This window comes from Melanotaenia boesemani, chromosome 13 (genome assembly GCF_017639745.1).
Source record: "Melanotaenia boesemani isolate fMelBoe1 chromosome 13, fMelBoe1.pri, whole genome shotgun sequence".
In the NCBI taxonomy this organism is placed as follows: Eukaryota; Metazoa; Chordata; class Actinopteri; order Atheriniformes; family Melanotaeniidae; genus Melanotaenia; species Melanotaenia boesemani.
Genome location: NC_055694.1, coordinates 26,895,907 through 27,014,711, shown reverse-complemented (window position 1 = coordinate 27,014,711; position 118,805 = coordinate 26,895,907). Strand labels below are relative to the sequence as shown.

The following is a 118,805-nucleotide window of genomic DNA, read 5'->3' as shown; positions in this document are numbered from 1 at the left end:
AAATAGAAAATGCCACAGGTTGTCAGATGCTTCTATGCAATGTGTGATTAATGTGGGTAAATTCAATGAGCCGTACCCATAACAAAAAAGTGAATGGAGAGATTTTCTGCTCCTCAGTTTATATTTGTGAAGCTTTAAGCCCTTTTCTTCAATACAAAATTAAAGCGTTTAAATCACTTTCTATAAAACCATTGTTAAATTAAGAGATAATAGTCATATAGCTCATAATACCTAATGAAAAATAATCCTAATTTAATTTCTGTCTGAGCACCTGGAATCAACAGAAAATACAAATTCTATTCTATTCTATTCTACATTTAGCAGACGCTTTTATCCAAAGCGACTTACATTTTAAAGTAAGAACAACACAAACAAGAATTCAAACAAATACTGTAATACATATATAGATAGTCCTTTTTAAAAGAGACGTGGAAAATACCTCGCTGATTGCCCCCGGCTACAGCAGTCCGGCAAATTTTGGCAAGTACAGTCATTGTAGACATGTCAGAAAATGTATGACTGATACACTGAAGTCACTCTGCCAAAACATCTGAGTCACTAAAGGTGAATGCAACATGTCCATACACAAACATAAGAAGTGATCCCACAGAGTTATGTTGGAGGGGTGACACAAGCGGTGTCTGCAGAAGGTCAGTGAAACAGTATGAATGTGTCCACATCATACAAGGATTTCCTTGTATCATATTTGTTCACAATTGTTATGTAGGTCAAGCTTTTCTTTCCTCTCATGAAATTTGCTTAGCTCATCAGTCAGCAGGCGAATGATTGTCAATAAATACCTGCACCCTGATCACAGGCCACAGTGATATAGCTGCTTTTATCTGTTTGTATTCATGCCAAAAAGTGCTCCGGGTTATGCCAACTGCAGCAGCAAGAACTACAAAGGTGGTTTTCACCACTTTTCCAGGTGTTTATATAGTCATTTTGTCAACCTGATAGCAACCCATCTGTGCAGGTACCAAATTTTACAGATGAAAATAAAAACTAGTTTGGTTCGAGTGATGAATACCCTGTACTGGGCAACCTGGAGTAGGAGGCGTACTTTCTGCTTAACGCCTCCTTTCCAATGGTAATGTAACTTACTAGTAACCGCTCCAGAGGAAGTTTCTGTTGTATCAACATTTTTCATGGCTGGTGTCCAACAATACACTGGCATTGCAGTTTGTCTGATCCAATGACAAGTTCCTTTGTACTTTGTTATTCCTCTACCATGATAACACTGCTGATGGTTTATCAGAAAGAATATGTGGTGAAAACAAAATCTAAATGCATGCACCTTTGTATGATGTCAATCATGGCATTATTTTGGGGAACATTATTGTCTCTTTATGTGAGATTCTTTACTTGAGATTCTGCTCCTGACTGTGAATGATGGAGTCAGGAGTTTACCCCTTTAAAGCTCACACTAAGAAAAATGCAGAAAAAAATTTGTTTCTTTGCATTGTTTTTTTTCCATTTCCTTTGAACAATAATAATAATAATCTGTGTTTTGGTTTTGTTTTTTTTTTAACCCTCCGGTGCATGAAATATTACAAAACAGTACCACATTTTTCAAATAAAATATTTTATTTCTACAGACATGCACATTGATGTTTTTCTGTTTTTTTAATCTTATTTGAACTTTTACTCAGTGTCTTGATTTTTTATAAAATAGTATCTTGTCATATTAATATAATATAAATTTTCTGTAAAAACACCTGGATCATTTTCTTGTCCTGTTTATCATTGAGGCAAACCTGGTAATTACAATGTATTTATATATACTATATTAAATGTATTTATTCTTCATAAGTGGCAGAGTATTGGTGACTCACTAATGTCCAATAAAGTTGCTAATGTACGATCCACACCCATGCATACATTTAAAAACAGCCTTTAAATATGTGTCCTGTGTAGTGGACACTATGCATCAAAGGGTTAACTAATGGTTAAGATAACAGTTAATAAAATAGTAACAATAGTGAAATACTGAACACTTAATATTGAATAATAACTACATGAACATCTACACATAAATAACATGATTAGTATGTTAGTATGTTGGATCTTGTTCAAAATAAGATCTAATATTATCAGTTGCCACTAAGGTGCACCCATTGAAGAGATCTGAGGCCTGCTGAGCTTCAGGTTAGACTGATCAGGATAACTGTGGCCAGGAGTGACAACCAGAGTCATTCATATAAAAACAAAAAGCTATTTAGTTTTTAGAGGAATATAAACATGTTGAGCCATTCAGTAGTTCTTAAACCTGTTATGTGGGCACAAGAGAAGTCAGTGGAAAACCATAGAGTTGCAAAATTGAATTAAGTAATTTAACTATTTATATTCTTAAATTATTATTACATTACCCACATACCTGCTATTTGACAGCTTTTCTGCACTACTTGTCATAAGTTTTGGGAAAACTTTCCCATTGGATTTAATGGGAAGTGGGTGCTCCCAAACTGGTAGCGCACTCCTTCCTTAGAGGAATGTGCAGAACAATCTGCTGTGATCTAATGCTGCTCTCTAGTGACTATAAGATGGAATTACCATCTTTAACATTGCTGTCTTGTATATCACCAAATTGAACATTTTATTCATGCAGTTTTGCACAACCAGGGATCACCACCAACTCCGGACCTCCTGAGCCAGTGCCCTGCAGATTTTTACTGTGTCCCAGATACAGTCAAATGGTTGATTTAGCTTTCGAACCTTCCTAACTGACTGAAAAGACCCAAAAGTGTCTAACTAGCAGAATGATAAGTGCTGATGGATTCTCCTAAAACTAAGAAAATTAGCTTCAATTCTTCCTTTATGTCTTATAGTACAGGATAGACCGGATAATCCCTTATGAAGGAAAGGAAATAATTCCATCCCACAGTTCCTTGCAGCTGCAACTTTCAAAGCAAAGCTTTATTGTGTTTATCTAATTGTACTAACTGTGATTCATAGGTAAAAATATGAGGACAGTGGGGTGAGTGTGAGCAACCTGTGACAACAAAATGTTTTATTTTTGTGATTTTTATTTTAACAGATTTATTACAAACTTTGAGGATAAAGTGTAATTTCACATTATATCTCAACATGATATATGATGTATCATCTCCTTGAAACCTAAATATGCTTTAGGTGATGTATCTAAAGCCCTCTTTGAAGGGTATCAATTGAACATCTGTAGTTTCAGTGCTGCAGATACATATTATATTATGTGTTGTTGGATTCTCATTGCAACACAGTCCTTCAGAATTTTCCCAACCACCTTTCCTTAACCTTTTATTGAGGGGGCCTATTTTTTCTGTACAAAATTACATAATCAAAATAAAAAGGAGGATTGGTCTCAAAAGAAAGCTGAGACATGTCAGATAACTACAGAAGATATGCATTACTGAGTCAGAGTAAATTTACCTGGAACACAGTAGAAAATGTCAGTGGCTATCTCCTCCAAAAAGAAAAGTACATTATGTTCAGCGAAAACCAGAGGATAGCAGCCTGATTCATCTAGGACTTAGTAATGACTGAGCAGTTTTACATGTATATTAACAGAGATGCTACACTACAGGTAAATATGTTAGGAACCCATCAGCCGATCTCGATAACTGACAACTCTATCAAAGGTCAGAGTCGGGGGAATCAAAGGATATTCCCCAAATTCACATTAGAAAACCCACGAGGATCCAGAAAGAAGGGAGGCCCAAGTCAAAAGTTTAGACACACTTTCCCTCGAAATCCAATGGGTGTGTCCCAGTTTGTGACAGGTAGTGTACCACGTTGTACAGGTGACTCATCTGGCTTTCCAACGATGTAAAATACAACACTGACTGAAATTAAAGGAAAGAAATAATCACCTAATCAGAAATGTTCTTACTTTTTCTTACTTTTTACTTTTAGTAAGGTTGCAAGTCATTAAAAGGGCAACCAGGACTGAGGAGTTATATTCATAGTAAATGCAGACATTACAAGATACTATCTGATATTATGAACAATAATGAAATGTTTTATTTGAAAATAGATGACAGAGAATTAAACAACAATAAACCAATATGAAAAATAAAAAGATAGTATTAATATATCATACTGAAACAAGCAGTATGTCCACAACTGCATGTAAATACAATTCATGATCTTCTCCATGAATTCACAAAGCAGACACTGATATTTTCAACACATTCCTCTCACTACATACTGTGTAGTAGTTAACTAAATAAATCTGATGTCAAACCTGACAGTTTATCCTTTTTAACCATGGCCTACATTTCACCGATGTAGGGATGCCACGTTCAACTGAGAAATTATTCACTTGGAAACTATGCAAAGTAAAAACAGTTTGTTGTTATCAAAATAAAGCAAAGAAGAGAATTAAAATCCAATGTTTCAGTGTTTTTTGACTAAATCTAAGTGCAGGTCAACTGCACCACACAGAACAACATTATTTCTAGCATAATTTCATAGTTTGTTTTTTTTTTTTAGCTTGTTCCTTTGTCTCTGTCTTCTGTACAGGATACTGTATCCAGCCAAGAGATGCACCAAAAACAGGATGGCTTTGACCTTTCCTCTCCATGCACTCACACTCACACAGCATCCTACATGGCTGTCTTGCTTGGATTGTCAGGGTCGAAGGTCATGATCTCCATGTGGATAAGACCTGATTGGAGAAAAAACAACAACATATTTATCAAAATAAAGAGAGAGCAATATCAAAATTATTCTAATACTTAATCATTATGATTTTACAGGTCAAATTCAGTCATACTTACTTTTCCATTCACCAATGGCGAGCTCCAGGCTCTCGAAAGAGTCGTCATAGGGCTCTGAGTCTGTTTCACTCTCGGGGTCATGATATTCCGCCAGGAAGGGGTGGGACAATCCCTGCTTAGCTGTCAGCCTCATTTCTGGATCCAGCAACAACATTCCCTCCAGAAGGTTTACAGCTGGAGGCGTCAACACAGACACCACATCAGATTTGACTTACACTTTTTTCTATATGCCCAGCCAAAAAAAAAAAAAGTCCCAGACCTCCTTTATCCATGGTTACATCATGCATTTGTTATGCCATTATTTCAGTATGCTTATCCTCTATCCAGAGTCACATTCATCTTTTTCACCAAGATCTTGTACTGATAACGGAAAGTCAGGCTGTTGCATAAAGTCTTCAGCAAGAATCCTAAAGATTCTGGATGGAGTCACTGCAGTACTTCCCCAGTGGGAGGCTTGTTACATCTTTGCTTGGTTGAATCCAGGAAATAACTTTTTAGGTCCTGTTAGTATATTTGTTTAAAACTTCTCCTCAACCAGTCGTAAATCATTTAATGTCCAAAATGTGACAATACCTTATACTACTCCCAACAATCTTTACTTAGATATACAGCACTTAAATAAAACACAGGCTTTTGTCAGAGGAAATGTTCCAAATACTGTGGAGTGATGAAGTAAATCCATTCGTGGGTACAAACGCACCGTTATCGTCCACTGTTGGAAACACCTCCTTGAAATTTTTCTTCTTTTGTGGAGGGAGATCTTGCACAAACGCTTGTGCCTAGAAAACAAAAACTTTCACTCCCAATCATGAATGCAGAACATGAAAACTCAATCAAAACAACATTCAGAAACTGATGCAACTCATTGTTTAAGTTATTGTTTAAGTGCAACATGCTGGTGTAAGCTCAGAAATTAGGCATGCAGATTATATAAAACTCACATCTTTACTCTGCATCTTCCTCACCAGGGAGGAGTCTGGTGTTCCTGTCAGACGGAGGATCTTCTTTAGCTGATCAATACCTGAGTAAGCTGGTTAAGAAAAACTGAATGCACATCAAAGATGGGGATCACTAGAGATCAGTGAGACACTTTTATGTGTAAAATCTCTGCGTTGTTCCTTTAGACCTCATTATTTTGTACCACTTTTCAGATGAAGTCTTTAATTTTTTTATTATTTTATTTAAAACATTATATCTTTTCTATATCTATAGTTTGTCTCGTCATTTATAGAGAAATATAAAACATCATTATCATACATTAATAAATATATTTAACGTATTTTCATATATGTAAATTAATAAATAATTATATATTGTATTTATCAATCTATTCTTAGTATTTTATGTATTATTTATTTATTCTATATGTATTATTTCTATGTTTATACATTTTTTCAATTTGCGCATTAATTTATGTATTTCTACATTTATTTATTTATGTATTTTTGCAGTAATAAAGTTAGTGTTTCATAATTAGTTTTAATATAGAATTTGCATCTGAATGAAACTTGTTTCTATAGACGGTCTGCTCCAAAAATAAACACATATAAAAAATTTATAAACATTAAAATAAATATATGTGTAAATAAATAAATGCAGATGTACGTAAACATCCATCCTTCCATCCATCTTTTTCCCGCTTATCCGGGGTCGCGACGTGGGGCAGCTGCATAGGCAAGAAAACCCGGACATCCCTCATCTACTTTGAGCCCCTTCCGGATCCCTGAGCTTCTCACCCTCTCTCTAAGGGAGAGTCCAGCTACCCTGTTGGGGGAAACTTATTTGGACCACTTGTATTCACAATCTTGTTCTTTCGGTCACTACCCACAACTCATGTTGAGGCTAGGAATGTAGATACTGATAAATCGAGAGCTTTGCCTTTTGGCTCAGCTCCTTCTTCACCATGACAGACCGATGAAGAGTCCGCATCACTGCAGACGCTGCACCAATCTGTTTGTCAATCTCCTGTTCTTTCATTTGTAAACCCCAAGATACTTGAACTCCCCCACTTAGGGCAGGACCTCATTCCCAACCTGGAGAAAACACTCCGCCCTTTACCAGCTGAGGACCATGGTCTCGGATTTGGAGGTGCTGATTCTCATCCCTACCGCTTCACACTCGGCTGCGAATCATTCCAGCGAGATCTGGAGATCACAACCTGATGAAAGCAAACAGAGCCACATCGTCTGCAAAGAGCAGAGACCCAGTCCTGAGGCCACCAATCCGGATCCCCTCAACACCTCGACTGCGCCTAGAAATTCTGTCCATAAAAGTTCTCAACAGTACATAAACAACTGCAGTAAAAAAAAGTTAAAATGTCAATAGATTCATGAATAAAGCAATGAGAAATAACAATGAATGAGAGTAGAAACACATAAAAACAGTACATAAAATAAATAAATACAATAAATACAAAAACATCTATTATTAATTTAATTTAATTTAATTTAATTTAATTTAATTTAATTTAATTTAATTTAATTTAATTTAATTTAATTTAATTTAGAAATTCTGTCCATAAAAGTTATTAACAGTACATAAACAATTGCAGTAAATAAAAGTTAAAAGGTCAATAGATTCATGAATAAAGCAATGGGAAATAACAATAAATGAGAGTAGAAGCACATAAAAAGAGTAAATAAAATAAATAAATACAATAAATGCAAAAAAGTAATTATTAATCACAGTTTAATTTAATTTAATTTACTTTAATTTAATTTAATTTAATTCGTTGTCCATACTTATTTGTATTATATTTATGATGAAGGCATTTGGAGCTCACAGTTTTTTTAATAACCTGTGTGGATACTGTCGTGTCCTGGGAAAAGCACCTGGCCAGTAATCATTTCAGCCAGAATACAGGCTGCTGACCAGACATCCACTGGAAAAGAGGAAGGCAGACAGAAGACTTTATTAATAAAAAAATTAAAACTGAAGATTTTGTTGTGTGTCATGCTTCAATATCTTAAAATAAACAGAAAATGACTAGTATTAAAGGTGGTTAACATAATTACCTGTCTGACTGTAGTGCATCCAGTTGAAAATAATCTCTGGTGCTCTGTACCAGCGCGTCACCACATAACCGGTCATTTCACTCTCTGTTTGTCTTGCCAGACCAAAATCCAGAATCTGAGAATAATTTCAGTTGATTTTCAACAGATCAAAGAATCTAAACTGTTTTGCACATTATGACATGGATGAAATGATGTGTTGAATGTTTGGAGAATAAAATTTTCCAAAGACCATACATAGATTTGATTGTAATTAATCTTTTCTTTACTGAGAACTTACCTTTAATTCACAGTTTTCGCTTACAGCAAGATTCCCAGGCTTCAGATCCTAAAAGATATTTTGGGAAATGTTATGAATTGCTTTGCTGAGAGTAAGATAGAAGCGTGTTTAACTAGTCTTTTAACTTGAAACGTTAAACTGAAAAGTAAACACACACTGATGGTGATTGCAACACTGAGGAAGTGCTGAGCCATAAAATGAAATACAGACCCGATGAATGATCCCTGCAGAGTGGATATACTGTAGAAAAGAAGAACGTAGATTTAAGTGTAAACAACGAGCAGACGTGTTTTACAGATGTTTGTATAGTAGGGCAGGTTATTGTTATAAGGAGCAGTTCTAATAAGATAAAAACATCTTAACATTTGCAGCTAAATTCAAATGTGAAGGATCATTTATATGAAGTTTGTCACGTTTTTCCATTTAGAAACGTGCTCTCTGTTTCGTTTCCACTGAGCACTGTTGGTTACACATTGACTCACACTGACCTGAGAGCAGTTATGAGGGTAAGGCAGCGAAACACATGACATATTCATGACATATTCCTCTGAGGTGCCAGGGAGGCTTTAGGTTTGTCAAACTCTACAACTCCTTTCATTCATTGGTTTTCTACTCAGACCTCCAGCTCTTGAACATGATAAGTAGCAGACATTCAATAAACATTGATATGGAATCAATAATAAGGCGAAATAGTGAGTAGAGCCTGAATTCGATTATCCAGGGCCCTTAAGAGAATAATGTGGGGGTTGACTAAGCCTCAGCAAGACATCTTGGCTTAACTGGTTTCACATAATGAGACAATAATTCTCCTGCATGCGCATTCATGGCTGTCAATCACAGATTAACTGATGCTGACGTGGAAAAGCTGGGGCTCCTTACCTCATTCAAGTGAGCAACAACTAACTATGGAGGCTGACAAAGAATTAAAGAATATAAGATGTAAAAAGGGATAAACAGCTGCTACTCTTAAAAAAAGCCAACATAAACAGTTGTAATCTGCAATAATTTTCTTTTATTTACTCAGAATAATACTTGGACTTTGTACCTTAAAACGGAGCTGAAAGTTTAAATGTTTATGAAGAAAATGAATCCCAGCATTAATCCACATTTAAACATCAAAGGTGCTCGTGTAGCAGGTCCCAAAAAAAAAAAAAAAAAAAAAAAAAAAAAGCTCTGTTCATGTCTGTATACAAACATCTGCCAAAATTAATTCAAGTAATAATCTGCAGGAGGTGGTTTTTGAAGCTGAAATAAAACTGGAAGATTAGTCATTTTAATGGGGCCTTAATTGGTTGTGTACAGTACTAGTTATTAGCAAAATTAGCTTAAAACCTGGAAGTCTTTTATATAATCACTATGACTTCTACTGATCATTTTTATCATTGCTGACGATTATCGAAGTCAAATTACACAATTAAATGGGAATTTGACAGATTGACTTTTTCATTTTTAAGGCACAAGTGCAAAGACCACAAGACTGGATGAGGTGTCAACATGAGGCAGTCTGTATAGTAATATAGTAATATTACCAGAGACATTTCTCAAAGGCTGTGGCTTTATTTTAAATCCTTGACTTACTCAGTTTAGTGCATGACTGAACATCTGCAGCTCTTTAGGTAGGGGCTGGTGGTAAATAGAAACACACGTTCATGTGAAGCAAGAGGCTGTAAACTCAAGGTAGCTCAATGTTTTTGTAGATGTAGGTTATTAAAATATGTTGACTTGCTCCTTGAAAGAAGCAGTATGATTGGTGTGTGTGCATGCATGTGCATAGATATCACTACTATCTGTATTTGTACAGAAACGTAGAGTTTTGAGGAGGTGATGTGATAGGCCGTGTGGCTGCTTTCTGCAGATGTTGCTGTCCATCTGGACGTGTCAAGCTGTGACCTGCAGTTCAGACTGTGGAGTTGCAGTAACTTGTGAAATTCTGAGATCTAGACATCACCTTAAAAAATGCTAATTTTGACCTTTGGGGTCCACTTCGAGTCTCTGTCTTAACTAAAACTTCTTTTTTTAACTCTTGTTGATTTGGTTACCTCCAAAAAGTCTTAAAAGTAGGTTCCACATTTTATTTACACCATTCTAATTTAATATCAGGAGCACTTGGTTTTCTGCAAAAGGATTCAAGTTATTTATTTTTTATTTTTTTTTTTTTTTATATCCAACCTGGACTTTCCTGCCCAGATCAAATTGAACAGCGGTTGGCTCTTACTGAAGAAATGTTCCTTCCATTCTAATTTCAGGGCTTTTCAATTCTCAGGAGACAACAAATGTCTAGTCTGACAAAGCCTGAAGGAGATTCTTCAAAAGATGTGGAAGAACGAGGAAAACCATCTGTTGTTTTGTTTGCTTTGTCCTCAGCATAGGGGTATAGATTCAGGAAGTTAATGATAACATCATGGTTTATTATTGTAGTTACATATACTGCAGAAATATATTCTGCCTATTTTAACCTTTGTTTTGATTTGGGTTTTGTGCATAAGGGCGTGAGGTAAGACTCTTCTCTCTTGCTCTCTTCATGTTTCACCTTGTGCTGCTGCAGTGGTGTGTTAATCTGGATAAGTTAAAACTCGTTCGATGCTGAACTTGAGAACCAGAAACAGTTGCTCATGTCATTTTTACAGCGAGGTAACCTGGACTCTCAGAGTTGAGACAATAGATTGACTGTGGTCAGATTAAGAGAAAAACAGGAGCTTTCCTCTGACATTTGACCTGCGGTTGCACATGAATCAACATTTTTATCGTTTTCATCTCTGATTGTTAGAATGACATTTTAGTTTCAGACACCTTCCGCTCAGTTTATCAGACCTGGATGGATTCACTTCCTCTGTGACTGAACTTCAGTTGTGTTTTCAGTGAATGTAATCAATATGCTTTAACTCCAGCTTCTTTCAGCAGTTAGACCATCTGTCATGAAGTCTGTCCCCCAACCTATTTAAGCTTGTTTAGAAAAAAACCACAAAAAAGGCGTTTAAACTAAAAAACAAGAAACACAATCTCACTGTTAAACTTGGTTGTAGGATTAAAATCCTCATCCTCACAAGCTAAATGACTTTTCTTCTGCTGTATTTTAGAAGATTAAGTCTTTCATTATCAAGGAAATATTAAATATTTTAAATATACTCAAATTTGTTGATATTATTTATTGTACCAGCAGCATTTTCCATAAAACATGTAGTGTTTTAAAATCTGTAAACACTTACCTTCAGGCCTCTCAGAAGCTGATAAAAGAGGTATGTGATGATGCGATCAGTTAATCTCCTCCTCTTCATAATGTGGCCCAGATCCTGGGCTACAAAGGGCATGACCATGTAACTAGAGGAAGACAAACATCAAGGCAGAGGATGTCCCAGAATCAAGATAAAATATCTGCATTAATGGTTATAAAATGTTCCCAAATTCCTAAAAAGCTGGAATATTGTGGAAAATGTAAATAAAAACAAAAATGCAATGATTGGCAAATCTTATGAGAGTAAATTTGATTCCCAACAGACAACAGAAACGTATCAAATGTAAAAAGTGTTATTTTTCTATGTATTCTTTATTTGCTGTTGTAATATGTGGTTTAGGGCTGTATTGCTGAAATATGCAAAACTTTCTTTGAAACAGACGTAGTCTGGACGGAAGCAGTTGTTGCTCTTAAACAGGGGTATCAGAGGGCTCAGACCTCCGGCAAGCCATTGTAATGTTTTCTTTTTTGGCCAATGATTGTGGTTATTACTTCTGAGTTTGAAAGCTGTAATGGCAAATAATCCTTATCTCGCATAGTACAAATCATTTTTAAAAAATTGCAGGATCCCGGCATTGATCTGGATCATCCCCAAAATCTAATCACTTGCTTCTTATTCCATTTCTGAGATTTCCTGAAAATGTAATCAAAATCCATCCCTAACCTTTTGAGTTATATTCTTAACAGACAGACAGACAAACCTTGATTAATGGTGTATTGTTTGCATGACAGCGCTTTACCTGCAACAACAGTCAACATGATGAACTGTGCTGACAGACAATGAATTCTGGTGTTCATGCACCCACGCAGTGATTTCTACAGCAGAATTATTCCTGTTTCTAATGCTTCGCCAGCAGACAGCTTGAAGATCAGGCATTTAATATTGATTTTCAGCCTTGTCCCACACACACAGAGATGTCCTCAAATTCTGTGAATCATTTGATATCATATACTGTGGATGAGGAAATAAATTCTTCATAATTCAGAGGAACATTTTTTGCAGAACACCAAACATCTGCCCATCTTTATTTCCGAGAGACTCTACCTCTCTAAGGTGCTTTTTAAAAATCATGTTCCTAACATGTTGCCGGTTAACCTACTTACCGGTAATTCCAACATGTCCCTCCAGCTGTGTTATTAGTAGCATTTACTTGTTCAGCCTCCTGCAGCTGTCAACCCAACTTTTCATCAACTTGTAAAATGTCCCACTTTTACCATTTGAAGTGTTTTCTGTCCTCTATTGGGAAAATAATATTGTTTGAGTTTGGCAAATCATTGGATTCTATTTTAATTTACATGCTTACACAGCATTGCTTTGTAATACTATACAGATGCTCTGTACTGGAAAAAGGAAACATTATAAAAGACAAGAACTGGAGAGATATGTCTGAGTAACTGATCAAAACAAGCACGAACAAGCTTGCTCTCACATGTCCATGCTTCAGCTTCTAATGCACTCACACATGAACACACACACACAGTCTCAACAAGCTGCAACAAATAGCAGAAGAATGTTCTCAACTTACAAGGTCTGGAATTTCTCCAGTGTGGAATCAGGTGTAAAGACGTCAAGGAGGCAGATCACCTTTAAGAAAAACAAAAGATATAGAGATGATATGTGTGGGACAGTTTTCCGATTTATTAGGGTCCGAGCCATACAAAGTATGGCAAGGCCCTATTGTTCCTGAAATGTTTCTCCTCCTAAGCATTTCGACGCCAAATTTGACCCCCTAAACACCCATGAAAAGTTGTGAAACTTGGCACACACGTCAAGCCCGGCGAAAATCGGATATTATAAGGTCCGCATACTATTCAATGCAAAATTGGCTCAACAGCGCCACCTAGAGTCACCAAAAATCACCACATGAATGGGGCCCAGGAAGTCTACTTCAACATAGGAAGACGAAACTCGGCACACACGTGTACCACCCCGTGTTGACCAAAAAACTCAATGTAACACCTGTCGCCATGGCAACGGGGTGCCCGCCATCTTGGCGTGTGCGGCCATTTTTTTGCCATTTTTTCCACTTTACACACATCGTATTTGAACGAACTAGTCTGAGGGGATTCGTGCGACTGACTCCAAACTTGGTGGGAAGCTTCCTGACAAGTTGGGCACCAAACGCTATTTAAATCTTTCTAATAGCAGAAAGCATGTTACCGTGGCAACCGACGGAAAATGACCTTCTCGCCATGAAACACGGTTTGCTCATATCTCCTTAGAAATACGTGGGATCTGCACCAAACTTGACAGGATTCATACTGGTGACACCCCAAGTCCACCAAATAAGTCAATCGAACACCTGTTGCCATGGCAACGGGGTGCCCGCCATCTTGGATTTCACTGCCATTTGAACGAACTAGTCTGAGGGGATTCGGGCGACCGACTCCAAACTTGGTGAGAACGTTCCTGACAAGTTGGGGACCAAACGCTATTCAAATCTTTCTAATAGGAAAAAGCCTGTAACCGTGGCAACCGACGGAAAAAGCCTCCTCGCCATGAAACAGGGGTTGATCATATCTCCATAGAAATACATGGGATCTGCACCAAACTTCACAGTATTCATGCGTGTCACACCCCAAGTCCAGCAAACAAGTCAATTGAACACCTGTTGCCATGGCAACGGTGTACCCGCCATCTTGGATTTCAGTGCCATTTGAACGAACTAGTCTGAGGGGATTCGGGCGTCCGACTCCAAACTTTGTGGGAACCTTCCTGACATGTTGGGGACCAAATGCTATTCAAATCTTTCTAATAGGAAAAAGCGTGTAACCGTGGCAACCGACGGAAAAAGCCTCCTCGCCATGAAACACGGGTTGATCATATCTCCATAGAAATACATGGGATCTTCACCAAACTTCACAGCATTCATACGTGTCCCACCCTAAGTGCAGCAAAGAAGTCAATCGAACACCTGTTGCCATGGCAACGGTGTACCCGCCATCTTGGATTTCACTGCCATTTGAACGAACTAGTCTGAGGGGATTCGGGCGACCGACTCCAAACTTGGTGGGAAGCTTCCTGACAAGTTGGGGACCAAACACTCCTCAAATCTTTCTAATAGGAGAAAGTGTGTTACCGTGGCAACCGACGGAAAATGACCATCTCGCCATGAAATACGGTTTGCTCATATCTCCATAGGAATAAATGGGAACTGCACCAAACTTGACAGTATTCACACACGTTGGGTCCTTAACGCATTACACCACCTTTTGCCAGGGCGACATTGGGTGGCGGGGTCCAGGCAGCTCGGACCCGATGGATGCCGCTTGCGGCTTTTTATATTTGGAACTTGTCACCACACTCAGCAGGTCTCTAGAGGTCCCAGTTTGGATGTCAGAAAGTTTTGAGTTCAAGCTAAAACAGCATGTTTCTACATTTTATTTTAATCACTAAAAAATGGAAACTGACAAGACATCATAAACAGATCTAATGTGTTCCACATGAGATATACATATATATATATATATATATATATATATATATATATATATATATATATATATATATATATATATATATATATATATGTAGTTCAGACTCATATATACAGTGTTTATGGTAAATCTAAAGCCATGAGGGTTCCAGCAATAAACAATAATCCTTGTTTTTCTGGAAACACCGGAAAGATTATAGCTTTTGTTGAAAAGTCAGCTAAGTTTCCTTATCATCCAGTCCTCTTGAAAGCAGCAGAGATTAAATCAAGATCCTCATCTATATTTTACAGAAACTTAGCTGAGTTTGATAGTGGAGCTTTTCATTCAAATATGAATATATTTACAGCCATGACAAAATAGAAAGTTGGATATATTTTTTTTTTCCTCCACATTGACCTGCCAGCTTGAATTGAACAGTCTGACTGAAAAGATTACTCCTATAACAGGTCAAACTGAAGGAGAATAGATCTTTATTTTACTTATTTTTCTGTAAAGACTCTCACATTTTCATGCTGTATATGGCGAAGCAGCCTGACTTCCCTGTAGGCTCGCTTGGCGTGGATGAGGGACTGGAAAGGCCGATGCAGCTTCTTAATGGCCACCTTCTCTTTTGTCTTCTGGTCAATGGAAGAGCTAAATAACATCAAACAGAGTCGCATTGACAGGATACACAGCAGTTCACATGACTCAATGCAATCTGCAATGAATGTTTTCAAACCTTAGTATTCTGAAAAATGATTATTTAAAAGAAATTCTTGTTAAAACAAATATAGTAAAGTAGCTGCAAACATTTTAGGTCTATTAAATCTTAAGTGGAACATTCAACTTGTCATGTATTGACTCCATTTGATAATATAATCAATAACGTATTTTCCATCAGAGGTTTATCATTAGAACTGTGCCTCAGACATCTAGATTCCTGGTGGGGCTGTTTTATGTTCAAAGAGGAGATTCTTGTCATTTTGGAGGACCTGCATTGACTTGCTGACTGCCTCAGGCAGACAATAGAGCTTCTGTTAGCAGACATGATAGTAATCTGGGCCTCTTGGACAGCCTGCCACATAGTATGGCAGTGCAATGCAGGCTGAATAGCCTCAAAGAAAATAATTTGTCATGTCAAGCTTGTGTCGAGCATTTCATTTTTTAATATCCTATTATAGTTCTTGTATGTTGGGTAATTTAAGTTGCATAATCATTTTCTAATTTTAAATGTAGTTAGATAAAACATACCAAATCACTCCAATACAAGATGATATTTGAAAAAAAAAATATTTATAATAACAATCACAACATTAGAACCCCATCTAACGCAACAGCAACAATGGGATTAAAATGCATGTTACATGACTAGAGAAGAAAAGTCTAAATATCTTGTATTTTAACAAGAATGACTGAGTGAGGCAAAATCTGCAGCACTTTGTTTTTTGTCAGTCTCCCGTTGTCCTTATCAGTCTACCCGGATAAACTCACCAGACCGTCCCGTAAGCTCCGGAGCCGACCGGGTTCAGTGCGGTATACCTCTCCGGGACGTCCCAGGTCGTTTTCTGAATCTCCTGTCTATGAAAACCGGGTCTGACAGGAGAATCTTTCACTGGAGACTGCATGTCGCTGTTTTAGTTCGGTTCGCTGTCGGCTGTCTGACCACACCAGGTTTTTACAGCCTCCTGTCTTTGTCAAGCTGACAGGTGAGCGGCGAAGGTGCAGAACTGCACCGGGAAACGCCCCCGGTTCTCCGCCATTCTGTTAAACCAGGATAGCCTGCCCCCACCTCACCTCCCATGAAGTGCTGTGTTCAGGTGAAAAAGGACCTGTTAGCTCTCACACAGTCTATGCTCTTACTCCCTATAACTGACCGAGTTAGTCCCAATAAAGATCACTCTGTTACCAAATGTTTAAAGGTGTTATCACCTGGTCTTTTCGTGTGTCCAATGTCCTCTAAGTTTCTTAAAATATTATATATATATATATATATATATATATATATATATATATATATATATATATATATATATATATATATATATATATATATATATATTAAACAAAACATAATAATTTAAACATAGAGCTTATGACCCTTTGCTCAAACCACAACTTTGTCTCGTGAGAGTTCATGCGAGCTTGACTAATGTTAATGAGGTGCACGCTGATTGGCCGCAGGGAGGCCAGAGTCGGAAGTGGGGCTGCCCCAGTGCATGCACAGCGAGTCCGGCTCCATAACATCAACGGCTTAAGCCGGGTTTATGTTCCCGATGTCTGATAACTAGCAGCACATTACGGAATTCAGCTATTTATGTTTGAACTAGACTCTGAGAGTGAAGATACCGAGATGGCGGAAGAAGCACGTTTACAACAAATGTTTACAAAATTTTAGGTGGCAGAGCACTTCACCCCACTTATAAAATAAGAAAACACAGGGTTTCATTTGTACATTGCAGGGTGTTAAACTTTTAGTCTCATCCCTTAGCATTGGCATTAGCTGCGGCAGCTGTAAAGCATGATTTTATGTCATATCATTCTATGACTAAAGCATGACTTTAGGGGTGGAAGAGGGGCTGATTTATTCAAATAGCCTCATGTGATGATGAAATCCCAGGAGCAAATTACAATCACGCGTTTGCGAGATTTTACCCTTGTTGGCGATTATTCTATGAACAAAGGGCCCAGACGGGAAAACTCGGCTGTCTTCAAAAGAAAGGTTTTCAGGGAAGTTAACACTTCGGTCCAAGTACATTAATACACATGTTTTAACTTGAAAAAGTGCAACTCAGCAGATTTGTGACCTAAAGGAAGCAGAATCAATAGAGAGCAAGTCTGAGCTGGATTGTCAAAGAATTAAAAAAAGAAAGCAATTTTGCATTAAATTATTTGAATGATTTTGCTTAACATCTATCTACTATTACTTGTTAACACAAATAACTAGCCAATCACATGTCATGGTCAGAGTATTTCAGTAACTGTGATTTACTGGGATTTTACCTTCAACCATAGAATTTACAGGCAATGGTCTGAAAAAGAGAAACTATCTAGTGAGTGACTGCTGTCTGGATGAAACTGTCTGGTTGATGTCAGAAGTCAGAGAGAAATGGGCAGACTAGTTGAAGATAATAGAGAGTCAAGAGTAACTCAAATAACCGCTGGTTACAGCAACGGTATGTAAAATAAGATTTCTGAACACACAACACAACCAACATTATAGCAGATGGGCTACCTGTACCACACTGGTGCCACACCTGTCACCTAAGAACAGAAAACTGAAGCTAGAATTCACCCAGACTCACCAAAGAAATGACTATAGAAGTTTTGAAAAACATTATCTGGTCTGATATTTCTCCATTTCAGCTGCAACGTTCAGATAGGGTCAGAATTTAGTGGAAACAACACGAAACACATGGATCCATCCTGCTTTGTACCAGTGGTTCAAGCTGCTGGTTGTGTAATGGTGTGGGTGATAATTAGGCACACATCGGACCCCTTAGTACCAACTGAACATGCCTACCTGAGTACTTTTGCTGACCATGTCCATCCCTTTATGACCACAGTGTAGCGTCTTCTGATGGCTACTTCCAGAAGGATAACGCACCGTATCACAAAGCTCAAATCATCTCCAACAGGTTTCTTGAACATGACAATAAGATCACTGTACTGCTATGGCCTCCACAGATCTCAATCGGTGAAATGATGAGATAAGCATCACAATCTGCAGCAAGTACGTGATGCCATCATGTCAATATAGGAGAAAATCTGTGAGGAATGATTCAAACACCTTGTTGAATCTGTTATGAAAAATTTTATGTAATTTCAAAATTAAACAGTCAACTATTAATCTATTCAATTTTTTACACTGTAAATATTTGTCTTAAGTATTATAAAGCAATCAAAATAAACAACATCCTAATATTTACCTTGAGGCCTTTCTGACTGACTTTAACAATATTTACACACAGGCTTACATTTGTACTTGTTCCATATACATATGTGTATATATATATATATATGTGTGTGTGTGTGTGTGTGTGTGTGTGTGTGTGTGTGTGTGTGACTCATTCAATTATGATTATCCCATGACTGAAAAAGAAACATTTTCTTCATTTTTACTATCATAAAACACTGCAGCACAACTTGGTTACTGACAACTTTCAACTATTCAAGAAACAGAGCTCAATGTAAACCAGCAGAGGGCGCTTACGCCGCAATTTAGCTGCAGTTTTACAGTGAAGTCTTCGCATTTTTATTTATGTACACTTTTATAAAAACATAATAATGATCATTGAGTAATCAGATTAAAAACTTGTATAATGTCATGCAGATATTGATTCTAGGTATTGATGGAAACGCATAATGACCAGAAACTCTGTGGACCTGTCCAGTACAGGCACACATCAAGTTTTCATATGCACAGCATCAGCATGATCTGGGAAAAGGAAAGACATAACACTTTATCTTGTGAAGCTAAACCACAGATACACGTTTGATTTATTTAAAAACGTCCACGTTTGTCCATTAACTCAACTGGCAACGTTTTTGCACGAGGCTGTGAAATCAGTCAAACCAGCACAGGCAAGGTCACATGTCTGGAAGTCATTTTCAAAATAACAGTTTAAAATGTTATTTGGTCATGGGCTGTGTAGTTTGGAGTTGTTCAGGTACAATAATGAAACGGAGAGATTTTATTTAGGAAAATGAACCGAACCATCAGTTACATAAAACAATATTTTGATATTCAGTTATGTTTTAGAAAAGATATATTAAAAACATTATGTTAACCCTCTGTCAAAAAATTAAAAATGTTTTAACTTTGCATTTGTATAAGTTTTGAGAAGACCCTTGTGGAAAGCACAAACATGTCTTTCTATCATTATTTGTCTAATTTATCCATGAAATTATCTATCTATCTATCTATCTATCTATCTATCTATCTATCTATCTATCTATCTATCTATCTATCTATCTATCTATCTATCTATCTATCTATCTATATATCTATCTATCAGCAGCAGTGAAACTAACACTTCTCTAACACTTTGACCCTTCCCATAGACGCCAGCTAGATCAATGGGTCCTATACAAATACAACACCAATTAAAAAAAAAAAAAAGTTGTGACACTTGGTAAAATGTAAACAAAAATAGAATATAATGATTTGCAAGTCTTATAATGCCATATTTTAATCTCAAATATCAGATATTGAAACTGAGACATTTTACCATTTCATGGGAAATTGATGGTACAGTTGATACAGGGGCAATAAAAGGCTGGGAAAGAAACTGGAATAAGTCAAACACAAATGGAGGCGCATTTGACGACTAATAAGGCTAACTGTAAGATTACTGGACATAACTGGAGCATTTCAGAGAGGTAGGGTCTCTAGATGATGGGCAGAGGAATAATTGTTTGTTTTCAAGACATAATAATAACATTATTATTATTATTATTATTATTATTATTATTATTATTATTATTATTATTATTATTATTATTATTATTGTTATTATTGTTATTGCTATTATTTAACTGGCTATATCATTTTCATTATCTGTAGGCTTGATTTTGAAGGGGACTCCAAACTTCCGGTCTCCTCGTGCTTGTCTGCGTGATGATGCGCAGCTCAGCTGTCCCGTGTCGGCTCCGCTGTTCTAACTGTTGTCGGAGTCGCTCAGATGTGGGAGCCGCCTGAGCCGAATACGAGCAGACTGCCTCTGGTTCTGACGGGAACACCCACTCTCACACACACGCTCGCGCTCTCGGGACCTTCATTTTTTTTCTTTTTTTACTTTTAGAGCCGTTATTTCCCTGAAAAAAGCCGCCGCTTTTCGGACCTCATCAGTTATCAGCGTGAGACTGGATTTCACTTCTCACCATGGACTGCTGATTCACGCGCTTCACATCTAACAGGTAAGTTCCAGACAGTTCTTCACGAACAGCTCAGAACGACTCTTGAAGGTTTACTCGTAAGAATTATAGTAAATTATCATTTAAGCTTTTTAGATTATTTGAAATAAGGGGTAAATTTTGCTTTGTTTTCCACTTTTAAACAGGTGGATCAGTGTACCATTAGTTAACTTTTTAAACATATCAGTGGTATGACTTGCATCCCACTGACAACCCACTCAGACTAGACTGCTGCCCACAATGGATCCCACCGACATGCACTCTTTTGTCAGCTGATACAGGAATGTGTGTGAGCGGTGAGCCAAATGTCAAATGCCATGTTCACCTGCTTGTTCCGCTTCTTACACACAGCCGCTCATGTGTCGACACTTTTAGAAAATAGATTTGATCCACTTTGTCTAGTTCACTGAACTTCACCGGCTGATCATTCTTCTGTAACTTTTGGGTGGATGATGTGTACTCCATGTGGTGAAATGTATGGAGGAATGAAACAGCGCCTTTCCTCAGAGAAGAGCCAAAATGCTTCTGCCACAGAGGAACGCTCCTCAGCGTAGCTGTGGTTTTGTTGAAATAGCTAAAAAAGGAAAATGGAGTTTAGTTTTGCAGCAGGTTGCTCCTCTCTGTGCCAGCTGTCAGATTTAATCTTGCAAAATGAAAAACAGAGCAGAAACTGATCCAAATCAGAGCCTGAACACAAACTATTTTCCATGTCTCCTTGAGAAACACTTAAGTGAACTGCAGTAGAAAGTTTCTGCTCAAAAATATTATGACGCCGTGTGTTTTGTTAGCGCTTTTCATACACTGAAATGCGTTTGTAAGGCTTCTTGTGGTTGTGTAGCTCAGCCTTGAACCTCCATCATATGGGTTTTTGTATCCAGACAGTTTTGAATAGCTCGCCATCTGCTTCCATATCACATTACCTACTCTGGACGGTGGAGAATGAATGGAGGTGTGTTGTTATGGTATTATCAGAAACAATGTGTGGGTATAGTTGGACTGCTAACAGACTCTATGGATGAAATGCCATGTGTGTTAAATGCGTGGAGCCATTTAAACTGATGTTGTAAAGTTATCAAAAAAAAAAAAAAAAAGAATATATATATATAGCTTTTAACAATAGTGCTGGTATCCTTCTGAAGTGGATAAACACATTTAACTGCCCAAATGCAAACACTTATTGAAGGTTTTAAACCAATTTTCAGCTATATTGTTATTTCAGTTTGTAATGGATACCATGAGGTACTGCCTATGGCAAGAATGCAACAACAAAAAACATAAACAAAAAGTACTGTGGAGAAGGATTTTGATCAAGACACTAAAATGTTTGTGTTTGTGCAATGAACATTTTTCATGACAATAGAATTGGCTACTAATCTACTGCTGATAGTAATTTCGGTCCTACTGCTCAGAGCTGCTTCAGATTTTCAGCTTAGCCGTATCCCTTTAGCGTTTTGGCTTTATTCATATGGAACATGACTGCAGAGGTTGTATAGAAATGCAGGAGGAAAACTTGGTGGTTTGGCTGCCCTCTGAAAATGCCATGGTTTCTTCCAGTATTTTTTTATGCTATTTCCTTTTGTGAAAAACTATATAGTCAACATCACATGATAACTAGAAATTGTACGGTAGTGTTCAGCTTACTTTGGAAAGAAAGAAGGAAAGAAGGGGTGGGGGGCTGAGTGATGGGAAATAAAAACTGGTTTGTCTCTACAGGGTAAACAGGCCACTTAATTTAGCATCATACTATGTGATATAAATGGCATTGTATAATTTTATATCTTGCATGTACAATTTGGGTCTAAATGAAAAAGTTGGTATACCACCCAGCCCAAACCATAGCCTTCTGCAAAGCTTCCCTATAGCCTGAAATACAGCAGCATTTTGTAGCCATGCAGACCACAACAACTGTGATTTGCTCTCTCAGTCTGGTGTTATTATGCACATACTCTTCCTCCTTGCCTCTCGCCTGGTAGTTGGGATAGGCTCCAGCTTCTCCACAACCCTGCATTGGGATAAGTGGATTTAATTGATGGATGCATTTTTTTTTCTTGAATGTAAGGCATCTGTGAAACATAAGAGTAAAAAGTATCTGGCTGCATTTGTGTATGGCTTACTTATAATTCAAACACAATAACAGCTAATCTGCCATGTGGCTATATTCTGTTTTATTTTTTTCAGAGCCCTGCCAAGCCATGATCATTTAAAGCCCTCCTGAAATGCCTTGTTTGAATTTACTGGAGGCAGATTCAGTAACTAAAGTCTCTAAACCGCTCAACCACTCACATTTTGACGGTCTAATTACTGGTTTTATAGTAATATCTTCAAGCATTTTACTGTTTAACTAATAGTTTTTTCCCTGTCATGTTAAAATGAGTTAAATTGTTTATTATTTATTTCAGTTATTTATATTTTTAGATTTGACCTGTCAGGTTTGTATTGGAGCTCCATATCACAAGATCTTATCTCTATGTTACGGTATTGCATTTAGAACCTTTTCAGTCAGACTGTGGTGTAATTATTCTCATTGGAGTTGGCATACAGGAAGTTGTTAGGTTAATATCTGTCGCGGAGACCTTTCAGACACATGAAGAAGAATGGGCCAAAGGCCACTTCAGATGCAGCTGGTCACTGAAAGGCGAAGCTTTGCAGCTGAAACGTCTGCTTTCCAGTGCTTTCCATAAATCGTAAACCTATGACTGCTGGGCTTGTTTGCTGCACGGATGGGGTTTTATGATTTATAGGTATCTAGTTTCAGCCACACAGTAGGTTAGGTAGTTTATCTTTTAACAGCGTGAGAACTGGAAATGAGTGGGAGCAGTAAAAGGAGTTTTAATGTCAGTGAGCTGAGATGCCTCTTCAGGAGTGTTGCTCATCTGTCCGTCAGGTGGCACATACTGCAGCAGGATGTGAGATGTATTTATAGACATATTTTTCAGAACTTCAGGCATCAGCTGGCTGGTGTGTAATCATAAAAACAGGAAAGGAATGACTGCCTTGAAGAGGTCTTGTTAATAAATGACAGTGTTGGTGACTTGCCATTGTCTGCCTAACACTTCTCACCAAAGGCCTGAGCATGAAGGTGTATCTGTGTGAGAAAGGGAGAGAATGTGCACACCAGATTTTGATGATAAAAGTATTTTGGGCGTTCCCCATATCAGTCTCTGCAACAGCTGGTGGTCCCTTGTGTTACATTCTTCTGTGTGTATGTGTGTGTGCGCTGCAGTGGGGTGTGGGAGTGGAGATTTAGCAAAAAACACTTCCCTGGGCACCACTGTGGCCAGTGACACTGAGAAGCATTGTGCAAAAACCCAAGTTTCTCGCTTTTCTGTAACTCCATGCTTCCACTTTTACCATTTTTAGAAGCAGAGCCAAAACACACCACACATTTGGTGAACCCTGGTTCAGATGAGCTTGCTATCTGCTGGTTGGATTGAATCCCCCAGGCTTCAGTGAGCTCCCGAGGGAGTTGGCAGACAGTCAGATTGGCAGCCTAATAAATACTCCTTTTCATTAGCAGCAAGCCTCTATTCGCTGTACTTAAATGGAAATCTCCCTCATCCTCTCATCCTATTGACCATACAGACTTTACAATAGAGCTACAGGACATTCGTCAAGAAAAGAACATGCACAGATGTCAGATGGTCACATAAAGGATCCCGATGCATATCTTTGGTTTTTCCAAAAGGATAGAAAGAGAGTAAATCCAGCTTGAACTGAAGACATTTGAAGGTGTAGTGGCTGGTTAACAACCACTGCACAGATAAGGGATCAATTCCTTCATAAGATGGTTTCCCGCCAGGTTGATAATATGCTGGCAGTCTAACATGATACTTCATCAGCTTGTCTTTACTGGGTGCAGATTGCTAAGCTGTTATTTAAAGTTCATGTGGAAAATGTATAAATTTATGAAGATTTTTTTAAATATAACTGTAAGGCAATCTCCTGTTCACAGGTCCCTGTCTGTGTCAGTGCTGTATTAGATTAATCATCCATCCATCCATCCATTTTTTTTCTGTACTTCCAATTCAAGGTTGTGGGGAAGCTGGAGCCCATTCCAGCAACTAGCAGGCAAGACCCTGGACAGGTTGCCAGTCCACTGCAGGGCCAACACAAAGAAACAAACAACCACTCACCCTCACCCTCACTCCCAAGGAAAATATATAGTGACCAATTAACCTAACGTGCATATCTTTGGATGCTGGGAGGAAGCCGGAGTACCCGGCATACACAACCCATGCATACCCGGAGTACCCGGAGAGAACCCATGCATACACAGGGAGAACATGCAAACTCCACATAGATAGGCCACAGTTTGAACATCCCCCCAGCTGGAGATCTGGACAGTTTGAAGTTATTTTGGACTGTCCTGCACCTCCAGGTTTGTTGTAATGTGACATGTGCTTAATGAGTGGGATGTTTGGACAGAGTATGTGAGATGGTACAAGTTACATTTATTTTAAATGATACAAAAGCATAAAAAATTAAAACAGAAAAGTTAAAACTCTGTATTTATGTTTGTGTGTTTAATGACTTGAATTTTCTTAGTAGTTAGAGCCCCAGGCATTTGTTGCACTGGCGTGCATAACTTTTTGATTTAGGGATTGCTTTTTGGTTATTACCCACATACATTGATGGTTATTAAAATTGTGAACAACACCTTTAATAGATATTTACTAAAACATGACCTGCAGCACAGACCCTAGGCTGGGATTCAAACCTGGACTGGCTGCATGGAGGAGCTGTAGCCTCTGTATATTTAATTCATGCTGACTATATAAATAAAAGTCAAATCTCATCTAGCTATTTCAGTGTATTTTGTACAGGCAATTTGAATTACTCTTAAATTTGTGGGAGTAACAGGTCAAACCCACATTTAAGCCAAAAGCCACGATAGTCCACGTTTTACAAGTGATTCCAGATTTTATTGTCAAGTTCCTCGGGTCCGACCGTGTTTTCCTCATTGCTGAAATAAAAGGGCCCCACTGATGCCTGGATAGTTACCTCAGAGTTAGTCGTCAGTGCAGGAATAATAAACATGAAGATTTGATTGAGCTCTTGCCAAAAAAAAACCCAACTTTCTAATAGCCAATTTTTCTTCATGATAATATTCAACTCTGTCATTGTTCGCCGTACTGGATGCCTAAAGGTTTAATGAGCACCGGTCATAATTTCAAACTAACACACACACCATGTAGTGTACAACTGTAGGTAGCAGCCACTGGAGGCGAAGATCCACCCCTTCCTTAACTGTTTTCTGATCCGATCAGTTAGTATTTACACGATAGACAGATTTAATACAATCGACATGCGCAGTGCCTACCAGTTCGGAAGATGAAGTGTTTTCTTTCTTTATGTTTAACCTTTTGACTGTGGAAATATTCAATAATCCTCTCAGTTTCTAACAAAAACTATGTATCTGCCTCAGTCTTGTTCTGTAACATCATGTAACCCCCAATTAATTCAAGCATGCGGAGAAAAGACAAACACCACAGAAAAAATCAAAATGAGAGTATACATAGTTAATTTTTCTTGCTGATCCGACCGTTAAAAGGTTTTGAACCATCCCTCTCAATCCGATTGAAAATTCTTTCTGATTAAGGCCTATTGGATCAGCTGACATGTTTACATAACACACTTTTATTCTCATTGGACGTTCGTTCAGATCAGAAATGCTCCATGTAAACGTAGCTACTGGCACACGAAGTTGTGAACATTTACCTTCCTCGTCCCTTTGTCCATTTATTTACAAATGTTCATAACTAGTGTCTTTCTCACTCCATGAGAGAAGAATGTAAAGAGTCTCAGATTTTTCAAAAGGTCTTTAGTTATATTTCTTTTTATTATGATTAATGTAATTCTAACCTTATTCTCCTGTTTTTTCTGTTCCATCGTTGTTTAGCAGATCTTTACTTAAAGAATTGTTTAAATGAAAATATTAGCAGTTTGCTTTTTTTTTATTTTCTTTCTTGTACTTAAATGGGGGCTTTTAATCATTTTTTAGAACTTTTGCCAGAACCTTCAGTCATTCCCACATTTATTTCAACTGCCAATCTCATCAGTTACATAGAGCTTAAACACTATGTTTTTTAATATTTATACATTGTTCAGTCGGCTAAAATAAAAATGTTGTAATTTTCAAAGCCAGAATAATATAAAATGTATAATGTAGCTACTGTTTGGATGCTTAAAGTGAGCTGTTGATATAACAATATGGTCACTCTTAATGCTCACTGATGTAATCCCTTTTGAGAATGTAATCTTCTTTACACCAAGTCAGAGGAAGGCATGCTTATTAAACCAACAGGGTGTGGTTTTTATTGTTCTGAGGCAGCCCCCAGCCTTGGGACAGTTGTTTGTGCCATGCCACCAGCTATTGGCTTCAGGCACAACCCCTGTCCCTTTACCCAGCTCCCCTGAGAGCCTGAGTTCAGCCTGCAGCCCATCCTCGGCTCAAAACCTTAAACCCCCCCAGCTGCCCTCTTCTATGTTTCCTCAGGCAACCAACCCGCCTCCTTCACCGTTATTGTAAAATATAAAGATATCCCTTTTGTGTAATCAGGGTAATTCAATGCAGTAATAAAAAAAAACTGGATGAAAATCTCATTACAAGCAGCAGTTTTACCTGATGACTAATAAATTTATGCTTTATATAGATTCCACTTTGAGAGGTTTGCAAAATGAAGCGACTGTTGTGGGAACTGTAACCATGACACCCTCGTGTGACACACTACGTCTGATTAAGACTACATAGTTTTGTATACAGTGTGTTCACATTTGTGAAAGTCCTCACCATCTCTCGAATTGGTCACACGGTTCTTTCCACTTGCTCTATCAGCTTGTGTTAAGCACATCACTGATGACCTTGCATTTGCTGATAGTAATCAGGGGTCTGGCTGATTCCTGAGCCTGCAGTTCATATGGCTGCCAACTAAGTCATTTTTAAAAAGGCGACCCCTCTCTGTCTGTTAGCCTTCTGTCTATATTTGAGCGCATAGATTGCTGGACAGTTACATATGTGGGGCCAGTTGTTGGTGAATCAGAAACATAAACCACCCTCCCCTACTCTGTTGCTTCTAACACCTAGCGCCAGCCCCCAGGACAGTTGTCTTTGAATCCATCAGAGTTATGCTAGCGATCTTACTGATGCACATGTGGAGCCTTTCCTAAAAAATGCATCTGCATTTGATTGAGAGTGTTTCTGACATGAGGTGTGACAGCTGAATTGTAACCATAACAAAACATAGGAGTGACAAACCCACATTTAATTTGTCTCGTTCGTCCATCCGAAGTGTAATTCATTTTATTACTTCTAACAAGGAATAAAAACCCAACTGTGGGGAGTGATCGATATCATTTGCACAGCAGTCAAGCTAACAGTCTGGTTTACCCTGCTGCCCATTGAGCTTATGGATTTGGGATTACTGGGGTATACAAACAGAAAGTAAGGTTCAGATGGTATTGCAAAGTCAGCTTTGCCTTCAGTTTTGTCTGTAGGGGCTCTCTGTTATCTGGGTGGTAATCTATTTCTTTGGTTTTATCAGCAGTGGGCTGGATTTTCGAGGTCAGTTATCCTGACAGATACTTGATTGGTTAAATCCCCCTTTGGTCACCCAAGGAAAAAAGATGAAATAAAGAAGGGATCAAAAGGAAAAAAAAAAAAGAAGGGACTACGGACCGCTGTTTTCAAGCTTTTTGTTTTGCATTTTGGCCATCGCAACCTTTTTTTTCAGAAACCGTACATTACATAAGAATATTTGAAACCAGTTATTGAGAGAATTAATTCACTGGAAACTATTTAAAGTGTAAAGAAAGTGAGAATTTGAGTCAGTAGTTTTTTTCCAATCAAGTTGCATGGCACATATGAAACACTGAAAACAGGCATAAGGCTTGTTTTCCATTCGTTCAGGTGAGTCCAAAGTCAGTCCTTGAACGCTGCTGTCGTGCATGTTTCGGATGTTTCCTGCTATAGCACACCTCAGTTGAATTAATGAATCAGCATGCTTGGGCAGCACTTGACAACAAGTTTTAAAGAGAGACATTTAATTTGAATCAGGTGTGTTGGAGCAGGAAACATCTAAAACGTACGGTACTGCTGTCCTTGGGGAGTGGAGCTGGACACCCCTGCTTTTACTGTTAGTTAACACTAAATCAATAAAGTATTTCTGACTCTGATCTGGTTTGGAAGGAATAAACTAAGCAAAACTGCTGTCAGCAGGTGGCGCTGTGGCGTAAGTTGCAAATGGTTGTAATAAACAGTGTTGCTAACGGAAACCATAACAAGCTTGAAGATGCAAATGAAACCAGGTGGCATGACTATTTACAAGAAAAAGAGAGCGAGAGGTTAGCAGGAACTGTTTTTCATGTCGCTAAGTTGTTTTGTGCATGTTTTTATTTTCTAAAAATAAAAACAATGGATTTGCACTTTGCAACAAGTTCACTAAGAAAGTTGATATTTTTTTAGCTCTACTATTGTTTTTATCATGTACAGCCTCAAAATTAACATAAAATCATCGATGAAAAAATGGCTATAAACTCTCTTACAGTTTGTATTTGCAGTTACGAGAATCACCCCCTGCTGGCCATTAAAAGGAATGCGGTTTTAAGTGACTGCATGAGCCTAATTTTTCAGACTTGGAGGTTACTTTCATTTTTACATTCAACTTCTGCATACCTGCCTGTGAAGCTTTTACACACTACTACACTGAAATATTACTCTCCTTTCATCACTTTAGTCTAATGAAAAGTTGGTTCTTGTCCAATTCTCAAAAGCTGGTCAACTTTCATTTCAAGCCCTTTAACCCTTTATTGACAAGTAGTATTTCCCTTGCTGGTGACACAGTAGGACATAAAGAGTTAAGCAGATGCTTCAAGTGGTATATAAGATTTGTTTTTTGCAATGTTGTCATTGAAAGCAAAATCCTCTTAAGTTTCCTGCTGATTAATAAAAAGTTGAAGGAAAGCAATGAGGTTGAAGATTAAAGCATAAAACCTCCAGGCAGAGTGCATGTGCAGCCCTGCCACGAAGTTCATCAGCTGCCAGAAAAAGCCTGCCACTGGGAAATCAAGAGCAAATCACAACCCAAGTCAACACGTTTTGCTCCGTCAACACGGCTCATTGGGACCTAGTTATGTGTCCTTGATAAATTTCACATCTTAAAAGGGAAGAACCAATGTAAACCCGAGAGCTGAAGTTCTATCATCCGTTAATGAAATAATATAAATGAAGTTCTAATCTGATATATTAAAGTTGTCCACTGCAGTGCTTAAACACCAACAACTTTGAGAGCCTGTTTATATCAGAAAGCGGCAAAGCAAACATCAGCTCCTTGAATTTTATTAGCTTGTGAGCTGAATATTAACATATACTAACAGAATAGTAAATACTAACTCTTTTTATATTATTGCTTCCCTGTGGAAACTTATCTAACTTGTATTTGCAGTGTGATGTAAAACCACAACAACTGGCATTGATTCCTTGGTCAGAACCCTGGTCTGATACTAGAAAATCAGAGTGGGATATCCCACTCATTACCGCACAAACCCTGCAGTGCAGGACTCGACCTAACATTATTGATATTCTTTAAATGTTTCTATATATTTCTATATATTTAAATGTTCTAATGTTTATGGGAAAACATTTACTTCATATGTCTTTTCTTAATAAATAAAAACATCTGTACATCTGTATGCATATACTTTGCTTTTTATTATAGTGTCTCATAGACAGCAATGACTTTGACGATTGAGATCTGTAGAGTAAAAGTTGTTTTATTTAAATAAATACAAAAACTGTTTGATAGTTCATTATCTTAGTTTGTTGTGTTTGACTGGGCTGTTTTTATATAAATAATTGCATTCCCTTTAGGCTAAAGCAGTATCTGAATAGGAAATGCTGATGTGATTTCATGCGAGATTCCTGCAGGAGGTTGATATTGAACCTGAAACGTGGCTTTAAATTACCCAGTTTCTGGCTCATGAGAACTGACAGATAGATGCCTTTCTGTCAATCCACTCTTTGCCTTTTAGTGGCTGCTCAGTGTTTTATTAGATGAAGAGAAGAGCAGAACTGTATAATTTAGTAAAGGACCTTGGCCTGCGGGCAGTGTAACACAGAAAACCATGATTTTGTGTGTGTTTGCTCCAAATGCAGCAGCTGCAGGAGAAAATGCAGGAAATCTTTGAGATGGTTTGTTAGACTGGTCCAACCATTGCAGTCCAAAAGTCTGCCTCATTTCTGTGATCCATTTTGGCAGTTTGCCACTGTAAAAACATGACTGTTTATTAACATGAGGCCTTGATTGTTTACAGAAGAAATCCTAGAGCCCCTGTGGAAATTGTTCATGCTGGAGCTGCGTATGTTCATGTCTGGGTCAGTGCCGTAGTTACTGTACAACATGACTTGGTTTTCAGATGTTCCTTTTTAAACTGAAATTGTTAAAAGTTTAAGAAACGGTGAATTACAACAGTAGATTTATTGTCATCCTCTTTGGTTTCAAAATAATAATAATAATAATAAATTTTATTTCTTGGCGCCTTTCAAACACCCAAGGTCACCGTACACAAAAGGAAAAATAAATAAAAAGTCAATAAAAATATAAATTACATAAGAGTTAAAAGCAGATAACGGACATTGATATAAAAATTACACAAAACAGTCAGTTTACATGAGTTATAGGGAGTATGCCAGTTTAAACAGGTGGGTTTTGAGTGCAGATGTGAATGATGGAAGAGAGTTGATGTTCCGAATCTCGGATGGAAGTGAGTTCCAGAGCTGATGGTAGAGAGACGGGCAGAGGGAACAGTAAGGTGAACGGAGGAGGATGACCTGAGAGCACGGGAGGGAGTGGCAATATGGAGGAGATCAGACAGATAAGGAGGGGCCAGATTGTGAATACCTTTGAAAGTGAGGACCAGTAACTTATAGTTGATTCTGTATTTTATTGGGAGCCAGTGGATTTGTTGAAGGACAGGGGAAATATGTTGAAAGGAAGAGGTTTAATCTTTATTAGGATTTTTTTTTCTCTAATAGATGTTGATTGACTTGTTAGCTTTGATGATTTTGGCTGTTTTATAGAGGGCCAAAAATGTAATCAGAAATTATTTAACATATTCAGAAATTCTAATTGGAATTAATCTATAATGAATAAATAATATTTTTTAAATATATTTTTTGTATCTAATAATGGAATACTTTTTTCTTTTTTTATAGATTTTATGTATTTTAATTAGTCTATTTTATTCATAGTTTCAATTTAACATTTTATTGTATACATTTATTACCACATTTATTTATTTTTACATCGATTTAAGGATGGAAATCTGGTTCTAAAGCAGGACTGGTCACCTGTGAAAGCCAGACAGTCTGGTTTTCACAGGTGACCAGTTCTGATTTAAAACTAAGATAGTAGTTAAAATAAGCAGACGCTAGATTTAGTTATAAATAGATAAACATAAACCAAATTCATGTAATTTGGAGAAAAACAGCAAATAAAAATTTGTTTATGAGTAAAGCCGTTTTATGTGTAATAATGAAGCAACGGAGCTGGTTGTTGTGAACTCATTGTGTCTGGGCATGAAGTGGAAAGTCAACAAGGGTTGGTGAGTTGGTGGAGATTGCATGTCATGAATTCTGTGATGAAACACATCACCACTGTGGTGACTATCAGTCACTGCTGACAGATGACGGCCCAACCCTTGAGCGACGCAAACGGCAGCAGGCTGTGAAATCAAAACAAAGCACTTAGTGATGCTTAATGCTAACTAAAGCAACAAAGAAAAAAATATATACACAAAATGAGTAACTATTTGTAGCAACGCAGTGGGAAAATGTCAATAATGCCTAGTGTTATATTTCTTATAATGAAGCAGTGAGGCAGAGATGGATTTTGAATAATCTGTCTGGAAAGTCTCAAATGTCAGCAGGAGGCTGAGTAGCCCTGAATTAATTATTACTGATTACCAACTCTTTCATTTGTTGTTTCAATATGCATGTTTTTTTTTTCTTCTTCTTCTTTTTCAAACAGCAAGACAGCAAAAATCTTATTTCCGGCTTAGGGAAATCAAGACGTTGATGCTGCAGGCTTTGTTTAGATTTTGTGGATGCAGCAGTAGGCGTGGTTCTAAACAGGGTTTTTGGGTGTGGATTTTCACAGTTGTTACAGCACAGCTGACCACACAGGAGGAAATGACTCAAACACACATCTTAACCAACACCTGGTTGTGTGACTCTTTCTGTGCTCACCTGCACTATTGGTGAAAATGTTTGCAGTAATCTGTAATGTACTGTAAAGACAAACTAAATCAAATAGATTGTATGCCCACATGTGCTTCTCTATTGTGGTTGCTGCTTTCAGCTGAAAAAAGCAGAATAATGTATAATAATAATATAGTCTGTATAATGTAGACTGCTATACAGGACCTGAAACTGTGATTTCAGTTTTTTAAACTATGTTGTTGTTTGCTTTCACTTCTCTTTTTTGTTTAGTTTCTGATTCAGCAGCACACCAAAATTATGTGTCACAGATCGTATGAAAAAATGTAAAATAAGCAGTCTGTAAGTCATGCCTTTCCAATGAAATCTGCGCTTTGGTTTCCAAGTTACCAGTAAGTGTTTCTCTTAACTGGACTTGTTCTGGTTCAGTCATTTTCAGGAATTTAAAAAGATGGCTTTTAGTTTTAGTCCAATTAATGAATTTATGAAAGCTAATATATATATATATATATATATATATATATATATATATATATATATATATATATATATATATATATATATATATATTAGGTGCATCCATCTTGAACCAAGGTCAGAAATGACTCTTGCTGATAAATGATATTTCATTTGATAGAAGTTTCATGCTTCTAACATCTATTAGTTATTTTTTTGTCAAATGATCAGAAAGATCTAAACCAGATCCAGTTGGCAAGACCACCTATTGAAAGTTTGTGTCATGTGAGAGGTGAGCAGTTTTCAGTCCACGGTCATGGTGCTACGCTTGACTCAGGTATCCAGTTCCTGTTCATACACCTTTGCTTCCCGAAGCCAGCTATATGTTTTGTTTTAGTTGCAGTCTGGAGATTTTCTACTGATTTTTTTTACTTAATCTCTTGATGCTAATAAATAGTTTAAATGTTTTTCAGACACTGGAAATGTGATATTAATGGGTTTCAGTCTGTTGAATCTAGAGCAATTTGTCATTCAGACATGGGTCACTTTTTTACATTGATGTTCGTCATGGCTTTGTCAAGAACTTTCTACAACAATGACAACAAGACCTGCAATATATTTGTAGTTTGGTAAAAAAAATACATGAAGTCGGGTATATATATATATATATATATATATATATATATATATATATATATATATATATATATATATATATATGTATATATATATATATATATATATATATGTATATATATATATATATATATGAAACAAAGGGCATTTCTGTATTTAAAATACCTCCATATTGAATAAAGTAATATTTTATAGCCTCTAAATTCTGGCTTTTGAGGGTAATAAAGAATTGTTAAATCAGCATTTAGTCCTGCATCCAGTCTCTGCTGTAGTCACAATTTTTTATTGCTTGCGGCTCCGATGGGTATTAATGGGGATATAAGACTCAGGTGCACATGCCAATTTTCACTCTGGATGCTGCATTCAGGACTACAGTAGTCAGCACAGCTGAGCATTGCAGATATGTGCTACTATTGCTACTATTTGCTTATATTTGGTAGCTTAGACATGGTACTTTTCATGTAAGAATGGCAAAAAGAGGATTTAATTGTTATTTTTATATTATTTAATTTGATTTAACTTTTCTATTAAGCTGTAAAATCTGGTATTGAATTAATACAAGTATTCTACAGTCTGATTGGTTTCTACTTTTCAGATTCAGAATTAAAACTAAACTTGTTAATGAAATTCAAGGGTCAAAGATTTGGAAAGTGAGCTCAACAGAGGATTTTGATTCAAAATAAAGTGATTTCATTTATTACCTTTTCATACTGGACCTTCAGTTTAAGAAAAAAAAAATACTAGAACAATAGGTCAACAAAGACAGGAATAAAACTATTTGAAAGTAAACCATTCCAATCAAGTTGGATCTTGAAAAATAACTTTCAGAGGTTTTTCTGTCCATTAATGAATATAAAGTTAAACAATAAGTGATTTAGTCAGTGTGTGGTTCAAAACAGGCTGGTCTTGACCAGTGATACAACTTTTAGCCTCAACAAAACGGCTTAATTGTTTTTTGTTTTTTTTTTATTTGACGTTAGGAAACCCACTACTTAACTGAGTTACAAGGGATTTATGTTACCCAGGATAGAGCAAGCTTGCTGTTTCTCTCAAATTCATCACCATATTTATTTTACTGAACCTGACTACATGATGTTCTGGGTTGTAGACAGATGGTAGCTGGTTACTCTCTGCCTGTCTCCAGGTGGTGTCCTTCCTCCTTTGTTGTTCTGACTTTGCACCAATGATACCTCCCACCAGGCTCAGCCCACAAGCTATGAACTGTGCTTATTATTGCAAGATCATGCTTTCACATGAAAGTGGGTGCTGGCAATATGAGAAACTGGCCAGAAGTTGTTATTCAGAGAGTGTGTGTGTTCTGAGCCAGCAGTGGTTTCCATTAGCTGAACAGTAGTTGGATCAAGTGTGTTTGTCCAGCTGCAGAATCACCCCCTGCCAGGTTAATGCACACACTTTTTGCACAGGCTACTTGTTTCTAGTCCAAAACAAGCTTTAACCCTTTACTAGTCTTATTGCTTCTTTCAGGATTCAGTACAATTTTAATATGTTTTAACTTAAATTCTAGTTTTCAGAAAGCAGATCATCCTATAACCCCCTCCACAGACACTGATGCACATACCATGCTCTCCTGTCTTTGTTTCCCATCTAAATGTATCTTCCTCTCCCCCCCTTCTTACAGAGCAATGTAAGATAGGCCATGTCCGCCTGCCTCTGTCTCCTCCCTCTGCCCCTCCTTCCTGTCATTCTTCACATCCTTTCTTATTCTGGAGTCTACAGTTTGACCCCAGTTGCCCTTGACACAAGCATTTCTATAGCATCAGCCAATCAATAGAGACTCTTGTGTCCCAGTGTCAGATGTTAGCTTCACTAATTGAAACTAACAACAACCCACGGTGAGGCAGAATGAGCATTTTTGCATTTGTGTGTGCACAGGGATGATGAATGAGGAAGACTGAGGATCTGCCACTTTCACATGGTGAACAGGCTGTCATTAGCTATTGTCCAAATCCCCATTTTTTTGTAAGATTAGTGAGAAGAATTGTACTCCATCATGTCATCTGTAAGTGACTGCCAGATGACTGTGAATTAAATGTTTATTGATTGAAAACCTGGTAACGGCTGTCTCATTGGAATGCTAACGTTATTTTGATTTTCCTTGCTCCTGTCAAGTGTTTTAAAAACTGTAATCATTATTAATCACATGACTTTGTAGTTAATTGCAACTGATTGGAATTTCATTGTAATTTTATATAATTTTTTAATATCAAAAAGGCTTCGGTTTTGTAAAAGTAATAATGCTCAATACAAATTAAGTATAACTAGACAAGCTGGGCCTTCTCTTTCAAAAGGCTGATTATGGGAATTGTGGTTGTGATCTTTGTAGGAACTTAGGTGCAGATGAGGAATGTGTCTAGACACAGATGAATACATTCAATATACATGAATACAGAGGTGTACAAAGCTGGTCATGTTGCATATTATGAGTTAGTGGTTCACAACCAAGCAGTGGTACTACTAACCCTCAAAGACTGGCTCCACCTGGGTTTTACTTTTGTGCTTAGCTTGCTTTTATCACAGCATCTGCTCTCTGAAAAGTGAGGTCGTTGATTTTTTTCCTTTTTTGTTTGGCAGCTAGAAAAAAGATACTCATTGGAACATTTCCAGTGACAGATTAATAAAATTAATAAATAATAGGGACGTGCATGACTAAACGATGCGCAAAGAAGGGAGAGTGCAGCACAAACGCGGTTTTTCAGCCGGCTAACAGTGCGCCTTAGCTTTAGCCTACCTACCTTCAATAGCCAGTTAGTTCTCGTTAGATCCGAGTTGGCTCAGTTAGCTCTTAGCTACAGGCAGCTCAGAGTCTGATAGATGTCAATCATCCACCCCCACCTTCACAGCCCCCTCTCAGCTTCACCACTTTGCCCATTTTTGTATTTTCCGGGAGAGACGGCAGGTGTGACGCTGCCAAGATGGTGATGGTAGGAATCGCCCCAAAGAGCTTCACTGTTACTCTTCAGAAACCTACGGGTGACATCACGGAGGCTCCATCCATCTTTTATATACAGTCTATGAGCTTCACCCAGGGGTAATCACCCCTCCTTCACCTTCCGACCTTGGTGTGGAAGTGGAAAGTTTAGCAGCTGTTGCTGTCAGAGTTTTACCAATTGTGGAGGCAATAGACCAGACCGGTACGGTTACTAAACCCTTAGAAATGTTGGTTCAGGAGCAAAAAGACTGAATAGAAAGAAAAAGAAAATAGCTTGTTCTGATGTTGCTGAATACTCTTGTGGTGGCGGTGTTTAGCTCACGCAGTGTGGCAGGCAGCCTTTAAAGCAAGCCCCCATTTCCCTGACCCATTTTCTCATCTACATACTGAAGAATAAAGGACTCTAAACCCACACAATGTTAAAAATATGTAAAAAAAAACCAAAAAAAACAAACAAAAAAAAAACAAAAAAACAAAACACTTGTTTATGGAAGACAGACAATATTTAAATAACATCTCATACATGTTTTACAAGTGTATGTTTTTACAAAGTTTTTAAAAAAAAAATTATTATTGATGACATGATGCCTCGACTAATCGTTTTTGAAAGGTCTGACTAGTCGACTTCAAAAATCACCTAAAATGCCCATCCCTAACAAATAACATAAATTAAAATAAAAAAAGAAATTCTCTAAATCTGATGTTTCATGTCACCAGAAGGTAAACTAATATTAAAAATTAAAATAATAAGCTTTTGATTTATATCTTGATTGATTTAAAAGATTTTAATATTTAGCCATTAATTAATTTAATGACTATTTTATGTCTTTAACAAAAAAGTGGTTAAATAGCCCAAAAAAATGCTTTTCATATGACTTTTTAAAGATTTAGAAAGTCGGTATAGAACCTGAAACTTGGTTAAATTTTATTACAAAGGAGTTTATGTGATACTTTATTAGTTATCTGGATTATCAAGAGACATGAGCAGATTTACAGCAGATTACATATTTATTTTTACCAGAAGTGGGACACAAGCCAAGCTAGTGATTATTATTTTGATGTTGATCCAGATCTGGATTTTTTTTATTTTTTTTATTTAGTTTTAGCTGCGGTAACACTGTCTCTGACTGCTCTTCTTTTCATCACATTGTTGCTCTGGATAGTTGATAAGACAGTATATTGTCCATTGCAACTTATGGAACATTTTCATAAATCTTAAAAACTAGTTTTTAGGGATTCACACATCAGATTGTTGCTGAGATGAAATGTATTCTCCCTTTTTATTTGTTTACTGTGGGATCAAGCAGGTGAGAACAGCACAGTACAACTGTTGATCTGTCAGATGAAGACTAAGAGACATGCTTTAGAGCATGAAGAGGATGAATTATTAAACTGTATAGTTATGTATCTGAATGTTTTCACCATCAAGACTCTTTCAAACCAATGTCAGGGTTTGATTATGCTCTATGAAAAAAAAAATAAAAAAAATCTGCATTTGCCAAAAAGAAAAATGGGCAGGGATCCCACTCTCAGATCTACTGTAATTAATCCCAAACACCATTCAGACCAGACTCATTAATAATGTATTTCTTAGCAGCAGTCCTGACAGAGGGAGTGGATTCAATTCTTTATTTGGAGATTCGGCAACAATGTCAGGCAACCCCAGAGGCCAAGCTGCTTTACTCAAAAGCCAACCCCCAAGAAAAAGATGTTGCCATGCTCAGCCATGGCCTACATTCCCAAACAGTTGCAATTAAAATAAATTTTCCAGCTAAAACAATACCAATATGTAATTTAAGTTAATCTCAAAACTTGAATTTACAATATTGACAGAGTTTGCAAGAAGCGCTCCTTGGCCCTTCGGTACCAAAAAACACGTGACAGAGAGTCAGGAAATTACTGTTGAGTGAGTCATCTTCTGGTAAATCTTTTCTTTCTGCTTCCTTTTCTATTATTCAGTTTCTTAATGCATTGAAGAGCTACTTTAAGTTTCAATTTGCTTGACTGATTTATTGTACTGTAAGTACTCATACCCTCAGTTTCCAATTCACCAAGAAGATCTTTTCTCTGTTTTCATACCTAAATGTTGTAAATACAGAAACAGTAAAAAGTTTGGACATGTTTTCCAATTATATCTAATGGGACTTGCATACATTACATACAATATTTACAAAAAACAAAGAAAAAACAAACAAACCAAAAAACAAAAAAAACACGTTTGTTTTAGTATGGTACCACATAACATAAGTCTACTGCATGCTACACTGTGGGCTCTTTGTACCAAAGGGAGCTTCAGTGGTGAAAGAGGTGCTCAGTCATGACTTTCAAATTAAAAAAGAAGCAATTATTTTAAATATCAAATGCTCTGATGCATTAGTGTATAAATTAGTGCAGCAGATGGTATATGTTGTTTTGAAGGCAATTTATACAGTATTTTAGAGTTCATTTTTCTGTAAATCCATATAAAAAAAGTTTTGCTGAGTCATTCTATACTTTGAGATGTGTATGAATGTTATGTCTAATGAAACATTTTCTCAAACATATTTTTTTTCTGAGAAAAAGAAAAACCACTGAGCCCTTATTACCACCTGGTGCGTGTGCCCCACGTTACAGCTGTGTCACTGCCTCTGCTGCTATTCGCAACCATTTTAGTCAACGGTTTGGTTCCCACTGCTCCGCGGCAACATGTATCAGAAGCTTCCCTGAAGCGCCTTGTTGCGGCTGTCTGCTAAATTTGCGCGCTGACTCTATTTTTGATGGCGCACGCACCCAGAACGCATCAAACTTAGCAGATCAGATAGTGGCTGACAGGAAATCAGACATGGGAGCAGTGTAAAATCTTCCGGTATTTTTCAAAATAAAATCCCCCATGCAGATTTGGGCTGCTGAACCATGAAAAGATCATGTTTATCGGGTCGGGGATCTCAATGTTTTTTTTTTTTTTTTCCATCATGGACGATGAGATGTTTATCCTGGAAATAGAGATTCACAAGAATTTCCAATTCTCTTGTGATTTCGTGATATCGCGGAGCCAGCAAGGTGCACTGCACTTGCAGGCGCTCCACACCTGTCACACTCCTGGTGTGGATTGAGGTCAGAACAAAACTGTGGCACAGCCGTAACGTGATGCACTCACACCCGGTTGAAATAAGGGGTGAGATACCCTGAACAGTTAATGACGTAATGTTTACATGGTTCAGCGAGCGCAGATCTGCCCGTGGGCTTTTATTTTGAGCTTTTACACTGCTCGCATGTCTGATTTCCTGTTTCTTATTTGACCTACTGAGCTTGACTCGTTCTGGATGCATGCTCTGTCAAACATAGACTCGGCTCGTATGTTTAGGGGAGCGCCATGACAAGATGCTTCTGGGATGCTTCTGAATTAAACCAATGACTAAAACAGCTGTGAATTCCGACATTATTGAGACACACATTCGCTGTGGTATTGTTTCGATAAGCTTGTGCAGTGTCTGAAGATTTATTTCCATTCATGTTGCATTAATTTTTCGCCTGTATCTTGTATTGATGATGGGAGACTTTGACCACTGCATTAAGCCTTCTCCAACACATCCCAAACATTCTCAATGGGGTTCAGGTCTGGGCTTTGTGGTGGCCAATCCATGTGTGAAAATTATGTCTCCTGCTCCCTGAACCCCTTCTTCATAATCTTAGCCCAGTGAATCCTGGCATTGTTATCTTGGTATATGGGGAAGAAAGAATACATTGATGGAAAAACCTGGTCCTTCAGTATATTCAGGTAGTCAGCTGACCTCATTCTTTGAAAATATAATGTTGCTGAACCTAAACTTGAGCAACTACAGCAACCCCAGATCATAGACTGCCCCCACAGGCTTGTAAAGTAGGCACGAAGCATGATGGCTGCATCGCTTCATCTGCCTCCCTTCTTACCCTGATGACCCTCATCACTTTGGACTAGGGTAAATCTGGACTCTTGAGACCACATGACCTTCTTCCATTCTCCAGAGTCCAATCTTTATGCTCCCTAGCAAATTAAAGCCTTTTTCTCTGGTTAGTCAAACTGATTAGTGGTTTTTCTTATGGCTACACAGCTTTTCGGGTCCAATCCCTTGAAATGCTTTTAATTTATCTATTAAATACAGCCTTGAGTTCTACTCCTGCTTTTCTTCTATTTGATTTCACCAAACATTTAAGTGATTGGCAATCACGATCATTCAGGATTTTTTCCTGACCACATTTCTTCTTGGAGGACGATGGTTCCCCACTATCCTTCCAGTTTTTATGTGTTGGACCATTCTTAAATCAGTTTTAGAAGTTTCTGCAATCTTCTTTGATCTTTTCTCTGCATGATGCATGCCAACGTTTTAAACAAACTAACATCTTTTCCATGCCCATTAGATCTGTCTTTTCGCATGGTTGTTTAAGAAATGAGAAGCTACTCATTGCATCAGTTGAGGTTAAATAACTTGTTTCCAGTTGAAAGATAATCACCCATGCCGTAATTATCCAGTAGGAGCCTCATACCTATTTGCTTAGTTAAATCCAGGTTGGCCTGGCAGTGTATTTTTTATTTTGCTGACCTAACTATGTACATTCATTGGAACCAGGGCTTGAATTACACTGTGGCTTTTGGGGGAGCCTTATTTTCGCACGTGCACCACGACTTCACACGTCACATGCACACGCATTTATATTAGTGCACGTAGCGTGGTCAAAAATATGGTTACTATTAAAAAAACTACTGTATGCAGCTTGCTTAATCAGAAACGACAGAGAGCTCTTTAACTACAAAAAGAAGCACATCAGGTGGTTGTGTGGACGCTCACAGCACACAGCAAACAAACAATGCTGGCTGTCCACAGTGCTGAAGGGAACAGAACAGATCATCCGCGTCTTTTGAAAGATTTTTAGGGCTCCCCCTCAAGTATCAGCTGGATCTCTTTAGGGGAGCTTCTCTGCCTTTCAGGGGAGCCAAGCTCCCCTTAGCTCCCCCGTAATTCGAACCCTGATTGGAACCCTGACCATGCGCTTTAACCCTTATGGATGAGAGCGCAGCATAAAAGTAAGAATCATTGATGGGAGGAAAATAAAAGGGCGACACATTATATTGAAACTGATCACTACATCAAAAACAGTTTACGTATTCTATAAGCAACATTGCAAAGACAGTATCACGCAGATATTTTGACTTGATATAGAATAGAGACAGTTAACGATCCAAAGCAACGTGACGAAACAAGAGCAGAGACTGTTAGTTACCTCAGCCAAAACTAATGCATGAGTTGTAGTTCAGTAGTAGTAGTGGCTACGGTATATTTTTCATTTTATTCCACACATTATTCATTGTGTCTTCCAGGTCATATGGATACAAGAGTGCAACATCGAATCAATGTCCACCTATGTGAGCCCATTGCAGCGATCAATATTGAAAACATTGTACAATAATCATTTGTCAGTTACACTTAAAGAAAAAAAAATCATTTAAATATCTCATTGGGCTCAAGAATAAAATTAGATTTTGATATTTTGACTGTTTTTTGTAATATGAATGGATCTGATTGTCTTAAATTTGCATGTGATATATAATATTGATCAAATAAAATCAAATTTTGAGACAATTTGTGATATCTGCAAATATCAAATGCTTATTAACTGAATTGAAATATGATACCATATATGGATCAAACTACACTTGTAAACATCACTAAGTCAACAGTGGATTTTTAAATCAGATTTTGTGGTTTTAAACAGAGTAAAATAACCTTTTTGCTCTTTAATGGGAATTTAGGATAAAGCTAAAGACGTGTAACTCAGTTCTGAATTTTATTTTTCTATTTGATTCATCTTATTATTCATTCTTTCAGCTTGTCATATGCTGCTGTTTCGTGGTCACAGTGAACTTGTGCCCACAAAGAAACCATAAATATGAGAAATTAACTTTTAAAGATGGAGGGCTATAAACAGTATGTTGCTGTAAGGACACTGCTGTGTGTGTCTAAGCGTTATGTTCCAGTTCATGAGAATCGGATTGAGTTTTGTTTGTCTTTCGCTGGTCTGAGCGCAGCCAAAACCATGTGGGCAGGCTTCAGGGTTTCTGTGTAGCTGCAGAGGTTTGGCTTTGATGGGGGTGTTTTGCTTCCACAGCAGCCTCTGTTCAGTTCACATGCAGTGAACTAAATCTGTCTTTTTCTTTTTTTCTTTCTGCTCATTCCTTTCTTCTTCTCTTTTTTTTTTTTTTGTTTAATCCAGTCTTTTGTTCTTGGTGCCTTTTTTTTTCTTTTTCATCAGTTTAGGTTTTTTTTTCCTCATTTCTGTCCTTTCTCGTAGAATTTGCTCTCCCTTTATCCATGTCTTTCTGTTTCATAAGCGCACACACACATACACACAAAATGCTCTCCTTTGTATTTCTTGGCCCCTCAGTCCCAGTTTTTTTTTTTTTCTTCTTTTTTTTTCCAACCCACCTCTGTCTTGGTTAAACCCGCCAGTTTGATCAATCATTGATGATCCCAGGTGTCCTGAGACCTCAAGGGACATCATGATTGGCTATGCAGTCCTTATGGAGACACCCCTCCCCACCACACACACACACACCTGCAGGCCTCTTAAACCTCCCCCTTCTTGCTTTTCAAGATTAGAGTTAAACCTTATCCTAACCCTTGCTCCAGTCTCTCTCTCTCGTTTGCTGTTTCTTATCTCGCTCTCTCCTTTCTCCCCACTAGACGTTGGAGAGCCAGCTTCAATTAAAGAAGCAGTGGGGTTCCCTAAACCATTAGCCATATTAGTGTTGGGTCCATGCCCATGCCCTGTCTCGAACAAAGACCCGTGAATTCTTCCTGGAGCAGTCTGGTTGGCGTTTGTCAAGATTTGCTGATTTGCAGCCACACGACCTCTTGAAGACACAGTCAGCGGCCTAGCAGCGTGTTTGTCTTATTACACAGCATACCGTCTACAGTCCTCCTACCATATTAAATTATGCTTTATTGTGTTTTTCAAGAAAGCATTTTTGGTTCAGGTTTCACCACAGAATAGCAGTTTCTAAACAAGACCCCTTAAGTCTGGACAAGACCTCATTGAATGTTGCTACAGCTGATTCCCACAATAGGACAATGACATTATTGGTCATTGATTTAAAAAGATGACAACACAATGAAAAGACCATTGCCCATTTGATTAGAATCCTCTCCCTGCCTTCCTGTGCGTTTTATCATATGTTTAACCTTTCATAGTGATTCCTTTGTCCCCAGATCACAATCGCACACCTCAGACCTTCAACACAACCAGACTCCACTCATCAATCATCTTTGATTTTCTGCCACCTTTTCAGATAGCAGGATAATGTCTGAAAGTGTGTGTCCGAGTGTGTCCGACTATCCTGTGCTCCTGAACAAGATGGAGAGAGCACAGTCTATTAAGCATTTGACAATTGAAGACCTCCCACTCTAAAAGACCTGCTCAGATTGTCCTCTCTCCCAGTCCCAGGAAGCTAGGGGGGTACAAAGGCGTGTCTCTGGAATAGAAGGGGAGGGGTGGGGGGCTATTTTATTTCTAATGAAGCTGTCCATCACACTGGCTGTTGACAGGCTAGGATATCACACCCTTACCACCCCACACACTCGAAAAACATCAGTTTGGAAGCAAAATTAGAAAAAGAAATAGGAAGTGGGAATTGAATAGAGTGGTGGGATATTTTCCACTGCAAAGAAGCTTGGATGGAATAATTTCCACTGGCCCACTAGTCAGATCACCTGGTTGTGCCTCTGATCTTGTGATTGATTATTGTTACTATCTCAAATGTCAGGCCTGGCCACCATCGAGTATTAAACATTACGTCCATGTGGTGTTTAATAATAGTGGGGCTCCAGCTTATGGTGCAGCTGATATGCTTTTTAAATTGGGTGAAAACGGCCTATTTTACCACTCTACTGGCTTGTACCAGCAAGACAAGTCATTCATTTTCTTGTGCATGTGTGTTTATTACATTACACTGATTTAGCAGACACTTATTCAAGATAACTTACAAATGAGGAGTGTAAAGTGGCTGTTGGACTGAATCAGTTTGCGACAGGCTGTTAGTCTGGAAGGGTTTGATTGTCTTTTGGGAGTGATCATAATGACTTAGTATCACAAAGCTCATCTCCAGTCAATACACATAAAATAGATGCTGATATATTCATTAGTCATGCAAATATTATACAGTCTATGCACACAAGTGAGATTTTTGTGATTCATTTTATAAATTGAGTGATGGACTTTCAAACGTCACAGGGCAAGAGAATCTCAGAGTTATTCTGCTGCTGCGGAGGTGTTCGAGGTCAAGTCCACAAGGGAAAATTTCCTCTGACCAATCAGGACTCTGCAGTGTTTCCACATCACCGGGGAGTATAAGCGTGACTCACCTACACTAAATTAGTAACTTATAAAAAAGTAGGCTTATAAGCATACCTGGTTCTATCTTCAATGGAAAACAAACAACTAAATAAAAAGATAATTCAGCACCATAACATGTAATGGAATAACACAACAGAAAGTAACAAAGATTCTCTGTGGTTACCTTCTCATTGGATGTTGGCACCTTTTATCTTATAAATTTTATCTTCATTATTATCTGACATATTTTATCACTTACCTAAAATTTTAAAAATCTCAAAATCCCCAGTTACTTGCATTAAGAATATGGCATATTTACAGTCAACACCCTGATAGTCGCTGCATGAAATGAACATAAATGCCAAATTTTTGCTTTTGAAAGTTTAACAAAAATTGCACGCAATGAGGATTTTAGTTGTTTTGTTCTGGTGTAATTTACTATTATTTTAATTAATGTTTGTGTATTGTTTAAAATTTGTGGCACAATAATAAAACAGTCTAATATTTAACACAATATTTTCTGCTAACTCATGTTTTAAATAAGTAGTAGTCATTGAAGACCATCTGTGTTATTTTACAACTCCGTTTGCTAAATCAGGTGCTTGCTTGTTATTTGCATACCAAATTACACCTGCCCCAAATCAACCTGGCTCAATCAATGTTATAGATTTCTTACTATTAAATATAGTTGTTTCCAGCGGTCTGTAAGGATCATGATTCAACCAGGAAGTACCCACCAGTAGCCACCTAATGAGCAGAAGACCTGTTGGATTGTGCAGGGTGATCCTAAATCCTTGTGAATATATACGCCTGTCAGTACTCCCTTTTCAGGGCAACCATATGATTATGTCAGCATGGGCACCCTGGCTGCAGATGAAACACGTCCAGGATGAAGGTTGGCAGTCTCTGCATTCATACACACTGAAGTGACCATCCATGCTCATGATATATTAATGCAAGGCTTTGCTGTATTGTTTTCCCTGTGGTTTAACCGTCAGGTACCCCACCCAACTCAACAGTCAAGAAGCAGCAACACACTGTTTTCAGAAATTTGCCTGCCCGCCTGTAAGACAGTTAAATAGAATTCACATTTTATTTAATTGTATAATGCTATGAAAAGAACAAGAAATATATCTTATATATGGGAGTTTTCCTTTCAGAGTTCAAAATTTGAAGAAGATGATGTTTAAAAAATAAATAAATCAATCAAACCAACTTTCAGTTCACTTCCAATTTCACCACTATGTGTCTGTTTGTTGTTGCACAGAGGATCTAAAGTAGTACTAAAAGAAACCATTATTTAGGGAAGCTTTGGGGTACTTTTTTCTTTCTGGACTAGATAAAATTGATGACCAAGACTTCTAACTAGAAGGAGTTATGCAACACCTGCTGCACCCAAATATTTTCTGGTTTTTATTTTATTTATCAATTTTATTCTCATTTGTATTAATAAATGCACTATACTGTCAGTAGCTGGAATTTGATCCACATTTCCATTGGCATTGATTGGAATAAAACAATTAACAAATAGCCAGGAGGTTGTGGTATGCCACAAGTTTATGTTCACATGCTTTCATTTTTCTGAAATAATAGCTGATGATGTTCCAGAAACAGACCTGGAAATGATTTCTTGCGTTTCGGTAAGCACAAAATATTTTCCTTTTAACTATTAATTAGCTACATTTTAGGTTATATTGACTCTTCCTTAATTATGTTAGCTGTCTAATCCCAAACCATCCAAAACTATAACAGTTCAAAATCATGTTAAACGGAAGAGTGATATCTTATGGCATTCAGATTAATTAATTTATCAAAGTAGATCCTTTTTCTTTTTCTTTATAAACCAGAAAGTGCACATTAAATATTTTTACCAAACAGGAAATCAGTTTCGTGCTTCTATTCCCTGTGGAACAAGAAACAGGCCATGCCCATGTCTTTGATAATTTACAGCCTCCTGATTATCAACAGGTTGTCTTGTTCATGTCTCTACGCTGCTTTGCGTTGCTCCTGCAGAAGGTTTTGGTCGTCACTGAGATTAGCTGGTTGTGCCTGTGTTTTTAAATCAGGGCAGTTTTAAGATAAAACCCACAGAACTGGACACTCACATCGATGCTTTTTATTATTTACAACCACATTACAAATGTTAATATGCACCGTTATGTGAAGTTCTTAAAAAAAAAAAAGAATGCATTTATAACTTTACAGGTTGAGCTGATCTGTGTTTAGATTTTCCCATTGCTGGAAAAGAAATTGTTTAGGGATAGAAAGCAGCAGGACAACAGCAGTGAAGAATTCCTGAGTAGATATTTAGAAAATGTGTGGCATCCAGAGAGGCGCCTTGGACACCAGGCATGGGGGACAGAGAGGGAGAGGCAGCCAAGAGGTTATGGTGAAGCGGGTGAGACAGGGGGTACACAGGAGTGGCTCCACTTAGCATGTTACGAGTCAGGGGCTTGCTGGGGTCATGAGCTTCATGAATAAAACAAATTATCTTCTTGCATCTGTGTTTCTACATCCAGTAGTGTGTTCCTCTGGGAATAGATGAAGGTTTCTTTATTCTTGTTCTGGGCCTTTTTAGAAAACATATTGCATGATCATAATAATAAACCTTATTAAACTGGTGGCTGAGCAGAAAGCAGACCAGATATTTTAGCCTCACTACAGGTCTATGAAGAATCATACATAATAATCATTATTTTGTGGCTGGATGTTGGGCCATTTTTTTCTTTTCATTGTCACGTCTGTAATTCAATACCCAGGCTTAAAATCTGGCTTGATGTTTCCCAGAGGTCTCTGAATCATGATATAATACTGAAGTGTTTTTTTTTTTACAAAGAAGAAAAAGAAAAAAGTGAAAATTCACTGAGCGGGGCAGTGGAGAACTCACGCCTTGTTAGTCCCCAGGCTGTGTGACAAGCTGATTACAATGCCCACAGATTGGGAGAACTAGACCTCTACTCTCTATTCACCGGACCCCGGCACGTCGTCACGACAACGAAGGACGACAAAGGACTTTCTCAGGCCATTGAGTGCTGTGAAAGAAGAGGCAGCCGTGTGTGTGTGTGTGACTTGGAGTTGAGACATGGCTGTACACGCTGTAGGTGGTAATGTATGCAGACAATCCACAAACACATGAATACACATGCACATCCCACTGCCCCCTCCTTAGTATTCTGCCACAACAATGTCCTCACCAGCACTCCTTCGATGACGCAATGCTTCATGTGAGCATATGGTCAGCCTGAATTCCAACCTTAAACTGGCACAGAGTCAATATTTAAGCTGGCTTTGTCTTATTGTAGACAGACAGTAAAAGGTTTCCTTTGTTCAGTATTACTGTTGTAATTTTGCTTGTCATTTTCATAAACATAATCAAACACATCTATCACTTTTAACACCAATGTTACACCATATGTGAGTGTTATGGAGAATTGTTCAAAGGAAGCTTTTAAATGCCTTTAAATGTTAGGTCATATAAATATCTTAATATGAATGACATGTTCTCACCTAAAGGAAATGTCTTTTTCCAGACTTAAAGCAGATTTGGGATTTACCTTATTTCCCTCTCCGCTGTTCTTATTCTTTAATAATGCAAGCGTCTACAATACTGTGCAAAAGCCACCTTTGTGTTTTACTTCCAAGCAGTTAGACTTTCTTGAAATCTTTTGAAACACTCTTGAAGAATATTTATACAAACTTTCTGAAGGTCTTTTAAATGCCTTTTTCTTTAGTTTCAGTCTAGTCCATGTATCTTACTAGTTTCTAGTTAGTAAAAGGCACCTAACTCAAGGGATCAACCAGTGTGGCGTCCGCACATGGCATGAGCGAGAAAATATTAAATTTTAAACAGTATCTTCAGGTATTTGTCAGTAGCAGCCTGCCACAACTGTGCATGATTAGTTCCAATTTCTGTAGTTGCATCTGCAAAAAATGCCAAAGATATTAGATGAGCACAAAAGTCTTTTAGCAAAAACTAGCATTGTGTGCTAGAAAATGATGAAATTGGGAAAATGGAGATCAAAAGAAGAAGTGGCAAGCCTAAAAATGATCTAAAGCAGATTAACAGTATCTGAAAGAGGTGTCCCTGAGAAAAAGGAAAAACCTGACCGAGGACATGAGAGATCCATATGGACCTTCAGTTCATCCATCTACTCTTCACTGGAAAGCTGGCTGTCAGGAAGTCATTCTCAAGGCAGAGAAATGGAGAGACAAGGCTGACTACACCTCAAAGAAATAAAGCGAGATGGACTGAAAATCAATGGCACAGGTCTGATGGACTGATGAAAGCTAGCCATCATCCATGAAAGAGATTTGAAAAGTCTTTCAAGTTGCCTATAAAACTATTCACAAAGGCAATAAATGACTAGAAAGCTGTCTGAAGAGGGTTCTGATTCAAGTTAGTTATACCAAATACTCAGTTTTAAGCTAATTAGAATAATAAACACTTTGTTTTGGTGTCTATCTGTTTATAAATTCTTTTACCAATTTCTCATTTTTTTCTTCCAATATAAAAATAAACAAGAAGAACTATGTCTGTCTATCTCTGTCTATCTGTCTATCTGTCTGTCTGTCTGTCTGTCTGTCTGTCTGTCTGTCTGTCTGTCCGTGAATGATTGTGGTTAATTACAGCTTAATCACCATTCGCTATTATGCCTGAAATTTACCTGTTTTTATTGTATTGTATCAACAGAAACAGCCAATCATTACAAATATTTACTGTTATTTGGGCAGCCGCAAACCTACGTCAAAACCCTGCGGTCACGTGACCATGAACAGCTTGCAGGTGAAACCAGCATCCGTGTTGAAGTGTGGAACTTCTTCTCAAAGTTTAAATTTTTCTGCATTATTTTTTGATTAAAAAAAAATATCCAAATGTCATACAGTTATGTTGATCCCCTTTGTGTCAAGGCTAGACAAAGATATGAGGTGAAGCTAGTGGCGGTAGGACTGAACGAATGACCTTCTGTCTGTCTGCTGTCACATTGTCAAGGAGCTGCTAACAAAAAACATTGAGAAGTTCACAAAAACCAGCAAAAAGCAATGATAAGTTTTAAACAGTTATATCATAATAAATGTTTTATTCACCAGTCACAAAATGCTCTGAACTAACTGTCCAATATTTTTGAAGGACTCCAAGGTGTATATAGCCGCCAGTTATCACATCTTTCTGGGGTTTTGTGTCTTTTTGGTAGTTTGAAGAACGATCTCTTGTTGTCTGTGTGGAACAACTGTGTTTATGGCAGCCAACCACAGCACAACTTTTTGGCATGTTTAAAAGAAACTACAGGAAAATTAAAGAAAAAGACCCGGATGTGAAAACATTAACAGTTGCTCCATATTCTGTTTTTAGAGATTTTATAAAAAAATCTGAAATATAAAAAAAAAAACAAATGGACAAATCCAAATCTATCAATTAATTTTTGAGTCATGTTGCTAACAGACAGCCTCCGCTCTGGCAGAGGTAATAAAAAGTATTTGCAGTAATGTATTTTGCCACTTAACTATCAGGATTTTAGCTGGTTTTATTTCAGATGGATTCTGTTGGATATTTTGTTCCATTTTCACCTGATGTGATCAAATCTAAACAGCATAGATCAAAATGGTTTCTTTGTCTATTCTGTCTTTGTACAGAGACTTTTGTTTTTGTGGTAGTTGTTCCAGCCAAACTCTGTCAAGCAGCCTGCAGCAGTTTTGAAGAGTCTGCTGGTGTTTTCCTTTATTATGACAAGTTCAACATCAGACCACCATATGTCTGCCCAGTTGTAAAGCTGTTGTATATATCTTGTTTTATAAACATCTAAATACCTTGTTCAATGATCATTAACCACTAAAAATATTACATTTACATACATTTTTTTGTAAGAGTTTATGTTTCTATAGACAAACCTAAACTGTTGTGTTTTTAGATATTTTCTACAGTCCCAGCAAGTTAAATAATGTTATGGCTTGAATGCAATTTTTGCTTTGTCATGTTTTATTTATGTTGTCATTCTCAGTGCAGCCGACTGGCTGACTCTCCTGCGGGAGGCCAGAGAGCTGAGGTCTGTAATTGTGGCAAGATTTGTTGGCTGCAGCTTACACTGTTGTGTAGTCCAACCCTGACAACGAAAGCTTTTCTAAGGATCTGACCAGCGGCCTCCTAACATACTCTGTCTTTAAGAAAATCATTCAAACACACTAAGATGCTGCTAACAATAGTGAATGCGTTTCTCGCTATTATCTTCTGAATTTAAATATACTTCTGTTTCAGTCTTAGTTCACAGTGTACCAGTTGAGAGAGGCAGGGTTTTGGGGACCACATATTCCTGTCAAACCCATGGATGGAAGTGGACATATTTCACTGCCCTTCAGGGCCACTTGGGTCCCACAGCCGTTTGCCTGTCAGTGGTTAAAAAGTTAAATTGAGCCTCAGCTGTTGGTGTCAGTCATCCTCTCTTTCTCTCCGTACGTCTCATTAAGTCGGTGTAACCCCCTGCTTCCTTATAACTGCTCTTTGATCCTTCCGCCTGATGAATTGCAGCACCAGCAGTCCCAGTCTGTCAGATTTGCATGACAGCACCAGTCTTCAGGGTTAAAGGCCTTGTTGATATATTCTCAAAAGTACCAGGCAAAGATTACAATGAAAACATCAGTTTGTTCTCACGTGAAGTAAAAAATGTCAACAATCTGTCAACAATTAATATGTTTAGTGAAGTTTTCACAAGGTTAAAAAAAAGGTCATTGCCATGAGATAAATGACATAAAAAGATGGCTTCTGTGTTAGCTCCAGAACTTTCTGAGTGGCACACTTTAAAGTGAAATGTCCAGCTCATCAGACTCCTAAACAAACAAACAAAAAACAAAACAAACAAAAAAAAAAACAGTATTTAGTGGTCAAAGTCTTTTTTTAGTTTTACTTATTTATTTATTTTTTTTATATGACGCAAGTGATTATAATCACCTCATATAAAGTAATGTCACTGATGCCTATGAAATATATACTGGAGATATTTACAAGTTGGCTATCAGCACACTGTGAATGAGTGTATTTAGCTTCTGATCAAAGGTCTGCTAACTTCTAATGACCTTATTTATCATCTACTAAGTGATTTACACTGTCATTGTCATTCATCTATTAAGATACAAACTCATACATACATTTATTATATGTTTTCGCTGTATACACATTGAACAGTTTCTCTACAGTCACACACCAGTGAGAATATCAGGGGCAATGTGGTGTTCATTGTCTCGCTCTCAGCATTTCAATGGGAAGTGGCCAGGGATCAAACTACCAACTTTCCAGTTGGAGGATGGCCTCTATATGTAGACGATCAATATGGAGACAATCATTAAAGATGGGAGAAGGTAGAAGTGTCATTTTCTTTTTTCTTTTTTTTTTTTTTTTTGCAAAAACAACAGTAACTCATACAATACCCAGGCAGAAAAATGTCAGATAAAGCAAACGCCAGTATAAATAAAACATATGGACACAAAGGAAAAAACAAAAACAACAAAAAAACAAAAAAAACTTGTCTGCATCTCCAATTCACATCATTGACAAGAACTATGGAAACACAAGAGGGCTTACGTAGGCTCAGACAGACGGACATCAGTGAATCAGATAAACACTAGCCCATCCTTTGGCCATGTCCATCTTTTATATGTTGTACACGTTAAAGTGTATCAAATTTGGCATTTTTAGTTACTCTTTACAAACCAATAAAATCAGTGCAGAGTGCAGCAAAGCTCAGTCAGGCTGGAGAAACTAAAACAGGTTGTACTTGTTGCTAAGCACAACAGTGAATCAGAGAAATAAAACCTTATCTATAAATATGGCCACAGATTCGAATACCTGCTGGCTGATCATAACTATTAACAGTTCTGGTTCTTATGAGTGTTTCTAGCTCAACTTCTCAGTCAGAGAGGCAGGGCTGAGGGAGGCGATGCAAATTAGACTTGATGACTTGTTTTGTGTTTGTAACACATCTTTTTTTTTCTTTTTTTTTTAGTTTTTAAATTAAAAAACTAAACTGTTTAAAGTAGTATGAAGGAAAAAAAAATCGTAAGACAGAATTTCTTAAGACATTCATTTTTTATTTTGTAAATTGAAAGGTTGTTGCAAGTGTAAAAAGAGTTAAATGCTAAAAAAAAAAATAAATAAAATAAAGTCAATGAAGAAAAGAAAAAGTGATGTACACTCTCCCAACAATGACACTCTTTCAACTAAAAGACCCTCATTATGCAGAGATGTCTTCACTGGACTGTTTGAAAAATGGCCACACATTTCTGCTCATTGCTTCTTCAGGGTGATGTTCTAATGACCTACACTCTGTGAATGACTGTTTAATTATTTAATGCTGAAAACCACTTTGGGGATCCATAAAACTACAGTTTGAGTACATTATTTCCTCCTTTTCACGCTGGCATGTTGATGAAGTGGCTGCAGTGTTAGGGGTGACCTTTCTGGCCTCTGATGGTCCAGTTTGTTAAAGTGAAGTGCTGAATGATTGGCTCATTAGTAACAGTTTATTAAAGATGAAAGCCATAGTTTTTACAGTGGCTCTCAGGTTGTGTGTGATACGCCATACCAAGCAGCAAAGCTTAACACCTGCTTTTCCTGGCAAGAATGCTGCTGGCTCCACGGTGAAAGGATCCTGTCATAAAATGGCCTAATGAGTGTGTGTGGGTGTGTGCACATGATAGATGTGTGTGTGTAGTCTCTCTTTTTAAGGGAAGTGGCTTTCATCCTGTGTTCGTTCACTGCAGCCACTTGGTCAGATAGCTGTAAAAGAGACGCTATCCGCCCCCAGCGACAAACAGAGAGCTCCTTCAGCACACCGGACGGACCCTCAGAGAGGACCCTCTGTGTCTGCATGTGAACTGAGGGGAGAGAGGTGCCCATTGACCCTAAAGAAGCCAACGGAAATGGAGAAAGGCCAAACGTGCACATCTGCCTCTCATAATGTTAGTGATCTAAACATACTGATCTGAATATCACATAAGAAATTCAAGCAGCAACTGTAAGAAGATACAGCGAATCAAACTGTGATCGACAAGTGATATGACTTGTGATGATACCCTAGTCTTCTTGAAAAATAGGAAATATTTGGCTTTAAAGCAAACATTTCGCAGAATCTTCTTCATCCTTCAACACAGTGTGAACCCTCTTAGACAAGCTGTCGCTGTTTTTTAAGTAGTGTTCAGGAATAGTTCTCTAGGATTCTTGAAGTACATTTTACAACTCTTGTTTGGATGTTTACTGCCTTTTGTTCTGTTCTCTGTAAAAATGAATCCGCACTGCTATAAAAATGTTCATGTCTGTGTTCTCGGGAGGATTCATCGATCCATGAGACCTGTTGCCACTGATTTTCAGTCGAGTTCTTGTTTTTTGGGGTACCTCAACCTTTTCTCGCAGTTTCTTTAAACAATGGCTTCTTGACAGCCATTTCTGATGAGGCTTCAGTGAACAGTAGACGGATCAGCTGAAAGTCCAAATGGATCTTTCAGTTGCTGTGTCAGATCTTTGCTGTTTTTCTGTCCTATTTCTTGAGGATTTAACTTTGAGATATTGTTATTCTTTTGTAGATAGTTGTTTGCTTTTTTTTTTCTTACATTTTTTCTTTAGGTCTGTCACTTCTTTTGTCCTCCACGTGTCCAGTTTGCTCAATTTCTTAAGGACACACTGCACACCATGCACAAATACACCAAGATATTAGCCAGTAGTTTTTTTTGGAAATAACCTTGTTTATTGGGGAAATAAATACTACTTTATGTCTGTCAAGCTGTATTGTTTTGCCATTTTTCATAAATGCAACATAAGAAATAGAAATAAATGATGCGTCTGTGTTGTGTTACTCTAAGTTGTGTATCTGTAGGCACATCACATAAAGTACCTTTTTTATCCTTTAATATTTCATGGGCCAATAATAAGATGCAATAAAATGAGTATTAGGTTGGATACAGCTTGGTCAAACTAGCAGATTCAAATCTTTTTTTATGTTATTGAAATCACAGTAATGAGTGTCTGGTGGAAGTCAATGTGGAAGCTCCAACTGAAGTTAGTCGTGCCATGGACTGACTGTAGTCTGTCAGTAAGTGGAGAGAACTGGAGAGTAATTAATAGATGGAGAAAGAAATTTGCACAGTAGCTATTACATATGAGACATATTACTAATAGAGCTTGTTTGTGCTCATTATGACACTTACTTGCAGCAGTATATTATATGTAATAGGGATGTCACGACTATAAATTTTCTTGGTATGACTATTGTCAAAGAAATAATCACAATAAATCACAATAAATATTGTGTAAATCAATTTCCCAGCACTGTAATGTGTAAAAATCACCTGAACATTCCTTATATGCCTGTTAGTTTAATTTATTTCCAAAAACACCCCCAAACTTAAATAACAAAGTAAAATAACAAAGAAGTCTCATTTCAGCTGACTTTCCTCTCCTGTGTAAAGAATAAATAAATTCTACGTATTAATTCTGGATTTCTCCCAGATGTAAAAGGCTACAGGTCCTCTACCTGGATCTGGGAGGTTTTTATTCTCTAAACCACCTTAAAAAAATTGTTTTAAAGATTTCTTTTCAACCTGGGTTGAAAATTTATAAACACAGGAAAAACATCCAGCTACTATTGACTTCCAGCTCTCCTTTAGCAGAACAGCTGTCGTTTGCTTGCGACATAAATAATACTACACTAGTGAAAAGAAATAAGACTCTATATCTGGAATTAAATGCTGTTTCTTCTACGGACTATGACTATTGCACACTGACGACTGAAATCCGTGGACCTTGTGTTAAGTCGATTGTATTTGAACATTGATACCATCCATCATAAAAAGACATATTTAGTTTTTTCTCATCTGTATAACGTAACATCCAGTGAACGCATCACCTTGAGCTACAAGACCAACCCAAGTTGTATATAATTACAAAATAACAAATGATACCATAACAATTAACTTCAGTGTTAAGTTATATAACCATTAGCACCATTTAACCAAATGAGTTTTTAACCAAATTAGTTTTTTTTTTTTCCCATCTTTATAACAGTCAGTGAATGCATCATGTTATGCTGTAAGACCAACACAAGTCGTACATAATTACAAAATAGCAAATGACACAATAACAATTCACTTTAATGTTATATTAGCGTAGTTTATTCAAACTATTGTGCATTTACCTTTACTGTAGCATAAAAAGCTGCTGGTTATCCCAGTGGTGAAACATATTGGATGTATTTCCTTCTTTCTCTGCATCTTTTTTGTACTACTTTACAGGCTGGTGAGCCGTCCTCCACAATGACACCTTGGTTATCTTTTTTCTTTAACCCAAAAACAAAAATAAATAAATAAATAAATGCATTGAAAAATCCGACAAGGATGTCCTTATCCATTTGGGAAAACTCTTCCTCTGCTGTAGTGTCTCTACAACGAGGAAACACGCAGAAGTGGTGCAATTTTGTTTTCAATCCGTGTGGAAGTTGCGCTGATCCGCTAATATAGTTTATACATAATATTTTATATAAATCGACAAATTTGATGGTTTTTTTTTTTAGATTAATTAATTGTAGTGTTGTGCGATTGACTGTAAAATGAAATAATCATGACATCTCTAGTATGTAATTGCTAGCAGTTTCTTAGTACAGTGTTTTGCTTACATATTCCTATTTAAGGTTTCATCTACTGTGTTTAATTTCTGTTAGTAAATAGGATGGTGTGCAGTTTTTATCTATAGTCTTATTATTTTTTGCCAATGTTATGCAGATGATGAATGGCTTTACTATAAAGTCAACATCAACAATCTCAGTTCGTATCATTTTAGAAATTTATTTTCTCACGTTTTTCTTAAAATTCTAATAAAACTGAGTTCCCTGTCATCGATCCTGGTTGTTTCCACTATATCAGTCTTAACACAACTTTTATTTTGAAACATCATATCGCAAAGCTCATTCAGTTATGTTTAATTCAGTTTGGATAGAGTTTAAAAATCAAACTAGGGCTTTTGGAAGTCCTGGTGTGTTACTTTAATTTAGACTACTGTACTACTTAAGCCAGTCGTCAGCTGTTCAGAAAGTTAAAACTACAATCAAAATCTACCTGGCATTTCCATATTTTTCAAATTCCGACACTGTATGCACGTTTACTGTTCAGCAGAATAGGGCTTCAACTATTAGTCGACGTTGTTGACAATAGTTGACAATAAAAATAGTCGACAATTAATTTACCCTTCGACTATTGTCAGCAAAACAAACAAAAAAAAAAAACTTACAAAGTGGGACATTGTCTTGTCCCCTATCTCTGCTGAGTTGCACAATGCACATGTGCAAAGAAAAAAAACTACAGAGTGAGACATCGTCTTCGTTTCTTATCTCTACTGAGAGTTGCACATGCGCCGCCAGGGAATAAAACGGCGGCAGAAGACGTCAAAAGTCTGAAATAACTTCACCTTAAACTTACAAAATAAATTTCAAAATGTGAGATTTGTAAAGCAGATCTTGCGTACCACGGAAGTACGTCTGCAATGCTCGGACATTTAAAGAGGAGGCACGACGGACTTACATAACAACCTCATGCAAGATTTCAAAGCTGAAAGTGAAATAAGATCCATTTGATAATTATGAGATACATAATCCGATTGGTCGACTAGTCATTTTAATAGTCGGTGACTAATTGACCATCAGCATAGTCATTAGTTGCAGCCCTACAACAGAATGGTAACTATGGTAATTGTTACATTAGATGTGACTTACAGACAAAAGAAAATACGGAGGCCGTCTCTAACTTAATATTTCCATCTGGCAACAGCTTAATTAACTGTTAGAAACTAGGAGGAGAACTTGGTTAAATCAGCAACTCAGGCTCTTCAGTGACTGTAATTACTGTCAAGTGCAAGTGTTTGTTCTGTATATTCTCATCGTGTGTTTTCACTGAGGGCCTTTCTAATCCCAAACAGACCCGCTGCTGCTTCCTCTGCTGTACTGTCCGGATGGGATCTACAGATGCTACTGTTGCAGGGTCTGGGGCCTGGGGCGAGGCGCCAGCCAACCCAACACAACATTCGAGGCAGTGCTCCGTGGCTCTGGTCCCATTGTCCCCCACTGTCCCTGTGCTGTTGACCTCACATATTTTATGGGGTCTTTGGCACTCAGTTGGCTGTCACGGCTCATTAGATGCTTTAGAAATGAACTTTCACAGCAGACTCTCTCTGAGATTAATAAACATGGACAGAGAAAGAGACAGATAAGAAAGGGTCGGGCAAAAGTTCTCAGTGAAGTCCACATTCTGAGAAGTATGCAGGATCTATAAATATACTTGATATCAAAACAACACACACACACAGCATATGTGTATTAGCTAACTCCTACTGATTGGGTTCAGCTGATTACACGTCATAGAGAAACTCCTGTTTGAGATGCTCTTGACTGAGGAAATAATTTATTCAAGTTTTTTTAAGTTCATTTTTAAGAACAAGCGTGTGGCCAGCCTTTCTCCTCCCTGTTTCAGCTGCAGTCTAATGACCCATCAGAGGTTATTTATAGATTGTTGTACTGTACTTTGTTTCTTTTTTTTTTTTTTTTTTTTTCTGTACTTTGTTTCTTAACTTTCTGCATACCAGCAACAACTGATGAACCATGGAGAACCACTAGTGTACTATGTAAGAAAGCACCCCTATGCTGATTTACAGGGTGGTGCAAGTGGTATAAGTACCAATCTCTTTCCAAGTCAAAGGCCAAAGAATGATAATCAAAGATGGTTTAACTCATACAAATAATATATAAATATGTTTCATAGTTTGTTAAAAAGGTTAAATGTAATTGTTTTAATTCCTAATTTTTTACTTATTAAACTTATTCACAGCTCAACAGATTGTCATAAGATATGCAAAATAAACTTAAATTAAAGTGGATTAAAGTTAAAATCCTTTAAAGGTCTTAAATGTGAAGAGGGACATCCCAGACGGGGCTTCCTGTTTTGTCTTTTCCATTAACTAGCCGTAATTCTCATGTCATTGCTCCTCATCCATCTCCACTTAGTCCCACACTGCATCCAGTCAGCCTGATCTCAGGGTAGTTCATAGGAAACCATCACTGCCAGCTGGTAAGAGGAAGTTCCCATGGCGATGGAGTCTCTTTAGGCTATAAATATGTTTGCCGGTCAAAGAGCAGGTGAGGACGCCTACCCAAAGTAGCAGTGGGAACTTATCTTGAATTGTTCCCATGCTGTCTTTTACGGAGACAAATGAAGCCTAAAGAATTCGGCTTAAAGAGTCAATAGTAGGCCTGTCGCGATAAGCAATAAGTCAATTAATTGAACGATAAGAAAATAAGAGCACGATAAGTTTGCCGGCCGCGATAATTTTTATTAGTCCCCCCTTTACCATAAACTGTGTATGACAATAGGTTTCACTATGGCGTATTTCGACTCAACGCTCTGGTTTGTTGCGGAGTGATCTCTCTGGTGTCATACTTGACTGCAGCATGTTGCAGCACGAGCCGGTAAGCCGCATTTATTTTGCAGGGCTGCCAACACGCAATGGCCGTGAGACTTGCGCATTTAAGTGGCTTCTCACGCTCTCGCGCTAAACCTCCGATTCTCATGCTGAAATATGTAAATAAGTCGAATGGAGAAATAATAGATGCAAGCACCTCCTCTTTTATCATTTCGCTGCTCCCCACATGTAAGCAGAACACACACATCTAGCTTACGACGTCAGTACAAAGCCCCCACTTCCTGGTCTACCGTAATAACCCCTGTAATCCGCAGGCACATTACGCAAATAGAGTCAGCCTATATACTAGTGTTGTGCGATGTGTCTAACTTTGTGTGTGCGATCCAGCAGCTCAGTGCGCGTGAGAGTGAGCGTGAGCGCAGAGGGAGGAGAAGAAGAGCTTATGAGGAACGAGAGTAGCAGAAGAAGAAAAGGTGTGAAGAGAAGAGACGGAGCGGTTAGGCAGAACAGTCAGGAAAAACAATAACGGTGCGTTATAATAAAGCCGTTTCTCAGCACAACCGCTGTTTCCTTTTTTTATGGTGCTCCACGCCGTGAGCGGCGAGAGAAGAGAGTAATTGGGAGTTAACCCCGAAGCCAACTCCACTTCGGCCCTGGAGAGGACGGATCTCCCCCGTGTCCTCCGACTACTATCGGCGGATAAGAAGCGGGAATGGTTAACACTAGCGTATTTGACAAAATACACATTAAGAGCAATGCCGGCTAATCGAGAGGTTTGGGAGGATTCCCAGTGGGCTGCATTACTTTTGGGCCGGCGTCCCGGCTTATGTGAAAAAGGCGCTTTTATTTATTTAGTTTATTGATCTTTGAAAATGTGTACTTGCATTATTATTATTATATTAGTTGAGAATGGTCTCAAAATGACACATTAGCGCTTTGCGCAATATTATCGTTTATCGCGATAATTTCGGAGAAAATTTATCGTACAGCTAAATTTGTTATCGTGACAGGCCTAGTCAATAGCCCAAGTTTGATGCAATTTTTCAGATTATAATTGAATTGAAAGTACTGAATTAAAGAAGGTTTGCTTGAGAATATATAAAATGACCTTATTTATTCATCTAAGTAGATCTCGGCCACCTTAAAGTGAGACTTGTGAGAAAGCAAGTTAAAATTCTTCCTACAAATGCAAGGTTAACTCATAAGCAACATCTTTGTCAAGTTCATTCTTGTTGTTTTTTTTTTTTTGTTTTGTTTTTTATAACTTGTAGCCATAAATAGCTCATCTTGCTAATGCTAGCAAAGCTCAGATAGTAATCAACTCAACTGACATATTTCTTCTCATTCATTTTTGTACTTTTGTGCTACTTTTTTGTATGTTCCCTCTTTTTTTATTTACATTTGACTTTATTTACCTATCATTTTAAATAGTTACTAGTCACTTGTATTAAAAAAAAGAGGTCTCATGGGCTGGGCAGTATGGTCAAAACATACAATCTCAGGTTTTTTCAAACCAATTCAAATTTCCAAAAACAGTGATATGATTTTGGGCAACTAGGTTAACTGATGAATTATATTCATTCAAGGATCTCACTAGCCTTGGTGCTGTCTGTTGTGGACCCTACATAACAACTTTCAGGGTCATGTCTTCATGCACACTTTGTGAGACTTGCCTCTAAAATCTGTACTTGACAAACAACACATCAGTCCACTTCAAGCTTAAATTATACTCCCACTCAGATTCATATAAAGTGCTATAATTGGTTGATTTTATTAAATAGGCCAGAAGAGTTCAGACATAGCAGAGAATCCGATTTCTGCACACCAGCTTTTTAAACTGCCTATCTTACACACAATCAAAACAAAACCTTTCAAACTTCCTTGACCTCAACTTTAGGCATTAGTTCCTCGTTATTAAAAACAAACAAAACAAAAACTTTGCAATGTGCAGGAAGCTGAGTGGGGTTTGGACATCTAGTCCAGTGAATGCATCTATGTTGCTTATTTCTTGTCAGTGCAAATTAATTTCTCTTTGCAAGGCCCATTTCTTCAACTTTCACCTTTTCAACCCACCTTTTATTCAAACTAAGTCAAAGCTAACATGACAAAACAGGACAGCATAGTAATAACAAGCTGCAGCTTCCATCACATCATACAATTACACATTATGAACCTTCATTTTTTCTATTAAATGTGGTATGAATGATTGACCCAAATCAGATTTTGCTTACAGTTCTGCAAGGCAGAAATGTATATTGTTTTTTAAAAATGGCACCAAGTTCTGTGATAGTAGAACTAAAAGGAACTTGGGAGTTGACTAAAATATGAAGCTCAAAGAACCTTGTTTGTTTTATATGTATATTTCATAAGGACAAGCCCTCTACCGTCACAGAAGATTGTGATGTTTCAGGGCTGTTTAACAGATTGGCCGCAGATTCACCCAATCATACAGTAAACCCAGGACTTACCATGAGATAGTGGGCAAAGAGGTTATTTCTTATTATTCGTCTTATTTTGTTCATGAATAAGTTAAGAGGAGGCCTTAGACACACTCCCCCACTTACCAGATGCATGCACCTGCTCCTGGTTGGCCCCCGGTTATGTACGAGCGCTCGCACACTCAGAGACCACCCCCCACCCCCCCATCTTTGTTCTGATTGCAGCCTCAGGGGGTAGACAGTTAGGTGAGATGGCACTGCATCTCAAATGTCATAGCAATTTATTTGCACTTTCAGTTAATGCTGTATAATTCTGTGTTATTTTTTTTGTCACACTCACAAAGAGACAAAGCTTTTTCTTCACTGTCATTATACCAAGTGTTAGAGTGAAAACAATATTTGTCAGTGCTAATTTTCATCATGAAGTCAGTTTAAGGCCTGCGCTGCAAACAATGGTACACATGAGTTACTTATTCACTTCTGTAACCTTTCTTACTGAGGTCAGTGAAAGGTCTGAGCTACCTGTTGAATTATTAAAGGGGTTTTCTCTGATGCTAAGGCTCTCTGTGTCCACAAACCACTCTTCTCAGAGGTGTTGAGTGATGGCTGTGGAAATGGGAACTGAAAGTTGCTGTGTTGGATGCTCCAGAGGTAAAGGATACTGTGGTCGCTGGTGTTGGGAAACATGGTGAAGTTGCAAACACTGTGCAAGTTATCAGATATAGGTGGTGTTAAATTTTGATAAACAGCTAAATCTTGTTCCTGTCTGTCTGTTATTTTTAAATAACTTGTTCAGGAGTCATTTGTGTACAGATTAATAATCCCTTGTGTTGCTGTCATTTGCAGATGGGGAGAGAAGAACTGGGATATGATTCCAAGTGATGCAGCAAAGGAAGTCTTCACTTGAACCAAGAACATAAATGGTACGATCCCATTGTCATAAATTTAATTGAAGGCTGCATACAGTCTTTTTTTGTTATCAAAAGAATGAGGCTTTTCTGAGTCTGTTCCTCCCAATTTCTTGGTCCTTTTGTTCAAATCTATTTATTCATTCTAACGACAGTCCTCAAAATGAGTTTGATTTATTTATTTCTAGTTTTTTTTAGAATATGTTACCCAAAAATGCATAAAAAGAGCCTCTATAAAGGGTAGTTTTTGTGCAGTAGCAAGAATTTATGCCATCATGATGGTTTAGATAAAGGCATATTGGACAGTGGAGACGGTACAGTAGGAAAAAGAGTAACCCATTAGGTAAGATGCTTACCTTATACTTGTAGACAGGGTGGTGTTCAACTTGTATTTGTTGGCAACTGTGTGCACACAGTTTCCTCCGGGATTAATACAGTATTTTGATTTTAATTCTGATTCTGATAAGAGCGATTTAAATTATCTTAAAGTCCCCATGAAACATCTTTTATAGTATTATTGCCAATTCAATTTTTTTATATTTCCTGATGAAGTAGAAGTAAAGGAAATAAACTTCTCCAGAAAGCCCAGTCTGGCCTGATATGTTCAGTTTTTAAAATAAATTGATTAATTTGATCTCATTGGAACTTTAAATCATGGCAAACTGAATATGCATGCATATAGGCTTTCAGAGATAAGGTCTAGTGCAGAAACGCCCTTTAACTTCGTTGCCAAATAATCTTCTTCGACTATCTAAAACTTATGTTTGTACTACAGTTACATGTTTAGAAATGATATGGAAGATGTTGATCATCTTATTGAATTAAACTTTCTGCTTTTTTCCCCTCAGAGTATTTGCCATGCTACATGGGAAGGCTTTGAACTCCCCCCTGGTCTTTCTCCTCCTTCTCTTCATCTTTGCTGCTGCCTATTGTCGCTCCTATCCCCGGTTTTCACGCAATGACTCAGAATTCCAGCACTTGGTGCTGCACCCGGACCCCTTTGTCGGGACGGTGTACGTGGGGGCAAGGGACCACCTTTTCCAGCTTGATGGATCAGATGGACTCAGGCTGGAACAAGAGGAGATCACCGGTCCTGTGAGCGACAGCAAAGACTGCCTCCCTCCAGTCACAGAAATGAACTGCCCGCAGGCCAGAAGAACCAGTAATCACAACAAACTTCTGCTGGTAGATCCAAAAGCGTTGGAGTTGATCACCTGTGGTAGTGTGCATCAAGGCATCTGCCAGAAACGCAGCCTGGCCTCCATCAAGAAGGTGCTCTTCTCCACTGAGAGGCCTGTAGATACGCAGTATGTTGCAGCCAATGACCCATCAGTATCAACTGTGGGGCTGGTGGTGGGGCTTCACGGTGGGGAAAGGACTGTAATGTACGTGGGTCGGGGCTATACCGCCAGCCACCCACCCATCTCCACCCGCCACCTTTCTACAGAACCTGTCTTTTCTTACGAGGAGACGGCTAAGCTGGCTGTAGCTGGACGTCTGTCAGAATATGACCATCATTTTGTAACGGCATTCACTCGACGCTCCTATGTGTACTTCTTATTTTACCGACGTCATATCAAGTCACCGTCAAGGGAGTACCGGACATACGCTGCCAGGGTGTGCCTGGAAGACGCCTCCTACTATTCTTATGTGGAAATTCCTCTTCTCTGCAGATCGCCATCCTCTCCCTACAGGAATTATAACCTGCTACAGGCAGCTCAGGTACTTCTGTATGTTGTGTCAAAGCCTTATGATCTCCCCTGCCTATCAGGCAGCCTAAACACCTCCAACAATGAATGTTTTTACATCAAAGTTACACTTCCTCAAGTTTTTCCCATGCCTTTGTTGCAACAGGTGGGACAAGGTGCAGGCCAGCAAGGCGAAGATCTGCTGGGAGTCTTCTCCACCCACGTCAGCTCAACAAACAGCAGTCCTTTGGATTCCTCAGCTCTGTGCATTTTCCCTCTAGATGAGCTCGACAGACACATTGACTCCACCCGTGACCTGTGCTACACCCAAGAAGGGTGGGTGGAGGGTAGAAAGGAGGTGGCCTATATAGAGTACGAAGTCAAGTCCAGCTGTGCCAACCTACCCCTGGTGAGGATCCCTGCAGAGAAGGAAAATGGAGAACTTAACATTAACTTGATTTTTCTACCCTACCTTTCCTTTGATGAAGGAAAAGTAAATATTTTGGAGCTCTGAGGTTGTAAAACAATGACTGCTTTGCACATTATCTCTTCCAGCTGCTCTGTGCTTGTTTATAGCATATACACAGGACTTACAGTAGATACGTAAAAGCTATATATCATTAGGAATAATTCCTGCATTTACCTTCAGTATATTGGCTCACTTGACTTAAGTGTTCACTGAAAGGTAAAGCAAATGGGATGCGAAGCCAGGTAACAAGGGATGAATCTACTGGCTAAATAAGCTGAGTAATGGATGGATGAATGGATGGAAGTGTAGTAATGAGGGCCCTTTGGAAACCCTGTGAGCTCCCAGATGCCCGAGGAGTAGCTTTGCCCAGCTGCAGCCAACCACAGACTGCCCTCCACTGATCTGCAGCCGCTTAGGTCCTGTCAACCCTCAGAACCATTTAATGGGATCGTTAGGGATCAATAAAGAAAACAAACCCTGAATCATCTGTGCAGCTGCCTAATGAGCTCTGACATGGAAGTATGGGAGTTCTTTTGAAACCCACTGACATAAGTGGAGAGAGGGAGAGGAAACAGAATCATGGGAATAGGACTGTAGCATAGAGAAGGTGACGGGGGGAGGGGGAGAGTACGAGGTAAATGGGACGCTGACAGAAAAGAAATGAAAGAAGAGGGAGATTTCTTAGATCACAATAACCCCTTCAACAAAGATAAGCCATTTTAGTTTTATAATAAACTCTAACTAACTCTAAATAACCTCCTCATTCAACCCAATTATGTGAAGCTGCAGTTTGGAAACTTAACTGGAAAGCAGGATTTGGAGTGGTTGCTTTGCAACACCAAAGGGGCAAGCTTATTGTTTCCAAATGAGTCTGCTTTAATCTTTGGTGCAATCCTCTTATAAAAAATTAAGAGAATTCATAAGCTCTCTGGAAGTAATAGTAATAAACCTTATTTGTCTGAAGCTTTATGTTTTTGGCATAAGTTTAATCAAAAACATGAAACTAATCTTAAAAAGAAAAACTATATAAAATCAAGAAATACTCCATTTGAAAGTAATTGAAGTGTGGATGAACCAGCTTAACTTTTTATCCTGTCATGTCTTGTAGAATACCCTGAAGGCTTATCCATGTGGTTCTGACCACACCCCGAGTCCGATGGCAAGCAGGGAACCTCTGGAAGTTAAAGCTGCGTGGCAGACCTCAGCAGCTCGTCTCACTGCTGTGGCCGTCAATATCAGAGAAGGACACAGCATTGCCTTCCTGGGAGACTCTAAAGGGACTCTTCACAAGGTAGTCAGGTCTCTTAAAGCTTCCCCAAGCATACACCTGGTATAATGCATGAGATAATCCTAACTACTCATCATTTCAAAGAATGTTTAGACCATTAGGTAATTTCTCTATTACAGAAGTGTTGTAATCTTCCATTCACTGAAGTCCCAGTGTTACGGCTTACCTCATGCTCTGTCCATACACCCCACCCTCGCAGCTCTGTCTGCTTGTCTGTGAATCATATCCCAGCAAAGCAAACACACCTTACACCACATAAACCATTTGAATCTAGTTTCAAGGATGCTTGGATTTTAGTCCATGCCATTTCCCAATTTTATACTTTTGCATCACCACAGTCTCTGACTGGAAGATTCCCCTCATTCCAGCATTCACAGTGTTCCAACATACACAAACCAGCATACCACCGTGATCCCATGGCTAATGCATTTGCTTTTTGTTCTGTGGTCTGTGATTGTTGGAGACTTGTTTCATTTTTTTTATTTAATGATTTAAAGCACTGTGAGGAATTTTGGAAAACTGGTGGGTTTTTTTTTCTTACAGTGTATCTCAAGGTCTTAGTGCTGCTATTTCCTCTGTTGTCAAACAAAAGAGTATGACCACTTTTTAAACAGCATCTGCATAGATGTGTGGGTTACATGAAGGAATGAAGATAAGAGGATTGTAGACATAACTCTGCTGTGGGGTTTCCTTCTTTTTGGGTTTATTTTGCTGCCTGTCTGTGCGTGGGAAAGAGATTGAGACATGGAGCCAGAATCGGGATTTGTAGGTAGCAGATCAAAGCAGCACTTCATGAAGCCAGTGAAATAAGCTATAGTAACGGGATTATTGTATCACAGCAGAGCAAATTCCATGGCATCCTGATATAGAATTTGATATACGTATGTTTGTATTTATGTGTTTTAGCCACAGGCTAAAGGTGGCAAATTGATAGCCATTTTAAATCGAATCCTTCTGTAGTAAATTTCCAATAGATGGCTTAAAAATCTGTGTCACCAGATTGATTTGCACAGTTGATGTAACAAGATTCTACCTATGTGGCTTTGCTGATTTAAAGGAACAGTTTGCTATTTTTGTAAGTACACTTCTGTGTTTTATTGCTAAGATGCATATGAGAAGATCAATAGCACTCTCATGTTGGTGCATTAACTGTAGAGCGAGCTGGGACTGGCTTAGCTTTGCTGAGCATAAAGACTTGAAGCGCAACCCAGGCATATACATTAACCAGCACTTTTTTGTTGGATTCATTCATCAAACAAAATTCAAAATGGCAGGCTAATAGGGAGTTGCATGCTTGAATTACTCATTTCATGCAACATTCTGAAGTGATATATCCTGATCTTTACATGGATTTTTGCATTTTGGAGAGACAGGCTAGCTAAGCAGATCAAGACCTGGCTCCAGCTCCTAAGTAGGCACTCAGACATGACTAAGAACTTTACATCTAACTGTGAATAAGAACATTTACCAAGTTCATCAAAGGCCTGCAAGAAAGTTTTGCGCCCTCCATATCCATAATACGTGTAAAAAAATCTGCTGTTATTATCATTCTGGTGTAGGAGAAAAGTCTGAGTTGGAAAAATCTTCTAAAAGAAGAATCTTCTTTCTGAATACAAAAAATAAACTTTTTCTTCCATATTATGCTCCTGCAAGTTTATGAATCCTTTAAGACTTTCTATATTATTGGATGAATATAATTACATAATTCAGGGGTTCCGAAACCTTTTCTGCAGGGCCCCCTTTTCATTGACAACGGTAATGTTAAGCCGCCCAGATCTCGCTACAACATGCACCCCAATGCTAACCAAAAAAACCTAAATAAGAAATGTGCCTCGAAATAGTCATTAGTTTTTTGGCTGCTACTTTAACTATGGTTAAAACTATATCAGTGGCATAATGAATCATGGATGCCTCTACTACAGGGGTAGCCAACGTCGGTCCTCGAGGGCACCAATCCGGCAGGTTTTCCAGATTTTCCTGCTCCAGCACACCTGACTCAAATTAAATGGATCCAACAGCCTATAAGGATCTCCACAATGACTTGTTAGTTTAAGTCAGGTGTGTTGGAGCACGGAAATCTGGAAAACCTGCCAGATTGGTGCCCTCGAGGACCGAAGTTGGCTACCCCTGCTCTACTATCTGCTATATACGACAGTAGTTTATTTCTAAAGTTTAAAGTTTAACTTGTTTGGCTTCATATTGTCAGATTAGGGCTGGGCAATACATCGAGATTTTCAAATATATCGAGATTTTATCAGATGCGATATAGAATGAGGGAATGATGCTTATATCGAATTAGCTTATTTTGAATTGAAAGCATCTTTTCTTTTGCATTTTGCACAGCTGTATTCTTGTTATGGTCATTGAAAAGTATTTTTCACAAATTTTGTTTTAGGAGCATTTAATTTAATATAAAGCTACTTTAATTTTAGTCAACTGTTTTAATGCACATGTGCTGCTGATCGTGATATATTGAGATATATATCATATATCGTGATTCAGGCAAAAAATATCGAGATATATTTGACTCATATCGCCCAGCCCTATGTCAGATGTTAATATTTTGTAACATACAGCACATTGTGGTCTCTCTTCATTACCCACTGTTGACCATTACCTTTACTTGAACATTACCTGGTCCATCCCAGGACAAGAAATGCCTCATCATATGTTGTTGTCTTTTTTTCTTGGTAGTTGAAATCTCCGTTGTTGTGTAATTGTTTGCCCTTTGGTACTTTCAGAAATGTATCCATGTTTTGCACCAGGGCTGTGTTATCAAGTCACACACAGCCCACAGATTCTCTAAAATTACTGTTAAAAATCCTTTTTTTATGTCTTAAGATTCTAATTTTCTGACATTGAATTGTGAGTTTCATTACCTGTAAATTATGATCATAAAGAAAAATCAACTCTTTGTTGATATTCTAATTTAGTGAGATGCACCTGTATGTGGTAGAGGCTTGTGAATCTCACCAGTCATCAGCTGATTGGAAAATGAAAGTGGTCAGGTGTTTTCTGTCATGTGTTGACAATCAGGTTTGAGGGTGTTCCATTTATCAGTATGACAGGTGTGATAGGTAATCCATGTTAGTTGGAGTACGTCATGACAAAGGAAAAGACCTAGAGGAACCTCAGAAAATGTTTTTTAATGCTTAACATGATGGACAAAGATCCCTAAAGAGTTTGAACTCCATTGTTATCCTTCATGAGAGTGACCGATCGACAAAGAACTCTTCAGGCGCAGAATGTGTAGTGGACTGTGAGGCCGCAAATGAGCTTCAAAACAACTGGGGGCCTCTGACATTTCATGATGTTACTTTGCATGAGTACACCAGTTGGAGAATACTGAGCAATAATGGTTTACATGGTAGTTTCAGTGAGAGAGCCTCTAATTTCAAAAACTAAAATAACATTGAAGCAGTAATAAGGTACTGTAGAAAGCTTTTTCTCTTTAGGGAATTTTGGGCTCTTTTTAACACCTGATTAACAGGAAAGGGGTCAGAAAGAGAGGGGAATGACATGTGGCAAAGGGCCCCAGGACTCAAACCTGGGGGGCTGAGGAACTGAAGCCTCTGTATGTGCTGGATGTGCAACCAGTTGAGCTACACCTCAAAAAATCAATTTTTATTTGCAGAAACTGCATTTCTATGAGAACATCAACCCATCTATGAAACTTGGTAGTGGTGCTATCATCATGATTTGGGCATGATTCACTACTTTTGTAAAAAAAAAAAAAAATGGAATAATGTAACAATCCTAAAAGCCCAAGCTGTTCTCACAAAGAATAGTTAAAGAGTAGTAAAGTTCTGGGGAGACCAATTCAAAGTCCATATAATGTTAGTAGAATGTTGTGTAAAAAACCTGAAATGCCTCTAAACTGGCCTGCAGAACTGATCAAGATTCACTGGAAATGTTTAGTGTTACATGGATGCAAATTTGCCATGTTCTAATGGATTTTACCCAGCATAAGCTGTAGGCTGTGGATTTTTTTTCCTGCATTTCTTTGATTGTTTAAATTACTTTGCAGTTTCAGTTAACAGCCAGTAAGGACATAGAAATGATAACATAAGCACACTGTGTTTATATGTACATATGAATGTTAGGCCAGACATGTAAAACACTAGCTATGACACGCATAACAGTGTTTATTGCCTAAAAGTTCACTAGGCAACATGCACCCCATGCACTAGGCGTTACAGAGCAACTTTAGTTACCATTATGAGTTGATAGCATCCTTAATGGGACAGTGGATTCCCTGCTCTGTCTGCAGTGATCTCATTACCATGAGGTAACATGAGAGTTTGAAGGCCTGGGAATCACTTAAGCCAGAGGTGTCTTCCTGTGCTTCATATTAGATTTGACTGTGTGGTAATCACATTCATGGCCACTTCTGCTGTGATCCTGTGCGGGTGTGATTTGATTTGTGTTTGGGCTGTATACTGGAGAAGGTGATCTTTTTGCATTATTTTTGCTTTTTGGCAAAACTACATTTTAGTCCTGCAGTTCGAGGAGTACACATCTTATAAAATACATTTTCATCTTCTTGTAAAAATATAAGTCCATGATATTTGTTATGTAGAAGATATTTACCATGCTGGCTAAAGTATTATTTTGTTTTTCTGTTATTGTCCAGGTATATCTTGGCCAAGATGGTGTTGTGGAGGTATATGCGAACACAACAATACATCCCAACTCACCCATCAACAGTGACCTTTTACTGGATCAGCGTGGATCACACATCTACATCATGACCAAAACTATTGTAAGTCCACAATGACCACATTGACATAGTTTGGAATAGTAGCAGGTTTCACGTTTCATATGTTTTATGTTTGAATTACGCAACAGATGTATAAACAGACATGGCATTCTCCCCATTCAGCCACTCAGCCAGATGTCTCACAATATATTTCTATACACAAAACTGAAAGTGGCCTGTAATTCATCTTCGGACAATTTATGGTTTGTCAGAGTTTTTCAGGCTTTGATACTTCCTCAAGCTGTGTCTCTCTCAAAGAGAATAAGAGTCAAACACTATAAAAGAAAAGAGAAAAGCCAGCTGGCAGTTGAGGTCAGAAGTCACGAATCCTACTGAGATGGGCACAACTGTCAGCAGGAGGTGTAAGGTCAAACATAACAATGGTATTGATCAGTAAAAGTGGCCTCTATTGTGATGGCACACTCCCTACAGAGTGTGTGTGGGTAGCTGTAGATGCTGAGAAATGAATATGGGAAACTGATAAACACTGAATAATTTGTGTCAGGCCTGGGGCACTGAACACCTTGACACCTCTGAAGCCTTAGTTGTATTAAATAAACATATTTTTTAAAAAACAAAACAAAAAGAAAGTATTGTTATGAGCATCACACCTGTCTTAAAACTAATATTAGTGTCTGGGAAGCAAATTGACTCATACCAGGGGTTCAAATGTACTATATAATTCAGGTAAGTGTCCACAACCAGTATGTCATTGTTTGTATACAGAATAAGGGAATATATAGGCTTATTATAGCAGTCTTTACTGGTATCAGAGTTTAATTTATCTATCAGCTAAATTTGTTAAAGTCTTAAGTATCATCTAGCTAAATAAACACCTGTGAGTAGCCAATGTTGCTAATTTGAAAAAGTTAAGATTTAACTATAAGATTAACCTAGATTAAAAAAAAGAAACTAGCATCATTGTCATTGTTTCAGCTACTCTAGCAACATGGTTCAATCAGTCTCACTTACTAAGCAAATGAACAGGTAAAAATAGGTGAATAATGAACCATAAAGCTCTCATTATCTGAAACATAAAGTAGGTAGCTAGATATTACTAATTAGCAAATTGACCTTAGCAGTCAGCTGCATAGTTTTTTTCAATTAATTTAAGGCCTACTTAGAGCAAACAATTACTATAAAGACGTTATAACAATATTTTGAGTGGCTGCCATAGAAGTTAATTAGCACATGGTTTTTAATGAAAAACACTACCATGAAATACAGCAGGATTGCAAACTTTGTGATAAAATGAAATGCTATAGTAATCTAATAGTTTGGGTGAACTGTCTCTTTAAAGTCACATCACTGAACTTTGGCAGATTTTTGCACTTTGAATTCGGCACCCTTCAGTAATGAAGCCTTGCATTGCTCTGTTCAATCAGCCATAGTGCACATCCGAAAAAGCCAGTGTGTTGATATCCCGTTGCTGGCGTGTGATGCTGTGCAGTAAAGCAAACACAGCAGTCATGTGATGGTCCAAGCTGGAAAAAAAATGTTGTGAAGGGTGGTTTCTCAACTTCGGGGAGCTGTAGGGCAATGACTGCTCCAGGAATGTCTTTAATTAATGTCAGTGTGCCATCATGAGTCAAAAGCACAGAGATTTAAGGTTGGGAACTTGCTCTAAATACCCAAGAAGAAGAAGTTGTCACAGTGCAAATACAATTTTGTTATAGCACAATAAAAACCCAAATAATTCATGGAAAATTAAATAAAATGACCTGCTATTACACTCACTCCCCAGTTAATTCTGTGGAAGGTATTTGGGTGAATTTGGAACTCTTGTGCAGTAAACTGTAAAGTCTAGACCATTAGAATGACAAATTGGAGTCACAATGGCCTAAAACACAGCAAAGGTTTTTGGAGAACCCAATTCAATTCAATTCAATTCAGTTCAATTCAGTTAAATTCAGTTCAGTTCAATTTGGCTTTATTTGTATAAGAGCCAGTTCACAACATCATTGCAGGGCACTTTACATACAGTCACTCATGATAATCATGTTTATGATTAAATATGCAAAGCTTTGGCCCTGTATTATAAAAATTAACCCCTTGTACATGACCACAAGGAGCATAATCATATTCAGCAATATGTGTATATATTTGTTAGACAGATTATAAATCTATTATGTAAAAATGTGGGGATTAACCACTTCCCATTTGCAAGAACTAATTTTATCACTCCAGTCAGCACAGCCAAAGCTACCAAGGCTCTTAATGTAATCAGAACTGTTGTCAGAAACTGAGCCAGCTGTCTTGTAAATTTATTTACAGTATTTGTTATTTCTGTAGAATTTGGCAGGTCATAAAATATTTTTGTTTTAAAACATTTTAACTTTAACATTATTGATCCTTGTGACAGTAACATTACTATCATGTTGCTAATACTGCCAAATAAGGAGAGCACAAAGAATATTTGATCCAAACATGGGCCATAAAGAAGCTGGAAGTGCCCCAAGTAGTCAAGATCCAACCCAAATGTGTCCACTAACTATGTAACTTACTATACTCATAACACTCAGACGGGAGGAAGATGTAATAAGAAACACATTTGCAGTTAAAGCAAGATCAAGACATCTGCCCCCTTTCATCCCTGTTACCTGTTTCTCCATATCTATCTCTTTCTTTTCTCCCTTCCATGTATTCAGTAAACCCTGATCTCTGGTCAGCGGTTCTTCTTCTTCTTCTTATATTTTTTGGCGGTTTGCAAAAACGAATTGGTGCATTACTGCCAACAAGTGGTATGGAGTGCGGACAAGAATGTTCCCAAGAGCCCAAGTTGTCAAAACATTAGCTTGTCCGCTACATTTTCCCAATCCCATGCATCCCATGCAATCCCATCCCTGTCATGGCCAGGGGGCCAGGGGGCCCGACACCAGTTTGAGAACCAGTGGCATATAGCAATATGCACAAAATGAGTATGCATATATGTTTCTATTAATGGAAGGGTGGGGCACAAAAACATATGAAACATAATCATGTAAAAATATTTAATTGTGTAACTCAGACAAGGGCATCCCTTTTTCCTTCTTTTTTTTCCCTTTTAGTTTGTTTTTGGTGGCCATAGTTCTGTAGTAAGGTTTAGGGGCAACTCAAGAATAGCTTTGTTTAGTTTATTTTAATTATTAGAATGGTCACAATACAATATGAATACGATATATCATAATGGTAAACATCCATATACACAGTTATGAGGAAATCCTGCTCTCTGCTGCAAATAGTCACTAGTAGCCAGCATTTAGACTTTTGTCCATCAGTAAAAACAAAATAAAAAAAGCAGTATGACCCAGCTAAACTTTTTTTCTTTTTATTTTAATAATGGTTTGTGTTCAACGTTTCTTCTTATTTGGTGTAAAATTTCTTTAGGCAGCATGAGAGGGCAACACAAATACTGAAAGCAGGTTTTCAGCGTCAAAAGCATGGGTGTTTGCAGTCTGCATTAAAGGTTATAGGTTCATTTAGTATGTTATTAAAAACAGTAAGAAAAAAAAACACTACATAAGGATCTCAAAATAATGAAATGCTCTTCAGGATGTGGCTCAGTAAAGAAGCGATGTTCAGTTTGTAATTCAATATTGTGGTCATAAAACACTGAGGTAAATCAGTGTTTGATTAAAAGTCTTCACTCATCTGTTTTTTGTTTTTGTTTTTTTGTTTTGTTTTGTTTTGTTCGCTCAGGTGGAGAAGCGTCCGGTGGCAGAATGTGGCGATCACTTAGACTGCCCGTCCTGTCTGTTGGCCAGAGACCCGTACTGTGGCTGGTGTGTTCTGGAAGGACGGTTAGTCTTTAATACACTTGTGTGAATAGCTTTGCTGCTTCTCACCTTGCCTTTCTCACCTGAATCGTCTCTGTATCTGGTATTTCAGTTGTGGCCAGCGATGGGAGTGCCAGCGTGGGTCTGTGCAGGGCCAGTGGTTGTGGAGTTTCAACCAGACACAACAGTGCCTCAGCATCCAGCACCTCAGCCTCTACAACATCAGCCGTGGAGAGAAAACTGATGTAATACAGGGGACAGACTGGGGCAAAAGAGAGGAGATTTTTTTCACTAGTGTGCCAGCTTTAGTCAGTTATGTCTCCATTTATCTCCATATAAATATTTTTTTTTGTTTTCTCCCATTCAGATTGCAGTGTCAGTAGAAGGCCTCCCCAGTCTCAAACAAGGAGAGGCGTACTCTTGCTTCTTTCATGACACAGAAACTCCTGCCTTACTCACCACTACTGGTGTGATATGCTCTACCCCTGATGCCAGCAATCTGCCCCCCATTGGCCAAGGAGATGGTGAGTCTTCAGACCATTATTATACCAAATCTTACATATGTTTTGCAGTTATCAAACCCCTTCCAACACTGAGGGCAGTGAGTATGGTCATTTTAACAGTTTTAGTTCCTATTCAAATAACTGAACTTATAATTTATACCAATTTTACATCTGGGCAGTGGCCAATGTTTCTGGGCCTCTGATGCAGTGGTTATCTGGGTAAACAGATATCTGAGCCAAGACATCCTGTTATCTAGTAGTTTGGAAATTGTTTATTAGCAAGAGTTTTTTTTTTTATTCTTTATCTCTTTTGCTGCCCACAGAAACTGTGTGAAAATACCTAAAATGTGACTATAAACAGAAAACAAAGAAAACAGACAACAGAAGGAGAGCTTTCAGTACTGGAATCAAATCCTTGCCTGAAGATTCTGTAATTTTATATACTGATATATATATCTGTATTTAATGGAGTTAAAGAAGTAAAAAAAAAAAAAGACAATGCCAACTTTGATCCGTTCATGTGAAGTTTACAGCCTGTTTCTCTCTGATGCAGAGTTTGTTATGGTGACTCTATCGCTGCGTTTCATTAACGTGACGGTAGCAGAAACAGAATTCACCTTCTACAACTGCAGCTTGGTCCAGGAACTTTCTGGGCGCAGGCCGTGAGTACATTTAACAGATTGTGATATCTAATTCAACAAATGGAAAGACATGTTAAAAATAAAGTTAAAATGAAGTTGTTTTGAATTCAAGATTTCCAACCATGTTACTCTTCAGACAACATGCAGATTAAATGTACTTCTCCGCTTTGAACATATATGAGTACAGAGTGGATACTATTGGTCATTTTTTTGTGGTAAATGTAAACAGAAAAGCCAAGTGTACAGTTGTGTGAAAAAAGCATTCATAAAGACAAGGAGGACAGAAATCAGCAATGATTTTGAAGAAGTAACTGCTCATCAATCTGAAGGATTATGAGGCTTTTTCCAAACAATTTGGAGTCCACAATTCTGCATTGAGATAGATTATTCACAAGTAGTACACATTTAAGACAGTTGCCAGACTTTCCAGAAGTGGATGTCCAAGCAGTTTCCCCTCAAGGTCAGACTGTTCATTAAGATAAAAGGCACCAAACCTAAGAGCTTCTTCTCAGTGTTGATGGGCCTCAGTTAGAATGTTAAATGTTTTCCCCTGTCCAGCATTCAACAAAGTGATAATGTCACTTTATAAAGCACAAGTTTGGGCAAATCCAAACAACCTATAAACACAAACACCTCATATTACATGTAAAGCATGGTGGTGGAGGTGTGATCATTTGGGGTCATTTTGCAGCTGCACAACAGGAGCATCTTGCAGATATTGAGGCAATTGTGAAATCCTCTGGACCAAATCATTCTATAGTCATACATCAGTTGTCATGTTTGACAGTTCAACTTTGCCATAATGATCCCAAACACAGCAGCAAATCAACAGAATGACTGAAAAGGAAAATGATCAAGATGCTCCATCCAGTCCAGACCTCAGTCTGATTGAAAGATTGTGGTGGGACAATAAAAACAGCTGTACAGATACCAGTGCTACAAACCTCAATAAACTGAAGCACCAAATTTTTTCCACAGCAATGTGAAAATCAATGACATCATAAAGGAAATCATTACTTTAAGTTTTTTATGCAGATGTGGATCTCCACGCTATTGAATCATGGGGTATACTTCATGTTTTTTATAACAATCTGGCTGCACTTTGCCTTAGTTTTAGCTAAATAATGACAATATATTATGTTTTATTTAATCCGAGGCAACACTTACCTGATTTTAAGACCTGAAAAAGATCTGATGATCTTTTATGATGTGATTCTGAAAGCTTTACAATTAAATAGAGCTGTATTTTCCTTTCTACATTACTGTGGGTGATAAACCTTTAGGCAATCTATGATTGCTGTAAAGACATCAGAAGGCTTTTCTGACTTTCAAACCCTAACATTGCACTGACGGTGTTTGCTCTGATAGATGCCAAGGGTGTGTTAGCAGTCGCTGGGGGTGTAACTGGTGTATCCATCAACATGTCTGCACACATGAGCGTACCTGTAGCCAAGGAGTCACCATCTACAATCAACATGTGAGTCATCATTAAGTCTCAAAGTGAAAACTTTTGGATTTTTATTGAGAGTCATCTGAATTCAGGTGCTGTATATTCAATGGGAAACAGTGTCAGCTTGATTTCTGCACCATGCTGTGCATCAGTGTCTGAGCATGTCATGTTTGGTTTAGTTTTACTTTCTTCTTAGTACCTGTTTTATTTATATTATAAAACTGTCGTTTATTTCCGTATCATTCCTGAGTTGTTTCATAATGTTTCTGCATACAATTTTTTGTCCTTATTTTGTTTTCCACTTGATTTTTTTTTCTTTTTTTCTCCTTTCCTCCTTTCCTCACTTGCTTACTTGTACTTCTTCATCATCAAGTTCATACCACCAACACCCACCATCCCACCACCCACCAGCAAACCAACCCCATCACCTCCTCCTGTCCAAACTGCTCCAGCAACAACAACCACTACAACAACACAACCACCACCCACTGAGACATCTGTCCCCACCACGGCAGCTGTCCCCTCAACTACCACTACTGCAGAAACCCCTACCACCCCTTATGCTGAATCCACCACACCAGCTACTCTTTCCACAACGTCCCCTTTTGCCAGGATCTCTCCCAGAGCCACCCCTGCACACACCGATGCCCCTGCCACACATGGATTTCTCTCCAATGTGGAGGGCATAACAGAAGCTGCTGGTGGTGCTAGAAGCTCTTCAAAGGATGTGGATACTGACACTTTAAGTATCACAGATGAAACTCCCCACAGTAAACTGCCCAGCAGCACTAGTAATGTAAACTTTCTCCTGAGATATTTAGAGCCATCTGGTGAACCAGTAGCTTCTTCTGAGATAACCTCAACTACTTCTAGTGAAGTGGCTCCTTTAATAGGCCTCTCTATCAGCGACAAGAAGAAAGCCATTCCTCTGGACACTTCTAATGAGAATGTTTCACCTCCTTGGCTGAATGGGTGGGAGAGCTCAGAGGGAGAGACTGAGGTGGACTCTGAAACGAGTCCATCTGTTGTCTATCTATTCAACATTACAGAATTACCTGAAACTGTAACTGACCTCAACTCTGAATCTGCAGCAAAGCCCCAGTCTGATTCTTCAGCTGATTCCTATTTTCTGGTGAGTGGAGAGGTTCAAGTTTGGAACTAGGGCAAAAATGTTTCTTAGTGATATCCTGGACATGCAAAACTGATCTCACCATTCTTTAACAAAAATCCCTTTTGTTTTGAAAGATGCTGCACTAACTTAAGGTCCAACTGGCTCTAGTTCAAAACTGGCTGCATTAGTGTTGGGTTGTGTGTTGTTACACAACACCTTTTCATACTTCTCTCCCTTTAAAATAATTGGCTTGTAACTGTACATTTATAATCAAATATTAAATAGCCTGTTAGCAAGGTTAGCGCTACTGCTATCTTGGTTAAGTCTGACTTTTCTGTGTAAACAAAGAGAAAATATGTGCATATCTGTCACATTAAAGGGATATATCAGTACACATATCAGTATCTGAAATTGGAAGCTAAAAATCCTGGTTTTCCAGTCTATATATAAATGTTACAGACAGCCAGTAAAAATCTTGATCTTAAAAATTTCCTGTAATCAAAATACGCATGTTTACATGGCCTAATATCATCCTCACATTTGTCAGCTTATGATGAGGCTACAGTTAGCTTAGTGCTGCTTAGCATAAAACATCGAAACAAGTGGTTTATATATGGTTTTACTAAAATATACTTTGGTCCACCTACAATTAGACTTTGAACTCTTTCAATTAAGATTATCTCTGGTTATCCTGGTCATCTAGAGATCCATGTTGGCTATTTGCTCTGATTACAATGTTTATGCTAAAATGACAATGCCTTAGCCAATGCTTAATAAACAGATATTAGCAGGGTGTCAGGGCGTTGGGCAAGTCCCCAAAAATGCAAAATGTGTAAAGTTAAGGTAAATTAAACGTTTTAATATAGGGTCAGACACTCTAGTGTATTACACAGAGTACTGAAATTGCAGTCTTCTTTTAAGGCTCTCTAGTCTACAAATCCTGCACTGACTGACCCAAAATCAATGTCATCTTAAATGTAAAGATGCAGCTGAGTAATTTAAAGCATTAACCTGACTGGTTTTATTGACTCGTCCGTCCTTTCTACATCGTTTCTGGTCAACTCACTTAGGGCTACTGGTGGGTAATAATGTTTCGCTAACTCAGCATTTCCTCTTTCAAGCTAAGGGAGAACTACATTTTCATCTCATTTTCATCATATTATATTATAGTTGTTTTTTTGTTTTTTTTGTTTTTTTTTCTTACTTTTGCTTCTAGTTTCATGTTTTGTTTTAATTTTTTAGTTTGGTAGAAAAGAGGTGAATACTGCTTTCCCTGATGCATGGTTCCCATTATAAGGTTTGGATTTAGAAGATTAAGATAAACGATAATCTGGCACTCATTTTCATGATTTATTCTAATTTCTCATTTAAAGGAAATGGTAACAGCTTTGTCATGATGGTGTCCCTAGCCACTGTCTTAATACAAAGATTCTTGTTCAAATTTGAAAATGTGAAAGAATCTAAACCTCTATGTATATCTTGGAAAACACCTTGGACACAGAAGCCGTGCTTATTGTTGTAACTTGAAAGCAACTAGTTTTATCAAAACATCTTTCTGTGCTGTTACAGGTCATTTATAACAACATAGGACAACTGTTTAAATAGCAGTGATTGATGAGCAAGGCCTTCATAGATGCATTCAGATGTAGGTCTACAAATATGGCTAAACTATAATGTTTAAAAATGTGTTATCAGGAATGCCCATGTGTGGAGAAAGTTCAGGATTCTACTCTTCTCCCTGTCAATGTGGACAGGAAGATCACACTGGTGGGCCAACACCTAAACTTGTTTCAGGTAATGTAACAGTTTGTGAGGTTGACAACTCTTTGGTTTGAAACTAAACTGGCTTTATTATTTTTGAATATGAATATTAATTTTTAGGCAGGCAATTCAGAGTTGGAAAGAAAGGAGCTGTTTTATAATTAGTGTTTTTTTTTTCAACTTTTTTAATCCTTAGTTTTGGCACTGTGCTGATGCTAAAAATAAAAATAAAAAAAGTTAAAATGTGTTTTACAGCTCCAAGTCCAGTCTTGTATTTTTTTTCTCTTTTCTCATATCTAGGTTGTGTGTATTATTGCAGACTGGTGATTTGCCTAGTTAGCTGTGCCTTAAGGGAAGTTTCCAACTTTTGAGTTAGGCAGGTTGTTGTATCAGGAGTGGATAAAACAACTATGGTTTGGTTTATTTATTTCTTTTATTTTAAATATTTATTTAATTCTTAACAAGATATTAAATTGTCTTGGTTTTTCTTGTTATAAACATTGGTTACCACTGATCAATGATTTTTTTTTCCTTAAGCAGATAATCCTGATTTTAATGCTACTACCTCCTTTTAATGCTACTATCTCCTCTGGCTAAGCCAGAGTACTAACGTTATTGAGGGCTTGTCCGTGATAGTTACTTAATCTCATGACTGAAAGGTGAAGTATAGTTGTTTGGCAATTTCAGTGTGGCAATGGAATTTGCAGCTGTGAGTAGCTGTTTTGGTTAGAAGCATTTGAGCAGTTTCTGGAAAGTCTCTGTCTTGATCAGAAAGCTGTATGAGCTTAGGTGGCATCCCATTTCTACATCTCTTACCCCAAACAACTTGTGAACAAAGAGCTGAAGGATCTGATTAAGAGGATGATGATGGAGTTACAATTTAATGCATTATCTTCACCATAGTAGCTTGATGTTTCTAGAGTGCCTGCTGTGTTGACATCAACTGACTGAAAAAAGTGGGCAGTCATAGTCTAAGGCTTAGACATAGGGTGGTTCTGTGGAACCGGATGTAAATGATGAGGTTGATGGTTGAATTAAGACTCCTTCCATGCTCTTTCAATTCAATTTCTTTTCTCCTGCTAGTAGCTGTACCAGGTCCAGAGTCAGTTCTCAAGTGAAAGTGTGACTTGATTGACTGTAACATGAGTTACAAGAAAAAGTACAGCGGATGAAGTTCAAAGTAAGACTGTTAGAAATTGAGGCTGACAAAGTCGCATAGTTGCACCAACTAGAGGTTCATTGCTTGATTCTTAGACAAGAGCTTGGTCCCACAATATAGACAGATAAAAGTGGATTGTTACTTTGCTGCTTTTGAACACATAGTATAGGGTTTGCAGTGGCCTTCAGAAGTTTGGTCTCTTTTCTTGGGATGCTAAATCCATGGTAAGACACATTAGTTTATAGCTGTGCTCCCTCTTAAAGACAGTCTAGACCAGGGCTATTCAGCTCGGTCCTTCGAGGGCCACTGTCCTCCAGTTTTTAGATGTTTTCCTGCTCCAACACATATGAATCAAATTAATGGGTCATTGTGCAGATTGTGATAGGTTGTTGGATTTGTTTAATTTAAAACAGGTGTGTTGGTGCAGAAAACCTCTAAAACCTGCAGGAAAGTAGCCCTCAAGGGACCGAGTTGAATGTAGACTATGACACAGTTAATTCATTTTTTTAAGGCAATGGGCTTGTTTCAGAAGTTCACAGACAAAATTTTAGGTCTGATCAAAAGATCTACTGCAAAGTAAGGTTTGCCAGAGAAAAGGGGTGTGCATTTGATAGATGGTGTGCTTTATACATATAGTAACAAACTTTGATTTTCTATGGGAAGTGGTTCTGTTTGCCTAAATACATTGTTCTACATCTGAATGAACAAAAGCTTAATTCAATTTATGTTGCTGCTGTTTTGGCCGACGAATATGTGCTTACACACAACTCTGTCTAGAATTACAAAACCTCCTTCTACTCCCAATGTATCAAATGGGAGGTCGGTACAAAAGGAAGAAAACCAAGAATCTTTATGTTGCCATGAGTCAAGTCATGCCGTTGCTAAGTGCTTAGCCTAAAAAAAAAAGAAAACATGCCTGAGCTTGGGGTTATAACAATATGCTTATTTGATGATGAATGTGTCATTGTTTGTTAACATATGTGCTGTGTTCAGGATGAGAATTTGGAGTACGAGTGTGTGTTGGACATAGAGAATCACTTAGTGGTGGTGGAGGCCTCTGTGGAGCCAGATGACACTCAGTCCTCAGTCTTCTTTATCACCTGTCAACCATACCAGGTCAGGAACAATCCTCCCTAAGGTTTTAAAATAATAACAAAAAGGCTAAATTATATATTAATTCCACTATCTTGAACAATTTATGAGCTCTACCGATTCTGAACACAAATTATGATAGTTAGAATCCATGTATATTTACAACACGGGTATTACTTTATGAAAAGAGGAAAAGTTTGACTTTCAGTGGACTTTTAACAAATGTAACGTATAAACTGCCATCATCTTGATTGTTTCCCTTTGTAAATATGTTTTATTAACTCTTATAATCAGGTGCACATTAGTTTGCATACAGTCAGCTTATATGCATATAGTGGTTATTGTGATTTGACCACTTATTGCTCCCCTTGTTGCAGTATCTGTATTCCCTCCCAATGGAAGAATACCAAGCCACAATAAGTGTCAGGAGAAAAAACAACTTCCTCATTGACAGCGCTGAAGATCTGTTTGGTTAGTTCTGGTCATTGTTTGTTCCTGCTAGCTTGAGTTTCTATGTGATAGAAGTAACAGTATTCATATAAAATTGGACTAAATTACATTAAATGCTGTTCTTTCCACACCATCTCCTTTTTTGCTTCAGTTACTTTGTTCAACTGTTCTGTGGGTCGATCAGACTGCAGTCGGTGTCGTACTGCTGATCCAAAGTATGGCTGTGTTTGGTGTGGCGATGCTACCAGCTCTCGCTGTGTCTATCAGGGTTCCTGCACTGATGAGATCAAAGACACTTGCCCTGCTCCGGTCATACATTTTGTAAGTTTTCTTGTATTAAACTGATTTTTTATTTTTTATTTTTTTTTATTTATTGGAAACTGGAGTTAGTGACCAATAAATGCAATAAGTATGACTGTTTTCCAAAAACTCTTAATACAGACTGAATCCTTTTTAATATCCTGCTGTCATCAGCTTGTTGCTTACTGACTGGTTTGTTACAACAAAGTGCTTTGACCTCATTTATGTGGTATTCTTGTGTTCCAGCTGGACCCTGCATCTGGTCCTGTGGAGGGAGGGACCTTGGTGACAATTTCCGGCTCAAACCTCGGCCAGAGAGCTGAAGACATCCAGAACTCAGTCACAATAGTTGGAGTCGCCTGCAGTGTCATCCACAGCAGATATGAAGTCTCATCGAGGCAAGTCATCAGCACAAACCTCAACTACACCTGCTGTGGGCCTCCCCTGTCTTTTCCTTTTAGTGACAGTTTAATGATGCTGTCTCATAGGATAGTGTGTGAAACGACACGCAGCGGAGGGGAAAAGAGCGGCCATGCCTCAGTCAAAGTGAGAGGAGGAGGAGTCGGGCTGTCAGCTCAGATCTTCAGCTTCCAGGTGAAAACACTATGCTCAGATTGGCACAAGAATAGTCTTGGTTAACCAGAAACTTCAGGAAAAGGATTGATGTAAACTGATACATACTGTTATTCTTTACTCATCCATTTGGGAGCATTTTATTGTGGCCATAGTGTAGCCTAACAGTACACAAATTATTTAATTGAACATGTAGAGAGATGATCACTTCAAGGGCTGGGCGAAATGGCCTAAAAATAAAATCTCAGATTTTTTTTCAAACCAAATCTTATTTCAGATTTTAATTGTTTTTTTTTCCGTTTCTTTCTTAAAAACATAATGAACCTTATTAAATCAACTTCAAACTTAAAGCTTTTGCGTGTAAAATGTGTTTGTTTTATTTATCTATTTATTTAAATGGATGACAGCAGGGAAAGTAAATAACTTGATAAGTTTTCCACCGTATAAATCTTGCATAAAGATATGCAACACAACTGCATCCGTGATCGCTTTCCATCTGGATCCTTATTATACGGGATCCACTGCAGAAATAATTGCCCTGTTGTTGGCCGTCTCTTAATCAGAGTTTGTGGGCTCTGCGTCTTGAAGAGAGCAGCATTTCTCTCAGCGTTTATATTCAGAGCTAAATTCCAGGTGTGAGTGATGGCTCAAAAACAAACACCGTTCTGGTGTGGAGGGAGGGTGAACCTGCTTCTAACTATGGAAGCCCAAGGAGAGCGTTTGTGGTGCGTTTAAAAGAGAAAAAACAATCCAGATTTTTATAAAAATAAATCAACATAAACAAAAAATGTGATTAATCAATATTGTGATAGTATCACACAGCTGCTGCAGATTTGGACCTCCTGTTCACTACATTCCAGAGATGCTCTATTGGATTGCGATCTGGTTACTGTTGAGTACTGTCAGTTTGAGATGATTTGAGCTTTGTGATATGTATTATCCTGCTGGAAGTAGCCACCAGAAGATGCTACACTGTGGTCACAAATAGAAGGATACGGTCAGCATTAATACTCAGGCTGTGGTGTTTAAACCATGTTCAGCTGGTATGAAGGGGCCCCGTGTGTGCCAAGAAAATATTACCTGCGCCATTATGCCACCAGCAACCTGAACCATTTACACAAGGCAAGATGGATCTACGCATTAATGTTGTTTAAACCAAATTCTGAGCGTACCATCTGAATGCAGCAGCTTAAATGGAGACTCATCAGACCAGGCAATGTTTTCCAATCTGCCATTGTCCATTTTTGGTGAGCCTGTGTGAATTGTAGCTTCAGTTTCCTATTCTTAGCTGACAGAAGTGGCACCTGGTGTGGTTTTCTGCTGCTCTAGCCCATCTGCTTCAAGGTTCGACGTGTTTTGTGTTCAGAGACAGTATTCTGCATACCTTGGTGGGAACCAGTGGTTAGTTTAGTTACTCTTTTTGTCATCTTCAACAAGTCTGCCCATTCTCCTTTGACATCAACAAAGCATTTTGGTCCAGACACTTCAGCTCACTGGATATTTTCTCTTTTGTGGACCGTTCTCTGTAAACAGTAGAGATGTTTGAGTATGAAAGTCCTTTCTGAAATACTCAGACCAGCCTATCAGGCACCAACAGCCATGCCACGTTCATAGTCACTTAAATCTCCTTTCTGATACTCTCAGCAAGTCGTCTTCACCATGTATACCTAAAGCTATTTGTGTTAGCAATAATTGAGCGGGTGTACCTAATAAAATGGCCAGTGAGTATATGTACTGTATATGTACATGTGAAAATCTGCTAATCTCCTTAACCAGGGGTTACTAACATACAATTAAATCAAAAGTAAGTGGTTTGCTTAAACACCCATAAACACAGTTATCTCCAGAAACTGCAGCCGCAACTATGCAGAAGCAATTAAACAAGCATTTCCAACACAAAGTCATCTCATGGGTATTTTCACACCCAGTTCAAAGGCAGTAGTTACTTTGAATTCTGGCGTGTTTCCCCCGAGTTTGGTTCAGTTGCACACATTGAGAACATAGTAATGGGCCTTGGGTGTGGACTGCAACAAACATACCAGGACCTCGCTGAAAGGAGAGTCCCTTGGTATCTTCAAAAACAACGGTGAAATGCTTCTTTTGAAGAATGAGGTACGGCTGTGATGTGTCAGCGATCGTATGTAACATTAGCAGAAATCATGCACAAACAAGACTTTAAGGGGAGAAGAAAAATTATGCTTTCTCACTTAAGATAATTGTCCAATTATGGAAATGGCAGCTTCCCCTGAGGCTTGTCTTAATTAGACTGAAATGTAAGTCAACTACTGTCATGCCATAAAGTAACAACTCTTTTGCTTATTTACATAACAGTGAAAGGACTGTAGATTTGACAGCAGCTTTAATTAATTAACCCAAGTGACAGCCAGATTAATTGTTATATGAGCTGGCTGTGAGGCAACCTAATAGTGAATTCCCAGAATGCCCTAGTGTTTCGTTTTATCGCCTCAATAAATCACACTCTCTGTATTGGATTATTGATTAGACTTTTTTCTTTCTTTTTTTCTTGTGTCTCCTGCATCTTTGCTTCATCTGCTGCATACTTCCTCCTGTCCTGCATGTGCATCTTCAGGATCCCATAGTCAGCAGTATCTTCCCTCAAAGAGGACCCAAGGTGGGGGGCTCGTCTCTCACCATCAGAGGTCAGAGACTACGGACTGGACATCCGAGTGAAGTCAGTGTCCTCATCGGAGGAGTGCCTTGCTTGGTGTAAGTGTCCCCAAGGGGCTATTAAACAAAAAAAAAAGAAGAAGAATATGTTTGTGTTAACAGGCAGTGCTTTTGATTTGTGTGAGAAAAGTCCAGGAAGTGCATTAAAATAAAATAAATAAATAATAAATAAATAAATCTTCCTCCGCTCAGGCTTAATGTCCAGGAGGATCAGATCATCTGTCAAACCAGAGGCAGCAACAGAACAGGAGAACACAACGTCGTGGTTCGATTTGGAGGAGCAGAGCGCCATCTGCAGGGTTTGATGTATCAGTACACCTCCAACCCCAACATCACAAAGGCTGAACCATCCAGAAGCTTTCTCAGGTGCAGGAACTGATGGTGAAGTATTGAATGGAGTAAAGATTGTAAATCCAAAACTTAAACTATGTCATGAGCTTCCTTCCAGGGTGTAAAATAATCAAAGAAACACATAAGTGATTGCTGTAAAAATAATAATTACAGTAGTGTAAAGCAGATAAAGTATGCAGTCATACGATAAATGCACCCAGAACTGTAAAAGATACCACCTCGAAATACATGATGAGAGATAAACATTTCGACATTTAAATGTCAACATATCAACACCTAATAAATGGTGCTAAGAGATTGTACATACAGTATGTACACAAATTGAAGTCAGGGTTGGAAATCAGATGAGATGCCATCCACCCACTATCAAGCAACATATTGGATGACTTTATTATCTTCTTAGAGGAAAACAAGCATATTTAGTGTCACTTTAAAGAGTATGTTTTTCATCAAGAATAATTATTTTCTTCATGCTTTCTCTGATGAGGCAGATTCGCACGTTGTTGCCTTTTTCTCCATCAAACTTTTTCCATCAAATCTCGCACCATTAACAGCCACAGTTTCCTCCACAGTTTCCTCCACTTTCCTTTTCTGTTCGAGCAGCACTTTTCTCTCTGTGACTTTCATGCTGTTCTTATGTGAAGAAGTGCCTGATTTGGCAAATAGATACAAATGGTTCATTCTGAGCTGCTAAAAATACTAAAAAATTTATTAATCAGGGATGCCCACCTCAGGTCCTCAAGGGCCACAATCCTGCAGGTTTTCGATGTCTCCCTGCTCCAAATTCAATTCAAATTAAATGTCTCTTGTCAACAGCTAGCTGTCAAGTACTGCCCAAGCATCTTGACCCATCAGTCTGATTTAGGTGTGCTGCAGCAGGAGATATATATAACCTGCAGGACAGCGGCCGCTGAGGACTGATTTTGGACACCCTTGGCATAAATAATAGGGACATTATATACTTGTGCAATGACAAACAATGACCTTCATTTGTTGCTTCATTTAAAACAAGTTAACATGATCAATAAAATACTTTCAGACTCTAAAGGTTCTTTATATCTGTTTAGACCTGTGCAGTACTAAAAGTCCTGAATATTTCATTTTCATATTGTTTTTTTTTGCAGAGGATATTTAGAACCTTTAGGGATTTAGGGGTCCATCCACTTTGTCTGGCTCCACAAAGGTCATTCAGTTTGGTAAAATATGACAAAGAACAAGCAAAGATGCCCAGATACAGTTTGCCTTCCAAATAAAATAGAGTAGAGGAGGAAAAAAAGAATAGGATTTCTATTTCTCCCAGGACTTTTTTGTGATATTGAAAGACCGTTGCATAAATTTCTTAAATTATTTGAGTCTACTCAAAATGTGTGAGACACTTTATTTAGCCATTTATATTGCTTTTTTAGTCTCCTGCAAGTGATATTTGTCACTGAAATCTCTCCTGTTTTTTCAAACTATTTGGGACATTTTCCAGGCAAATAATACTGCAGTTAAAGTCAACTTCAGACAAGTTATAAACCTGATGAATCGCCACCCATGATTTTTTTTCCTGTTGGACATTGTTTCTTCTACAATTCAAATGTTATTTTTTGTTCTATCAAAATTTCTGGATTTCTCTGCAAAATGTGCTGTATTTGTTACACAACACTGTTACAGCGGGAAAAATTAAGTGCATCTCTCAATTTGGTTACTAGATATAGTCATATAACCTCCTAATATTTACCAGATTGCATGTGTGCAGATGAAAACTTTGTCATTGTATACTGAATGGGATTGGCCTCGAAAGTCCAAGACATGAAATGCTTCCAAGCTTCTTCCCATTTTTAGTTAAAATTGTTTAGGGTTAAAACTGCACATCTGTTTTTATAGTGTTGTGTAACATAGAAATCTAGCTTTAAAAAAAACAAATGAAGCCCTAGAAATGATTTAAGATAAATTTGACATTTTTCCCCACGTTTGTGCTGCAGTGGAGGCAGGATCATCAAAGTTTCCGGTCAGAACCTGGATGTGGTCCAAGAACCAAAAATGAGAGTCACTCTCAGTCCTCCTGATGCTCTCCCACCCAGACGGAGAAGAAGCATCAAGAGGAAGAAGGGAGGACGGCTGAATGGAGGACATGATCACCAGGGCCCTCTTAAGAGATGGAGGAGGATTGTTTTAGAGACAAACTGCCCCGAGGGTGCGCTCTGTCATGTCAAACAGGTACATTTAAGTGATTGTTGCAAAACAGAGAAAACCTCTCATCTGTGTACACTAAATTTAGAGCTGTTGCTTTAAGTATAAAAACGTCCCTGTCCTCTCCTCCAGTACGAATCTCACTGCACAGTGAGCAACTCCTCTCTTATATTGTGTCCAACCCCTGCTGTGGGTCCAGAGGCCACAGGAGCCAGGGTGAAAGTTCACTTCCTGTTGGATGGCCTCCATTTTAACTTCAGCACTGTAAATAACGAAGCTTTCAGCTATGAGCCCAACCCAAAGCTATACCAGCTAAACCGGAACGACCTGAGCAAGCCATACCACCACAAACCTGACAGCATCATCTCTGTTGAGGTGGGTTCTCATAACCGCTGACCAAGCTCACCCATCATCCTTCTTTCGATCTTCCCCACTCTCTGGTTTTACTTTGACCTCAAATTTAAAAATGCACCAGCGATGTTTTTCTATAAACTTTGAAACTTAGAAAAGTTACTCTGAATGACATGATCTTCCCTGCCAGGGAGAGCATCTGGATCTTGCCATGACTAAAGAGGAGGTGGAGGCACGGATCGGGGAAGGCTTGTGCTCAGTGATAACTCTGACACACAACCATTTGTACTGTAAACCACCAGCCCATCAGCCCTCTGTCACAGCCACTAAAAGTCAGGATGGCATGGAGATCCTGCCAGAATTTACTGTGAGTAGTAGTAAAAAAAAATCAAGTTATAACAATATTTCTTTTGTTCCTTTATTATTTAGTAAAAGCCTGTAATTGTGCCTGCAGGTGAAAATGGGGAATCTGAACTTTTCCCTGGGCAGAGTGCAGTACGACAGCCTGCCACAGTCAACGTTTCCTCTGGAGGCCCAGGTGGGAGTTGGGGTGGGAGCCTCCATAGTGGCTCTGATTGTGCTCATCATAGTGCTCATATACAGGTAACCACCAAAACACTGCTGTCATCAATACACTGCAATAATTGCAGTCCATCCTTTACTATTAAGCTGGTATTTCTTTAGTCCTGTACTTGAACACTGCATTGTTGCTGTGTGTTAGGAGAAAGAGTAAACAGGCCATGAGGGATTACAAGAAGGTGCAGATCCAGCTGGAGAACCTGGAGACCAGTGTCAGGGACCGCTGTAAGAAGGAGTTCACAGGTACAGTCTACTCTGCTACTGACTTCAACTTACAGGGCTCGACATTACTGGTTTCCTAGTATGAATAAATAGATGCATTGAGTTATTTTGTGGGTCTTAAATGCAAAACACAAGCGATCTGATTAATTTGGGTTTAAAATGTTGTTCTAACCACACAAGTTTGGTCAGGTTTGTGGATAAAAGAACAATGAAATTAAAAGGAAACAAACCAAAAAGTAGTGTGATACTACAGAAAAATTTCCCCAAATCTTTGCAGACATTTTTTTTTTCTGACATGTTTTGTTTTGTTTGAGGACTAAGTTAATGTTGAAATAGCTTATTAATATTAAAATGATGAAAACAATAAAAGTTGAAGTGGAAAAGAAAGAAAAGTTATCTTTCAAACCTTGGTCAGGATCTCATTATGGGAAGCGCCCTCTGGCAAGCAGACCATCTGCCTAACAGTTCGCCAATGTAGTAGTCAAGGTAGTCTCTGAATCCAGGTTTTAGGCTGTACTCTTATTTCGTCGACAAATAGTGTAATACATGGATGATTTTTATTGTGTTGTGGCTGAGCTCCTGTTGTATTATATCCAGAAGCAAGGTTTGCGTTTCTGCGGTTTTCAGTCAGTTAGTATTAGCTCTCGGGGGTGTACTAGCATAATGGCTACCATAGGTTCCTTTAAGGAGAACCTGGGTGAAGTTGACCATCTTGGGGAAGGACCCTCATCCTCTCTCCATTGCATGGGTGTAAAGCTTATGTAATGCTCAGGCATCATTAACGGACCGAAGCTCCTGCAAGCACCGCTGTGGTATGCCGCTCTTGCAACGTTGCCTGTGATTGTCGACAACCTCAAAAGCTGGCCCTAACCTCTCCGACACTGCAATGAAGCCCAGCATTAAATCCAATGAAAAGCCCCCAGCAAGTGTTTGCTGCGGGGACATGGTATAGGACCCCGATGTGGCTTTTTTCCCTCTGTTTAGCCAGGTCCTCGATTATGAGGAGGACGCTGGCTACAGAGTGGAGTATGAGCAGGACAAAATTTGGACATCCTTGGTGATGTTAATGATGATGACGATGAAGATGCCATCATCCCCCTTGCCCCGAGCGGCTCCACCAGTGATGGTGCTCAGCTTTCTTTGGCCACCCACAAGGTCCACCTGCACAAGGTGTGTAAACAGCTGGCAGCTCAGCTGGCCATTGACTGGCCCACATTGCAGGAAGACAGTAGAGAAGAGAGGAATTTGTATGACAGCAAAGTTCTGCATTTGCATCATTGTGACAGGCTTTATACTCAAGAGGTACAGTACAATGCTGTGGCTGCATCATTGCCCTGGCTGTAGCAGCGGAGCAGTTATTGTGACTCAACCATCCATCACAGATTCCATTACACTATTACTACCAATCTAATTGTGTATTGAAACCCTTACCCAGCATTTTTTAAGAAGGTTGCCACTTCTTGGGGCTGTGCCTAGGGCATAGTCAGCCCTGACCCCTCCCATGAACTGTCCCATCAAGTTTTACTTTCTAACTGGACATCATGTCACTCTCTTCTTAGACATGGTGTGGCATTACAGTGTACTTACACAGGTGGTTCTTTACTACACAATACAAAGTAAATGCATATGAATCAGTCATTCAGTGTATATGCTAGTGATTATAGGACATTTAGCCATAACAAACCACACATATAGATTTTATATGTTAACAGTAAACCAGGAAAACAGTAGTAGTACAGTAAGGTGAGGCTGATGTAACCACAAATGCTGGGCCCTCTTATCAGCTAGCTGCCAAGGCTGTCTACTGTTCAAGGTCACCAGACCACTCAGTGGCCACCTGGATCCCCGAACCAGGTTCAGTTGTCGGTCACAATGTCAAAAACACTGTTTAGCAACACACACACAGTACAGATAGACCAGTATATTTATGCACAAACAGTAGGATAACAAATCAGAATCAGATGTACTTTATTAATCCCAGATTGGGAAATTTCAGTGTTAACAGGAGCATAAATGTCAGAGAGAAAGAGAGAAAAAAAAAATTACTGTAAGATGCAAAAATACTATATACAGAAATAGAAAAGATATGTGAAAGAAAAAATTTTACATATATAAATGTAAAAAATGATATATACACACTTATATATATATATATATAAATGTAGATAAAAATACTATTTACAATATACAATTCACAATTAAGTATCCAGGTAAAAATGAGGATAGAGATTAAATAATGGGACAACAAGATTAAAATCAGAAGTATGGTGGTGCATGAAGAAATACAGTAAGAAGCAGAGTTAACCAGTTGTGAGTCCGGAAGAGTGTTATGCTAAAATAGGGCATTACTTTCAGTGCTTTCCAAAATATTACACTACACCCCCCTTTTGCATTTAACTGTCATTTTTAGTGTAATTCCATTCTTGATACATACAGGTTTGATAAATACCTAAAAACTGATGTTGATAGTTGATCATAACAAATCATCACAGCCGCTCTATACTTTGTCTATAAATAGCCTATAATTACTGGCAAAAAGCCAAATTTTCTATTTCAAATAAGTAAGATGTGTAAACACATCAGTCTGAGCTTAAAGCTTAATGTAAATTCCTCAGATAAAACTTCCCTTTTGCGAATATAAGTTATGCAACCTTCTAACTGAGGCCTTTATTAACTTTTTAGACCTGATGACAGAGATGATGGACATGTCCAGTGATCTGGTTGGTTCAGGGATTCCCTTCCTGGATTACCGAGTTTACGCCGAGCGCATTTTCTTCCCGGGCCACCAGGAGTCGCCACTGAGACGAGATCTAGATGTTCCAGAGAGTCGAAGACAGACGGTGGAGCAGGGATTGGTCCAGCTGTCCAATCTACTCAACAGCAAACTCTTTCTCACCAAGGTCAGTCAGCGCAGTTAAGTTTATTTTGTTTTAAGGGTAAAACTTGTCTCATGTCTTACCCCTATTTCTTCATTTAGTTCATTCACACTCTTGAGGTCCAGCGGACATTTTCACCAAGGGACCGGGCCTATGTGGCCTCCCTGCTGACCGTAGCCCTGCATGGCAAACTGGAGTACTTCACAGACATCCTGAAGACACTGCTTAATGATCTGGTGGAGCAATACGTGGCCAAGAACCCCAAACTGATGCTGAGGAGGTGAGGAAGTTTAACCAGGATATACTTGAAAGTGAGCGAGAGATGTTTTCCATCTAGAGATAGGTTGTTTATTTATGTATTTCTTTCCACAGAACTGAATCTGTGGTGGAGAAGCTCTTGACAAACTGGATGTCTATTTGCCTCTTCACATTTCTTAGGGTATGTAGTGCAGTACTTCACACCTCAGAAGATTTTTGTTGACTTTGCAGGTGAAAAATTAAACTCTTCCCGCACTGCTGTCCTTTTTATCTGTGCTGTTAAAAAGCCCTGTTACCTTTGTAAATCTATTTACATGCTGTACATTACACCGTCTACAAATAACATCCTCTCCCATCACAAGTAAATTGACTACTTTTCTAATTTAAAATATTACAGCAACCATATTTTATTTCTGTTTTGCACTGTGGATGTCTTCTGTTATTTATCTGTTACAGTCAAAGCACTGTAGGTGTTTCCATGCAAGGCTGTAAATACATTTTCAGGCTCTAAGCTTTACATTTGTGTTGTTTCAAAAGTGTTTGTAGCTAACACTGAATCTTAACTCATGTTATCTTCCTAGATTGTTGAAGTAGTTGACCAAAAAGGCCCCACTATGTCAGTAATATGGCAGTATTTCAGTAAAAATAATGAATAACAGATTTATGTAATGTGCAATATTGGCTTTTAGTTTAGTTAGCTGAACACCAAAACAAATAATGTGACAATTTTGTTAAATCACCTGGAAAGATATCACCACAGCAGCTAAACAGAAGCTTGAAAATGCAAGCTGATGCAATTCAGTGCACCAGTCTCACAGTGCAAGCAGATGAGCATCATCACATCGTTAGTGGTTGCTCCCCTCATACATAAAAGCAATTAAAAGAAACCAATGAGATCACAACAACCTCTCCCATTACACCTCAGCGGATTCCCCCCAACACTTGACCCAAGAAATGATGGACAGATTTTTCTTTTATAATCTGAAGGGTTTTTATTTTTTTATTTATTTATTTTTTATTTGGCCTTTAACAAAATGTAAAAAACAAACAAACAAACAACTTGCTTACTTTTTTTTAACCATAGAATTTCAGAATTATTGTAGTGCAAATGGTATCCACCAGGGGGCAGAAGACAATTATCAGATTATGTACAACAAGGTTTTGAGCAAAGTTTTTGCCACAAAAGTCATGTAACAGATGTCAGAAACTTTATGTAGTTCATTAGGCATTAAAGGTTCCATATCATATGTTTTTTTCAACAATTTTATATGTTGGTATCAGAGGTCCAACAACATTGTTTTCAAAGTGTATTAACCTAAATTCAGCCATGGTCTTTAATTTCAGCCTTCCAAGTGTGGCTCTAGTGAGCGCTACTGAAAACGGGCTGTTTCTGTTTTCTGTGTTTCTGTTATTTATCATTTAAAGATCTCAGACTCACCTGTTTAAGCAGACATTTGCTAAAAATTGGAGCAAGCTAGTGAGAGAAGTGACAGAAATTTCTAATATTTGGGCCACATACACAGGCCATGAGGACACATATGACTGCTAGAAAACCTTTAGAAAAGAATTTTACATAATATGGGACCTTTAAAGCATTAAACGTAAAGTTGAAAGGTGCAGTGTGTATCAGAATCAAAGGTAATTAACAGATACATTTTATATATCATTAAGAACTGTGTTTTTATTGGTATCTAATCACTTTAGGAAATTACATTTTTTTTTAAATTCTTTTAGAAAAGGGATCATCAATTCCAGACCTCTTGGGCCAGCGTCATGCAGGTTTTAGATCATTCAAATTAATGGGTCATTAAGAGGCTTGTGCAGAACTTAAAGGGGTAGTGCACCCAAAAATGTGTTTTTTGAGCTGTAAACAACACAGTATTACTTGATTGTGAGGAAAAACCACCTTTACTTGATGAATAAACGTGATAAAATGTGTTTTTTTTTTTTTTTTTTTTAAACAGGATTTTGTGGGTAAAAATTGTCTTATAATGCCCTCTACAGGGTAAAACCAGGTTTTGTTTTGTGTGAGAACCATCTCTACATCACAAGAAAACTTTAAAACCCTCACAGCCCCTCCCTCCAGATGAAAATAAGCAGGTCCACACCATGCAGGCATAGAAAACCACCAAGGCATATGAAGTGATGTGAACTTATAGGTGTAGATATAGTTTCAGATTTTTATTCTTTCACACAGTTTCTGATTAAATGTTCCTGCAATAGGATGGATTTGTGCTTTTGAGGGGTGTAAAAGTAACACTGGACTTTATTCTTTATCTGCTGATCCTCATCTGGCGACAGTCAGCACTTTAAAGACCGCTCTGTGGCATAGGTGCTTTGTGAATCTCGCTTTGCGTCTCTCCATTGAGCTGAGCTGCTGTCTGTCAATCATTTTGGCCTGTGTATCCTGACCCGCCCACTCTCCGCTCTGTAATCACCACACATCTCCCACCCCAACCCTTGCAGTTTCAGGCATTTTTCACATTCGGCAGTGGGTGGAGTTACAGAAAGTAGGGGGTGTAGTTATATTTTAATAAGCTTTTGGAGAGGCATTTGATTTAAATCAGGAGTATTGCGGCAGGAAAACATATAAAACCTGAAGGACAGTGGCCCAAGAGGTCCAGAGTCTGTGATCCTTGTCTTAGAATCAGCCATTTATATCCACTTGCTGTGGGTTCACATACATAGTAGCTGTCATATTTGTGCCACCATTTTTCCTACGGTGTCTCTGAATGGACAAACAACTCATTGTGTGAAGTGAAAATACTGTGAGGTGTAAAACTACAGTACCAGCTCTGTTTAATGGGAGCTAAAACAGTGTTCCTCAAACCTGGTTCTCATGTACCACTGCCCTGCATGTTTTAAAAAGAACCCTACTTTACCACACCTGAATGAAATGAACGGCTGATTAACAGGTTTGCAAATAACTTGATGAGGAGCTCCATTTATCTGAACCAGATGTGTTGGGTTAGAAAACCATCTAAAACATGCAGGGCTGTGGTACTTGAGGACTAGAACTGAGAAACACCATGCTAGACAACAGTTTCAGATAAAAAAAACTGAAGACGACTGTACACCCATTTGTAATTTTGAAGTTGAATAGGGCTGCAATGATTAGTTGAAGTTGCCGACAATAGTCGACAATGAAAATAGTCGACAACTAATTTACCCGTCTACTAAACAACAAACAAAACAAACAAAAAAAACAACAAAAAACAAACAAACAAAAAAAAAACACCCTACGGAGTGAGACACATCATCTTCTTCCGTATCTCTGATGAGAGTTGCACAATGCCCATGAGCACAGAAAAAAACACTACAGAGTGAGACATCGTCTTTTTTTCTTATCTTTGCCGAGAGTTGCACACAATAAAGTCCGCAAAGGGAAAAATATGGCGGCGAATACCACTGAAGTACGTCTGCAATGTTTGCACATTTAAAGAGGAGGAACGTCGAACTTGCAAGATTTCAAAGCTGAAAGTGATATAAGATCCATCACAAGATACAAAATCCGATTGGTCGACTAGTTGTTTTAATAGTCGGTGACTAATCGACCATCAGAATAGTCATTAGTTGCATCCCTAGTCTGAAAGAATTTTGGCCATCGATGACCACCGTCTATTAACAGCTGAACTTGGTATTTAAAGAAATTGATATGCCCTTCTTCTAGATGTCAGTAATTCTTACACACTGTACTTTTAACTCCTCCAGTTTTCCCCTTTTTTCAGACTAGAAACAGTCATTTTGCAACCATTTTTAGGTCTTAGGGTGGAGGTTTACACTGTGGCTGAATAATGCCAGGACTTTTTGATTTGTATATATTTTATAGAAAGAGTTTACATATTTTGTAATTAAAATCAAAGCCACTCCCATGTTTTCCTGTTGGTATGCTTCAGGATTGTCTTGTTAAATAAATAAATAAAAATCTTAGCTTAAAATCCTGCTTTTCTCTTAGAATTACTCAGTATTGTTCAGATGTCATGACAGAACGGAGGCTTGATACATCTTAGAACTTTAGATTTTGAAAAATTTCTTTTGGGTCTGTGGTGGAAATTATGTCTTTTAACAGCTATTTATTACAACTTTCCCAAAAGAATTAGACAGATACAGAGTGATATGAAGTCTGTTTCTGATGGAGAAGAGTAAGTTCAGCCAGTATTTAAGTCCTTCAGGTCTACGACATGCATCTGTTTAGAGGAGGATTTGCTACATCCATTAGCAGGTGTACAGTCAGCATGAATCAGGTTTAGTGGCTCATTAAGGCAGGGTGGTCAGTCGCTGCTTCTCACAGGTGAAGAGGAACAATTGGTCTTGGATAAACTCCTGAATGAATAAATTCTTTATGCTTGGCCAGGAATCAGCAGGGGAGTCATTTTACATGCTGTTCAGAGCAATAAAGCACCAGGTGGACAAGGGACCTGTGGATGCTGTGACAGGAAAAGCAAAGTACACACTGAACGACAACCGGCTGCTACGTGAGGACGTGGAGTACCGCACGCTGGTGAGACATCAGGTTTACGTAAATGTCTCCCATTTCATCACGCTGTCTGTGTCATAGGTCTCAGCAACTTTTGTCTGGTTATTAAAACAAATTTTGTGTTTTTATGAAGTTTGAGCCACTAAAATGGTTCCTTCCTGACCCAAGAGAGCATCAGATTTCAAATGAATCTGGACTTTATTTGTATTACAGTGAATCATCTGTGACTTTCTGTCTTGTCCAGACTCTAAATGTTGTGATGCTGACTGCAGCCACCAGTGGAGGCACCACAACTCAGACGGTGCCAGCCAAGGTCCTGGACTGTGACACCATCACCCAAGTGAAGGAGAAAGTTTTGGAACAAACCTGGAAAGGAACATCTTTTTCACAGAGGCCGCACATCGACTCGTTGCATCTTGGTTAGTTCACAGGTCACACCCTGCTTCCTGTCAGCATCAAGAGTGTAATCTAAACATTTCATTTCCATTTAACTGCAAACATAAATATTAGTAAACAATAAAGTGTTGAGCCACCCTGATTACTATATATTTCCAGGGAAACATGACATAGGTACAACAATTTATTCAATTTAAGCCTTAAAGTCAGCATTTGGTCTGAACACCTTTATTCTTCAACACAGTCTGAACCATGTTAGACAAGCTTTCTTTTTATTTCTTTAAGTAGTCCTCAGGAATATTTTTCCAGGCGTCTTGAAGGACATTTCAACCCTTTCCTATGGATGTCGGCTGCCTTTTGTTCTGTTTTCTGTCAAGATAATCTCACACTGCTTCAAAACGCTGAGGTTCAGATTCTGGGAAGGATTCAGTACAGTACATTAGAGTTCATGGGTCATTTCGCAAACCTCAGCCTTTTTTCCCTGTTTTCCTTTTCCATAATGATGACTTATTGACACCCACCCTTCCATGGAGACCGTTTCTGATGAATCAGTTGATTCATCAGCTGATGAATCAGCTGATGAATCAGCTGTCTCAGGTTCTATCAGGTCTTTTTTTTTTTAAGTTTCCTTTTGATTAGTTAAAAAGCAGCAGATTTACAGATGACAACTTTAAAATACTTCCAGAAAACCAAGAGAAGTAGTTCTTACAGTCATTTTAAAAGATGACATTATATTTTGCTTCCACAGATTTCAGCTTTATTGTAAAACAAATGACGACTTAAGCTTTTTGCACGATACTGTGTATGTCTTGTTTTTAACTTTAAGTTTTCCAGTTTGTCTTCATTATTCCAGCCTTTTACAATGACTAATGAAAGATAAACAGTTTTAACACATTTAAACACCAGTTTTGAGCTTATAAAGCCTGCTTTTCTCTTCAGCTTCATGATTACTGTTGATGATCGTTCAACAAGCAGATTTTGACTGTTTTCACCCAAGTCTCCAGCTCCTTCTGTACATTTTAGTTCAGTCATTCAGTATTAATGCATTCATGTTGGTGTTCTGAACGAAAGTAGTTTTCTAGTTCTTTATATTATTTCCTGTATTTGAATAAGATCTTATGAGCTTCCTATATCAGTTTTATTGCATGGGTGCAAACCTGCAAGCACGAGTGCAGCATTGTTTACACAACAACTTAACCTATGTGTTTCCAGGCTGTTTAATGTGCTCCTAAATAGTCAAAGAAATATATCATGGATGGATTTGAAAATAGAATAACAACATGTGTCAGTCGTCTGTTTTGCAGTATGTTTTTAATGTCTTGAATGCAATGATGAGCAGAAGCATGATGCTACATAAACACTGCTCTCTCCAGAGTGGCGGGCAGGTGTTGCAGGTCACCTGATACTGTCAGATGAGGACCTAACATCTGTTGTACAAGGTTCTTGGAAGCGTCTTAATACACTGCAGCACTACAAGGTCAGTGCAAGCCTCACCAGCACTAATGTACTCCTACACACACACATACATATACACAAAGCCAGCATGTGCAAAACAGAGCAAAAACTGTGTGTGACACAAGTCTGTTGTCATACAACTATGTGGTGTAGGTCCCGGATGGAGCAACTGTGGCCCTTGTCCCCAGGAACGGCAAACATCACCTCCATGACAGTCATGATTACATGCCTGGAGAAAGTGAGTCACAGTCAACATAATACTGATATAAATATATATTAAGGTTTAATAAAGTACAAATGTTTTTTTATCGTATAAGACCTACCTTTTTAGCTTAGCTCATAGCTGAATTTTATTTGATTTAGTTTTATTATTTTTATCTTATTTATTTTATCATAATTTTTATAGTTTTTCGTAGATTTTCGCTATCTAATTATGTACTTTTCTTTTTATTTAAGATTCTCGCTATTTATTTGGCTCTCTGTTTTTATTGTTTTGTTTTACCCAAGTGAACTTTTTTACTTTATTTTATAATTTTTATTAACAATTTATGTGTATTTTATTCTTGTCACTCTTATCAGTTCTTACTGTTTTTAAGTTTATTTAATCTTGTGTTTACTTTTTAATTTCCGTGTATTCCTCCTGGGGATCCTCCACACTGGTGGCTCTGCCTGTTCTGTCTGCGGGGTTGTTGCCATGGTGACTGCCCTTGTCAGGGTGGCTGGGGATCCTGCGCTGCAGCCCTGTGGCTCTGGTGTGGATCCTGGCCTGCCCTGACCTGGGTGGTTCCTGTGGTGGCGCCTTCTGTGGTCATTGGAGGGCTGGCTTCCGGTGTGACTGGATCCCCAGGATATAGTTTCCTCACAGCAGCATCCATCCAGATGTTTTTGTCTATTGATATTTTATACCTACATTCAGTTAAGAGACAGTAACGAGGGGTGGGAGTTCATGTTCGTGCAGAATGGGGTATGGGCGGGTGGGGGTAGTGTGCATGTGTGTGTGTGTCAGGATGTGTGGAAGAGACTACAATGAGGTGTTTTTCATTGCTGTTATATACTATAAAGGCTTTTTAAATTTTGTTTTTAATATGCAGAATTAATTTTTATTATGTAAAGCACTTTGTGTGTTGCTTTGTGCATGAAAAGTGCTATATAAATAAATAAATAAATCTGTTTTTAAAGGACCGTTTTCCAATATTACCTAAGGGATTTTTTTTTTATCTATTCAGGATTATTTGTCCTTAATTAATCATGTGTCTAAACAATTGAGCAGACTCTAAATGACCAGTGGAGGTCACTGTTTGACTGTGTTGAACAAATTAAAGCTTGCAGCTGTGTGTGTGTTGTAGAGCAAGCTCCGCTTCTAAACTTAATTATAGTTAAGATAAATATAGATTAAGTTTAAATGGAACAAACAGACATAGTTTAATAGAATTTCTGAAAAGTAACACTTAAAATGAGGTACGCACCTCAGTTATTAACTTTTTCTTCAGCCTGCTGTCACGCTCATCCAGCTGTTTGCCTCTTCCTGTCAGAGACGCCTATGCTGGATGATGGGGAGGAAGGAGGCATGAGGCTCTGGCATCTGGTAAAAGCTAATGAAGAATCCGAGTTACCAAAGCACAGAAGAGGCAGCTTGAGGGAAAGAGGTGGGGAGAGAGCCAAGGCCATCCCTGAGATATACCTCACACGCCTGCTCTCCATGAAGGTAAAACAAGTTATCTGAACGCTATCATTAGTTTTTGCTTTACATAGTTACAATAAAAAGCAACACAAAAACAAAGAATTCAAACAATGTGAAAATAGAACTAAAAAATACATTAAAGAACATAAAGAGAAACAATATTAAGACATAATTAAACGCGTGTGTACAATCACAATAAAATCATGTTAAATAATTCAATGAAAGCTTTTAAAAGGCAAAGGTTAAAAGTCTAAATAGGTTAAAAGTTACCGTGCAGATTTTATGCATAGGTGCATGAGAAAAGAACAGTTCTTAACCTGGATTAAAAAGTGTCTACGTTTGGTGAAAGTTTAATCTCCACTGGCAGTTTGTTCCACTTGTTTGCAGCATAACAGCTAAATACTGCTTCTTCATGTTTGGTCTGGACTCTGGTCTTGAAGTTGTAAGTTGTTTTGTAGGCTGTCCCAATCTGAAGGAGCACAATACTTAAAAGCTGTTTTCCCACCTTCTGTCCTGCTGGAAGGTCGACATCTGTCTCCATCTCAGATCTCTACAAGACTGAAGCATGTTTATATCAAGAATTCCCCATCCCTGGTGATGAAAAACATCACATAGCATGATACTGCCACTGTCATGCTTCACTGTTGGGTTGACGTTCTCCAGGTCATGTGTTGGGTTTTCACTATTTTTCTTGATAGCCAGAAAGTTCAGCTTTTGTCTCACCTGACCAGAGGGCCTTCGTTCATATATCTTGCAAGTCTCCCATATGCCCTTTGGTGAACTTTTCTATAAGAAATGTTTTTTCTTTTTGCTTCTGGCCACGTCTTAAAGCCCAGCTCTGTAGAGTTTACAAAGAAAAGTGGTGCTATGGACAAATATGGCAGTCTCAGCTCATGGTGTTGTTTGCCTCTTAACTAGTGCTGCTTCAGACTGTGGGCCTCTAAGATTAGATGTAAATACACTGACATTAGGCTGCATACACATGGACCTTATTTAACTAAATGTGTGATTTCTGAAACTGATCGATGTCACCAGATCTTATTTAGGGCATGCGCCACTTTCTGCCTATTTATTTATTTTTAAGGAATGTATTTATTTTGTATTTCAGTTCAACAATTTGGACAATGTTGTGAATTTCCATTATACAAAATAACCTAAATAATTATTCACAGCTTGCAACACAAAAAATGGTTTAAAAACTAAAAGGATGAATCTTTTTTAAGAGCCACAGTATAAATCCTTAATTCTGACACAAATTTAAGAGGTTACTTGCAGCATAAATAATTAACATTGCCTCCCTCCACTCACCCCATCCGTTTTTTTAAGACATTGTGCCTGTATTTAACTCACTCGTCAATACAGTGTAAAGATTGATTAAAAATATGTCTTCTTTATATGTCCATAGACAAAGCTTCCATCTTTAAAAGGTCACTTCAGTGTTTGTCATTTATATATTTGACAATCTTCTATATTTCATCCACAGTTCAAACATGTGAGCACAGTAGCTTGACACACAGCACGGTGCTATTTTCAGCTGATAATTTCAAAGAGAAACCTTCATCCAATGTGAGCCTGAATTATTTAAAGTAAATGCAAAATTAATCTTCTTAATGTATGTGGACCCAACACATTAAGTAATGGATTCCCACTTTGAAAACACTTGTTCAAACAAATTTTGCAAAATGTAGTGGGCTGTAAAGTAATATGCACAACATATTTGATAATAAACTGTGAGTAGTGCATTATAAATTTTCCACGAGGCTGCCTTGTGCTGCTGTAGTGCTGTTAATGTAATTTATTAATACTCATTTATATTGTTGGAGGACTTAAAAGAACTAAAGACTGACAACATTGTTCATAATCATAAGTTCATAAGTTTAAGTATCTCAGGGTGTTGTTGATGATTGGAGGTAGAAACCAAGCAGGAGGTTGAAGGTCTGGGGAGGCCAGCATCTGCAGAGATATGACACACTTCCTGTCTGCTCTGATGGTCAGATTAAAAGGTGTTATTTAAACCTTGTTAAAGAAGATTTTCTACATCATTCAGTCTACGTTAGAGTTCTCATCTCACAAACTGCATGTAGTTACCAAAAGAACAAGGTTGCAACTACAACTGGCAGAAAAGAGCATCCACCAGGGTGTGTGGGCTCATCTTTAGGAGCTTGGTCATCCAGGAGGGGTTCAAAGTAGAGTTGCTGCTTTCCCACATCAAAAAGAGACAGTTAATGTGATTTGGGGATGTGGTTAAGATTCCTTTTATAACGTGAAATAATTGGAAGTTTTTTTAAGTGCTTATTTAACCCCGCCATTCTCTTCTCTGTCTTAGGGTACTCTGCAGAAGTTCGTTGATGATTTATTCACTGCGATCCTCAGCACCAGTCGTCCCGTCCCCCTGGCTGTTAAATACTTTTTTGACTTGTTGGATGAGCAGGCTCTGCAGCATAACATCGCTGACCCTGAGACCATCCACATCTGGAAAACCAACAGGTAACTGTAATGTTAGGAGGCAGGAAAGGCCAACATCTGGTGTCTGGGTTAAATGTTAAAAATGTGCTCTAAAGGGTTCATTCATTCGTTCATTCGTTCATTCATTCATTCATTCATTCATTCATTCATTCATTCATTCATTGCCAAATATTTATAGTTGTGTATTACTAGCAAAGAAAAAAAAAGTCTCCATTACAAATGAATTAAGCCCAACATTTCATTGCAGTTGTGTGTATTCATACAGCACATCAGTGTGTATCGGAGCAGCCCAGACTGTTGGAACAAAATGCAGATCATGTTGCTTTGTGGATCTTTTGCAGTGAGAGGGTGTAATGAAAAGAAAACGATTTACTGATTCAATAACAACGTGGCGTAAAAACTACCATCACATTGTTTTTTAAAAGCCATTTTAGAAAATGATTTTAACTTGGAACCCTGGTTCCCCCCAACTAAGAGGACTCTAATCGATTTGATGGATTTTTCTATGAGGATTATTAAACTTTGACATGTTATACCAATAAAATGCACAGAAGAACAAATGAAAAATACATGTTTTGTTCTCTTTTAGCCAGGCAACCATTAGACTCTTGTATGTTTGTGTATTTTTTCCGTTCCACAAAGAGCTCACAGAGAAATAAGCAAGGATGAACTCTAAGTTAAAACCCCTTCATGACGAGCGCCTCCTGTACAGGCGGCTGCGTGAAATGCATGCTGAACAAATAGTTTATGTGCATGCTAGAAAGCACCAATTCTAACATAGCATACGAAAATGAAGGGGAGAAACGTAACGAGAAGCCTCTACCTGGTGTCGCCGCCCAAATGAAACACAATTCAAATCCCAAGCAAATATCTGGACACGTAAAAAAAAACATGAAAACAGCCCATGCCCCCTTAAGTGCTTCTGTTAATTTCACCATTTCAAGCAAATCACACAAACAAGATGTCTGAAAGCAGGGACTCTGCTGACTACAAACATGTCCCATCACTGTGCTACAAATACTCAGTAAGCTAGAAGCCAAAAAGCTTTTTTTAAAAAAAAAAGCTCCACAAAATCAGTTGATTCAAATAGATTTCATAGTTCATGCTACTAACATAAATTTGTGTTGTTTTTTTAAGCTATAAATATATCTCAGTAGTCATCCTGGAAATAGCCATTCAGTTCAGATGAAAGTTTTCTAACAATTTCACATAACGTGAAATGTGTCGTTTATATTTCACTTAACACCCGTGCCCTGATTAAAATAACTAAAAAAATAATAGTTTCAATAACTATATTATATATTAAACATTATACTCTGGCAGCTATTTTTTACTTTATTTGATCTTATTTTATATACGTTGTATTTTTTCTAATTTATGTTGCAATTTATGTAATTTCGTTGCACTTTTGTTGCAATGACAATAAAGTTCTATTCTATTCTATTCTATTCTGTAACCTTAATGTAATGGATTTGATTAAGTCAAAGTAACCAATTAAAATTACTGTTAAAAAACCCTGTAATCTGAATGATAGATTATTTAAAGGGTCTTTTCTCCCAGTGTGCGGAACATAACAGCCACAGTTTCACTACTTAAATGTTGATCATTTTTCTTGTCTGGTTAAACAGTTTACCGCTGCGGTTCTGGATCAATATCCTCAAAAACCCACAGTTCATCTTTGACGTGCAGACCTCAGACCATGTGGATGCTGTGCTGTCGGTCATCGCCCAAACTTTTATGGATTCCTGCACCATTGCTGACCACAAGCTAGGACGGGTGAGCTAATCCCACTAGATACACTAAGTGACTTTAATTACTGTACATAAGTCTGTTACTCTTAAAACTCCACCAGATCGCCAGCACCCCTGGTGGTTTTGTTATAATGGTTAAAACTCTTGATGTTTAACATGTGTTTGTTTTAAATGGCATCATATGTCTTCATATGGTGTTTTAAGGGTTAATTAAAAACTTTGTTCAAGCTTTATTTTTTATTTATTTTCATTACATTGTAAAATACCTCATATAATATTATTATTTCTATTATATTATGTAGTTTGTATGATATTTTAAGGACACGTTTGTCTTCCTTGTTCAGGACTCTCCCATCAACAAGTTGCTGTATGCTAGAGACATCCCACGTTACAAACAGATGGTGGAGAGGTAAGAATATGGCAGCCAGTTGCCCCACTCCCCCCGGGCATAAAAAACTATGTAAGAGACACGAGGGAGGGAGGGAGGCTGAGGACATCTGTTAGCAGCAGACAGAAGGTAGACTTAGCCTGCAAGGCTTTCATGCATGGATATTCTGGGAGCAGACTGCTGCACTCACTGCTGTCAGCTGCACGTTAAACCCTGCAGATTACACAAGTAATAAATTAAAGCTTCATTAAACAGGAGTTTCTGTAACAAACCTGCTTCCTTTAAAAGCCTTATTAGTCTTCCATGTGTTTAAAAGATTAACAACAAGCTCTGTACCTGTTTCCTCTCTGTCACACTGTGGGTTTGTTGTATTTTCTCATGAAATTAAAGAGGGAGCATAGTCCAGGTGTGGGCAGTGTAACTTTTGACATTATTAACTGATGATCAACAGATTAAATGAACTCAGAGTAAGAATTGTTTTTAATTTCTTATCAAACAGCTTCAACATAGAGATGTAGTCATTTTAGTATCTTTTAGCTTTGTCTTTTTTCTTTTTTCCCACTCAGATGTTCCTCAGCAGGTGTCTGCATTATCAATTTTCTGAAGGAATAAATAATTAATTTATAGCTTTATGTCTAAACACAACAAAAGCCAATTTTAAAGGAAAATTCTTTTCTTTTTGTATGTTCTGCATCAGTTACACTTGAAATGTGTATTTAAAAATATCAATGAAGTCAGCTCTGCAGTCATGTGCTTCTCTTGTTCGCCCCATCTTCAGGTACTACACAGACATCCGGCAGACCATCTCAGCCAGTGACCAGGAGATGAACTCGGCTCTAGCAGAACTCTCCCGCGTACGTTGTTCATCCCTTTACGCAAAAATATTACTTTTTTTTTTTTTGTTTTTAAAGCTGAGCATTTTATTTTTGGGGGGCTTTGAGTTTAAATGATAGAGTATTTTTAAAAGATAGCTATTTTTAACCACTGCTTTTTTTCTTTTTCCCACATCAGAATTACGCAGCAGAAGTGAACTGCCTTGTGGCTTTACACGAGCTGTACAAGTACATCAACAAATACTATGATCAAGTAAGTATGACTAGAATGAATAATACAGAAGCACACAGCTTTGGTCTTTGTGTCTGTTTGAGCTTCATTTTGATTTGTTCCTTTTTTCAAATAAACTTCTATTTTTATGTTTTGATAAACTGTGACATCTTAATGCTACAATGGCTAAAATTCAATGTGTAAAAAACAGTTCATACTTCTAGTCTATACAGATTAAACATTATAACACTGGTAATATTTATCAAATCTCCCTTTATTCCACAAATAGGTGGGCAAAGGCCTTCCAGCTTTTCTTATTTTGGTGAAATTTCAGCACAATTTCCTGTTACAGGGAATATCATCCGCTATATGCTTCAGCAACAAATGAAATATTTTGACACACATGCCTTTCAACTTGACATTGGTTCTACTGTATATCAGCAACTTGGATGGCAAAGAGTGTTTGGCCTGAACATGACTCACATGTGGTTTGGCTCAGAATGGCTGTGACTGCCTAATTTTAGCAGCATATCCACAAGACGTTATCCAAATCTTGCCCAGCTGCTGACCCTTGGCTCTCGCTTATTATAACCCCAGTTCAGGGTGCTCTATGACAGCTGGACCACATCTGGTCCATACAGCAGTTACAGTGACTGAACTATACAGGCCAGATTTGGCCCAAATGTGCTATTCTGTTACACTGTCTTACTATCTTTATTAAGAATCAGTTGCATCCAGACTATTAATTTGGATATCTTTTGAAATAATTTTTCATCTGACTTCTTTCTTCTGTCAGATTATCACGGCTCTGGAGGAGGACTCCACAGCTCAGAAGATGCAGCTCGGTTACAGGCTCCAACAGATCGCTGCTGCTGTAGAAAACAAGGTGACAGACTTATGACCTCAAAGCCGAAATGGATTTTTTTCCTTTACGTCTCCTGGACGAAAAAAGGTTTTCTTTATTTTCCCTTTCTCTTCTTAAAACAAAGGAAGACAAAGGCACTCTGTGATTTCACTGTCGTTCTGACAGACTGGTTTTCAGTGATGAGAGAGATTATCTCATGAGGATCGCTGATTCTGGCCACGTTTCCTGTGACCTCCTTCAAATTTCCACAGGTCCTCACACTGGGATTAAGAAGGACAGCATGCCACTAAGGAAAAAACTGATGAATCTAAAAAGAAGCACATCATAAACGTTTGACATCTCATTGATTCTTTGTGTTGAATTAAAAACAAAAAAGGAGACAGAAAATGAAAGAGATTTGAGCAGAACATTCCCACCCCGAGTTTAAAGGTACGCTTTTCATCCTCTGTGAGCTGAAAAAGGAGGATTTCACCTTTAATGTCGACTGCTGTGGGTTTTTAGTTCGTGTTTTCTTAAAGTCTTATTGTGACACTATCAGTGGCCTGTTTATTGATCTTTAGGGGTTTTTCCAATCTGCTCTTGGCTTCCTTAAACCGTCTTTCCAAAGTCTTATTTTGTTTTTCTGATCAGTAAACGAGCATTTCTTTTTTCTTTTTCTTTTTTTTTTTTTACTTTGGTGCCTCATTTGTTTGAGCTAAAGAGCATTGTTTTATAAAGACTCTCATTTCTCTCTCTTTGTTTATGGTGGCCATATTAAGATAAACTTTGCAGGATTTTTTTTTTTGTATCACCCAAAGAAATTTGTCCGATTTTTCTCCAAGATAACGTCAACATTGATCCGTCCTTTTCAAAATGATGAAAGTAGAAGGTCAGTCACAGAATCGGTGAATGATTCACCCTGATCTTCTTCCTGTGGGGAAATTAATGCACAAATACAAAAATAATGCACAAATAAACTTTTAAGTTTATTGGTATGTTTTTAATAATAAAAAATTTAACAGCACTTCAGGATTTATTTTCTGTTTCCTGATACATTTATTTTTCCGGACCTCGTAATGTGTTGCAGAAAAAAAGCAGCGTTAATCCTGAAGTGGTTATAAAATAATTAGAAGTTAAATCACTTATGACAAATTATTTCTTTTATTTGTGCATTTTTGGGGGGATTTATTTTAGTTATATTGTCGGCACAATTTTGTATTCTTCTGGTTTTTTTTAAGTCTATTTTATGTCTCTAAACTTTTATGGGATTTTTATTGCAGATATCTCGTCTCTGTGGTCACCCGACTCACCTGTGTTACATTTTCAGCTTCACCTGTAACATCCGTGTAAAACTGATGTAATCTGCAGCCTCCACCAAGAGGCTGAAATCCAAGTTTTTTACAAACATTTCACTCATAACAAAAACAGCTTTGCCCAATTTTTATGCTTTAAGTTTTGTTTATATTGTTGGTGTTAAAGCGAACGCCAGATTTTAACAGTGTTGTTGCAGAGCAAAGCTTTTTATGTTTCAGAAATGATCCCGTTTCTTTCAAGACTTTTTTAAAGGATATTCATTTTTAACAAAGAACTGCTGCTCTGTGATGCCATGTGTGAAAGGCTTTTTATTAGTTGTTTTCCAACTTAATTTATTGTTTATTTATTTTGCTGCAAATGTTGTTAGTTATTCCTGTCAGACTTGTAGAGCGGTAAAGATTCTGCCCCTTTTTCTTGAAGAAAACATCTTTTGTCCTTTCTCTACCTTTTGTTTGTTGTTGCTTTTTTTGCTACATCAAAACCAAATTTACCATCTGCTGATTTGAATTTCTTTACATTCTGTTTTGATCTAAAATGCATTAAAGAATATGAGCTCTAAGGTTTCAAGCAGTTAACTTGTATATAAAAAAGTATTTTTCTCATTCTTTGCTGTGCACATACTGTTGCTTGCAGCTAACTTGTGTATGCAAAGCCCAGGTTCGTTTCGTAGATACATACATCTCCCACGTAATCTTGACTTTAGTGTTGTTTAACTGATAGGATGAGCCTAACAACAGCTTAATGTGATGCAATAAAGTGGTCCATATGTGAACAAAAGCCTCAAACATGATTGTTTTTGTTTTTTTCCCCAGCCTTCAACATTGAATCAGACAGCAGGTTACCAGTGGAAGTGGGAGCAGCTATATGCATGTCCTGAATTCATCATAACAGAACTATACATGTTAGCTAATCTGCTAAAAGGCACTCATTTGCCTGTTGAAACATATTTATACTCCATTTATTTGTTTTAGTGCTCTGTCTCAGGGCTCAGAATAGGACATTACAATAACGTGTTAATCCCTGTTATGTTTCAGTCACTGATAAGTAACCTAAGATATAATCTGATCATCATTGCCTCCGCCTCATGGATGAAGCCTCAGTTTGCTCCCTCAGTCCTGTTTCAGTGTAACATACAAATATGTCAGTTTGTGTCAATGTCCCATTAAAATCTGGGGAATTTGCAGCCTTTCCAAAGGTTGCAGTACATGTCATGCAATACACGCTGTCAGTTGTTTGAATCACATGACATCAGCTCGATGCATTCAGGCATGTAGACATGCTGAAGTTTAAACTGACCGTCAGAATGAGGAAAAGAGGATGACTGGTTGTTGGTACCAGACAGGCTGGGCTGAGTATGTCAGAAACTGCTGATCTACTGGGATTTTCTCACACAAACATCTCTGGGGATTACAGAGAATGGCCTGATAAAGAGAAAGTGCCCAGTGAACAGCAGTCGACTGGCAGGAGATAGAAAGGCAAGGGTAACTCAAATAACCATTGGTTCCAACAAAGGTATAAAGAATCCCATCTCTAACCGTCCAACCTGTAGCAGATGGGCTTCAGCAGCAGAAGACCTGAGACCTTGTAGCCTCAGGATTGTGAGGCTACAATTCACACAGACTCACCAAAACTGGACAATAGAAGATGGAGAAATGTTGCCTGGTCTGATGAGTTGTATTTGAGCTGCTGCATTCAGATGGTAGGCTCAGAATTTGGTTGAAACATGAAAGCATGGATCCATCCTGCTTTTCTATGAGCAGTTCAGACTGGTGCTGGTGGTGTTATGGTGTGGGGATATTTTATTTTAAGACTTTGGGACCCTTGATACCAGCTCAGCATCATTTAACCACCCCCGCCTATCTAAGTATTGTTGCTGTGTCCATCCCCTTTATGACCACAGTGTACCCACTAGAAGCAGGCAGTGATGGCTACTTCCAGCAGGATAATGCACCATGTCATAAAACTCTACTCTAACATGACTTGAACATGACAATAAGTTCACTGTACTCCAGTGGCCTCTACAGTCACCAGATCTCAGTCCTACAGAGCAGGGTAGTCCAAAGTCAGTCCTTGAGGGCAGCTGTCCTGCAGGTTTCCACTGTTTCCCTGCTTCAACAAATCTGATTCAAATAAAATGGATCCAACAGCATATGAAGTTCTGCACAATGACTCACTAATTTGGTAGTCAGGTGTATTGAGAGAAACATTAAAAACCAGGATTGTGGCCCTTATAGACCAGCTGGACACCCCTGCGATAGAGCAGCTTGGGGATGTGGTGGAAAAGGAGATTCTCATCGTTGATGTACATCCCATAGATCTGCAGCAACTGTTTGATGCTATCATGTCAATATGGAGAAAAATTTCCAATGAATATTTCCAACACCTTGTTGGATCAGTAACACTCATAATTATTGCAGTTCTGGAAGCAAAGGAACTCTAACCTACTAGCAGGTGTACCTAATGAAGTGGCTGATAAGGGTATACATGATTATATTGCACATATATTACACCCAATAAAACTTAAGAATATTAATTTTTTTGTATGTAGTCAGAATGAACCTAAAATCCACTATAACCTTTACAGATGAATTTCATTTGACCCTCTCTAAACTTTTTAATGCACATGTACAACTGTACCATGAGTAACTGGAAAAAACAAAAACAAAAAAATAATCAAGCGTGTCTGAGCCATGAATGCATCACTAAATGTTCTGGTTTAATGACTGCTGCTATCTATACAGTCCTCTTCATCATACTGTTCACATATAGACATCATCAGACCAAAACCACACTCAGTTTTTGACACACTGATATTTTATGTTGTGGTATACTGAACACTGTTGGTAGATTTTGTTTCAATAAATAGTTGGAGATGAAGAAATGACCATATCATGATTCGACTTAAACATCCTACAATCATGATATAATATCAAAGTAGAATTAAATTTTTACATTATATGTAAATTTCACCTTAAAGTTGAATATCCTTATGTTTGTCACAAATGTTTATTATTGCTATTTCTTTTAACATTACTGTTCCTTTATTGTTTATGTGCATTGCTGACCATGGGCGGGTCTTGCCAGTCTCTCTGATGGGGGAAAATACTACCTCATGTCATCAGTGAATTACACTCTGACCTTTAAAATCCGTCACATTCACATAGCCTTTAGATTCAAATGAATATACATGTTGTTTTTTTGTTTGTTTTTTTTTTGTCCAGAGGTAACAGCTATTATTATTAGTGCTAAGTGGCTACCAGACAATTATTTAGTTGAACGTTTATCTGCTGTTTATCAGGTCGTGTTTGTAATATATTTATCAGTGCCTGGGTCTTGAATTATCAGCCACATAATGGCAAAGGAATGTAGGTCACATTTCAGTGTTCCCTACACACGAGTTGGACACAGAAGAATGAGTGTTTGCATGTGTTGGGTGATGCAGCCTCTTGCAACTAAACGCTGGTGGAAGCTGGTTCAAAAATAAATATTCTTTAATTGCCAAATAATTATTTATCCCCCACTAACATAGTGATCTAGATCCATGGAGGTGCTGTTTTATGTCTCTCCATGTACACATAGTCATGCTCATCACCGTGGGAAGAGTCTCATTACGGCTTTTTGAAAATAGAAAGTAGAAACGGCCAGCACAAGCTTTTAGCTTAAGTTTGGACCAACATAACAGAGTTATAAAGCAAGACTCAGGGGAAAGGACTGGACCAACATGAAAAAAGAATTAAAGTTCCCCTGCACACACTTCCATACACAAAGCAACATTAACAAAGCAAACTACAGCAGAAGTGAAATGCAGCCAAATTAAGCTTGGAATCTATTCAGTCATATTTACAGTAGTGATGCAAAAGCATTTGTTGAAGCATCCGGCTCTTGTCTCTGCAGGTTTCTGAGGGTGTGTTGTCTTTGTCATTTAAAGACATGGGTGATCAAGCAGGTGTTGTTTTCACCTTTAAATGTTGTGGGGTTTTTTTAAAAGCACTTGCATAACTACCTGCCATTTCCAACTATGTTTTGTGTCCACAATCTAACTCTTGGTTAAAGCCAGCATTCTACATTTGGCTTGAAAATTACACTCAGCAGCGTAAGCTAATCAGCTGACATCATTACAACCCTTCCTGTTGTTTTACACTGATGTAGTTTTGGATAAAGACTGAAAAATGATCAGGCACTGAACCATAAAGCAATGGAAAATATGTTAAAATTAAATGGTACGAGGAAACTCAGGTACTCAGGTTACACAGGTCTTGCTATAAAGTTTTATTATTATTATTTTTACTATTTTATAATAAAATTATAGAATATTATGAAATAAAATAAATAATTATAAAATAATACTATCTTTATCATAATATTTTTTTTTTTTTTACTAAATTCTCCCTAGGAGTGAGTGTGAGTAAGAATGGTTGTTTGTCTCTCTGTGTTGGCCCTGCGATGGACTGGTGACCTGTCCAGGGTGTACCCTGCCTCTCACCTGCTATCTGGAACAGAGAAACAAGTAGGTACCTCAATAAAAGGCAGTACCACATCAATACAAAGGATTTGACCTGCAGTAACACCCTAGAGGGAGCTCTAACGCCACAAATGAAATGCCGTGGAAAACCACCACAGGTTGAATACACCAAACAAATAAAGTTAACAGTTGGATTACCTTTACAAACGTAGGGCAATGCTTGACATCACATTAAATAATAATCATTTATAAGTGCACATGTAGTGCAGCCGCGGGTTGTAGCAAAAACGAGTGGCTACGCAGATTATCGTAACGACTAAAGAAAAAACACACATTTTTCCTCCTGTAAACCTGTACTCACATGAGTAGGAACGCACACAGAACTCAAAACACACAGGAGTAACTTAGGATGGGCCCGGATGGCGATCTTTGCTCGGTAGATGTTGCGCTTATACTGTCGAGACTGTCGGACCGTAAAACGAAACTTAAGTCGCTATAATTGAGCTGAACCACAACAGGACTGGGGCATTCTGAGTAACATAGTCCCTGTTAGTCCACAGACTTTTAACAGCCGCCCCTGTATTTGCCAAATACACTGATATAAAAGTCCACTAAAGTGAAGAGGTGTCATCTGAGTGGTCGGGCATTTCGGGGAGCTCTATCAGTTTGGTTACAGGACAAATGTAACTACTGTCTTTAACCTTCACCTCCGCCGCTCGAACGACGCCATCTGTCCCTGGGAAAACCTTGGTGATGGTCCCAACCGGCCACAGTCCTCTTGGGAAGGTTGGAGTCCACGATCATCACAACGTGCCTGTGGCGGGGTTCATAGCCAACCAATAAAACAGGCAAGTTGCTTGTCAGTTTGTGGTGGATTTATTGTGCCCGTGGCTCCCAAACTGTGCTCAGCAGTGCGAGAAATGTCCAAAAACTCCAGTGCAAATTATATTTACATATTTACAAAAAGAATGGAAAAAAGAAAAATAACAAACATATGACTTTTGTCTCTCTCTAGACCAGCCAAAAATAATCCAACCTTCTGTCTCCGACCAATCCGTCCAGTTGCCAGCAATGCAACTCAATGAATGCCCCCTTCTTCTTCTTCTTCTTCTTTGGGTTTTAAGGCGTTTGGCAGCTAACTTACTGGTGCATTACCGCCACCAACTGGACTGGGGTGTGGAACATGAGTCTCACCTGTCTAACGTTTAAAAAAAAAAAAAAAAAACTAAATTCTGTACATTAGTCCTGTAGCCCTCAGGAAACTAAAAACATAATTGAAACAGACTTCACCTGAGTGTCTCTGAAGGATGTCCTGCAAGTTAAATGTTATCTTTTGTCCCTGCAACAGTGAGACCACTGGTCATCCTGGTATTTAGGGCAATATAAAAACACATGCTCTATGCTCTCTGGACTACCACATACTTCACAGTTGCCATCTGCATTTTACTTCATCATAAACAGACTGTTGTTTAGCCTTGTGTGCCCAAACCTCATTCTTGACAGAACATCCTCCTCCTTCTTACTTCTGTTTGTATTCCTGCCCTTTCCCACTTTGTTCTGGATGTTGTAGAACCATCTACCAGTCTGCCCATTATCCCATAATGTTTGCCATCTTCCCTTTATTGTGCATTTAACCATGCTTTTGATTTCGAATGCTCCCTTCTTCTCAGGCTTCCCTTTAAATACTCTAAGCCACTCCCCTTTTTCTCAATAATCCTTAATTTCTACAAATAAATCACTTTAGTTCAGTTCTTGTTATGTTTCCACATAAATAAAATAATTACAAAAATAACACAAATTCTACACATTCGTTTCGAATATACCTATTAATCACAGTATCAGAAACAGCAAAGTAATAAATGGTTTTTAAAATAAAAATGTTTGGCGCGAACCGGAGTGATCACATGGTCATGACGTCACTTCCGGATGTCGGCCAGGTCGGCTTCTTAACAGTGGATTGGATATGGCCTCGGGTTTGACCAAAGCCACAGCAGTGACAGGAAGAGGACGGTAAATAACCAGCCAACGCCATATAATCAATCAGCCTAGCAAAATATTAAGTGTGCACCCTTAATAAGTCGCTACGTGAGGCAGACTGCATTCCTGTGTGGTTTACTGTTGTAATATGACTGTCGGACTTTGGAGGGAGTTTGTCCCCGGGGAACAGGCGAGTATGTGTGTGTGTATGTGTGTGTGTGTGTGTGTGCGTGCATTTATGGACTCAGTAGGGACAGCTGTCAGTGACGAGGCGGCTTCGTCACAGTGTCCTACAGCAGCATCATCCATTGACTTTCTTCATTTCTGTCTCAGCTGTAGACCTGTGAGGTAATTCTGGACAAAGCGTTTCCAGAAATGGTCACTGATCACCTGGCTGCGTTTCCATCTCCTAACAGTCAGAGCATCATGAGGGCCGTACACTGCCTGTGGTAATGTAGCATCCTGCTGCCCCATGAGAAGGATGTTTGGAGTGATGGGATCTAAGTTGGCTACATCAGAGGAGGCATAACACAAAGGTTTAGAGTTAAGGATGCCTTCGACTTCTATGACAGCTGTCAGGAGGACTTCCTCTGCCATGACTTGGTCTTTTAGGACGACCTGTAGGGCGGACTTGACTGACCTGATTTCCCTCTCCCAGGCTCCTCCGAAGTGAGGCGAGTACGGAGGTTTGAAGTCTAAAGGTAAAGGTGATAGTCTGGTTCGCTAGCAGTTCTTGAAGCTTGGGGACCATGTCTCAAAGGCACTTGGCACTTCCCTGTGGCCTCCCCTGAAATTAGTGCCTTGGTCAGACCACAGCTCGTACAGCTTCCCACGGCGCGCAATGAACCTGCGTAGTGACATTAAGAACGAGTCAGTATCAAGACTAGGGAGGAGATCTAGGTGGACGCATCTAGTGGTGAGGCATTTGTAGATGATCCCCCAGCGTTTCTCTCTTCTAGACCCAATTTTAACCAAGTATGATCCAAAACAGTCCACTCCTGTAGACCAGAATGGTGGTTTGTAAAGACTTAACCGAGATGGGGGAAGGTCAGCCATTTTTGGTGTAGACGGTGAGGCGCGCCATCTCCTGCAGTCCACACACTGGTACTGGTGTTTCTTAATAGCCTGTCATCCTCTAAGGATCCAATAGGTGCGCCGCACCTCGGCAAATAGTCTCTCTGTACCGGGGTGAAGGAGCTGGGCATCCTTGAGCTGGGTCAGAGGGTGTTCAGGTGGTAACACAATTGGGTGAAGGCTGTCAGGTTCTATATCTGTGGCTTGGCGCAGACGGCCTCCCACTCTAACCAGTCCACTTAGGCTGTCGTACTCGGGTGAAAGAACACTGAGAAGGCTGCTCGGGCGCACAGGGTGGCCAGTTTGGAGGGCTTGGACCTCCTCTGGAAAGCTGTCCTTCTGTGCAGAGCGAAGCAGATGACTCTTTGCCTCTAAGTGCTCAGTAGCCGTGAGGGGGGTAGATGAATTTGTAAGTTGCCAGGATCAGGTCATCTAGGGATGTGTACTGATTTAGGTCTGGTAGACCTGGGAATACAGATGTGAGAACACAGAGGGCAGTTTTTCTGAGTTCTTCACTGTTGCAGTCTGGGAACTCTGTCGGGGGCTTTGGCCAGGTTTCAGGAGTCTGTGTGAGGAAGTGTGGGCCGTGTGACAAGCGACTGGGAATGGTGAGCTCAGAAAGTGACATCCCTCTTGTGATGTTATCTGCTGGGTCTGTGGAAAGTCTCGTTTCCTGAGCAGGGGAGTGGCATGTCTTTCTACACCATGCACGGGCACTCTGATGGTCTTGGCCTCTAACATGGCTATGGTCTCTCTATCCTCATTTGAACGTGTGACCTCCCTCTCAGGTATGTGGAGGGGGCGTCTAATTGTTAAAGACGCTGTACGTCCTGGTGTGGGGCTTCAGCAGGAGAGGAGCATGATATGTAAAGGCAGTGCACCTCCTGCTTTGTGGGCATGCTGCTGATTGGACCCTGGATAGCCCAGCCGAGCTTGGTGCAAACAGCAACAGGTCCTTGGGCTGGACCACGCAGGACTGGACGGACAGGAGTTATGAGGTGAGCATTGTCAGAGTCGATTAATACTAGCCGCTGTACGTGGTTGAATCTCTCAAGCTGCACTCACTGTGGGTGTTGATACTTCTCCTTTAAGAGCTCTACTGGGCACGTCTGTTCAGCTAGGCTGAGTGGCTGAGCAGTAAAGGCTCATCTTGTAGCGTATTTCCGGTCTGGCCTTGGGGGGACATCTGGAATGAGACATAGCCTCCCTTAATCTGGATAACATCCTGGCCGATAGTATGCAGAGACAAAGTTTCCTCCTCAAGTGATAAGCCTAGTGCCTTGACTGCTTCTGGGAGAATATTAGTTTTCTCTGAGCCATCATCGAGGAGAGCGTATGTGTCCAAGGACTTCCGTTGGTGGTGTAACTGTATGGGTACGACTTTGAGATTACACGACCTGAGTGACAGAGAGGGTCCAAGAATACTCTGCTCGTGCTCTCCGCTAAGATGTGAGGGTCCCTGCTTTTAGCTTCAGCCAGGTCATGAAGCACTAATAAGTGCTGTTCTCCGCAGGTGCTGCATGGCTTCTTGAGGGTGCACTGCTCAGGAGTATGTTTCCGGCCACAGCGCCAACATTTGGATTTCTCCTTAATCCAAGTGGCCACAGCTTTGAGGTCTAACTCCTTAAAATCTGTACAGCCACCGAGGTAGTGCTCTGTTCCTTCACAGTATGAGCAGTACAGCTTAAACTTCTGTTTCTTCTTAGAGGAGGAAGAAGGGTCGGTAGCTTGTTCCTTAGTATCCAGCTTGGACTGTGTTTGTGCAGGGTCTGAGCCATAATAAATGGATGTGAACTTGCTCTGTGTCTTGGACCCTGTGGAGGATCTGGGGTTGTCTTTCCCTAATCGTAGTCGGTCTGATGTTAGTGACTGGGTAGCTTGCCTTGATAGTTGTATCACCTGGGACCCGCGCTCGAGCCATTCGGAGAAGTCGAACATGTTGCATGTATGGCTGCTGCCAGTACGAATGATACCGCATG

At 38.5% G+C, this 118,805-nt stretch overlaps 2 protein-coding genes across 4 annotated transcripts; one reads left to right on the top strand and one right to left on the bottom strand.

Moving 5' to 3' along the window:
- Nucleotides 1-3,007: 3,007 nt before the first annotated feature.
- Nucleotides 3,008-16,505, bottom strand: zgc:171775 (STKc_p38 domain-containing protein). Of its 2 annotated transcripts, XM_042005002.1 has the most exons (13): nucleotides 16,189-16,505; nucleotides 15,222-15,351; nucleotides 12,807-12,865; nucleotides 11,255-11,366; nucleotides 8,259-8,288; nucleotides 8,049-8,096; nucleotides 7,772-7,886; nucleotides 7,567-7,638; nucleotides 5,699-5,778; nucleotides 5,458-5,536; nucleotides 4,758-4,931; nucleotides 4,570-4,645; nucleotides 3,008-3,821 (listed from the first exon to the last, which is right to left on the bottom strand). In XM_042005002.1, the coding sequence occupies exons 1-12, from the start codon at nucleotides 16,320-16,322 to the stop codon at nucleotides 4,584-4,586; spliced, it is 1,095 nt and encodes a 364-aa protein (XP_041860936.1). In that variant the 5' UTR covers nucleotides 16,323-16,505; the 3' UTR covers nucleotides 3,008-3,821; nucleotides 4,570-4,583. The 2 variants fall into 2 exon arrangements, with proteins under 2 accessions (XP_041860936.1, XP_041860935.1); XM_042005001.1 differs by lacking the exon at nucleotides 3,008-3,821 and having other exon boundaries at nucleotides 3,972-4,645; nucleotides 16,189-16,503.
- Nucleotides 16,506-20,369: 3,864 nt separating this feature from the next.
- LOC121651830 (plexin-B1-like) lies at nucleotides 20,370-110,087 on the top strand. Of its 2 annotated transcripts, XM_042004252.1 has the most exons (39): nucleotides 20,370-20,613; nucleotides 62,937-63,013; nucleotides 63,847-64,720; nucleotides 64,853-65,095; nucleotides 66,264-66,446; nucleotides 71,077-71,205; nucleotides 74,881-74,981; nucleotides 75,070-75,202; nucleotides 75,325-75,481; nucleotides 76,014-76,122; nucleotides 77,470-77,578; nucleotides 77,925-78,683; nucleotides 80,358-80,456; nucleotides 82,576-82,698; nucleotides 83,052-83,145; nucleotides 83,276-83,445; nucleotides 83,671-83,822; nucleotides 83,913-84,018; nucleotides 86,588-86,724; nucleotides 86,878-87,051; nucleotides 89,004-89,238; nucleotides 89,344-89,586; nucleotides 89,753-89,929; nucleotides 90,017-90,165; nucleotides 90,284-90,384; nucleotides 93,046-93,263; nucleotides 93,341-93,519; nucleotides 93,612-93,678; nucleotides 97,852-97,998; nucleotides 98,219-98,393; nucleotides 99,744-99,847; nucleotides 99,979-100,063; nucleotides 101,358-101,530; nucleotides 103,833-103,993; nucleotides 105,601-105,748; nucleotides 106,068-106,132; nucleotides 106,890-106,965; nucleotides 107,123-107,197; nucleotides 107,952-110,087. In XM_042004252.1, the coding sequence occupies exons 3-39, from the start codon at nucleotides 63,857-63,859 to the stop codon at nucleotides 108,054-108,056; spliced, it is 6,525 nt and encodes a 2,174-aa protein (XP_041860186.1). In that variant the 5' UTR covers nucleotides 20,370-20,613; nucleotides 62,937-63,013; nucleotides 63,847-63,856; the 3' UTR covers nucleotides 108,057-110,087. The 2 variants fall into 2 exon arrangements, with proteins under 2 accessions (XP_041860186.1, XP_041860187.1); XM_042004253.1 differs by lacking the exon at nucleotides 77,925-78,683 and having other exon boundaries at nucleotides 20,371-20,613.
- Nucleotides 110,088-118,805: the final 8,718 nt, after the last annotated feature.

Coding starts and splice junctions, on each gene's coding strand:
- zgc:171775 (XM_042005002.1), bottom strand. CDS start 16,322: ATGCAGTCTCCAGTGAAAGATTCTCCTGTCAGACCCGGTTTTCATAGA. Junction 5,537..5,698: donor GGAAGATGCAGAGTAAAGAT/GTGAGTTTTATA, acceptor TTTGTTTTCTAG/GCACAAGCGTTTGTGCAAGA. Junction 4,646..4,757: donor CGCCATTGGTGAATGGAAAA/GTAAGTATGACT, acceptor TTCTCCAATCAG/GTCTTATCCACATGGAGATC.
- LOC121651830 (XM_042004252.1), top strand. CDS start 63,857: ATGCTACATGGGAAGGCTTTGAACTCCCCCCTGGTCTTTCTCCTCCTT. Junction 82,699..83,051: donor TCACCTGTCAACCATACCAG/GTCAGGAACAAT, acceptor CCCTTGTTGCAG/TATCTGTATTCCCTCCCAAT. Junction 105,749..106,067: donor CTGACCACAAGCTAGGACGG/GTGAGCTAATCC, acceptor TTCCTTGTTCAG/GACTCTCCCATCAACAAGTT.